General features: G+C 38.3%; 3 protein-coding genes across 4 annotated transcripts in view; 1 reads left to right on the top strand and 2 right to left on the bottom strand.

Moving 5' to 3' along the window:
* Nucleotides 1-71215: 71215 nt before the first annotated feature.
* On the bottom strand, nucleotides 71216-112541 carry LOC139725084 (nicotinate phosphoribosyltransferase-like). Its single transcript, XM_071636173.1, has 14 exons — nucleotides 112356-112541; nucleotides 109110-109461; nucleotides 100008-100218; nucleotides 97449-97579; nucleotides 96464-96579; nucleotides 94088-94284; nucleotides 91368-91508; nucleotides 89594-89678; nucleotides 78438-78518; nucleotides 76865-76967; nucleotides 74916-75001; nucleotides 74043-74114; nucleotides 73440-73547; nucleotides 71216-72561 (listed from the first exon to the last, which is right to left on the bottom strand). The coding sequence occupies exons 2-14, from the start codon at nucleotides 109417-109419 to the stop codon at nucleotides 72484-72486; spliced, it is 1719 nt and encodes a 572-aa protein (XP_071492274.1). The 5' UTR covers nucleotides 109420-109461; nucleotides 112356-112541; the 3' UTR covers nucleotides 71216-72483.
* Nucleotides 112542-112872: 331 nt separating this feature from the next.
* Nucleotides 112873-129224, top strand: LOC139725083 (60S ribosomal export protein NMD3-like). Its single transcript, XM_071636172.1, has 11 exons — nucleotides 112873-113002; nucleotides 114807-114941; nucleotides 119166-119259; nucleotides 119747-119956; nucleotides 120964-121142; nucleotides 123068-123164; nucleotides 123976-124093; nucleotides 124489-124640; nucleotides 125103-125264; nucleotides 128271-128481; nucleotides 129088-129224. The coding sequence occupies exons 1-11, from the start codon at nucleotides 112962-112964 to the stop codon at nucleotides 129222-129224; spliced, it is 1536 nt and encodes a 511-aa protein (XP_071492273.1). The 5' UTR covers nucleotides 112873-112961.
* A 5912-nt stretch (nucleotides 129225-135136) lies between these two features.
* Nucleotides 135137-144179, bottom strand: part of LOC139725094 (uncharacterized) — a 22260-nt gene continuing 13217 nt past the window's right edge. For both annotated transcript variants that reach the window (XM_071636182.1, XM_071636183.1), the window contains 2 exons: nucleotides 142605-142815; nucleotides 135137-137150 (listed from right to left, as the gene is read on the bottom strand). In XM_071636182.1, coding sequence (XP_071492283.1) covers nucleotides 136999-137150; nucleotides 142605-142749 — 297 coding nt within the window. In that variant the 5' untranslated portion in view covers nucleotides 142750-142815 and the 3' untranslated portion in view covers nucleotides 135137-136998. The remainder of the gene's footprint in view (nucleotides 137151-142604; nucleotides 142816-144179) is intronic.

The following is a 144179-nucleotide window of genomic DNA, read 5'->3' as shown; positions in this document are numbered from 1 at the left end:
AACAACTTCACGAAATCTCTTTCAAAGTTCTCAGCATCATCATCATTATCATTAGTCTAAATAAGCATTGCAACTGGCAATATATTCATACTCGATCCCTCCCTTCAATGCGCACATAGCACTCGTAATTGAAATGATGAAGAGAAACGATTGAATATTAAAACACTGATTTGTTGGATTGTTTGTTTGTTTGTTTGTAAGAACACTAGCCGCATTCACACGTACAAAATAGCTGGTTACCGAGCGCACTCCAAAACTCGAGAGTTCTTGTTATACTCGCAACTTTTTATAAACTTCATGATCGATATATTATAGAAACAAACACCAGGCTTTAACTGGTATCAGATTCCCAGGTGGGTTCATGACTTTAAATGTGTATAAACCATTTGTTGTCGACTGACACCCAAAAAGGGAAGCCATGCGTGATTTGCTGTCTCGAAGTCGTGCAGTATCGTACACATAGAGCTGTGATAGAAGTTTGTATATGAAGTTTATCAATATCAGCATATAGCCATATGTTAACTATGTGTGAGAGAGAGAGAGAGAAAAAAATCAAACCCACAGCTCCGATTCTCAAGTAAAACACATTGGTATAGAAGAGATTTGAAACGATCGTTTTATAATGTGTTATTTGGCACAAAATAATTTCACTTATTTTTAATAATATTAGTCGATAACCAAATTAAAATCAATTTGCCCGATATTCAGCCAAATTTAAGATCTTTTCATTAAGTTGGAGCAACGAGCATTAGTTCAGAGTCACAGAGGCTACTTTCGAGTTTTTATGAAAAACATTCATAGGAAACTGATAACTATAAGTTTGAACGATGATAGCACCCAAAATATCATGGTTACAGTTCGTTATTGAGAAGGTTCGCTATTCAGAAGGTTTTTTATTCCGAAGTTTCGTTATTCCAAAGATTCGTTATTCCGAAGGTTCGTTATTCCGAAGTTTCGTTTTCCGAAGGTTCGTTAATCCGAAACTGAAACAAAGCTCGTTATTTCGAAGGTTCGTAACAGACCCTATTTCATTGTCGGATCAATGAACCTTCGGAATAACGAACCCTATTTTATTTTCGGATTAGCGAACCTTCGGAATAACGAACCCTATTTCATTTTCGAATAAACGAGCCATCTGAAAGTGAACCATATTTTTTTCGGATAAACGAACCTTCAGAATAACTAACCTGCGGAATATCGCCACAAATGTTCGGAATAACATACCCTTTTTGATTTTCGGATTAACGAACCTTCGGAATAACGAATATCCGAAACACACAAATTCCCTATATACTTAGAGGTTTGTTAACCCTAAATTCAAGAAAGGTTCGTTAATCCGAACATTTGTGACGTTATTGCGAAGGTTCGTTAGTCCAAAAATAAAATAGGGTTCGCTATTCCAAAAGGTCGTTTATTCAAAAATGAAAAAGGGTTCGTTATTCCGAGATTCGTTAATCCCAAAAGTCAAACAGGGTTCTGGAATGGGTCATAAGACTTTTTTTGTTCAAAAGTTATCTGGTTATAAGTTACCTTCGGAATAATTCGGATTAACGAACCTTCGGAAAACGAAACTTTGGAATAACGAACCGTCGGAATAACGAACCCTATTTCATTTTCGAATAAACGAGCCTTTGGAATAGAACCCCTATTTTATTTTCGGACTAACGAACCTTCGGAATGACGTCACAAATGTTCGGATTAACGAACCTTTCTTGAATTTAGGGTTAACAAACCTCTAAGTATAGGGAATTTGTGTTTCGGATATTCGTTATTCCGAAGGTTCGTTAATCCGAAAATCAAAAAGGGTATGTTAATCCGAACATTTGTGGCGTTATTCCGCAGGTTAGTTATTCCGAAGGTTCGTTTATCCGAAAAAAAAATAGGGTTCGCTTTCTGAAGGCTCGTTTATTCGAAAATGAAAGAGGGCTCGTTATTCCGAAGGTTCGCTAATCCGAAAATAAAATAGGGTTCGTTATTCCGAATACGAACCTTCGAAGTAACGAGCTTTGTTTCAGTTTCGGAATAACGAACCTTCGGAAAACGAAACTTCGGAATAACGAACCTTCTGAATAAAGAGCCTTCGGAATAACGAATCTTTGGAATAACGAACCTTCGGAATAAAGAACCTTCTGAATAACGAACCTTCGGAATAACGAATATCCGAAACACACAAATTTCCTATATACTTAGAGGTTTGTTAACCCTAAATTCAAGAAAGGTTCGTTAATCCGAACATTTGTGACGTTATTCCGAAGGTTCGTTAGTCCGAAAATAAAATAGGGTTCGCTATAAAAGGTCGTTTATTCGAAAATGAAATAGGATTCGTTATTCCGAGATTCGTTAATCCCAAAATCGAACAAAGTTCTGGAACGGGTCAGAAGACTTTTTTTGAACGTTCTTAAAACGTTTTTAAACGTTCTAGAGGGTTTTCAAAAGTTATCTGGATGTCTATAACGTCCAAACGTTTTTCTGTCGGTCCTTAAAACTTTAGAAAGTTTTTTTAGTGTTATCTTACCGTTTAAAACAACGTTTTTATAACGTCCAATTGAAACGTTTAAATACGTCGAAAACCTTCCACAAGAAGACGTTCTGAAAAAGTTTTGACAAAATGTTCAAATAACGAACTTGGAATGTTTCAAGAACGTTTAGAAAACGTCTTTGTGTTAGCTGGGTAAAGACGTAAAATTCAAGTCAGTTTTGAGACGCATTATTCACTTCATATTTACGACGTATTAGTGAAATAAAATTTACTTTGCTTTGCAACCTATTTACCACGTCATATTAATGACGTGACGTTAAATTTACGTCAGTTTTGCGACGTCTTTGTGACATCATATGATAAGGTCTAGGAATTATATTTTTATAGAGTTATATCAGTTTGCGACATATAAACTGTCGTCAGAACGACGACAATTTCACGTCAGTCAACTGTCACAAATAAGATTTTTTTTTTTGCTCAAATGGAAGACATAGAGAGACGTCATTATCTAGACTTTAGAAAGGCGTAATAACTGTCGTTTGTTTGCGGTAAATAAGCAAAGAAAACAGACGTTATTATAAGACGTCTCAAACTGACGTCAATAAGTCGTATTGTTGTTTGAACCCATATCTAAAAGACGTCATTTTGTGACGTCTTTCTGACGCCTGGTTGGTTATACGAAGACGTTGTAAAGATGTGTAGATTACTAATTTAAAGTCTTATAGACGAAAATAAACACAGATACTTGACATCATACAAACGTTTCAAACTGACGTGAACATGTCGTATTTTTCAAACTGACGTCAATATATGTCGTATTTTTGCTCAAATGGAAGTTGTCCCAAAGATGTCATTGGTGGTCATTAGATTCGTCTAAATGACGTGTAAATCACAATTCTAAAGACAAGATTTACATCAGAATAACGTCACGAGCACGTCATCTACACGTTAATTCATGCCTTTTTGATGTATATTGGAAAAGAAAAAAAAGGAAGACGTCTGAAAGACGCCTTTTTCACGAAAACTATGTAAACAAGGAAAATGGACGTGATTTTGACGTCATTTTTAGATCGTGGGCGGTTAAGGTCTAATAAAGCGCATGTGAGTACCTCAAAGTACAACCATGATACAAATCTGGGTCCTAGCTGACATTTGGACGTTTCTAAACGTTCTTGAAACGTTCCAAGTTCGTTATTTAGACGTTTTGTCAAAACGTTTTCAGAACATCATTTTTCTGGAAGATTTTCGACGTATTCAAAACGTTTCAATTGGACGTTATATAAACGTTTTTTAAACGTTAAAATAACAAGAAACCTTTCTAATTCTTTAAGGACCGACAGAAAAACGTTTGTACGTTATAGACATCCAGATAACTTTTGAACAAAAAAAAGTCTTATGACCCATTCCAGAACCCTGTTTGACTTTTGGATTAACGAACCTTCGGAATAACGAACCCTATTTCATTTTCGAATAAACGAGCCTTTGGAATAGAACCCCTATTTTATTTTCGGACTAACGAACCTTCGGAATGACGTCACAAATGTTCGGATTAACGAACCTTTCTTGAATTTAGGGTTAACAAACCTCTAAGTATAGGGAATTTGTGTGTTTCGGATATTCGTTATTCCGAAGGTTTGTTAATCCGAAAATCAAAAAGGGTATGTTAATCCGAACATTTGTGGCGTTATTCCGCAGGTTAGTTATTCCGAAGGTTCGTTTATCCGCAAAAATAGGGTTCGCTTTCTGAAGGCTCGTTTATTCGAAAATGAAATAGGGTTCGTTATTCCGAAGGTTCGCCAATCCGAAAATAAAATAGGGTTCGTTATTCCGAAGGTTCATTGATCCGACAATGAAATACGGTCCATAACGAACCTTCGGAATAACGAACCTTTGGAAAACGAAACTTCGGAATAACGAACCTTCGGAATAACGAACCTTCGGAATAAAGAACTTCGGAATAACGAATCTTTGGAATAACGAACCTTCGGAATAAAGAACCTTCTGAATAACGAACCTTCTCAATAACGAACTGTAACCATGATATTTTGGGTGCTTTCATCGTTCAAACTTATAGCTTTCAGTTTCCTATGACTGTATTTCATATAAACTCGAAAGTAGCCTCTGTGACTCTGAACTAATGCTCGTTGCTCCAACTTAAAGGACAAGTCCACCTTCATATACATAAGGATTGAGAGAATGCAGCAATTATAGTAGAACACATCAGTGAAAGTTTGAGGAAAATTGGACAATCCGTTCAAAAGTTACGAATATTTTAAGTATCTGCGCAGTCACTGCTGGGAGAGAAGACTACTACAGTGTATGATGTCACATGCGTACAACTATATAAGGAAAATAAAAAGAGAATTTCACAAAACTTTACTTTTTGAATAAAGTGCACATTTCTTCGACTTGCTATACTGACGTATGCTAAGGGTAATATTATTCCCCCTGCCTTCTGAAAGAGAGAAGTCGAGTGTTCTTTTGTTACGCGAGAAAAATGGAAACATGTTGAATTTTCTTTATTCTTTCGTTATATCGTTGTACTCATGTGACATCACAAGCTATAGTAGTCTTTTCGTCCAACCATGACTGAGCAGAAACTTCAAAAATTCATAACTTTTTAACGGATTGTCCGATTTTGCTCAAACTCTCACTCATGTGTTCTACTAATATTGCTGCATTCACTCAACCCACATGTCTATGAAGGTGAACTTGTCCTTTAATGAAAAGATGTTAAATTTGGCTGAATATCGGGCAAATTGATTTTAATTTGGTTATCGATCAATATTATTAAAAATAAGTGAAATTTTTTTGTGCAAAATAACACATTATAAAACGATCGTTTCGAATCTCTTCTACAAATGTGTTTTACTTGAGAATCGGAGCTGTGGGTTTGATTTTTTTTTCTCTCTCTCTCACATAGTAAACATATAGCTATGCTGATATTGATAAACTCCATATACTGGTAAACTTCTATCACAGCTCTATGTGTACGATACTGCACGACTTCGAGACAACAAATCACGCATGGCTTCCCTTTTTGGGTGTCAGTCGACAACAAATGGTTTATACACATTTAAAGTCATGAACCCACCTGGGAATCTGATACCAGTTAAAGCCTGGTGTTTGTTTCTATAATATATCGATCATGAAGTTTATAAAAAGTTGCGAGTATAACAAGAACTCTCGAGTTTTGGAGTGCGCTCGGTAACCAGCTATTTTGTACGTGTGAATGCGGCTAGTGTTCTTACAAACAAACAAACAAACAATCCAACAAATCAGTGTTTTAATATTCAATCGTTTGTCTTCATCATTTCAATTACGGGTGTTATAGGCCATGTGCGCATTGAAGGGAGGGATCGAGTATGAATATATTGCCAGTCGCAATGCTTATTTAGACTGATGATAATGATGATGCTGAAAGCTTTGAAAGAGATTTCGTGAAGTTGTTGTTGATGGATTGATGACATGGAAAAAAGTATTGATAGTGGTGATATGTATACGATGGTAATACGAGTGATAATCGTGGTGATAAGATGATATCCAGTTGTGAAAATAAATGATAGTAATGATGTTTATGGTCGTGCATGGTAATCTTATAAAAGCAATGATGGTAGTGATGTTTGGTTGATATTAAAGGAAACCAAAACCCATGAGACCAATATGGATTGAGTGAACGCAGCAACATTAGCATTATACATCAGTGAAAGTTTGAGGAAAAATCGGACAATCGATGCAAAGTTGTTCGTTTTTATATTTTTTGTGTTGTAATCACTGAATAAAGAGACTACTAGAGACCATGATGGGCGACAATGTAAAGAAAATATGAAGAGAATTCCACCAAAAAAATCAATAAAATTATACATTCCATCAACTTAATTGATACTGACTTATGTTAAGGGTATCATTCCCCCTACTTTCTGAAAGTGGTTAATCAAAATATTGCTCTTCCATTACTCAAGAAAAGTGAAAACATGTTTGTTTTCTTTATATTTTCTTTATGTTGTTGCCCACACATGATGTCATGCATCCAGTGGTTCCAACATCCAAACTTTAAAAATTCATAACTTTTGCATCGATTGCCCGATTTTCCTTAAACTTTCACTGCATGTGTTCTAATAATGTTGCTGCTTTCACTCAATCCACATTTCTTTTTGGGTTTTGGTTTCCTTCAATGATGGTCGTGATGGTAGAGGTGACGATGATGACGATGCAAACCGTGATACTAGAGCAATTTTGCACATGTATGGACTGGGAAAATGAATTGATTTTGATGGAAATAGCACATCTTTTGATTTTTAAATGCCGATCCAAAATGCCTTTTTAAAGCTTATTAAATTAAAATATTTATAGAGAGATTTCATCGATCAAAATCGATGATTACTAGCTCCCCCCCCCCTCCCGCAGTTTCTCTTCCCTCCCCCATCTTCATCATGGATGTTATTGCATGAGAATGTAATCATATACGTTGATACATAATGAACCTGAACTAAAAAGGAGCCTATACTACGCCTTTCTGAATCATTGTGAAGTTGGAGGATAAACCCAAATTAACCTAGGAGTTCATCCATGTTACCCAAGACCAAATGCCCTCTTCGAATCTGATTTTGTGGGGCTTAATAAACATGATCAATGTTAAAGGGACTGTACAGTACTGGTTTAGGTAGGGATTCATGTTTTGAGTAATTTGAACATTCCTAAGTGAGATAATGAAAAGCCTCTTATGAAATATGAAAGAGCATGTAATCTCTAAGAAGGATTCAACGTTTATTTGATGAAAATTGGTTTTCAAATGGCTAAGATATCCACACAAAAAAGTGCTAATAATAAAAGGCGACATGCAACAACTTTATCAGGATCTCTTTGTTTCACCTTGTTTTTGGATATCTCAGCCATTTCAAAACCGATTTTCATCGAATAACTTTTGATACCCCTTATCCATAGCACTGCATGCTCTTTGACATCTCATGGAGTGGTTTCTGAATATCTCGCAAAATGTTAAAAGCTAAATCTACACCTCGACCAGAACTGTACACACCCTTTAACAATAGCAATCGCTGCAGATCTAAATATTTGTGAATTTTGTGAATTTTATTGACTCTTTCGACCTCCTCTCGGGGTATGAGAGTAGCAAACAAAGAGTATAAATAACAATATAACAAACCAGTGAATACAATACTCAAAGATTACACATGACACAAAAGATATACAAGACTATAGTGTATATGGGAATACAAACATGAGTAAAATGAACAGATATGCAGACGTTAATCTACATGTAAATAGCAGATTACAAATTTGACAAAGAAGGTTGCTTCACTAACCTATAATATAGGTTAGTGAAGCAACCTTCTTTGTCAAATTATACCGCTACGTGTCGCTACGTATATATAATACTTTGATTATGATTTATTCCAAGCTTCAATTAGATTTCCAACTTACTTTTTGCAAGATATTGATGACGACGTCGAGTTTGCATGCATCCTAGTAACGCAAGTCTCGCGAGACACAGGAAAAGTGTCAGCAGACGGCTAACAAAACTACAAAAATACCACCTAAGGCAAAGCCGAACGCGATGGCGATGACATGTGAAGTGGAAACACACACACACACACACACACACACACACACAAACACGCACACCACACACGCACAAACACTCACACACGCGCATACACATACCCATACACAAACCCGTTGTTATGTTTCTGCTTGAAGGACGGTGTCCCATTCTCACATTGTAATCTGATTCTGTGGGTAGCAGACGACCATGCCAATGGTACTCTGTATACTGTGTGAACAGTATGAACTCAATGGTTAGCAGACGACCATGCCAATGGTACTCTGTATACTGTGTAACAGTACGAACTCAACGCCTAACTGCGAAGTCCACGCACATGCGTGCAAAAACCAACTTGTACACTGATAGTCTTTGCTCAAGTGACACAATGGGCAATTTCGACGCGTTAGGGTTACGGGAAAAAAAATCGCGCCCCGGAGACCCGCCGCTCTGCGGCGGAGTCCTGGCGGCTACCTCGCAGTTTCGTTAAAGTGAGAATCACGAACAACTCCCTATTGCCACATATACGGCAACTTCACAAATAAACCAAGGCTAAATTTCTATCATAAACACAGTGACAATTAAAAATGAAATATACACTACCCCATTGCCTTGTTTCTTCTCACCAATTTATCTGGAAACTGCAAAATTTTCCACATTTTTTAGGAGTAAGCGGCCTGCCCTAGTGGAGAGCTTTGCTGCTATTTTGAACGTGTATATCCATTTGTACGCATCTACGCCTGCGTGAACAGTGACGTCACCGTTACGGATGCTCAAGGATATGAATAATGCATCATCGCACGGTGCATATAAGGTGAAATGAATATGCACCATGTAGCGAGCGATACAGCTGTCAATGGACCGACTGAATGCATGCTGTGCGCATGTGCAAGTGATTGTGAGTTTTAGTGAGCATCGGTGAGCTGAAGATATTTGCCTTATAAGACACCATTTTCTGCATAATAAGCAATGAAATGCATCAAACAGTCGCCGATGTGAATCATTTAGGTTTAATCGACCCATGTAAGTATTCCTAGTAGTTTTTTGTTGAAAAATTAAGGAAATACAGCGCCGGAACGGCACCCGTTTGGTACAACATTAAAATCTCGATGCCAAAACGGCGCAGCCCCAACACTGTACGTTGTACGTTGGGGCTGCTGGTCGCAGTTACCTACCAGGCATCCCATTCACAAGCTTGTTTGTTGGCCTCAAACTGAAACAAGATTTGCTAGGCACTAGATATATTTCTGGAATAATACAGAATTAATAAGGAATGAGTAGGCTTTTTCCTGATTGCCCTTGAGTGGGTCATCTTCAGCTATTAAGACTTCCAAAATGCTTACTGCCGTACAGCTATAATGATTCTAAAACAACAAAGGAGCAATAATAGCTCAGTTCTGTGGCGCTTTGCATGCATCAGAATTCCTCCACAATTTAGAAGACCATCACATGAGGGTGATCTCAAAAATTGTCACTGCCTTGAAGCTGTTGATTGTGGTGTTTGGCAATCAGCTATCGGAAACATTCAAGGGGGATATTTCTAGAAAGAGATGAAAAGGGAAGTTTTCATGTTCTGTACTAAGAATTTGTATCTAGGAGAATTAGAATATATTAATCTCTGGGATACTATGAAAAAGGGCAGACATTCAACTCGTGAGATTGAAATACACTATGTAAGATTGGATCCAAAGGCATTAAGCTCACCAACTTCTCAGCTGGATCACCAACTTCTCATAACATTTTTACTTGCTCTACAGTCTGATAGACCTGTCATTATCCAGTCATTGCTGAACGATACAATTATCGGAAGGTATAATTCCACAGTCACTCTTCATCTCATAATTTCATGGCCTTCCCCTCATTCTCACTAACAAAGGTTCATTTTTCATACCCATGCCTTAGAAACCCACAAAACTGAGCCATATAATCAGCCTGAAAGTTGAAATACTGAGCAGTAATTTCCATCTGACACAGAGACCACATCACGGAAAGAAAAGAAACAAAGGGTTCATCAAAGATGCCGTGGGAGCTGTCACCCGTCACTCACAACCAGGAAACAGATAGCCTCATTCCATTGTATGTAGATGCTACTTCAAGAGCAACGGGAAAATCAGAGATATTGATGATTATTACGTAGACACTGACATTTCAATTCTCCTCGTGGATCTTGTAAGTTTGCTTTACTTACTGCATTGCATGATATCTGCTCCATCACTGGAAAAGGAAATGATAAAAGTACAATTGACATTATTGAGAAATTATCTTCTGCAGTTCGTTGCGAAAAAAACAAAGGTCTGCTTTTTCATGCCTTTTATGGTGCTGGCTGAAGTTGAAAATTTGAGAATGTCTCAAAGAGCAGATGGACCAAGAAGTATCTAAACCTGGAATCATACAGAATGTGCAATGACACAGTCCATGCCTCCCAGAAGTTTGGCGTGGATGACTTCAACCAGGACAATCTCCCGCTGTACCCTCGTAGAGTCTTGATACAACAAATCCAGAGAGCAAAGCTCGTAAACTCTCACAACCTAATTTGTGCCTCTACTACAGGGAATTATGATATATTACATTGTAGTTATTTCCAGAGGGTATGCATAAAAATAATGTTCAATTAAATGCTTTGAGCTTCCTACACCAACGGTGGCCACAGAATTCATTATCATGCTCATAGCAAGAAATGCAAAAGTCACTGTTTCTGGAAGAATTTTATAGAACCAATTCTCCCTTGTGTACTGCCTTAAAGTGCTGTGACTTCAAAAAACACATGCAGGGAATGAGCCTAGAAGACATTATGTATTAAAGTGATTATCCCATGATTTTTTAGAATGTAGGGCTAATTTTGTAAACTCTACAATCAAATCGTCTGAATGGGGCATTTAGTCACTCAGACACGCAGCTATTAAGAGGTTCTTTTGAAATTCATTTGTTTTGACGTCAGAATCACATGATTTCCCATTCACAATTTTTACCCAAACGCAATGCTTTTAAAGGAATGTTTCCCATGGCAGCCATTTTCCATTTCAACATGGCAGTGTACCTACAGGACAGGAAGCAGTCCCGCCTACGCAATTCACTGAAGTGATTGACTTACACATGAGTGTTCCAGCATGCTTGGTTTTGCAGTTTAAAGATCTTACAGCACCAAAATAAATATGGTCGAAAACCATCTTGATTTTCAAGAGTGGCGGCCAATGCGAATAATCCATTATTACAGAATGTATAGGCCCTATGTGTGTTTTTAAAAGAATGTATACTGTACGCCACCATAAACATTCATATTTCTAAAAGTTGCTTGTAACCAGAGATATTAGCTGAAAAGCAGCCATTTTGAATGTTAACATGGCCGCCTCGAAAGTGATCTGCAATTTAATCGAGGGGAAAAGTGCATCTGAATGTTCAACATCATCAGCCCGGTTTATGCCCGAAATGTGAACTTTCTTTATTGCTAACAACATGAGATATGGGTCAAAATATACATTCTGGTATGACGGCCATTTTGAATTTCAAGATGGCCACCTTCAATATCAAAATGAACCATCTTTCCAGAAAAAGATGTTCAGAATATCTGATAGCATACGCATGCTCTTTGCCACAAGTTAGAACCTAATGCATACGATATGAGATACAGGCCCAATTACATTTGTTATTGTGGCCATTTTGAATTTCAAGATGGCCGCCAATGAAAATGATCCATCATTTTAAAAAAATGTATATATTAGCATGTCTGACATCACAAGCATGCTTTTTGCCCCAAATCTATACTTTCCATAATGTTTATACAACCTTAGATACGGGTAAAATATATTTAGCAATGGCGGCCATTTTGAATTTCAAGATGGCTGCCTAAAAACTGTATCAAAACTACCTACGGTATCAGAAAATGGTGCATCAGAATGTCTAACATCATAAACATGCCCTTTGCATCAAATTTGAACCTTCTATGATGCTCACATTATGAGAATTGGGTCAAAATACAGTTTGCTATGGCGGCCATTTTGAAATTCAAAATGGCGGCTAAAAACGTGGTCGGAGAAAATGGAACTAAAGTTTTTTGGATTCAGCACCCCCAAATTGACCAAGTTAGCTAATAAAAAAAAATCAATTTTGGCACGAAAATCTCACGGGACCCAATATTTCGACATAGCAGACTGTACTATTATGAACCATGCAGAAAATGTAGGTAATTCGTTCTCAAAAATTGGTACGAAGGCCAGTAAACCTGAGCTGATATGAAATACAGAAACGTCATTAAAAAAAAGAATAAATTGCAATAGAATGGATAAATTGGACATGACATATTATGTTCAGCTAGAAATACTAGAATACTGAAAGGAACAATTATCGACTCTTCTTGAATGCCCATTCTAGTTCCTATGATCTGGGATTGCTAAACTCGTGATATAAAATTCTTTTAGGCGAGTAGTTGATCCACAGTAATGCTCATATCATCTTACCTGTTCGTAATTTACCTTTTCTTGAAGACCTGCTTTGCGTGGGGAAAGAAGGTTGGCCAGATTTAATCGATGTTCATTCGCTGCTCACCAGGATACATTCGATAATCACGACTTATGCGGGCACGCTAGAATCAGTGAGAATAGAATTGCCGTCAGCGAATTTTTGAATAGAAGCGTAGACTCATCGGCAAGCGTTCTTCGGCAGCTCGCTGCGTGTGTGCTGCGTATAATCATGCAGGTGTCACAGTATCCCGGAATTGAGCAAAGATGGACACATGACAAAAGAAATGATTAGATTCGGCTCTAATTGTATAAATATCGCGTCATTCCTATGACCGCCGATGGCGCTTCTGAGGATCCACCGGCAACTTCACGAGCGGCGCCAAAATCTCTATGTATGTTGTGCATGTATAGACGTATATTTAACAAAGAAGTGTGCATTCGTACAATAAAGGATACAATATTGTACTATACATAAGTAAGTGCATGTTGTAATGTGACCGATGAACGTATTAGCCACGTGTTTTGTGTTGAATGATATTATTATATGGAAATAAAATCATTTGAATTGATTTGAATTATGTTTTATGGGGTCAGTGGTCACATGTTTATTAAATACGGAGCATGTAAGTATAGGCCTAAACAATAACCAATTTATGATGTTTCCAATCTGTGATTTGCTAGTGATATGGCCGATCTGCTTTGTACGTTTGCATCTTATTTGGATGAAAATTGATTAGATTTCATTTGATCCCATTTCTAGTTTGTGTTCACAAGAACAAACAAGCATAACTGAATTACAATTACACAATAATGTTTTGCCTTTTTTGACGTACAAAGAGTAATTCAAACACATTATTCTGATAAAATAAATTTGAACTCGAACTTGATTTAGTAACATGTAAGTTTGCAACAATTGATACATAAGTGGTACAGTGTGGTGTGGTATGGTATACTGTGTGAACAAACTAGTACTATTACACACACATACACACATACACACACACACACATATATATATATAAATATATATATATATATATATATATATATAGAGAGAGAGAGAGAGAGAGAGAGATAGAGAGAGAACAAGAAACAACCCTTTGAAAATTGAGTTAAATACGGATGAATGGCCCTTATACTCAGTGATGACATGTGTCATTGCAAAACTATTGATAGGAAAAACAGACAAGTCAATTTCACAGGTGCATGTAACTTCATTTTAAGTCGCAAGATATACATTAAAGCAATGTGTGACATACATGCATTACTGGAACATACATGAGAGGGTGAAAGTCATTGAATATATTAATGGCATCTTAATGCAATCTGGACAGAAGAATATTTCTAGTTCTAGAGAAATAAATAGTTATAATATGTTTTATTTCGATAAAACGCGATAAGTTTTATACTATTGGATTAAGCTGAAATGTAAAAGAACTATGATATAATTATTCTGAATAAAATGGCAAGGATATTTAGCATATGTTTAGATTCAGATTCTGCGATGAACATTGATGAAGAAGATCGAGAACAAAAAGCTCATTCCATTCATCAACTCGTAAGTGGATAAGAAATGGCTAACATCAGAGAAGAAACGGACAAGAAATCTGATATGGGGGGGCATTTCATGAAGCATTTTGGTCGGATTTTTTTTTGACAGACTGTTTCAAGCTACGACAATACTTGCATCTGATTGGCTGAGAGCAAATTTGTTTTACAACTTTGTCGGACAAATCATGAAACTGCTTCATGTTAGTGCCTGTTTGTGTTTAGCTGTCTGTCTTTTCGTCCCAATTCTTAAACCATCAGATTTACAGAATGTTTCATATCTGCTGTAAAAACACGTTTCTTCAATCTTGCTTTTATTTTCCCTATACTAAATGAAGATTTAGTGATAGAAGATGATGAAGATTTAATCATAGAATTCTCTCAAGTATCTTATCTTTTTAATCTTAACGAAACAAATATTCACGAGATTGGCATTTTATCATGGAATTCTCTTCATATCTTATCTTGTTAATCTTAATCATATAAAGTTTCAATTACTGAGGTCTCTCTAAAACTGTAAAATTCTAATAGAGGCAAAAATATCAGAGGAGGAACGGGCGAAAAATCCTACAGATTTTGAGTGTGTGTGTGTGTGTGTGTGTGTTGTCTGTCTGTCTTTCTATCCCCATTACAAAACCAAGCCATTAGATTCACAGAATATTTGATATCGGGTGCAAAACATCTTCATCTAATCTTGCTTATACTTTTCACAGGCTTAAAAAAAAAAATCTCAAAACTAAAAATAATACTAACAACATGAATAAAAACAGCTACAACCACACTACAAACAGGGATCAGAATGTTAGAAGTTCATTTTCAGTATCCTGTTGTGTAAGCAGAGTTACATAAAAAATAAAGATGAATAGTATTACTTAACAATTCACAAGATTGTTATTTCGTTGTATAGTGTTCTCTCCATATCTTATTCTTGTTAATCTTCCAAATATTTATTACTTATAAGATCTCTCAAAAATTCTGATGATAGAGGGGGAAATTGAATGGTCTTGAGGTAAAGTGATACGATATTATGATAATCTTTATGTTATAAATTGTGAGAAGACCAAAATATCATTTGAAGATTTATATCAGCTGCATTATGAACATCATATCCTATTATTATTTTCTCCAGTTTGGATATCTAAGTTGATTTGACAGCTAGTGAAATCGCTTTAATTTGCTAGAATGTATTTAAATGAGTGTTTGACTGTTGTTACTGTCCTCTCTAAAAATCGGGTGAAAATGTTTACTCTTGAGAGAGTGAATAACAGAAAAGAGTGAATTTTGAAGGAAATTGAATTTTGAGTGAATATGTTCATTTTCACTAATGTTGGTGACCTCAGGGATCACTCAAAGATTTTGGAGTAATCCCTGAGGTCACTCTAAAATGAGTGAAAAAAGAGTTTCACTGAAAACTTGCTCCAATTTCACTCAAAATTCACCCTTATCTGCTATTTGCTCCTCTTTAGAGTGAACGTTTTCACTCAATTTTTTAGAGAGTAGTTGCATGTTATCTGATGTGGTATCCCATTCAACGAAATTTTCATTGAAACTTCATTTCATGCAAGACCAGCTGGAAAAACAAATCATATTTCTTTGTTTTGTCGTAAGATGATAAAATCTAAATGAAATGTTTCAAACATTTACAAAGAAATGTGCGAAATTTGACATGCATTTTATCGAAAGATATCAAAACACAGAGAATTCATTCACACTATAATGTCATTGATCCTGTAGAAGATCATTGACTTCAATTTTCTATTTTAATAAAGGGTCTGTAACTACTACATCACTTTCTGTCTTGCGGGTTTTATTTTACACAGTAATGTAATTAAATGTAATATATTGAGATTATTCCAAATTATTTCATTTTCAATTTTAGACACTTAGAATTCAACAAGATATTGTAAATCTTCCCGTTAAAGCAATTCCAAACAAAATGTATACATTATATATGTAAGTAGTATTTTGCGTGGGACGAGCTTAGCACCTTGCATACAATGATCGCGATGATACTGCAAAGTCAATGGTATATCTTCTCATCTATCATTAAAAAAGACTGAACAAAAAAAATACACCAGCATGGGTTGTTTATCACTGCTCTTAATGTATGGTAACCGAAACCCCCATATCAAGGCGGAATAGGGACATTAATTTTCTTGACATTTTCTGTTTTGACTGAAAGAAAGTTAATGAAACATTGTTAGAATTTAATATACCTTTTTTGCATGCTCTATAGTATTTATCCAGATATAGTTCCTGTAATAACCTGATAACGTTTGAATTCATATTTCCCGGAACATGTCAAAAATTTCTCATCTCTCGTAGTGCTGTGACGTTATGTTTTGATATTCATGAATGATTTATTACAATCATGGGTGATATTTGTTATTCCGAAGATTTCTCAATCCGAAAAGGAAATAAGGTTTGTTATTCCGGTATTCAAGTGAAGGGTTTGTTCGCAAAAACCGAGAAGTCCATTTTTGAAAATTTTGAAGTACAGTCTTTGTCATAAAGTACAAAACAATACCTTTTAAATGATATATTGGTCACTTCATATAAAGGTAAATTTTTGAAGTTATGGTCAAAAGAAGCAAAAATTGTCTCATTATTCTCTTTATATTTCTTGACCTTTAATAGCAAATATCTCCATTTGGCAAATATGGACTTATTGGTTTTTTTGCGAACAAACTCTTCAAGTATAGTTCATGATAATCATGGGTAATGTCCGTTATTCCGAATACTTCCGAAAATGAAATAACAATGGTAACTTATTCCGAAGGTTTGTTAAGAATGAAATAAGGTCAGTTTATCCGAAAGTGAAAAATAAACCAGTTTGTTATTTCGAATGTTCTTTAATCCAAAAAAATGAAAAGGAGGTGCTCACTAACGTACCTTCGAAATCACAAATCTTATTTCGTTTCTGCATTATAGAACCTTCGGAATAACGAACCTTCAGAATAACGAAACCTATTTTATTTTCAAATCAAACAAAGTTTGTAAAGATAAAACTTATTTCATGTTGAGATTAATGAACCTGTGGAACAGTGAACCATACTTCATTTTCATATTAACGAACATTCGTATTAGTAAACCTTATTTCATTTTCAGAACAACAAAGATTCTGATTAACGAACTGCAACTGTCTGTTCACTGGCACCATTATAGGCTTGTCTTGAATACGACGGATTCTTAGACGTATTTCAATATTTGGCTGCAAGTCAATAGATGACGCGATTCTTATTCTCTACAAGTCGGCGAGGTAGCCAGCTAACGTATGGGTAGGGTGCGGGAGTGCGGGTGCAGACCTATTTAGCGGTCCGTCTTGGCGTTGAATTAGCTTACTCTCAACTCCGTTTTGAAAGAAATTGTAATGATGTTATGATATAAAATGAAATTAAATCGAATACAACAGAAGAAGATTTGTCTTTATTAGATGCATATATAGGAAAAATCTCAAGCATGATCCCGCCGTATGATCTGTGGCATAGTGTAGCCAAAATACGCCATGTCGATGGACAGCCTCTCTGTGACTTTTTCAAACTGCTCATCAGAAAGCGTGTCATAATATTTTTTCATGATGGCATCATCGCTGCTATTCGAAGCGTGGAGTTTCTTATATGGGTGAAATCTAGAATCCACACCCATGAGCTTCAACGCCTCTATAACATCTTCATTATACGTCTCAGTTTTTCCAATGAAATCGTAACCGAGACAAGGATTACAAATCCTGTACACGTCCTGCCAGTGAATATCGTTATTCCCGTCCAAGAAATAGTCGATAAACTCTTTAAATGTCACATTGTACATTTCACTTTTTACCGACTTATTGGGCATTTCGTCCTTAGAGTGATTTCCGTATTTCACGTAGATTTTCTTATTGTGAGCATGGCGCTGATTAAGATTTATATTTGGGAAAGTCTCCAGTCGTTCTCTGAAGGCAGACAAAAGACGGCTGTAAGGATTGCGCACGAAGATAACCTTCTTAAAACGAGAAGCGTAGAATTTCTTGCGCTTTTTCATTTCAAACATATACTTAAAGTGCTTTTTTAGTAAGGTGACAGATTCCATCGCGCTCACTTTAGCGTCTTCGGGTACAAAGCCGTTGACGCTGAGGAGAAGTCTACCCCAAACTGTGCCGCCACACTTGGGGATGAGGAGTAACAGCGTTTGTTGGTTCGGGAGGACCCGAAAGCGCTTACAGGTCTCTGCCAGGCGCGTAGAGGCCCTGATGTTTCTTCGGAGGCACTCACGCCGCAAGGTCTCTTGACGAGCCGCCTGCGTGTCTCCACCACTCACCGTGGGTGAGGTTTCCTGGAAGATATTATTTTGCAGAAATGGAGCATAATTTTTTCATTATTTTGAAAAACGTAGAAAGAGAACAATGCCCTTGATCTGAGCCAATATAAAAACAGAAGTAGGCCTACTATAACTTCTCATGAAGCGAAAGTGTTCATTACATATTCCAGGAATGGAGTAACGTAATCTCAATGTAAGGATGAGGGTCGTAGGTTGTAGGTAAGAGGCTACATGACGTATACCCCTTCACATTGGCACATTTGAAGTTAAAACTGCCATGTTTCTTACATGAAAACGCAAGAAATCCTACGGAGTACAGCTCTCATAACTGTGTAGGCCTACATCAGTATGGCTTTAGTGGCAACTAAACACCCTTCATGCCCTTATCATTCTCAACAAACGATTGTGTTATTTTACTGTATAATGAACTTGTATAGAGTGATCAGAAATACACTTGAAGGCATTGGTCAATATCATACAAACTAATATGGGGCGAACGGGAAGGTTCTATAAAACAGGAAAAAGGAAATGATCAAAGCGACATGGAAATGTATTTCATTTGAACACAAAAAGGCAGAAAAATGCAAAATGTGACATGTAGTCTGCGCATCAGTGTCAAAAGAAGCCCTTGTAGGGATTCCTTTTAATTGAACGTAAACCTAGCAGGTAGGTAAGCAGGTAACAGTAAGTCTATACAATTCTTAAGAGCTTAAATGGGGTCGAAGTTGCTGTCATGGTATATGGCAACATCTTATATTGAAGTAAGTATGCCTGCCTCAGAATCAGGAGAGGTGAATCTATCTCAACGACAGCCGAGAAAATAACTCTGTGGTCAATAAGTTATGCAGGCATCACACTGTCCCAAAATTGATTAAAGATGGGCACATGGTAAAAGGAAATTGTAAAATTCGGCCCTGATCTTATAAACATTATAGGGTTATTCATGAGGACATCACTTGAGCAGTTAGCCATCATTAGACCGCGGTGGACTTTCTTGGACTCCAGCAGCAACTTCGTGAGCGATGGCAAAAATCTTCGTGTGGCCATTGTGTTTCCTCCGTGTTTCCTTCGGGAAAACTTCGTGATAAACATTCACATCTTCGTGTAGCCTTCGTGTGTGGTTCGGATACCATCGCGCCATCTTCTATGCTTACTTTGGGCTTTGATTGACTTTTGATGATGTTCGGGGTAAACTTCGCACAAAATTCAATTTTCATATTCGTATTTCCATCTTGTGTCACTGTCGCCACGCTAAAATTGTTATAACTACCACGTTTTAGGGATAACCTTTTTCTGATGTGCCACGGACAAGCATAAAACAAAAGAAATAAGAAAAAAATTGACTTCACTCATAGTTTTCCTACTAATTGAAGAAAAAAATCCACAAAAGAAATAGAAAGACCAATCTCACACTTGGCTATAGAAGTTTAGCTTGCTTTCTTAGCGATGTCAACTGCTAAAGACGTCTTTATGAATAACCCTACTATGTTTATAAGATCAGGGCCGAATTTTACCATTTCCTTTTACCATGTGCCCATCTTTCATCAATTTTGGGACAGTGTGACGCCTGCATAGAATTGACTACAGTGTTATTTTCTCGGCTGTCGTAGAGATAGATTGACCTCACCAGATTCTGAGGTTGGCATACTTACTTCTCGAATAATGTTTGGTATGAAAGTTCAGTATATTGTCAATTTTTGTTTGCAAGTGATTACGAATGCCTAGGAGATCTATACAGTGCTTTTATGTGATTCATAAGAAAGGAAGTAAATAATACCCTGGTGGAAGTCTTGACGGCGTGTCTTGGTTCGGTCCGAGCACCACATACATGTTTCGGGCACGGGGCTTCATCTGAGGAGAGAAGAATAAACCTGATCAATTACCATGTTGCTTCCCACATAAGGCAAACATGTTGTAGACATTAAAGACGTCACAACATACACTCGGGAAAGTATTTCCACCACAAATAAGCTTCCTTATTCGAGATTTGCAGTTAATTTGATGTATATGTGTGGGTCTAGATTTTTTTCCACTAAATATCTTGCCATATAAACTTCTTGCAAAAAAAAGAGCTTAGATATGAGTAGATATCAGTATTTCTTTTCAATAAATCAGAATTGTAGACGGTTTAGTCTGAAAACATTTTTTTTATTATAACTACTGTCAACATTTTATGTATTAACATCTTAGCATTGATCATATGGATTCTAATTTTTACAGTGGTTATTTCTATCCCTAACTCACTAATCAAATGCTCGAAGCTTTCATTATGCTAGAAAAATGAAAGTATGTTGACATTTCAAAATGATTTCTTTATTTGTAAATAGTAGCCTTCTCATCCAGCGATGGCTGCGGCAGCACCATGACGTTTCAGAATTCATAACTTTTAGCCGATCGTCCGATTTTCCTCAAACTTTTACTGATATGTTCTACTAAATCACTGCTGTATTTCTTCCTGTCAGATACATATTTGGTTTTCATTCCCCCTTTTTATTCAATACAGGGTTATTTCCATCATCAAATAAGACATAAGAGTATGCATTTGTTGGTTAATATGATTGAGTACTTTGAAAGAAAAAGAAATACAGATAACGGGACGCAATACAACATATCTATAAGGAAAACAATGCACACTTTGCAATAGAAACCAAGAAAGAAATTGAAGGAATGGAAAAGAACGAAGAATGAAAAGCGAAGCTCGTACATCGTAGATCCCTCGAGAGAAAAATATAATAAAGTTGTTTAGATCTCATTACAGCTTTAGTGTTCCGAAAAAGGGAAAATTAGAATGTTGGTTCAATATAGCGACTGGTATGATTCCCCTGATCCATTTTAACGCATTATTGTTCTATAGTAGATTTATTACAAAATATCTTACGATAGGATTTCTATATGATCGGCAAGTAATCACTATCCGGTAATTCCTCAATATTTTTCATAAGAAAACTCTCGGCCATCTCGAAATGTTATGGACTAAAGTCGTGAAATTCTAGCATTTTTCCCCTAGAGAATAAAGGACAGTAATGTATGTACAAACAAGTGAGCACTGAGCATCACTTTTACTTATCTAAAAGTATGCAGGCATTACGAAATTGAGTGCTCTGATGTGAAAATCGCTTGCTTAACCCGTTCCATATTGCATTCTGAAATCCCCATAGACTTAATACACAGACCACCAGGTTCCGGTAGGAAACGGGTTAAAAACGAAATTAAAAGTGCTTTATAAAAGGTGCTGATCGAGCCCACCTCACTAATTTGAATTCTCAAACTTGGAAATTCATGCCCACACAAAAAACTGAATGCTCACATCCAAATTTGAACTTGTGACCACTGGTTTGGGTTCCTAATAACGAATATGAAAGCATTGGACATGAAATCGTTTGACAAAATCACTGCGCCTCTTCAAACATGCGAATTTGAATGCACATAGAATGAAAGTAAGTGACATTTATAGTAACCTTAATCACATTTTTCTATTAACGTTGATTGGTCACAATGATTAGATTTGTACAAGTAGAGAGATAAAGAAGAAGAAGAAGAAGAAGAAGAAGAAGAAGACCTGAGACTCATACTGAAACAGATCCGGCGTCATTGGTTGTATATTCAGCAACAGCGCGTGAAGAATTGAAATACTCACCAGTATAATAGTGAAAACTAAGTACGAAGACTGTCCAAAGTGCACATAGGCCGACCCCAATAGTTATGGGCTGTAATCCGTGACGAGGAGTCATCCTCGTGAATAATATCAGTTCCTCCCGACGTGGTATACATAAGCACAACGTGAAAGATATGCCGTATGTTGTGCTGCCCTGTGGTAGAAATCATTTGATATAGACAGATGCATCTAGCAAATGTGACGCAACATTACATTTATTTTCGAAAATGAAAAAATAGAAGATGTGTACCACTGAATCTTATATCGTTTTCGGATTAACGAAACTTCAGAATAACAAACCTTATTCAATTTTTCGAGTTAAACAGATTGTACATATACCAGTGGCGGATCCAGAGGGGGCGCAACCCGCGCACGCCCCCCCCCCCCCTTCCCCCTTTATTGTTCGTTAAAAACAAAAGAAATAAAAAGGAAAACATTAAATGAAACCCTGAAGTGGCACCAGAAATATTAGTTCCCCCCCCCCTCATTTACAGAATTCCTGGATCCACCCCTGCATACACAGAGATATAAAACACGAATAATATTTCACGAAATTGCAAATTCAGTTTAAGCCAGCATCAGTTATTACAATACCCAACATCAACCCCAACCATTCGATTTCGAAAACCTCTACCGAAGCTCACTTATTCTAGCATAAATGCAGCATACAATTTGTGGCAAGTTGTAATTTTCTTTCAATTTCCTACCCAATTTAAAAGACTTCATGGTGGAAACTGTATTTACGAAAACACTTCTTTTAAACAGCATGCCACTATACAAAACTCAGGAACTACTAACTGTTTATTCTGAATATAATTACAAGAAGGTCTATGTAATTTTCAACAATATACGTGATCTTTTGTATCTGCAACAGTCTGCTGAATTATACATAGCACTTCGTAGCACCCTTCTTTTATATGCATATAAGTGTAAATAAGAACTAAAATGTCATGTTGATTCGACGCTGATTCTGGTAAAGGGAAGCTTGGTGCTACCGTAGGCCTCGATTTGATTTCCACTCCCTAAAGCTCAGTTCAGTTCAGTTCAGTTTAGTTTTTATTTCTGCATTTCAAAATCAATACAAATCAACAAATCAACAAAATACTTACATAGTCATTTACACAGCTAATATTCGTAACGTTTGGATCTTACATACATTTTCTTTTTTTCAAGAACGAATATCATATATGAAAGGAAGCAATAGGAAATTATAAAAATGAAATGCAGGGGACCATCATCATAAGCTAAGCTTTACGAGGAAGATGGCCCCAGGTAAAGAGATACATAAAGAAAATCTTGCCACTCACTGAGTGGGGGGTAATTGTGCGAAGGGCACAATAAAGAGATACATAAAGAAAATCTTGCCACTCACTAAAGCTAACAAGGTTGGGCTGTGCGCGTGACTAAACCGAGGATCGAGATGACCGAGACCATTCTTCACAATACAATATGTTTTTGTAATGCATGTGTTTGATTAACTTGACTGGGAATGTATAACTATGGCGCTACAACACCTACCATTGTATCTTTGTGTGCATGTGAGTGTAGACTGTGTTGTCGTCTTCATAAGCCCTCTCGCCATGCTTTACAGCTGTATACCCCCAATCAGTCCTTTGTCAATGACAATTATATTAATTCTTTTAACGTCAGTGTCGGCTTAAGTGACCTTTCGTAGATGGCATACATATATATCAACATACATTCTTTTCCTGTAATGGAACGCTTGCACTTTTTTCTTTGTACTAGAAGTAAAGATTTTGTTTTAATGGAACACTTTGTAGACCTGAGTGACCTGCTCCACGAAAAGACGAAAGACGTGAAAGCACGGCCATTCTGTAGGTCTCTATTTCTCAAGAGGATCATCACAATACACGACTAACATGCCAAGTTACAACGCCCAAGGGATGCTGTAGATAACGTGCTAAAGCTCTGCCTGTCAAAACATGTTTTGATTTCCATTTAACGTTTCTTTCAGACATCCCCTGATTTGTCAGATTTATGTTGCTTCTTTGTTGTTGTATTTTTTGTCAGCTGCGGACAATCGCCAAGTCGTTGTTGTTCCTTAAAGGGAAAGTAGACCCAAAGAGCAATGTGGATTGAGTGAAATCAGTAATATCAGTAGAACACATCAGTGAAAATTTGAGGAAAATCGGGCAATCGATGCAAAAGTTATGCATTTTTAAAGTTTTGGTGTTGCAACTGCTGTTCAAGGAGACTACTAGAGGTTATGACATATGAGTGGACTACAATATAAAGAAAATAAAAAGGGAACTCAATGAAAATTCATTTTTCATGAAAATTACACATTCCATCAACTTGATACTGACATATGTTAGGGGTAGCACTTATTACCCCTGCTTTCTGAAAGCGGTTAGTCAAGAACTCTTTCTTTTTGCTGGGAAAGTGAATTTTTGTGGAATTCCTTTTATAATTTTCTTTAATTGTGGTCCTCTCATACGTCATAACCTCTAGTAGTCTCCTCATCCAGCGGTTCCAACACCAAAACTTTCAAAATTCATAACTTTTGCATCGATTGTCCGATTTTCCTCAAACTTTCACTGATGTGTTCTACTAATGTTACTGCTTTTACTCAATCCACATTGCTCTTTGGGTTTGTGTTCCCTTTAAAGGGACTGTACAGTACTGGTTGAGGTGGGGATTCATGTTTTGAACATTCCTAAGTGAGATAATGAAAAGCCTCTTACGAAATATGACAGAGCATGTAATTTTAAGAAGGATTCAACGTTTATTTGATGAAAATTGGTTTTCAAATGGCTGAGATATCCAAAAAAAATAGTGCTAATAATAAAAAGGCGACATGCCACAACTTTATTAGGATCTCTTCATTTCACCTTGTTTTTGGATATCTCAGCCATTTCAAAACCGATTTTCATCGAATAAACTTTTGATACCCCTTAGAACTGCATGCTCTTTGACATCTCATAGAGTGGTTTCTGAATATCTCGCAAAACGTTAAAAGCTAAATCCTCACCTCGACCAGAACTGTACACAACCTTTAAAGTCATCACATATTACGGATAGCTCCTGCCTTCATTTAAGGACATGAGGATATGAGTTATTTTTGTATGTTGTTTCGATGACAATCTTGAAATGTCAGTTCCGAAGACGTTTCATCAATCGTCGCACGTATGCAATCTCTTTCAGATACAAGAGTGAGCTCTTTATGCAAATGTTAATTAAATCATTAAATGTATACCTAAGGTAATGCATATATGACATTCATAATTTAGAGATTATTAGTAGATATGAAATCATCTGAAACGTTGGAATAGCTGATGTCTTATTTTTTCCCCAAGGTTAACAGATCTAAACAGGGAGTTTTTGTTTTGTTTTGTTTTGTTTTGTTTTGTTTTGTTTTGTTTTGTTTTGGTTTTGGTTTTTTTTTTTGTTTTTTTTTTGTTTTTTTTTTGTTTTTTGTTTTTTTGTTTGTTTGTTTTTTTTTTTTTTTTTTTGGGGGGGGGGGGGGAATTGCAGGGCCGGCGGAGCGTTTTCAAAAGTGGGGAGGGGGGCACTTCCGGGTTTCATGTCTTCAGTGGAAAACATAACCTACCGCGCTCACACTTCAAGATCTCTACATGTATCTATTTCTATTTAGTGCCACTTACGTACTTCTGGGTTTTAAAAAAAAAAAGAGTGTGGGGCCCAAAGTGATGACACCTTACGTATTCCTTTGTAATATGGTGAGCAAAAAGTGTGGGGGCCCGAGCCCCCACGGTTCCGCCGGCCATGAATTGCATCTGTCACAAACTGCCCTCTACTCCTAGATTGGAGAACCTGAACAGCATTAATGACGTTACAATAATATGAATGTACATGTAAGGCCTATCGCAGTCTCCGTGTTACACGAAATAAGACTTGCAAGTTCGTGAACATGACTTTTTCACATTCAGATATCACTCACATAACTATAGATCTAGATACTGATGAAATTCTAAGATAATATAACTGCAATCAGAGTTGATATCATATTGTAAAGTACGATATAGACCTACCTTCTCTTTATTTTGGTATACTCCGGGTAAATTGCGCAAGGGACGGCCAGATTGTTCCGGACACCACCTAACCTCTTCATATAGGGCGTGTATTGGGGGTAGCTATACGACCCAGTGCACAAAACATACAAGGTAATACTAATACCACACAGGCCGCTATTTTTTCATAACATGTAGGTCAGGAAACATTATCATGTGTCGTCACGAAAGGAACATGCCGTGATGAGTGGGCGTCTTCATGCTTAAATACAGTTGGCCATCTAGTGTCATCTTATGTGCATACAAATTTGTCATGCCTCATTATTCTGTTGGTGATACATTACGTCAGTCTTTTTATGATTGTTCGATAATGATAGTGCTTATGAACCATGCAGAAAATGTCGGTAACTCGTTGTCAAGGATTGGTACGAAGGTCAGTAAGCCTGAGCTGAAATAGGATACGCAAACGTCATCGGCAATAAGAATGAATTGCAATACAATAGATGAACTAGACTTGGAATTTGTCAACACTGACAAATTAGGTGATCGAATTTTTTTAATCAATGATTCGAGTCCTGATCGCAATACAGGCATGACCATATAGGTTTCATCTGTGTTTAGAGACATTGGCCGTGTCCCGCTCTTTCAGAAAATATGAAAAAGTCAAGTTCGGCTAGGTTGACCCATTTCACTTATTTTCAGTCCTCACGCGAAATCAGTGTGTGCGACTTTATGTTCGTTTTGAGGTGCACGGTCACATTTGACCATTGATTCCACTTTGCACAGCCAAGATGGCATCTGAGAAAAAAGTGGTTATTTTGTGAAATGATCCTGGTAACGTAGTCTTTGTGTGTGCAAAATATTGGAAAGATAGGACATGTATTCACCAAGCTACAGGATGATACATTTACCTACCCAAGATGGTGTTCGAACAAGTAGTTGTTACCTTATAAAATAATGTACGTGACATGAACTAAACATGTGCAAAATATGGGGGTACTAGGGAATGTCTTTCATGTGTTATTGCAAAGAAATTTGCAAAAAGAAAGAAATATGAAAATACATCGAAGCTAAGCTTTAATTTAAGAGAAGTTTTTCGACGTGATTTCGACGTTGTATGAAAAAAACGGAGATACATTTCCGATAGCGCAAAGTCTCAGCTACAACATATCAAAATCTTGGAGAAATTCAACGTAGGATAAGTGAGATACTGCTCGATAAAGACAGTCATGTTAATTTTCATTTCAAAAAAACTGCACTCCTATAGAGATAACTCGCAAGTGGGTCAGATTTGACAAGGTTACCTTCAATCTATTTTTACCAAGTGAAGACTTCATCCAGCGAAATATCTGATTGTACAAACTGATAGAGCATTAAATAAGCTACAACATACTGAAATCTGGGTGAAAATTGGCCAAGGATAAGTGAGATACGCTCGAGTAGACTTGAAATTTGATGACGTCATTTTGAAAATTTACTTTTTAAATTTTATTAAGAAATTTGATATCTTTTCATCATTTTTCCAGCATCGCCAACCCATGGAATGACATGTACAACTCATCAGCTTTCAAAATATGTAAAGAAAATAAATGGGGGGTCACCGTCCATCTTGGCGAGTGAATTCGGATTTAAAATTGGCGGGTTTTTTTTTTTTTGGCATAGTTGCACTGATCGCCATTGACGCGCGCGCGGAAATTCAACTTTGACGGGCCCGTATGACGTCATATGGAGTCGGATTGACTTGAAACTTGGTAGAAACATTCCTTGACATTTCAGACATCCGATCAAAGTAAAAAAAAACGGGAAATTTCTATTGCATATGAGCTGCGCGTGCATATATGTGCGCGCGCGTACGCGTCCGTCCGATTTTTTCAAATTTTCAAAAAATGCTCCAAATGGTCTGAAACGTGTGCAAAAAATTTTGAGCTCGATTGGAGCTTACAAATATTTCAACGCTCGCGTACGCGCACGTTTTAAGGGTATAGATGAATTTTGAAAACATGAGTAGAATCAGCTTGATTTGAACTATATGTGACGTAAATTTCATTGAAAAATTCTTTTCCATTATTGAGATATGAATGAGAATGTGTTTTCATATAATTTTAATTTTTTTTATATTTTCCGCTCTCCCACGAAGAATTTATACAGTGTTTTTCCTAAATATTGTACATGTTATATGTTGTTCTATAATTTGTCTCGTATATATAACATGAATCTTTTGCAAACGTTTGAACCTTATTTCAACACATGTATACTTTGTACTATGTTTTTTTTTTTTTTGATTTTCGATGATTGGAAATAAATTATGATTGAATTGAATTGAATTGAATTGAATTGAATTGAATTCATATAATGACGTCATAGTGACGTCACGGTCGACTGATCACTATGATTTTATTAGATCTGTCGTCTTTGGGACATGATACATATACGGTATAATTTTGAAATTGATAGGAAGAGGACTTTCTGAGCTAACCTCTGCACAACTTTGGGGAGAAATAAAGAAAAAGAAGAAGAAGAAAGAATCCGTACAGAAACAGAAGGTGATCCGAGAGGATACTCGGATCACCTAATAATTGGACATGAGATATTATGTTCAGCTAGAAATAGTAGAATAGTGAAAGGAACAATTATCGACTCTTCTTGGATGCCCATTCTAGTTCCTATGATTCAATGGGATTGCTGTACTCGTGACATAAAATTCTCTTAGGCGATTAATATTGTTGACCCACAGTAATGCTATCATCACAGGCCCGTAGCCAGGATTTTTCAAAGGGGGGTGCGGTCACTAAAAAAACGGACCTTCGGTACCAATACCAATGATGACACACACACACACACACACACACACACACACACAATTATATATATATTCTTTGGACGACCGAACTACAAAAGTTGTATAAGAATTTGCGCTCGAAGCGTGCCGCAAATTGTGAATTTTGACTGTTTTAATGACGTTTTAAAGTAAAGGAAATTTGTATTTTTGTCTGTTGCATGCAATCGCGTTACGGTATTTCATCTAGGAAATAGCAAAAACTCATTTTGCCAGGAAGTTGCAAAGTTTAATTGTGTTCGAGACTCTGCGCGCGTAGCGCGCCGCAAAATTGAGAATAGTGATTTTCCTGGTGTTGTTTTAACTTTTATTTTTTCTATTGTATACCCGCGTTAGCAGGCCTGAAGCCAGGATTTTTAAAGGAAGGGGGGATTGCGTTAATTAACAAAACGGTCCTTTGATACTGTCCCGGGAGGGGTAGCGACAATGAAAAGGTGGACACCATGCTCATACATGGACTTTCAAAATGGCCCCTAAACGAGTAATGATCATATGATTTTTTCGGGCCTTAAAAACAAGTATTCCTTAAATGTTTCATGCACCCTAAAGAAGTACTTCATCATGATTGAACAATATACCATTTTCCCAAATTTCGGCCTTTTTGATACCCTTTGATTATATACGCTCGTACATCACACTTTCCATCTAATCCGTGAGAAAAAACGACCCCTATTACGCGTTTTCTTTAGCAAGTATGGTCACGGTGTCCACCTTTCAGTTGGAGTTTTCCATCCCATTGGATGCTGTTTGGAAGATGAAACATTCACTTTACTATACAGTATATCAGCCGTTGGTATGCGAGTTTGTCAAAAACGAAAATAAATAAGAAAATTTTTAAAACAAAATGAATTGTAAATGTGAACCATTTATATTTTGCCTCCTTGTGGTAGGATATTTCCAGCACTTCCGAACTTTCAAATAATCATTTTAGATTTAATAATATTAAAGGTAGTAGATCCGATTCGCAAACATCTCCAATATCAGTCAAATGTCATATTAACCATCATGCTAAGAAGGTTTTCTTTGTGAAATTTGGAGGTCAGTGAAATTCAAAAATTAAACATCCGTTAGCCATTGGAAGAAGTTGAGTGCAAATTCAGACCTCAGGCTTAGTGCTCAGATGTTTTCCTATTTGATTTGATCTATCTTACTGTGCACACTAAGATACATACTGGAATGGTTATTTCGTATTTATTAAATTATAGTAGCATATTTGGTTACTAGCTGTCTCTAGGCATTTTCGAATTTGGGCTGCAAAGAGATCCACTACCTTTAAGTTAGAAGAGAGATAAGTAAATAATGATAAAATAAACAAACAAAAAAGAATGAGTTTCTTTTGTAATACTATCTGACAAACTTTTTACTTTACCATTTTACTTCATAGCTCAGCACTTTCCATTCTCTCTCATACCCTCTTACCCATTACATTTAAATGAAATACAACTAAAATGAGTTTGCGTGCCTGCATAATACTCTTTGGAAATTATAAGTGAAAATGTTCTTAGGTTTTGGCTCACTTCAAAATGAGAACCAATAGAACTGTCACAACATGAGAAAATGTATAAGTAATAATCAACAGTACATTTCCGAATTTGGCCTGCAAAGAAATCCGCTACCTGTAAGTTAGAAAAGAGATTAGTAAATAATGATAAAATAAACAACAAAAAAGAATGAGTTTCTACCGCCGTATCCAGAACAGAGCCTGAAACGGTGCAGGCTCAAGAAATCGTTTGTACTAATGCGTCTTGAAGTACTGTGTGATACTGTTGACTCAGACTTCTACAAAGCTGGAAGTGAGAATTGTAATCCAATCCGACTCATTACCTGAGATATTTATGAAAATATATCAATAAAGAATGTAAATTAAATAACGATGCGTCACAATACAGTCTAACGCTCTCACAATGCTATCATACATAGGGTTTTTCACTGACTGTTTTTACTCCGGAGCTCTTGCAATATTCAGGCTTTTGTAATACTATCTGACAAACTTTTTACTTTACCATTTTACTTCATAGCTCAGCACTTTCCATTCTCTCTCATACCCTCTTATCCATTACATTTAAATGAAATACAATTAAATTGAGTTTGCGTGCCTGCATAATACTCTTTGGAAATTATAAGCGAGAATGTTCTTAGGTTTTGGCTCACTTCAAAATGAGAACCAATCGAACTGTCACAACATGAGAAAATGTATAACTAATAATCAACAATATATTGAGACAGGCAAGTAATCATCAAAAATAGAAAATGATGATTACATAGCAGGAGTTAGAGGGGAGCATTTGCCGGTCCTTTGAATGTGCACTTGTGCAGTGTGATCTTCGCTTAGTCTTTTTCTAGTCTTTAAGCATTGTTTGAAGTTCCAGTCTTCTGGGATGCTTTCTGGCGAACAATTTCACCACCCTCTCGTTATCAACGTCAAAGTTGTAATGGATATGCATGAGTGCCAAAGCAGACAGCCTGTCTTGTGTCATGCTGGCCCTCAGATAGGTGTGCAGTCTGCGTAAGGCACTGGCGCTTCTCTCGCATTCGCAGCTGGTTGTGGGGATGGTGCAGCATATTTTTAGCAATGTAAAAACATTTGGAAACATGTCTGCATCACACTGTTTTATTGTTTCCGCTGCAGTAGACAGACGTTCATTGGGGGGTTTTGTTTGGTACTTGTGCTTCCATCGGAACAACTCCTGCGGAAACACTTCCGTTGACATGATGGCATAATGTGTGTGTAGGCGACAGAAATCGGGTTAAATCTACAGTTGAAATAATATAGTCTATGACCTTATCATTCCTTTACAACATTATTTCAGTTGATTACCTGTGTACAACACGTGTATATAAGCGCCCGATTGCAGACAGCAGGTGGCAAGGTGACCGTTGCAACTACTTACATTATTACCACCTCCGAAGGAAATGCACCAGTCCGACTATACAGCCATCATCGAAAAATGAGATGGAATGTGGAATGTATTTGGTCGTTTTTGCTCCCAAACTTAACAGTTATGTTGTCAATAAGGCTGCTACGTATCTAGATAATGTCTCACATACAACTGTATCTGGATATTGCGTTGAAAATGATATTTGGCGAGAAACAAAAGCTTGATATCACAGGAATTCACACTGCTGACAACGGCAGACAGTGAAGGTCAACGGCTCAAATTTTCGTTGGTAGTCTCGTCACGTGATAGTTCTGTATGGATTGTACACGTTCCCTATGACAGCAATTGTGAATGGGTAGTCTAGCTTTACTGCAAATTTGCGTCAGGACTGCTCAATCAATGGACAAGATTCTTATGTCACAAAAATGGGCAGAACCTCTACTTTCTGAAACCGTGCGCCCCAAGTTTGTGCGATCTTCCGTTCTCAAGATATCCCGTCTGGAAGAATTGCAAGACGGCAAAATATGCTCAAATTCGTCAAATTTGGACTGTTCGCCATAGACAATTCTACTCATAAGGTACTTTTCTGATCTAATTTGCGTCACTGCTACAAATGTTACAATAAAGATGTATACACATAAATAATCCCTAAAGTGTCCACTTTTAGAATCCGGGCGGCCCAAGTTTGCTTCTTAAACAGTTTAAAAGTTATGGCAGATTTTGTGGAAAATGCGTCGATTTTTGACCCGTTTTACGTGTTGCAGCGTTCGCGCGGAAGCGCGGCTTCGCAGATGACCGAAAGTTTTCAATATGTAATAGCTCGCACAAATTGATACATAACATTTGTGTTTGTGTGCATGGGGACGATCCGATGGTTCATACGACAAAAGGGTTTCGTACAATTATTTTAAACATTGTTAAACGTACTCTTCCACATTTACGTAGCATATAATGTGTCTTTATATTTATTTGGATTGTTATCTTGAGAATTGCTAAAAACCGTTATTATGAAAAAGTGGACCTTTCAGAATTTGGGGGGGGGGGGGGGGGTGCGTACGCACCCGACGCACCCCCCCCCCCCCCCCCCCCCCTGGCTACGGGCCTGCATCATACCTGTTCGTAATTTACCTTTTCTTGACGACCTGCTTTGCGTGGGGAGAGAAGGTTGGCCAGATTTAATCGATGTTCATTCGCTGCTCACCAGGATACATTCGAAAACCAAGACTTATGCAGGCACGCTAGAATCAGTGAGAATAGAATTGCCCTCAGCGAATTTTTGCATGGAATCGTAGACTCATCCTTCGGCAGAAGTTCTTCGGCTGCGTGTGTGCTACGTATAATCAGTGAGGTGCCGCACGTCCATGGCTATTAATGCAGGTGTCACACTCTTCCGGAATTGAGCAAAGATGGACACGTACAGGACAAAGGAAATATCTAAATTCGGCTCTGATTGTATAAACTTCGGGTCATTCGTGAGGGCATCTTAAGCCATTGTTTGACCGCTTCCAGCAGCAATTTCGTGAGCGAGCGGCGCCAAAATCTCCATGTATATTGTGCATTCGGCGTATAAATCAAACTTTTAACACAGAAGTGTGCGTTTTATACAAAAAAGGATGCAAGTGTTTCACAAAAATATGTTAATGTTGTATGTGACTGATGAATGTAACAGTCACGTGCTTTGTGTGTGTGTGAGGGTTTTTTTTTTTTTTTTTGAGGAAGGGGGGTCGGGAAAACATGTTCATTATTTGCGGGGCATGTAAATAAATGTTCACCAATGTCTGATGTTTCCCATTTATGATTTGCAAGTGATATGGCCCATTTGCTTCCTGCGTTTGTATCTTATTTGGATGAAATTTGATTTGATTTGATTTGATTTGTCTTGATTAGATTTAAATTTATTTCCAGTTTGTGTTAACTATAGAACAAACAAACCTAACTGAGCTACAATTACACAATAACATTTTGCCTTTTTTTTTGACGTACAAAGAGTAATTCAAACACATTATTCTAATGAAATAAATTTGAACTCAAACTTGATTTAGTAACATGTAAGTCTGCAACAATTGATACATAAGTGGTACAGTGTGGTGTGGTATGGTATACTGTGTGAACAAACTAGTACTATTACACACACACTCAAACACACACACACACACACACACACACACACACATATATATATATATATATATAGAGAGAGAGAGAGAGAGAGAGAGAGGGAACAAGAAACAACCCTTTGAAATTGAGTTAAATACGGATGAATGGCCCTTATACTCAATGATGACATGTGTCATCGCAAAAGTATTAATAGGAAAAACAGACATGTCAATTTCACAGGAGCATGTAACTTCCTTTGAAGTCGTAAGATATACATACATTAGTGGAACAAACAGGAGAGGGTAAAAGTCATTGAATATATTATTGGCATCTTGACGCAAACTGGATAGAAGAATATTTGTAGTTAGAGAAATAAATAGTTATGTTGTATTTCAGTAAAACGCGACAATTTTTGGACAAGATTAAGTTGAAATGTAAAAGAACAGTGATATAATTATTCTGAATAAAATGGCAAGGATATTTAGCATATTTTCAGATTTAAATTCTGCAATGAGCACTGATGAAGAAGATCGAGAACAGAAAGCTCATTCAATTCATCAACTCGTAAGTGGATAAGAACTGGCTAACATCAGAGAAGAAACGGACAAGAAATCTGATATGGGGGGGGGCATTTCATGAAGCATTTTGGTCGGATATATTTTTTTACAGACTGTTACTTGCTACGAAAATACTTGCATCTGATTGGCTGAGAGCAAATTTATCCTACAACTTTGTCGGAAAAACTGCTTCATGAAATCATTTTTAGTGTATCATTTCTAGTGTATGCGTGTGTGTTAGTGTCTGTTCGTGTTTAGCTCTCTGTCTTTTCGTCCCAATTCTTAAACCATCAAATTTACAGAATGTTTCATATCTGCTGCAAAACATGTTTGTTCAATCTCGCTTTTATTTTCCCTATACTAAATGAAGATTTAATGATAGAACCACACATACATCCACGGACGGAAACAGAAATTAGACTGTAAGAGGTTGATTTTCATTAGGTTGTTTTGCTAGCAGAGTTACATAAAAAAAGAAATGAATCGTATTACTTCAGATTGGTATTTCATTATAGAATTCTCTCAAGTATTTCATCTTCTTAATCTTAACGAAACAAATATTCACGAAACAAATATTCAACTACTGAGGTCTCTCTAAAATTGTAAAATTCCAATAGAGGCAAAAATATCAGAGGAGGAACGGGCGAAAAATCTATAGATTTTGAGTGTGCGTGTGTGTGTGTGTGTGTGTGTGTTGTCTGTCTGTCTTTCTATCCCCATTACAAATCCAAGCCATTAGATTCACAGAATATTTGATATCGGGTGCAAAACATCTTCATCTAATCTTGCTTTTACTTTTCGCAGGCTTAAAAAAAATCTCAAAACTAAAAATAATACTAATAAAAACAGCTACAACCACACTACAAACAGGAATCAGAATGTTAGAAGTTCATTTTCAGTATCCTGTTGTGCTAGCAGAGTTACATCAAAAAAAAGATGAATAGTATTACTTAACAATTCACAAGATTGTTATTTCGTTGTATAGTGTTCTCTCCATATCTTATTCTTGTTAATCTTCCAAATATTTATTACTTATCAGATCTCTCTAAAATTCTGACGATAGAGGGGGAAATTGAATGGTTTTGAGGTAAACTAATATGATATTATGATAATCTTTATGTTATAAATTGTGAGAAGACCAAATATCATTTGAAGATTCATATCAGCTGCACTGTAAACATCATATCCTATTGGCATTTTTCTCCATTTTGGATATCTAAGTTGATTTGACAGCTAATGAAATCGCTTTATTTTGCTAGAATGTATTTAAATGTCGACAATGCAGCAAAATACGAGAGTGTTTGAGCTTCGTTACTGTACTCTCTAAAAAATCGGGTGAAAATGTTCACTCTTAAAGGAATGAATAACAGATAAGAGTGAATTTTGAGTGAAATTGGAGTGAATTTTAAGTGAAAATGTTCATTTTCACTAATCTTAGACTGACCTCAGGGATCACTCAAAGATTTTGGAGTGATCCCTGAGGTCACTCTAAAATGAGTGAAAATGAACATTTTCACAAAAAATTCGCTCCAATTTCACTCAAAATTCGCTCCAATTTCACTCAAAATTCACTCTTATCTGTTATTCACTCCTTCAACAGATTGAACGTTTTCACTCGATTTTTTTTTTTGAGAGTAGTTACATGTTATCTCATGTGATCTCCCATTCAACTAAATTTTCATTGAAACTTCATTTCATGCAAGAGCAGCTGAAAAAAAAATGAAAAGCATTTCTTTGTTTTGTCGTAAAAGAATAAAATCTAAACGAAATGTTTCAAACATTTACGCTTCTGAAAGAGGCAGCATTTCCTAATTGTCAAAAGTGTAACTTAGGCTGGATGAGAAATAATTCTTAATTCATCAAATCGATTTTAGAACCTTTTTTTTATTCTGGAACGACAAAAAAAAGTCACAGATTTCCATTTAACAAAAAAAGAAAGAAAGAAGGAAGTCAATCTTTCTTCTTGCATAAGTTGATTGCCACAATTTTGACACCGATTGCTATCACACTTCAAACCTTAGAGTAGCTGTTTAAGTTTTCACATATTATATTCAATTTGATATAAACTTTATTTACTTGCTTTCAATTAAAAGTACAAAGAAATATGTGAAATTTGACAAGAATTTTCTCGAAGGATATCAAAACATAGCGCAAAGATAATTCATTTACATTATGTCATTGATCCTGCAGAAGATAATTTTAATTATTTATTCTAATAAATGGTTTGTATAGCTATTACATCACTTTTTTTCTTGCGGTTTTTGTTTACACAATAATGTATTTTAATGTAATATATTGAGATTATTCCAAATTATTTCATTTTCAAATTTACACTCGTGGAATTCAACAAGATATTGTAATTCATCCCGTTAAAGCAATTCCAAACAAAATGTATTATATTATGTAAATAGTATTTTGCGTGGTACGAGCCTAGCAACTTGTATACAATGAAACTGCAAAGTCAATGGTATATTATCTTTTCATTTATCATTAGCAAAAGAACAAAAAAATTACACTAGCATGGGTTGTTTATCACTGCTCTTAGTGTGTGGTAACCAAGACCCCCATATTAAGCGGAATAAAGGACATAGATTGTCCTGACATTTTCTGTGTTTTGACTGAAAGAAAATAGATGAAACCTTTTACAAAATTTTTTGTTCTAACTTTTTTTGTCATGCTCTAGTATCTATCCAGATATAGTACCTGTGATAGAAGTAACGTTTGAATAATATCTATTTCCCGGATTGTCAAACTTCTCATCTCTTATAGAGCTTTGATACGTTTTGATATTCCTGTGTTAACAGGCCAGTAAAGTTTGTTACAATCATAGGCGATGTTCGTTATTCCGGAGGTTCTTTACTGCGAAAACGAAATAAGGTTCGTTATTCCGGTAATTATAGCTTAGTACAATCATAGATGATGTTCGTTATTACGAATTTTTGTTATTCCGAAATGATATAATTATGATATTTTATTCCGAACATTCGTTAATCCAAAAATGAAATAAGGTCCGTATATCCGTAATTGAAAAAAAAATCTGCTATTCCAAATATTCTTTAATCCCTAAATGAAAAAAAGGGTGCTTACTAACGTACCTTCGGAATCACGAATATTTTCATTTCGTTTTCTCATTAAGGACATTCGGAATAACGAACCTTCGGAATAACGAGCCTTCGGAATAACGAACCTTCGTATTAGTAGACCTTATTTCATTTTCAAAACAACAAAGATTCTGGATAACGACCTGCAACCGTTTGATCACCGGCACCATAATAATATCAAAATAATAATAATAATACATAACATTTATAAAGCGCTTAATATCATATTTCTAAGCGCTGGGGAAAAACAAAGATAGAGAACGAGTGAAGAAGAAAACAATAAGCAATCCACATATAAGTACAGCAACAATCATATATATGACAACAATTACAAATACTAGTACACTACCGACACAGATAACACTTCCTAAAGAGATATGTTTTGAGATTTGACTTAAATGAATCTAGTGTATTGGCTTGTCGGATGCTGACGGGAAGATTGTTCCATAGTTTAGGAGCAAGAGAGGAAAAGGCACGATCACCATAACGTGCGTTGGTACGAGGTCCAGAGGATAACTGAAGATTGGCAGTGGTGGCGGAACGAAGACGTCTGGTTGTGGAGGATGTGGATGCAGAGCGGAGAGAAACAAGATCTTGAAGGTAGGGTGGTGCGAGGTTGTGGTTGATTTTGAAAATGAGAAGGAGAACTTTGAAGATGATTCTGTCTTGGATCTGTAGCCAGTGAAGGGACTGTAAGATTGGGCTGATATGATCTGATTTTTTAGTTCGAGTGACAAGTCTGGCTGCAGTGTTTTGTATTCGTTGAAGGGGTGCAATGTTGGAGTACGGGAGACCAGCAAGGAGACCATTTCAGTAATCCAAATGTGATGAGATGAAGGCATGGACTAATCGTTCCGTGGATGACTTATCGAGATATCGCCTTATCTTTCCGATTTTGCATACACCCCATGAGGCGGATCGACATATACTTTTAATTTGGTGATTAAGAGTCAGGTTCTTGTCAAGAATAACCCCGAGGTCTCGAATATGCTCTGACGAAGAAATGCTTCCAGATTCAAAGTTAAGAGATGGCAGGCGGTCTGTATTACGGAACTTGGATGACAGATGAAGCATTTCAGTTTTGAGCTCATTAAGCTTCAGCTTATGCTCAAATGACCATCTCTTCACATCATTGATGCAGGCGGAGAGTCTGAGCATCGCCCCCTCATGAAGATGATGAGCTCATGATGAGGTATATTTGAGTGTCATCAGCGTAGGTTGCATGTTGCATTCCATGATGAGAGTTGATAAGTCTTCCCAAAGGACCTGTGTACAGGATATACATCAGGGGTCCTACAACTGATCCTTGAGGGACCCCGTAAGGAAGGGAAAAGGGTCTGGAGCGAGTGCCATTAACAAGAATCTCCTGATTGCGTCCCTCCAGATAAGATTCTATCCAATGGAGAACAGTTCCTTTGATACCATAATCAGACTCTAGACGATGAAGGAGACTGTGATGATCTAGTGTATCAAACGCAGCGGAGTAGTCTAAAATAATGAGGACAGCTTCCTGACCCTTATCCAGAGCAAGCAGAAGATCATTAAGGACTCTTACCAGAGCAGTTTCAGTAGAATGAAAATGACGATAAGCCGATTGATGAGGTGGAAACAAGCTGTTTTCATCCAGATAAGTCCTGAGTTGAGCTGCAACAAGTTTCTCAAGGACCTTGCTAAGAAATGGTAAGTTAGCGATAGGCCTGTAGTTCTTTAAATCATTCCGTTCAAGATCAGGTTTCTCTAATAAAGGTACCACATGTGCTGTCTTGAACTGCTCAGGAACCACTCCTGAGGAAAGAGAGAGGTTGATGATTTGTGTCATAAGAGGCAGAAGTTCATCGAGACATGCCTTTACCAGCCATGTGGGGATTGGATCCAAGCTGGAAGACTTTGAGGATAGCGATTTAATGAGGGATTTCACTCGGCTTTCGGGAGCAGGATCAAACTCTGACAGATTGCAGTCAGGTGAAATCCCAGGTTGTGCAGGCACACAGGAGAATTCATGAGAAGAATCATCAAAAGAAGAAACAATCGAGCTGATCTTGTTCTCAAAGAACTCCCCAAAGTTATTGGCTAGGTCTTCATCAGAAGAGTGATCAGGAAGCGCTGCGGAACGATTAGGGGTCGACAACCTTTTCACTACCTCAAACAACTGCTTGGTATTTGATTCCTTGATCTCGCACTTGAGGTACTTTGATTTGGCTTCGAACAGTATATTGTAGTAAGCTTCACATTCCTTCTTGTACAATTGTTTATGGATGCAAAGTCCAGATTTAACCATTCGACGCTCTGCCCGCCGCCTGCACCTCTTAGCCTCCCTAACCTCTTCATTATACCATGGTGCATACGGCTTAATGGTAATGACCTTGCTTTCAGCGGGAGCATGCTTGTCAAGTAGTTGAATCAAGGTCTCATTATACACGTCGACAGCCGTGGAAAGGTGAGATGAAAGTGAAGACCCAATTGAAGAAGTGTTGATGTCCTGCCGAAAGGAGCTGATGTCAATGCTTCTCAGCTTCCTAAAGGTAATGCGCTTCCTAGGATTTTTTGAACCCGTAGTGTTTATGGTTGTGATGATCATAGAATGATCAGATGGTAAACCAGAAATAAGGTTGAGACAGGAAACTGTATCATCAACTTTCCTAGAAATTATCAAATCCAAGGTGTGACCCGCTCGATGAGTAGCTTCCTTCACATGTTGTTGAAACCCGAGCGATTCCAACGAGCTTAAGAAAGATTTTGCATGACTGTCACAGCTATTATCAACATGGATGTTGAAGTCACCGATTATGACTGGGCAGGCTTCAGTAATGGCCGCTGACTCCAGAAGAGTGAAGAATTCAGAAGCAAACATGCTATAGGTCAGCTTATTTTGAGAAGATGGTGGTGGCCTGTAGATGGCATAGACCCTCAGAACAGATGCGGGTGAGAATCTGATGTTAAAGTCCATGAGCTCAAACAATGAGAAGGTCTTTGCATCATTCAAAGAGATGCAAGCAGAAGAACGGTGGATGACACAGATTCCTCCTCCTTTGGAAGCCTTGCGAGGACAATGTGAGATGCTACAATTTGGAAGTGAAAGCTTAAGATCGGCTAAAACATGGTCATCCCTGTGATCACCAGTAAGCCAAGACTCTGTGATAACTAGAGCGTCAAGATTGCATTCCTGTATCAAATCACTGATACACGTTGACTTGTTGCTGATAGAACGGGCGTTCCACAGACCGATTTGAGCTTGGGTGTTATTTGACACTTGTTGATGGTTAATTTGTTTTTTATCTCTCCATCATAGGCTATAGTCTAGAGGGCGCGATTCCAAGTTTCTTCAAGTCAGTGTGGTAGCCAGCAGTAACGTATCATAATGGGCAGGGTGCGGGAGTGAGGATGCAGAACCTATGATTTAGCTGTGCATGTTGGCGTTGAATCGGCCTATGCTCAACACCGTATGGTAATGCTGTGAAATGAAATTAGATTAAATCGAATAAAACTAAAGGAGATTTGCCTTATTTTGATAAGTTAGATCTAAACCATGATCCCGTCGTATGCTCTCCGGCATATCGTAGCCAAAATACGCCATGTCGATGGACAGCCTCTCTCTCACTTTTTCAAACTGCTCATCAGAGAGCGTGTCATAATATCTTTTCATGATGGCGTCATCGCTGCTATTCGAAGCGTGGAGTTTCTTGTATGGATGGAATCTAGAATCCACACCCATGAGTTTCAGGGCCTCTATAACATCTTCAATATATGTCTCAATTTTTCCAATGAAATCGTAACCTAGACAAGGATTGCAAATCTTGTACACGTCCTGCCAGTGAATATCGTAATTCCCGTCCAAGAAATAGTCGATAAACTCTATAAATGTCACATTGTACATTTCACTTTTTACCAACTTATTTGGCATTTCGTCTTTAGAGTGATTTCCGTATTTCACGTAGATTTTCTTGTTGTGTTTACGGCGCTGATTAAGATTTATATTGGGAAAAGTCTCCAGTCGCTCCCTAAACGCAGCCAAAAGACGAGTGAAAGGATTACGCACGAATATAACCTTCTTAAAGTTTGAAGCGTAGAATTTCTTTTTGCTAGCTTTTTCTATCTGTGACAAAAACTGAAAATGCTTCTTTAGTAAGGTGACACATTCCATCGCGCTCATGTTGGCGTCGATGGGTTTATAGCCGTTAACGCTGAGGAGAAGTCTAGCCCAGACCACGCCGCCACACTTGGGGACGAAGAGAAGTAGCGTCCGCTGTTTTGGGAGGACCTTGAAGAGGTCGCAGGTCTGTGCGAGGTGCGGGGAGGTGCTGATGTTTCTCCGCAGACATTCTCTCTGCAAGATCTCTTGACGAGCTGCCTGTGTGTCTTCCACTTTCACTCCTGGTGAGGTTTCCTTCAAGATATAATTTTGCAGAACAGAAGTGGAAATTCATTAAATTTTTGTGAAGAATAGGAAGTGGATAATATATGACAATATTTTCGGCCTGAACTGATATAACACCACCAGTAATCCCTTCTCATGAAACTACAGATCAAGTATACAACAGGAATGAAATGACGTAATCTCAATGTGATAGTATACAAATGATGCATAGGATAGAGTGCGTTAGTGGAGATGTAGCGCACTCGAGGGTATTTACAATTGTGAAACATGCACGAGGCGAAGCCGAGTGCATGTTGGACTACATTGTAAATACCCGAGAGTGAAACGCCAGGAAATAATCCTGTGCATCATTTGTTTTATAAAATGGGTCGAAAACTAACAGCATTTTTCACGTACCTTTGTGGGTCAATACCAGTCAGCTACATGTAGCACTCGCTCAAGAGTCAAGATGTCCGAAGATGTTCGTCCCAAACATTTACGCACGTCGCACTCAGAAATCCCGCACATGTACGTATAAGAGTATACGTACACCACACATGTTATGCACACATAGGCCGGCCGGCAGCCCGAACTAGAAGTTGTTTACGGGATTGACAGCGCGTATAGTAGCGCGCGACGCACTAATTGAGTGCGCACTGCTAGTGTAAACATTGTGACGTCAGGCCGTGCATGTTAGTGAGAAATTAATACACGCACACGTGACTCATTTCAGCGCTTCCAATTGGCTACATTCTTGAACCCATTTTATAATGACCATTGCTGACTTTACAGCTAATAGGCAACACAATGTCCCCTGACAGTGGCACATAAGAACTTGAAAATGTTAGATATCTTTCATGAAAACGCCAGAAGTCCTAACATGCCTAAGGGGTACTGCTGTCATAAGTTCGAACGTCAGAATTGTATCACTATACTTTTATAATGAATTTAGATAGAGGGATCAGAAAAACACTTGAAGACGTAGGTCATTATCCTATAAATGGGGCGAACGGGAAGGTTCTAAGAAACAGAAAGAGATAGAACAATGCGACATGAAAATAAATTTCATTTAAACAACCAAAATACAAGATGAAGAGAAAATGTACCAAAACTGTGGCATGTACGTATTTTGCACTTGAGTGCCAACAGCTTCCCTTTAAGGCAAATATTTCCATATTGAGTGTAAACGCATAGCAGGAAACTAGGCTTACTGTAGTTCTAGAGTAACAAAATGTCGATATAGGAGCTTGAATAGGGTCTCGAGGTTACTGTCATGGAATAGGGCAACACCTAATATTGTAGCAAGTACTGTATATGCCAACCTCATCAGAACTAGGTGAGTTGAACCTATCTCTACGGCAGCTGAGAAAATAACACTGTAGTCAATTTGATTCAGTCGGCACATTATTCCAAAGATGGACAGACGATAAAGGAGAACCATAAAGAATTGCAACAGCTTTCCAGAGGAAGCAGTGGCTGGTCCAACCCTGTACACATTTATGTCAAGGGTCAGCAAGTGACAAAACCATCATTGGGCACTTTCTTTTTAAAAGAAAAAGAAAAGAAGAGTTTGTAAAGTGTTGATATAATAGCAGTTTATAGAAGGTCAAGACAGGCTTGGTCTGCATCCGATAGTACCAGGAGAATCATCCTATTGATTGTAGGAATCTTCGGCAATTACAAGACAACCCAAGACGAGGAAATGTTCAGATTCGCCTCAGATGATTCAAGTACATCGGGCCATTCATGAGGGCATCTTTAGCAGCGAGCCATCGTATAACTGCCGGTGGACTTTCTCGCTCCAGCAGCAACTTCATGAGCCTTGGGCAAAGTCTTCGTGTGTCCACTGTGTTTCCTTCGTGTATCCTTCGGGAAAACTTCTAGCTAAAGATTCACATCTTCGTGTGACTTTCGTGTGTAGTTCTGGTGCCATCGTGTGATTTTCTGTGCTTGCTCGGGTGCTGATATGCTTTTGGCCTTGTTCGGGACAAATTTGGTCCAAAATGTGAAATTTCGTATTCGTTTCACCATTCTTTGTCGATTTCACCACAGTGTTACGCCACCCGTATATGTATAGCATGCAGACGGCTTTACCAAGAGAGTATCGTGTGGCACAAGTTAGACTTCTATCATAGTCCAGGTGTGAGACAGGGTTTTTTATTTTGCTTCGGGTTTTTTTTTTTCTTATTCAATGTCAAGGACCATCACGAAGGAATAGATTTTTTTCTGTTTTCTGGTAGTCGGTGGCACATTTGAAAGGGAAAACAAAGTAAAGGGAAGGGGGGTTAAAAGGATGCTATAGTTATGACAGCATTTAACAAATAACTTATAGTATGAGAGTCCATGATATCGTCAATATTGTTCAAGAAATATTAAGGGTTTTATTTCTGTTGACAAGAGATTGCAAATGCCTAGATCTACTGTTCTTTTATTTCAATTCATAATGAAATGAATAATAATTACCCTTGCCATGCTTTCGGGAGTCTGGATGATAGGTTTCGGTCCGGTCTGAGCACCACATATATGTCTAGGGCATGACGCCCCATCTGAGGAAAGAAGAATAAGCCTGATTAATAATCAAGTTGTTTGCCAAAAGGCGAACACGTTGTAGACAATGAAGATGCAATCTATTTTCCCAAAGTTCATGTTGATATTATATAATGATACAGCCAGGAAAGTATTTCCACCACAGATAGGTCTCCTTGTTCCTACTTGTTTAATACTTCCAGCAACTGTTTCTAATTCAGTCGAAATCAGTTTATATTCACATTTCTCTTATTAAAAATGCATGAAATATTACAAAATGGAATGATATCTGATATCCAGCTTGGGTGTATGATAGAATATTACTAATACAGAACATCGCGAGCTTATAAAGTTTAGAAAAGGTTCCAAAAATATGATTGGACCTACTCAAAAACGAGCTTTAAGTATAAAGGGAATGAAACCAAACTATGTGCATGTGGATTGAGTATTCCGTAAAATGCAGCAGGAAAATTGGAGCATCTGTTGAAAAGTTATGAATATCTAAAGTTTCTCAGCAGCCATCGCTGGATGCGAAGACTACTATAGTTCGTGACGTCACGCATAGAAAACGATAACATAATGAAAATCTGTGCGGTAAAGAGAATTCCACAAAATGTCTTTTCTTACGAAGAGTAAACATTTCTTTAAAGGGGATGGCTAGTAACTGATCAGTGGGAATCAGTGGGAATGCTGGGAGATGATTGTTCCAATCCTTGTGGGATTCATTTAAGAGTACATTTATGTATTGTTGTGTTAAAATTATTTGCTTCAGAATGGTCTCATATTCAAGTAATGTGCAAATTAATGCTTCCAGGTTAGCATGCCTGTACAGTGACGGGGCATTAAACTGCACACCACTTGAATATGAGACCGTTCTGAAGCAAATAATTTTCACACAACAATAAATATATTATGCACTCTTAAATGAATCTCACAAGAATTGGGACAATTATCCCCCAGCATTCCTGCTGATAAGTTACTAGCCATCCCCTTTAACTTGTTATTGACTTATTTAAGGGTAATATCACCCCCACCCTGCTTTATGAAAGAGGCAAGTTAATGCTCTTTCGTCATGCTAGAAAAATGAAAATATGTTCAATTTTCTTTCTGATTTCTGTATTGCCTTACACATTAAAAAGTATCGTAATCTTCTCATCCAGCGATTGCAGCACCAAAAGTTTGAAAATTTTCAGATATACATTGAATTTCATTCTTCTTTGAGCTTAGAGATCCCATTAGAGATTGAATGTTGAGAAAAAGTTTCGGAGCAATTGGGACTAAACTAAAGGAAAAGCTAGAAACGTTCCTATGGCGACTGGTATGTCTCTGTTATGATAGCGAATTATTCTTCCAATAGATTTACAGAACATCTTGCCAATGTGAGACAATGACTCACCAAATAATCACTGTCTGGTAATTCACCAATTTTTGATGACGAAACTTTGAGCCAATTCCAAAATATGGACAAAGTAGGAGAACTTCTGCACTTTCTCTTGATCTGTGAACCCATGACACAAATCTTTCCCTACAGTATCATAAGGCAGTAATGTATGCACCAAGTTTAATTGAGCGTATACATTGAGTTATTTCTGAGGTACGTACATCAAGGTGTGTAGAGAAAATATCACTAGTAAGTATTGTAATTATAGCATTTCAAGCTGACCTTTGATCCTTTACCTGTGACCTCATAACTTAAAACTTCCCAAAAGAAGCATTGCCAGGTAATGCATGTACAGAGGCATAAGAATGAAATTGATTCTTAGGGGAAAGCAAATACTTCTAAAATACAATGAGAGAAATAAACCAGTGCTAACATGGCTGACAGATTTACGGTTCGTATGATATCAATATCGAAAGTAGCTAAGCATTGTGATCGAGATGATTATGATGACGATGATGATGATGATGATGATAAAGAAAAAAATATCGGAGGTTATTGCGATGTCCGTTAATCCGGAAATGAAATGGTTTCGTTATTCCAAAGGTTCGTTAACTAAAAAAGCGAAATGAGGTTCATATTCCGAGAGTTCGTTATATCGAAAACGAAATGAGATTCGTTATTCCGCAGGTACGTTTTTTCCAAAGGTTTGTTAATCTGAAAATGAAAAGAGAGCATGTACTTACGAACCCACAAAATTGTATAGGCCTACACCTGAGAAGTTTTAAGTACTATATAACTAATTTCATTCATATTTTGATGTGAACGTTGGTTTGTCAAAAGGATTTAATTTGTACAAGTAGAGAAACATGAAAGACACAAAACCCCTAAGACTGAAACTGAAATAGATTCAAGGAAAGAATACAAAGTAAAGAATGGAAATACTCACCAGTATAATAAAGGAAACCAAGCACAAAGATTGTCCAAAGTGCACATAGGCCTATCCCAATAGTTACGGGCTGTAATCCATGACGAGGAGTCATCCTCGTGAATACTATCAGTTCTTGCCGACGTGGTAAGTACAACGTGAAAGATATGCCGTATGTTGTGCTGCCCTGTGGTAAAAATCATTTGACAGACAGATGCTTATGAATTATGTAACAAATGTGACGTAACATTCCATTTATTTTCGAAAAAAAAAAGAAAGATATGTACTGCTGAACCTCATTTCGTTTTCGGATTAACAAACCTTTGGAATAACAAACCTTTTTCCATTTTTTTGAATTAACAAACCTTAATTCGAAATAACGATCCTTATTTCATTTTCGGGTCAACGAATCTTCGGAGTAAAGAACCTTATATCAATTCGGATTAACGAACCTTCGGAATAACGAAATGTAACCGTCTAAACAAAGAAAATTCAATGCATGTAGCCTTGAAGCTTTAGCGTTCAAAAATTCGTTATTCTGGATATTAAAAATCGCCCATTTAGGTGGACAATTGACAGTTTCCAAGAAAGTAACGAGCTGATTTTCGAAAAGAGGAGACGTAATTGTCTCCGTGCCAAACACAATATCCCAAGAACATTACTTTTTATAATGACTTTACATTTATAAAGATGAGGAAATGGCCTTGACTTATTCAAATTACTGTTTTTGTGGCATATTTATTAAAATGTGCCGAAATTTTCTTCATTTCATAAGAATGAAGTGCTTTATATTTAAGATAGTTTCTATGATGCTGCTAACTTTTTTTTCAGTGTAGCATAGCCCAATCTCACAGACAAAAGTTCCTTCCTGATGAAAATTGTATTTACCGAAACAAAAACGCTACTTTTAACCAAAACAATATACATGTACGACGAGAAAAAAAAATCAGGAACTATCCACAATTCTAAATGCACCCCTATTACAAGTTTTTCATTTTCAACGATGTGATACCCTTAGAATCTGCAACAGCTGCGTTATACATGGTATTCCGTATAGCGCCCCTCTTTGTGCCTCTTTGCTGCGTGTAAATACGTGTAAATAAGAATTAATAAAAGGCCATTTTGAATCGATGTTTATTGTCGTATTGCAAATTCGGTGCTACTCTCCAGATCTGGAAAGATGAGGCTAAACAAGCCAAGGGTCACGATGACAATAATTCTTTACGATACTAAGCGTTTTTATGTATGTGTATGTTTGATTTGCTGGTATGGGAATGTATGTTTATAGCCATGGCTCTACAACACATACCACTTGTGTGTGCATATGAGTGTAAATTGTGTCCCCCATAATCATACCCCCTGCTCCCATGCGTTATACTTTTTTTTCATTAGTCTTTTGTCAATGACAATTTACATAAATTCGTTTAACGTCATCGTCATAAGTGAACACTCGTTGATGGGATACAGTATATCAGCATGTGGTTATTGTGTCTTGGCTTTTTTTTTTAGTAATCAAATGTAACTCGACACTATTGACTTGAGTGATCCGTTTCGCGAAAGGACGTAAGATGTGAATGTGACTCGTGATTTTTCGATGCAAGCACGGCCATCCTTTACATTTCAATGAGGTGGTCACAATTACACAAACAAGATTGTATTTTAAAATGTCAAAGTAGTTAACCCTTTGTATACAGTAAACAGTAAGCGTCAAAAATACTGGGAAATCAATAATTGTGCACATATAACTTCTATGATATTATTTTGGAAAGTTAGCAGTAAATGTCAAATTATCCGAAACGTGGAAGTAACGGATGCCTTTCTTTTATTTCTCGCAAGGTTAACCGATCTGTAGGCCTACAGGAACAAACTGCCCTATCTTATCAGATTTAAATGGGAAAGAGGTCATTACTACTACGGGTTTTGTAATCTGAATTTAGAGCTAGTAGCAATGACCATTTTCCCATTTAAATCTGATAAAATAATTTGACATGCAGTGATGCAAACCATTCATTAAAATCTTTGGATTAAACTAACATTACTGTAGGAAAGACATGTTTCTGGCGCAGTTCGTTGAATTTTATTTCATCAGCTTGGGGAATGTTCTGTATGGACATGAGACTAATTCAACACATTGCCGCCACATAGCATACAAGAAAAATGTCAAACATGTCAAAAATACAATGTCAGTGGGGTCTATACCCCATAGTCTCTTTAGTGGGTTTCCGCACTTCTTTTTGTTTTTTGTTTTTTTCTGTTATGTTCTTCTTCAGAGGGGCCACTTCATACAAGCCTTGTCTTTTTCAGTGCGTCCATTCCGGTGTTTTGTTTTTTTCCCGCACATTACATATTGGTCTCGTTAGTGATTTATTGGAATGTTTTGGTTAATATAATTACGTATCATAATTTTTCGTCTTTTTTTACGTGATGAGAAAATATCCCAAAATTGAGTAAGTGCAGTCTATGGAAAGGGGAACAAGTATACCATCCTGCATCTTATAACATCTAAAATGTCGTCCGTTTGATTCCCTCAGTGTACAAAAGCAATGATTGATGATTGAAAACGTCTTTATTAAAAAATTGACCGGCGACCAAAGGTCGAATTGCACAAATGTACATCTCATTATATACAAAAATATACATTGACATAGAAGTAATGATTCCATAACCATAAGTATAAAATTCATCACATTCAAACATGCATGCAAATGATATTAACATAACTCTAAAAATTACTTGAATATGGGGTACATCAAACCAGCCAAAGGTAATAAGTCCAGTAACATCAACGCTACATTGTATTGCCGTCTTCAGACATAACTCGAATTAACACATTGTCATGTTCGTGACCATGACTTCTTCAAACTAAGATATCAATCACAATCCTTAACTCTAGACTTGAATACTAATAAAATTCTAAAATAACATGGCTGTATATAGAGTTAATATCATTTTGCAAAGTATGATATAGACCTACCTTCTCTCAATAATGTTATACTCCAGGTAAATTGCGCAAAGGACATGAAAGACGGGCAGATTGTGCCGGACACCACCCCGGGACACCACCTAACCTCTTTAGATCGTATAGCGGGATTATACACCAGGGGGGCGTTTCATCAACGAGTTCGTCGGAGGTTTTCACCGACGAATTTGCTATCAGCCAATCAGACGCAAGGATTTACACTGACAACTGTTAAAAGCTAATGAAATCCTTGGTCTGATTGGCTGATAGCAAATTTCTCGGTGAAAACTCCGACGAACTCGTTGATGAAACGCCCCCCAGGGAGGTTATCACCTCCCTGATTACACGTAGCGATAACGGCTCAGTGCACAAGGAAGCATAATACACAACAATATAAAGGCAGTGAATTTTGGTGGGTTTTTTCACAATACATATTTCAGAAAACATTATTTTTTGATGTAGCTAAGTGAATATGGTGTGATATGTGGGCGTTTCTTTGTTTGTTGTTTTCTACAGTCGTGACAGTTGCCCATCTAGTAGGCCCTACTATCATGCTGTGTATATCTGCGCTCTTTATATCTAGTTTATTGGCGAGAAATGCATTACATCTGTCTTCTTCAGATTGTATGATGATATAGGGCATCATAATTTTGGTAATTCGTTGTCAAGGATTTATATGAGAGCTTGTAACCTGAGCTGGAATTAGTCCAAGCAAATACCCTGTGAAGGATAACGCCGAAATACCCTATAGGCTATGAAGAGGATAAAACGGGAGGACCGAGCGAGCTCGCCGAATCTGGCTCAGTGCCAAGCGAATCGCCTTCACGTGTAAAGTCTATGGCAACCGGCAAAACCGCTTCGACTTGCCTGCGTTAATACCCCCATCTCGTACTAGACGGCGATTCCGCTACGATCATCAAAAATCGACAAAGCGCGGCGGATCGTGGCTTGATCGCTTTTAATCTTCTCCATCGTATCTTGAGCGGTTCAGAAGCGCGGAGGATCGCCACCATCGCCATGGTCGGCGGCCTCGCTACGGAAGTTTTGAACATGTCCAAAACTTCCGTAGCGAGGTCGCGCCCGATCGCCGTGGTTTTAGAGCGTATCACCATCGCCTCACGAGCGCATTAAAAGCGCCACATTCGTAGCTTTGACGGGGTAGCATCGCGCAAAGCGTAACTCGAGCGCATCAAAAGCGGCTCCCATCGCCCATGAAAATTACCACTTGTACAGTATTACGTATACAGGGAAAAACCATGAACGATAGAAAGTGATGAACAGACCAGGAAGGTGGACATGGAGAAAAGCGTATAAAATTCATTTTTCCACGTACACTCGGTACGAATCTGCTGTTTATTTAATTGTTTGTTTGTCATATACCATTGCAAGACAATGAAAGTAACCAAGTTGTAATCTTTTCAAATATATCTTCATAAAATTGTCTCATTGTATAGGATACGATTTGTAGTTTGCTCGTAAGCCGGTTCTTTGATATTACACACGTTTTACCCTTTTAATTGAATGGGTGACTTAACTAATAGTGCAATTTCACATCAGGTTCTAACTGGTGTGTTCTAGAATGCTAAGATGTAAGGATAGAACCATATTCTGCATGTCCATGTTTATTTGACACTGACAGCTGCCTGAAGAAATTCAATCATGAAACACATTTTATACCCCGATCGCTTGAGATCGTAGCATGAGCCCGGCGTAAACGTATCACTGTCGCTCCGATCGTATCACTGTTGTAGCGCGGTCTTGATAAGCGTATGAATATCGCAACACAGTCGGTTCGATCGCAGAAGCAGCGCTAGGACGTCTCGTCGGCCTGGAAACGCGGCAACAACGTGGCAGAGTCGTATTATTATCGTGGCGCTATCGCCTACAGCGCAGGTTGAGCGTGGAGAAACCGTAGAATAATCGCCTCGGAGGCCAAAAATGGAGACGGACGGCGATCGCGCCACGATTTGTTAAATCGTTACAGATCGCCATGGTCGCCATGGTCGCCTTCCTAGTGAGATGGGGGCCTTAAACACACACGACATTTTTTGATCGGCGCGGAGTGTGCTCATTTTCTCTCTAGTGAAGATTATTAGTCTTTCCTTTTATAGACCCTTTTGCAGGATAATCCGCGGCAAGCTAAATTCACCAGCTCTCTGTCTTAGCACGACATGTTCGAAAATTTTGTCCACTTAGCCTTATTCAATCCGGTCTGCATTTGTCAAGCTATAGCTACTGGAACAGAGAAAAACGCGCGCACACCGCGTGCCTCCGTATACGCAAGGAGTTACAACTCCTTGGTATACGCAGTTAGCCCACGTGGAATGGTGATCGCATTGCTCTCTGGCTCGCCTTGGTTGCTCGGCCGTCGCTTTCGTGGGCTAACGTTCGCTGCTGTACGAAGGAACCTCACCATTGGTGAATGCAAGGGGGGTGGGTGGTGGGGTGGGGGTCGTACGACCCCCCCCCCCCCCAAAAAAAAAAAAAAAAAATCAAAAGGTCCACTTTTTGCGAAAGACATTTTTGTTTTTTGAGGGCTTTTTACCCTATATACAACAGGGGAAAAAGTGACCAGGTGGTTTAATCTGCCATAAATTTTTATCTTATTTCTAAGGCTTAAGCCGCACTGCCATGTTTACCGATTTTCCTGTCTCTCATCAGCAACTCATCGAAATGGTTGACTAGACTACACACTTACAGCTGGCCTACTATTACTCGCGCCTTACCCTATGACAGCCGGCGCGGCCGGCCAGCCGGGCAGAGCAGCAACGATCGGTTGCTTGCGCGCGCCTGCTCCTTACTTGCTTCTAGGTCACTGCCAAAGAGGTTCTATTTCTACTTTCTTACTACATTCGGAGGCAAAGTTAGGCAGGATTGACTAGCTCTGAAAGTATCGTCAACTCTGGAATACTTATATTAAATGGTCCGCAAAACTTTTTACTATGTACTCTAGAAAGGTGTAGCTAGTCAGCAACTTTTACAACATACCGATTCACGAACTTGTTAGTGACCAACACAGGTTTTATCACCAATTTTAACATATATATATTTTTAAAGTATGCCTAAAAAGTCACTTTTGTATGCACCAAATGGCCCCATTTTAAGATATAAAATTCAAAAACTCCCTACCGTGGGAGGGGGGACACCCCCCTCCCACACCCTCCCCCCGCTCGGTCATTCCGCTCCCTCGCAAAGGTAAAGGTCCAAAAATTGTGATTACGACCCCCCCCCCCCCCCCCCCCCCCCCCCCGGGAAAAAAAAATCCTTGATACACCCCTGCTCACTCATCTCACATTGATATACATGTAATCACAAATGTACATTTGGGGAAATACATTGTGTAGGATGACATCGATGCTTACCTCTTTATAGTATGATCTTCAGGGGACATCATAGATGGTGTCAACGCAGGTAATCAGAAAAAAAAAATGTGCATTTATCACGTCCCTGCGTCGATCTTGGGAAGGTGCTGTGACATTGAAAAGATTTATTACCCTGACCGTTCTGGCAGTCTCGCTCGGCAGAGTGTCTGCTGTGGAAAATCACTGCGAAACACATTCAAGTCGTACCATCCAATGTTCGTGGGAGGGGGTTGGGGAGTGATGTTGTTTTTGTGTTTTAATCTTAATTCCTTAGTCGGGTTTCCTCGATACCAGTGCATTACCAGTCAGCTGCCAGTGAGATCATGAACAGTTAGCACGGTGCAGTTTATCCCTGTGCACTAACCAGGCATAATTATAATTCTCTTTCCACCTCCCTGAATTATGGAATATACGCTGCCATGACTGCGTCGATAGCATTTTTGGAAGTCCAAGGAGGCATTTTGTGTTATATTTACTTGGGACTGTGGGAGATCCAATCATAAGTGAAAATAGTTCAATTTGAGAACCAAGGAGATGTGTGATACCATCGTCTTTACAGTTCGGCAAGTGTGCCACGGGCAGGTACGAGAACGAAATCTATTCAGTCGCCAGAACTGGATTTTGAAATCTATTGCGTTTGATCGTCTATGTTCTTATATCACAGATGCGTAGGCCAATATATTATAAAGTTCACACTGCAGACGGCTGTTTTCTCAGTCACAGAGTGATACGGTTTGATACTGAAGTGGATGTGACTTAATACAGATTTAATATTAGATCATGCACATGGTTTTAAAAATGGTTTGATCTCAAGATACAACTGTATCTTGATAATATTACTTGAATTCAACACTTTCTGAATGATGTCAGTTTTTGTTTTGTTTTTGCTTTTTTTTTTTGCTTTGGGTGTTTGTGCTTGTGTGCGTGCGTGTGTGTGTGTGGGGGGGGGGCTGTGTATTTTGTGTGTTTTTTGTGTGTTATCATCCTGCAACGACTATGTGCACTTAGTGTAGTTCAGATATGTTTCGATTTGGGCAAATTGTCAATAAAACCATCTTAGCGCGAGTTAAGTGGATGTGCGAAGACTGTGCGTGGTATCAAGGAGGTTGGTGGTATCTTCCCGGCTGGTATGTGATGCTGTGACTTGCCTGTCCGGCCTGCCTGTGGGTGTATACAAACGGCGCGGACTATGTGCATGGTGGGTACATAAGGCCACCCAGATCATGGCGAGCCTGCAAAATCCGCTGAATTTTGAGTCATAAATCGGAACGACCGGCAACAAGAATAGAGATAACGATCGCAAAATTTCGATGAGCCGCTGAATAGCCCTTAGAGGGTATTTCAGGTGTATCCCTCACAGGGTAGGCTACTTGCTTGGACTGGAAATAAAATATATCAACGCCATCAGCAAAAAGATTAAGTTATAATAGGCTACAATGGATGAATTGGACATGACATCTATGTTCACCTAGAATAGGGAAAGGAGCAGGTACTGACATCTTCTTGTATGCACAATGTTACATACAGTGATTCTGAGATGGCTATGCTCGTGACATATGCTTCTATTATACAAGTAATATTGCTGAGCCACAGTAATGCTGTCATCTTACCTGTTTGTAAATTACCTTTTCTTGAAGACCCGGTGGAGTGGGGAGAGAACGTTAGCTAGAATGAATTGATGTTCATTCGCTGCTCACCAGGATACATTCGAAAACCACGACTTGTGCAGGCATGCTAGAATAGAATTGCTCGTCAGCGAATTTTTGCTCAAAAGCGTACAATCATTGGTAATATTCATCGGCTGCGCGTGTGCTGCGTAACCGCACTCCCTGGTGTATGCAGGTATACCTATCCCGAAATTGAGCAAAGATGGAAAGAGGAAAAGGGAAATACTTAAATTCGGCTCTAATTGTATAAACAATTTTGGGAGGGCATCTTAAGCCATTGTTTGACCACCGATGGCGTTTCTCAGGCTCCAGCAGCAACTTCGTGAGCGAGCGGCGCCAAAATCTCTGTGAAGCCACTGTGTTTTCTTCGTGTGTCCTTTGGGTATCCCACTCCCACGCGAGGGAGATTTTGCATTTTCAGAGTTGAAATTCAACAATCTGGTGCACACTTTTGGTGAAATATTTTCACAATTTTCTATGAAAAAAGCAAGGAATTTTTTTCACATCTCGGGAATTATGGGTGTGGCAAATTATGTTCCCCCCCCCCAAAAAAAAAACAAAAACAAAACACCACACCATTATATATGTTATATTCATATACATTTTTTTTTTTCAGGGAGCAACTGCTCCCTCCCCATCCCTCCCCTCCCCCCCCCCCCCCCCCAACACACACACACCCGGATCGACGTCCCTGTTCGGGTATGGTTTGGGTGCCATCGTGTGATCTTCTGTAGACATGGTCGGCATCGTACGTCCTTTAGCTGTTGATTGGCTTTTAGCTGGCGTCCCAGTGTCCCGAAGTTGACACATTTCTGATGGCCATGCAAATATGACATTTTCATTTCGGGCTGACCCCGGATCGGGTTAATCAAAATCTGATTGATAGCCAAAGCAAGTGCGATCTTTAAGCAGCCGGAGGAAACTCCACCGGCGGTTATACGACGGCATTAATATGCCCTCACGAATATACCTGATATTCATACCTTTATTCAGAGCCGAATTGGAACATTTCCGCTATGGTGTGTCCATCCTTGCTTAACTTCCGTTTCGGGGCGAACTTCGTATGAAATTGAAAAATTTCATATTTGTACGGCCATCTTGTGTCAATTTTGGGACAGTGTGAAGCCGCCATATGAAAGCTATAGGATCTTTACAAAATTTGACACGGAAGTTTTCGAGTTTATCTGAGTCGGTCCAGCTTTCCCATTGAATGGTCTCCAAACAAAGATCCATCGCATTTTAAGTAAGTAATTAATTTATTAATTTGTGTCCACAATTAGGCAGAAAGTCTACCTAAGACCCAAGTCTACCCACGACAGCATCTCTTACGACCTGTTGGGGGGTCGATCAACTAAACCTATAGCTGTCTACTAAAGAGATTATGTGTCTGGCCTGCCTGACCATGTGACAGTTAAAGACAGGCACATTCATGTCAGGTAACTAAAAGTGTATACAATATAGAATACGATATCAAAAGACAGGTGTATAAACCGGGTTTGAGAGATTCTTTGAGCAGTTCACAGGAGCAGAAAAGTTCTGGGCTTAAGTAGATAAAGTAATATTCTTCCCAAAACATGTGCACATCGCGGTGATTACCTTCAGGTCCCTAACTAACTCCGGTTGCAGAACATAACAGTTAGGGAGCTATAGATTTGCGACGCGGACGTTTATGATGACGATTGCACTGGCCGTTCTCCTCTCTCCCTGCGTCGTGTTGCAAAGTAGTTTTAAGACCACTGCACATTATACGTAAGATTGACCGACTTTGGATCTGAAATAAACAAGCGTGTTTATTCTGGGGCTATTTCGGTTTATTTCAGATCCAAAGTCTGTCAGTCGTGCGACCGAAAGTCTTATAGTGTGCGGAGGACCTTAGATTACGCGAAACCTATAAAAGGAAAAATGGCGCCAACATATTATTATTGTTAGTATTATTATCATTATTATTATTACTATTATCATTATTATTACTATTATTATTATCATCATTATTGTGAATTGAGCGGACGTACAAATGGCCCAGAACGCGTAGTGAAAACTCAAGACGACGCGAGCTATCTAATATCGAGTGTGATAAGCAATTTTGCTCATGCGCAGAACACGTTTTTCCCCTCAGAATGTCCGCGTCGCGAAATTTCAAAGCTCCCAGACAGAATGTTACGAAAGACGCTCTCTTTGACCTTTATACTTACTTCACAGATTGTTACACAATGCACTGGTTTGTTTTGTCTGCCGACTAGCAGTTGTTTGGACACAAATTGTTAATGAATAATTTTTGGTCCATTTATCGCACAAATAATCTGTAATCTTAGTTAAACATGTAGCAGTAGAATAAGATGGTCTAAACCCTGATTGACAATTGGCAAGGATTTCATTAATATCTAAATATGCACAATTTAGCATGTTTTGCTCTCTCCAATATTTTGGACAACGTATGTAACACACAAATTGATCTAAATCATTACTACCAAAAGATCTCCTTCATGTATGGGGTAATTCCTGCTATCTTAAAGGGACAGTGCAGTTATGGTTTAGATGGGGCTGCAGGTTTCTAATTGTGTGTGTGTGTGTGTGTGTGTGTGTGTGTGTGTGTGTGTGTTTGTGAGATGAGAACTTCTTACAAAATATGAAAGAAATGTAATTAATGGAATTCACAGTTTATTTGATGAGAATTGGTCTTTAAATGGCTGAGATATAAAATTTTAAAAAGCCATCCTAACAAAATGCGACAGACCACGACTTTTATTAGCATCTGAGCATCATTCTTGATGGACTTCAGCGCATTATAAAAGGCCACTATTATGATCATCTCTTTTTTTACCTTGTTTTCGGATATCTCTGTCATTTCAAAATCGATTTTAATCAAATAAACTTTCTTTTCAATTTTCTAAATATCTCGCAAATCGTTAAAATGTGAATCCTCACCTAAACCAATACTAAACCATCCTTTTAAAGTCTTTTGGAATAATAGATGTTTGTCAAGTCGAATTTAATGACCATCGATGATGATATTCTATGCTAGTCGATTCTGCGGTATGGACAGCTAGTTTCTTTCTTTGTGCAAAAAGTAATGCTCAACTATACATTGTGTTTTAAGACAAGTTATAATTACATGAATGGTGGAGAGAAGGCTTTAAGTCGTCACGTTGAAAATTTTACTGTTTGCGACGGAGCAAGAGAACGTTAATAAAGTAATTATCTTGGAGATTATGAGGCTTATATTGACCACTGAAAATGCAATCTTCTTTAATTAGTGTATAAATCCTAAACTAATTACGTATACATCGACAAAAACAAGGCAAACGCTAAGCGATGTCTCGCCTGCATTATTGAGAGTGCACCCCAATATTGTAGGTATATATAATGCTTATCAGAGCAAGTCCATTGACCTCTAGACTTTGTCGGACTTCAACCATATTCAAACTTGTCAAGCATCCGTCAGGTGCTGCATGGGTGCGAGTTTCGTGGTCATAGCTCAAAGCGGTGGAAAGTTGATTATTGAGAGTACAACATAATACTGTGAGTGCAAAGTGTTTATCAAGAAAAGTTGATTAAACCTTAGACCTTTGACCTTGCCGGACTATACCCATATTCGAACTTGACCGCATGTTTAGGTCATTTTCCTGCTGTGTGAATTCGGTGTTCATAGCTCAAAGCTGCGAAATGTCGCAGAGAGTACACCAATTTGTTGACGTTGCCGCCGCTGACGACTAGGGAGAAGGGTTAGTGACGCCCTTGTCTTGCTCCCGCTACGCGGGCGAGACAATCAGGCATCGAAGTTGACTCTTGACCCTACCCCCACCCCACAGCCTTCAACCCTTAGAAACAAACAAACAAACAAACAAATAAACGTTCCACTCCCTCAGGGAATGGATAATTCATATGAATCGCATTCGCATAGGAAATATTTTACCTTTCCATAACCTATGACAGTCATGTGACTTTGTGGTAAGGCCGTGTCACACCACTACGCGGGCTTGTGGCGAGGAGGTAGTTTCCAGCACGTAGAAGATTTTCAGCGGGCGAACAAGAATATTTGCAATTTTCATTCATGCCTTGTCATACCTTATGGGGGAACTTCTGCGGCTTGACTTGCGGGGAAACAAATTTACTCCCCGGAGCTCTCCGCAGTTGGTCCGCACCTGACAGTATCTAGCGCGTAGTTGCCCGGAGGTGCTCACGCAAGTCCGATTTAACCGCAGCCAAGTTTTGAGCATGACCAAAACTTTTTCCGGGTGAGTCGCGGGAATGCCCGTAGAGGTCCACGCAGAACGCCAGTAGGAGACCCTTAGCGGCAGTACTTCCCAGGCAGTTCCCACGCAGGTACTTCGCAGTCCCGTATGCAGCCAAGATAATGAAATTCTTTGGGATTTCAGCCATTCCATTAGAGGAATTCCTTCACTGAGTTGTCAGCTCGCACGCGACTGGTACAAAGGTCACACAGTATACTCGCAAGTATAACGCGTCCAGCAAGTAAGACACATGCGCTGACTCGCTCAAATCGTTTTCCGCCCTCAGGAATGTCCGGTATGCTAGAAAATCCCTACACGTAACAAGCCCGAGTAGCTTGCCCGGAAAGGTGTGACAGGGCCTAAACGCGGTTGCGGGTAAAAAAAAATATGCGTGCGCACCTCCGGGCGACTACTTTTGAGATACATGCTAGGTACTGTCATGTGCGGATCATCTACGGGGACCTCCGGGTAGTCAAAATTGTTCTTTGCAAGTCGCACGCAAGGCTGGACCAGGTGTGACACGGCCTTTAACATATTGATGCTATAATAGTGAACTTATGAATGCATTATGAGTGCAAGTCATGTTTATCTGTTATTTACACATGTATAAACATACATACATACATATATATTGCACAGTTGGACTGGAGTTTGTAAGAAAATGCATTTGTGTGTCATAGCAAAAGGGGGGGGGGGGCATTCCATGTCGCGTATTCGGAACGCGGCGTTTTGCCACACCATGCCTGGAGCACCGTAAGGGGATATCTGGCTGAGTGGTGAATGATTGCGAACGCAGCGAATTTGAGCGAAGTTCATGTTTCGTCAGGGTTCGTAAACACATATAAACAGTTGCAATTAACATGACTACATTCGTACACAGTTACAATCAAGATTTACTCAGTGAAACAGTTGCAATCAAATTCTCAAACAGTTTTCGTTGTCGGAAACACTTTTTTCTTGAACATGCATGTTACAAATTTCTTTGCAACAAGTTGCGACAAGAAACTGACTGCAACTGTTTACGAACCCTGACGAAGCCTAACCACCGTGTCACACCTTTCCGGGCAAGCTACGCGGGCAGGGATTTTCCAGCACGCAGGAGAATTTTCCGCGGGCGGACAAGAATGTTTGCGAGTTTCGCACTTGTTTCTTACCTGCTAGAGGCGTGTTACTTACCTCCCACTTGCGTGTATTCCGTGTGACCTGCGTGAGAGCTTTGAAACCGATCCGTTTTCTGTTACGAGCGACTTATGGGTACTGAGAAGTGCCTGCATTGGAGTTGCCTTCGAGGTGCTGCCGGTAAGGGTCTCCTACTGGTGTTCTGCGTGTACCTCTGCGAGCGAACTTCCACGACTCACTCGGAACAAGTTTTGAGCATGCTCAAGGCCTTGTCATACCGTATCTGGGGAAGTTTTGCGGCTTGAACTGCGGGAAACAAATTTGCTACCCGGAGCTCTGCGCTGTTGGTCCGCACCTGACAGTAGGCTACCTAGCACGTATCTCGCCTGTAGTTGCCCGGAGGTGCGCACGCAAGTCCGATTTAACCGCAGCCAAGTTTTGAGCATGACCAAAACTTTTTCCGGATGAGTCGCGGGGATGCCCGGAGAGGTCCACGCAGAACGCCAGTAGGAGGCCCTTAGCGGCAGCACCTCGCTGGCAACTCCCACGCAGGTACTTCGCAGTCCCCGTATGCAGCCAAGATCTGGATCTGGATCTGGTGGGATACTGCACAAACTCCACATCAGGGATATAAACGTGCAGGCGTGGTCGAATGAGCGGAGTGTTTATATCTTATAATGTGCTTTTTGGATGATTTTCCCCAAGTCAAATAAATTTAGCTTCTGTTTAATGAGTCTAGGCTAGGAGCTTCTCTGATATCCGGTGAAAGAAGGTTCCACTCAGGACAGGTTCTTGGGAATAAAGAGTACTTACAACAATCTTTTAATGTTTTTAACTTTTTAAAGGAGATAGACTGTTGTTGCCTTGTCGTCCTGCTGTTTTCCATTGGGCTTGATTGCAAGTGAGGCGTATCCAGAGCATTAAGATTATTGACTGATTTATATGAGTAGTGTCAGTCTAAGGGCAGCCCTACGATGTTCAAGCGGTTTCCACTTAAGGCGTTCAAGCATGTCAGTGACACTGGAGGTTCTTTGGTGGATGTTGAGGACAAATCTAGCAGATCGTCGTTGAGTAGCTTCCAGTTGAGTTACATAATCCTTCTGGTATGGATCCCAAACTGATGCACAGTATTCTAGTCTGGGTCGTACGAGGGTTTTGTAGGCGATGAATTTGACCCTTGACGAGCAACTGAAGAGATTTCTTCGCATGGAGGCCAAGGATTTGGTTTCCTTTTGAAGAAACATCTCGAATGTGATTTGCCCAGCTCAGTTTGTTGCTTAATTGAATCCCAAAGTAGGCGTGATCTGCGACAGCCTCCAAAATGGTTTCTCCGATGATAAGTTGCCTTGATTAGATTCTTTTTATGTGAAATGTGCATGACAAAACATTTTGCTTTGTATCTGCCATTGTTGTTCCCACATTCTCAGACGATCAAGATCTATATGAAGGGCCTGACTATTTTGTGTGCTGTGAATCTCCTTGTACATAATACAGTCGTCTGCTAATAGGCGAATTGTTGAAGAAGAGTCATTAGAGATGTCGTTCATGTAGAGAAGAAAGAAGATCGAGGGTCCGAGGACAGTACCCTGTGGAACTCCAGACAGGACTGGTGCTGAGGTGGATGCGACGCCTTCAATTATTACTTTCTGGGTTCGTTTTGTGAGAAAATTTCTGATCCATGTCAAAAGGGCACCCTGAATTCCAATGTTGTGGAGCTTGAAGAGGAGCCGTTCGTGGGGAACTAAGTCGAATGCTTTGCTGAAGTCCATAATCATTAAGTCTACTTGCCCTTTGTTGTCTAAAATTTTGGTGAGATCATCAATGAGAAGAGCCAACTGTGTCTCGCAGGAACGCTTCTTACGGAAACCGTGCTGGTTATCGTTCAAGATGCCATGGCATTCGATGAAGGACATGATGTTCGTGTGTATGATGTGTTCAAGAACCTTGCACGTTATTGAGGTTAGCGAGATGGGACGATAGTTACAGACTTCTGAACGATTTCCCTTTTTGTACAAGGGCGTAACGTTGGCTTTGAACCAGTCTTCTGGGACATCTCCGGTAGAAAGGGATTTCTGGAAAATTGTTGTTAGGACAGGCGCTACACTAGTTGCACATTCTTTCAGGACTCCAGCTGAAATTCCGTCTGTGCCTGAAGATTTCTGGGGGTCCAGGTTTTTCAAAAGCTTTTCAACTCCTTCTGGGGTGACTGTGATGGGTGCCATGACTGGAGAATCTCCACTACATGAAAATATTTTGGGATAATTGGTGGTGTCTTCCTTTGTGAAAATAGACTGGAAGTGCTTGTTGAGCAACGAAGCTGCTTTTTCTAGGGTTGTTGTCGCTAATCCATTTTCTGTTTTTAAGGGTGCGATGCCTGAAAGATTTTATCGAGAGTTCTTGATGTAACGCCAAAAGGTTTTACATTTCCAAGTTCTAAACTTTGCCCGATGTCTGACAGGAACTGAGACCTGGATTTGCGAATACTCCTATCTAATTCACGACGAAATTTCTTAAATTCTTTGTTAGTAGCAGTCGTCCTAGGCATTTTAGCTTTGTTGTACAAGCGTTGTTTACGTCTAATCCTCTGATGTGGGAGCGATGAATCCATGGTGCCTGAGAGCATTTCCTACATAGGCCAGTGGTTTCTCTATCGAGGAGGAGATTGTATCTTTGAAACAACACCATTGGTCATTCACGCTGGATTGTTTGATGACATTTTCTGTACGAGGTTCACCAAATGACTTGATATCTTCATTAATTTTATCAAAGTTACCCTTTTTGTACAGATATACCTTCCGACGTGGACATTTCACTTTTTGTCTGGACAACGCAATATCAGTGAGGACAGCATCATGGTCACTCAAGCCAGGTATTATGGTAACATCTAGAATGAAGGAGAGAGTATTTGTGAATACTAAATCAAGAACATTTCCATCTCTAGTAGGCGATGTAAGAGCCTGAGTTAGATTATAATCAAGGGCCATGTCCAGGAGCTTTTTACTGACCGAGGGACATTTGCCTCCAGGTAAGAAGGTGTTGTTGGTCTAATTAATGTCTGGAAGATTTAGGTCACCACATAGCCAGATGTGACCGTTACGAGGAATTTTGCTCAGGATTGAATCAAGTTGATCAATACAGCCCATGTCTTTCGTTTTACAACCTGTATCAGGTCTGTAAAACACACCCAGGTACATACAATGTAGTTTGATGTCCCTTTGTGTGTATACTCGCCCAAACCGATTCACATTGTGCTGTAAGGTGTGGTTCTTCACATGCAATCAGTTCAGATATAATGGCTAGCAGGACTCCGCCACCTAGTGTGCCTCTGTCTTTTCTGTAGACTTGGTATTCAGTTGAAAAGATTTCGTGAGAGAAGACAGAGTCATCAAGCCATGTCTCTGTTCCAAATATTACGTCAGGATGTTCTTTTTCAATCAGAGCTTGCAGTGTTGCGACTTTATTTTTGATACTCTGGAAGTTGATGTTTAGAAACTTAATTGATTGTTTCCCTTTTTTGGTCGATGTTTCGGGGAGGAGGATGCAACTGGAGTACCTATGCTGGTATTGATGGTTGACGTGGAAGAACAGGTAGTAAATGACCACACGAGCAAAGAGAGTTAAGGGTTTGGGACGAACACCGATCTAGGGTTTTCAATAGCTCAGTCGGTAGAGTGCCGGTCTAGTAATCCGGAGGTCTCGGGTTCGAATCCCGATGATAACCCATTTTCTTTGCTCAAAGTTTTCACTATTAATTATTTGTTTCTGGTCAATTTTCCCTTTCTTTGTTTATATATATATATATATATATATATACTCCTAGATGGGTCATTTGGAAGACATTTCCATTTGTTTTATATGCAAATTTTAAAATACATGTTCAATGGCAATTTACGCAATGGAGACACGAAAATTGTCTCCTTAATGACCAGTTGTCTCCCTAATGAAGACACTTCCCCCCAATATGTCTCCCTAAGGTGCCAACTAGGGATATATATATATATATCTACATATATATATAATATATGTTCAATATACATATTATATATATATATATATATATATATATATATATGTCATATGTGACACTTTTATCCTTTTTTAAGTATCAAGAAAAAATAATTATTCATATCCCACTTTGGGGGTAACATTTACATGATTGAAAGGTCTAATGCTTAAAATGTACGTTGGTTAAATACAAATTAACCCAATTGGTCACGTTTAATACCAAATAACAATGTGCAAACGCATACCGGAATATATCGGTGAAGTTGACTATAGCCTTGCTGTGGGTTATTTGTTTGGAAAAAAAAATATTGCTCTTTTTTTCCAGTTTTACATAGCAAGGCTCATCTGAAGGAGAAAAAAAAATACTTTCATGACCCCATTTCAGAAAAGATGATACAATACCAACCCTTGCTTGAACTGCAACTACCCATAGAAAAAGTCCATCAAGAAGCCGGATTCTTGTCTTCACCATTGTTCACGACGACAATTACCATCCCAGCAAGAGTTGCTATCATATCAACTTTTTTTTTTCTAATGAAATTGGACCCTGGACAAATATTGTACTTGAAAATAACACTACCTTTGATAAAACAAGATACGACGACAAAAAAAAAAAGTGAGGAACTGGCACAATCTTATCCTACGTTGTTTATCTTATTTCCAACAACAAATTATGTGACCCTGAAAAACATTTGGAATCTGCAACAGTTAAAATTACATGACACTCCGTAGCGCTCCTCTCTGTACCTCCTTGCAACTCAGATGCTGTAGATATCAAAAGTGTAAATAAGAAATAAAAGGCCATATTGCTTCGACGCTAATTCTGGTCATTGGAAATTCGGTGCTACCTCACTCTCGATTTGAGTTCCACTCACTGAAATATCAACAAGAAAAGGTTGAAAGTGTGAAATAAACCGAGGGTTACGATGACCACAACCTTTCTTCATATTTTTGTGTATGCATTCATGTGTTTGTCGCGAGTATTTAAAGCTTGAAATGTGATCGAGTGTCTATACGTTCGTTTAGCTGTGTCTTACATGTGAATAAGTGAAGATAGTGTCGTCCCCCCCCCCCCACCCTAAATGCGGTTTTCCTTGCAACAGTGAAAATCTGACTTTATTATTATATGATATATCTTATTGTACATTCTATATTCCCTTTCATGACTGATATCATCACGAGTAGTGGCAGCACTACCGTATTTGTTTTATCCCACCCCCCCCCCCACACACACACACAACTCGGCCACCATGCAGGTAAATACTGAGCTATGGAATCAGTAAGTTGAGGCTGTACGCAGACAGCAGCGGTGTATACAGTGTATCATGACAGGTGTTGCCACTGTGCCTGTGAGTACAGGCGACTCCCCTTTTAACGAAGTTCTCGGGACCGACAGTCTTCTTTCGATATATCGAAATTTTGTTATAGCCGAACAATTGAGCCCAAAAAGATAATCCACTTATAATTTGGGGACTTGACTTATGAATTCGTTGTAACGAAAATGTCGTTAAAATCGTGTCCGTTTTAACGGAGTGCACTGTACTTGATAGTAACAAGGTGAAGGGTTGGGACACATTTGTCACTAATACCGGTTGTCGCAGCTTTCTAGCAAAAAATTCTGTATGAAATGGACAGTTTGTCGCCGCGACAAGAGCTTTACGAAACACCGATCAATTGAATAAGGTAAGGTATGGATATGTGTTTAGTTTTTTGGGGTTTTTTTTGTATAATCTTAATCATAACAAAGTAAATATCAGTCAATAGCGTGATTAGTCAATCTACGTATGTTGTAAGACGTGTTAAAAAAAGGAGGAAGATCTTTCTGAAAATGACATACATATTTTTTTTTCTGCATTACCGAGATGACACAGTGCAGACTTACAAACAACACTCACTTTCACTCTCCAACATACTTCAAACAATTGAGCTGCACCTGCTTTCATTTTGTCCAGCTGATCCAGTGATTCACACATTAATACACGTGTACATCATTAAAATAACATCTTGACTGATATTGCTATATTTATTTTTATACATACATGTATTGCAATCAGAGGTTGCCAAAAAAAAAAAAAAAAAAGTGTTCGTATGCTTCTAACCAAACCTGACGTATAACAACAGTATCAAATTGAACAATATATGCATATACTGTAGATGATGACTGGCGGGGAAGGGAACATACCCAGAGCTACCAAGTCTCACGCATTCTGCGTGAGACTCAAGCATTTAGGGGTAATCTCACGATCTCACGCATGACACCTATTTTTCTCACGCATCGGGCGAAGTCTGCAATTTGGGCCTATAATAATGAGCATAGCTCAAAGGATTAAAGTGGTAGTTGCAATTGAAGGCATATTTCCCTTTTGTCTTTCAAAAGCTAAAGATTGAAAAAGCTCCCTACCGTGGGAGGCCACAGGGGGAAACCCCCCCCCCCCACCCTCGCTCGCGCGCACATTCGCATGCCGAGATGCCGAGTCATGAAAATCTCACTCATAAGATTTTTTTGAACTTGGCATCCCTGCATACCGAATGTTCCACTCGAAGGGTTTGAAATGCTATTGAGGGAGGTTATAAGTCCCAAGACGAAGTCGAGGGACTATAGCCTCCCGAAATAGCATTTCAAACCCTGAGAGTGGAGCATTTGGTACATGTTCCCGACAACAAAAGTCGTCATGTGTTATATAATATGGGTTAGTCAAATACATTGTATGGAATAGGCAACTTTATCCTATCGATTGCGTGAAAAATATGATCGTTCAATCGTTTGGCATCGTTTGTCATTTGTTACGTGAACATGTTTTCCCATGAAAGAACATTACAAAAATGTTCTGCCCATGGGCGAACATAACCAATGTGCCTCCATCACATGACTGTGTTTAGCCAATCATTAACCGGTATTTGACTAACCCATTTAATATATAACATTACAACACCAGGTATGACATGACCCTAGGATGAAACAGCATAATGAAACTGGCATCAACACAGGGTGCTACGGTTCTATCGAGTGACGTTCGTTATTCCGAAGTTCGTTCATCTGAAAATGAAATACATTGTATGGTTCTTTATTCTGATGGTTTGTTAGTCTGAAAATAAAAGAAGTTTCGTTATTCTGAAAGTTCGTTAATCAGAAAATGGAAACAAGACGCGTACTCACGAACCTGCAGAATTAGGAACCTTATATAGTTTTTGGATTTATGAACCTTCGGAATGACGAACCTGTTTCATTTTTGGATGAACGAACCTTCGGAAAAATGAGCCTCCAGAAAAACGAATAATGAACTGGTGAGGCATACATGTCACAAGGATCTTACATGTATGTGGATATTCTGAACATTGCTGGTGGCAGTGGAGTATATGGTCATAGCTAGATAAATGTATTTGTATATTAGTGTAACACACTACTTCTGGCAGGTACATTTCACGCCAGTAGATCTACCAAGTCATATGAAAAACACCATTCAGGTAGGGGCACTGATACAGCTATTGTACATTCAACCACCTCTGTAAACGCAGATAATATATCACCTATCCAATATTAACTGAAGGACAAATTGTCCACCTGTAGCTATACTTCCCACAACCTCTGGCATGCTTTAACCTTCACTGGGGCGTTATCTCAATCTAATATCACAATGTTACATCAATACAGGCTCTATTCCACAGCTTGCAATTGGCACTGACACAGTTTAGTTCAGAGGAGAAATGTTTAGTTCTCAGAGATAAATCACCAAGGAAGAAGTACGAGAAAAAAACTAGAAATGTCGCTATGGTGACTGTTATGCCGTCGTCATAAAGCATGGTTCTCCCAATAGGTCTATAGTACGTCTTGACAATGTGTGGCTACAGTTTCTCATATAACTGGCAAAATTTAAAATTACATGGTGGTTTTTACATTTTTTTTTGTTTTTCTTTTTTGTGCATAACTGATCCAATTTTATGCTACAGAAGTGCAGTTAAAGTGACTTCAAAAACTTCTAAACCTATGCTTGCACGCTTAAATGTATATCTACAACAATTCTGAACAATTTTGCACTTCACGGCTCTAACATCTCTATCAACTGGCATTTGTATGCACATTGCATAAGTCACCATAAAGGCATGCTACTGGCATTCATACATTCAGTCAGTGAAACACTGTCAGCATTACACTTTACTTTGTTATCAAACTTGTGACTTGCTCAAATTCATAAAATTCTTCCGTCGAGGTGTTTTTGTTGCAACTGATTGACAAACTGCCCTACATCGACGTAAATAAGCACTGAATTGATCAGTGTTTTGGTAGTAGCCATGATAAAAATCATAGGCGTACGTACTAGAGCAGGATTCGAACCTACGACCTCCTGATCTCCGGACAGACGTATAGGGCAATTTGTTAGTCAGTTGCAACTTGTGAATGCATTTTTATTTATTTTTTTATTGCTTACATCATACAGCATCAAACATGACTCATTACTATTAACAACTCAGCTTCAAGTATTTTCAATACAATGAAATATTTGCATAAATAAAATCTGTTTTTTTTTTTTGTGTGATGTCTAGGCAGTACAATAAACAAAATAACATCACAATATTTTGACAAAGCTTTTGATAGTACATGAACATCAATTGAACAATTCTCTAATCTAACAAAATAGCTAAGGCATTAAGGTCCCCTTACACATAGTATATGACATATACACTCCAGTACTAATTTTACCAGTAGTTCATATATTGTCTTTTGAATTTAGTTAGTACAATCAGCAGAATTAAAAAAAAAAAGGAATTCAGTCAGTACTAGAAGCAAAATAAAAACAGATGAAAGAGAGAGAGAGATAGAAATCAGGGCAGTCTCAACAATAAAATAAACATTCCAATGACAATATGATGGACAATATGATGGACAATATAAAACTATCTGAATCAATGACATTTTGTTCTTTTGGGAATGAGTGCAATGTTGATATCCACAATCATTCAGGTGGCTTAATGATAATATTGGCCCTTTTTTCCAAAGAACCAATAAACATTAGCTAAAAGATAACCTGCTTCTTTCTACAATGAAACAAGGAATGTAACCTCCTGAATTAGATTGTCACAAGTGCACTGGAATTTTATATTTTTTCAGTCATTTGATATTCAATATTTACCAAAAAGAGGATTACACACAATGACAATGCAAATGCTGGAATCGAGATTCAGCATATTATGACGAAAATGCAATTTTTGACATATCATATCACAGATTTTTTTTTAAAAAGATGACATCTTGGCTAAGTTCCATCCAAGATTCAAATATTGCATTGCAACATAACACTAAAATATCATTATGCATGATAACATTAACAATTTCACAAACTGCATCATCACATGAGACTTATGTTGCATGACACCTTTGCTTTCTTTATAAAAAGTAATATCATACAGCATTTATGGGGAGGAGCATAGAACACATAACTGTATTGCTGAAACTGTCACAAGGTTATGTAATACTGCCTTGAAAAAACAGATAAGGTGTGAATTGTTTGGCAATGACTGACACATGTTACGGAGGCTGCTTTGATGACGGGACGGCTTCAAAATGCATGTTTTATAAAAATGGTTCCATTCAAGCTATTGAATCACCTACTCAAAGGATATAAGGATTACCTTGGGAAAGATTATGGTCATTAGATTTCAAGGATTGAAAAAAAAAAATCTCTGTGAACAGAAGCCACTTCCTAGGAGAGCTAATGAAAACTGCAGTAAATTTACAGACATGTTTCCTTACATTAAAGGGATGGTACAGTATTGGTGGAGGCGAGGATTGGGCTTTTAACTTTTTGCGAGATACCAAGAAACCACTTATGAAATAGTGCAGAGCACACCATTCTAAGACAAGTTCAAAGTTTATTTGATGAAAATCGGTTTTGGAATGGCTGAGACATCCAAAAAACAAAGTACTGTATAAGCTGTTATTTTCGTAAGGGTTTAATTTTCGCAAGGGTTTAATTTTCGCGAATTTCGCGAATCACGGTTGGACCGCGATTTTAACAACACGCGAAAATGTCACCATGCACTGAGGTAATATTGCGCTTATGAAGACCTCGGTGTCAATTTGCGAAAACAACATCTCGCGAAAATGTCAGTGACCGCTTCATTCGCAAAAATATCTGTACGCGAAAATAACGGCGTATACAGTAAAATAAAGAGATCGTAATAAAAGTTGGGTCCCACCTTCTATTAGGATTACTCTGTTTTGGGTATCTCAGCCATTTCAAAACCAATTTTAATCAAATAAATGCTGAATGCCCCTTGGAATTACATGATCTTTCATATTTCAGAGGAAGTTTTTCATTCTCTCACCCCAAACTGTTAGAAACCTGAAGTTAGGTCTCAACTAAAACTATACAATCCCTTTAACCCCTTGAAGACTAGTCTTGTGTATACTTGAGCAGGTGTCTACGGGAAATGTGTGTTTATAGCTTAATCACTTTGTCCTCCATGGGTTAACACCAAACCAGGACACGTTTGCTATGAGAGACTGGGACTCTTATATATGTGACCCTGCACCTCAAAACAAACAAAAAGTCGCCAGACATGAATTTTTAGTTAAGACCATATTCTGAAAGAACAGACTTTAAGCTTTAAAATGATGTATAACTCAAATCAAATTGACTCTCCTAACCTATCTAAATATTGGGAAGAAAGCACAAACTCAGGAAAAGTGTGAACTGAGAAAAGAGGCTCTAAAGTACAGTGTCTATTCAAGCGCTTAATCTTTACCAAACCGTGCTGGCTGTGCGATGAATGGGACAAAAAACAGGAAGTAAACCACCATAGTAACAACAATGAAGGGATTATTAGATTAAACTGAAATTAAGCAGGCCTCATTAACACATTCTGTCCATAATTAATGCCAACTTTCAAAGCAGTAGCACTATCCTTTCAAAAGTTATTAGAGTTGAAAGTGAAGAGTGTGGACAAGGTTTTTCAGAAATGAAAAAGGGATTCTAAAGAAACACCTAATCACACTATTCTACCAAAAATGGTCGAGATAAACTGCTAAAAAAACACACTTTCCTTCCCGTTTTATGATACCAAATTTTAGCATAATGTATTAGAAGACCCGCTCTTTCAGAAAGTATGAAAAAGTCAAGTTCGGCTACTTTGACCCATTTCACTTATTTTCAATCCTCACGCAAAATCAGTGTGTGCGACTTTATGTTCGTTTTGAGGTGCACGGTCACATATAGTGTTCTACCAAAATAACAAAACCCTCATTACAACAAAGTAAAAATTCAGATCCAAGACTATTATTATCTACATACACGTATATATGATTACATAGATATGTTGTAATAGAGAATAGGTTCCATTCCCACTGGTTCCTTTTTGCAACACATTTGTTAAAAATTCAGATCAGCAGTTGCGATCTTACAAATACATTTGTACAGAGGGTGACAATTGATAAAAAGATCTATCATAGCATACGTTTATACACTTTCTTTTGCAGCCATGAGGAAATTTGAACATAACGAAAGCAATCTGTTGGTCAAGAAAACTTTGTTAATATGGGAGCCACCTGTACACTTTACCACAAAAAACAACAACAAACAAAAAGAAAGACAAGTAACCTCTAACCCTGCTAATAGCTTGGGTTTGATTTTGCATATCTACTCAACTAAAATCAAGCTCTGATCATTCATAGGTAAGCAAACGAAGTTGCAATATACTCCTCTGAAAATAGTTATGGGAAAGAAACTGGAAACTGCTGAAATTTACAGCCAATTAAAACCTTACTATTAAATAAAGACTTAATACACAGCCATGGCAGAGTTAGATAGTCTTTCATGCCTCATCAACCCTAGTCCTATACCACATCCTTTGTGGCTCTGTCTAATCATGTGTGGCATCAAAGTAATATCTGATAATCCTCCCAGTCTACCAATAGGCCTTGACTTGTTAACCATAATGCAAAACACTTCTTTTTACATTGTACTTGTGCATTTTTCTTCATCACAAGTCAAAATATTTCATTTAACCTGTTCCACACTGAATTTTGAAATCCCCATAGACTTCATACACAGACCATCAAGTTCCCATACGGAATGGGTTAATTGATGCATTTACACATATCAAGACAGTCCACATGACGGCTTGGGGCACTTAGATACATAAAGACAGAGAAGCCATTCTGGAGCACATGGCATTGACTTTTCTTACATGTGAAAACCATGAACTCCTTTACTGGCATTCAATGTACATTTACATGAAAATGAAATGGTGCAGTGCATGGGTAAAACAAGAAATATGAAAGGGAAATTACATTTGGTCTGCAGAATGGAACCTTGCAACACGACAAGTCACAAGAAATTGAGCCTGAATAAACTGTTCAGCCTTGCAGATCTAATCCCTGGTAAATAATAAACATGTCAATCAACAGAACAACTACTTTAATATCCAACCAAATTTGAATGGATACATCCAATGACCTTTGACCTTTGACCCACACCATTTGACATCAGATTAAGCCAGCTAGGAGAGTTCTCCAATGGGTGCATTGGCCAACCACAGGTCATGGAGGAAGTGATACAAGGCGTTGCTGACTGACACCTACACAGGACAGAAAAAGACAGGAAAGGACAAAATTTGGTGTGTCACGATAGTGATAGAATACTTCATCTTTCCTTAAATCATAATATTCTGTACAATGCTTTTCTTTCCTCACAAGATTCATCCTGACCAAAACTCTAGTAACACTTAAAATATGCCTAAAACTTATTGTGAAAACTACTGGTTTGCTGGACAATCCCGTACCCATGTTAAGAACAGATACATACATCAGAGATATCAAGTCATGAATGATTATGGTAGCAGTGTTAAGTCTGGTATCAAAGTTCCATGCAGAAAATTTAATGATTCTAATTGTTAACTTGTATAAAACAAAGAGGGTATCATCCTATATGGATAAATTTTGTTCATAATACTGCCCTGAACTGAAATGAAATCAAGGAGGTGTCCTGATGTACATTGCATGGTGTTATGCCTTGGTTAAGAGCTAAAAGTATGTGTCTGGCTTTAATAATCCAGTGTGCTTTGCTTGCTAATCAGGACTTCTAATCTGAAAGAAGCTGTTAATGTATAAAGGATAAATTAATCTTCCTTAATCCCTGTGCAATCACGGTAGGCTTAAGGTATGTCTAGGACTGTTTGCTAAATTGCAGTGGGTCTGCCTTATTTTCATGATGGCCAGGTCTGGATATTATTACATTAGCCACATGCAAAACAAGAACCGGAAGTGTAGAAAATTGAGGCTGAGAGAAGACAGGATTTATTTACAACAAAAACTGAATTGAACATATAATCACCCTCAAGTTTCCACTTTTCACAAATGTCACAATTTTGTATCATTATTTTGCAGCTTACATGATTAACTTAAATTTCTTTCAAATTTCCTTCTAGGCATTTGAGGCCTTCATTCGTGAACTCACCTTGTATGGAGTTGGATTTAGCGCCCTCTTGTGGTCATGACGCAGAGATTCCAGTGATTCTTGCACTCTCTTCTTGGCCTCCTCCAAAGTAGGCAAAGTTTGGCAGATCTGAGTTGGTGGACAGGGTTTTTTCATGTCAAAAGAATGTATTTATTATACTAGGCTAGCACTGGACATACACAGTCCAGTTTTAATAATAATAATAATAGTGGCCTCTTATAAAGCGCTGAAAGTCCATCAATGATGATGCTCATGGCGCTCGATTAACAGAAATTATTTTTTCTGATACTTTGGAGTGAACAAACTTTCTATCTGCAAACTTCTCTTGGCTTGCCTGAGTACAAACTCAAAGTAGTCACCTCTCTTTACCTGTTCGAAATTGTCACAAATAAAGGAAATTAATTAGTATTCTCTTTCCTATGTATACAGGACAGTAAAAGTATAGAGTTGTTCCATGGAAGAAGACAAATGTTTCTTGTAATTTCAAATGACTTTTCACATACTAGATTTCATGTCACTTATTTTTCATTTCAACACAATTATACACAATCACAAACACATCATGATTATATGATTAGCAAAAGACAAGTAAAGACACTTTACCTCTCCATTCTTCATGAAAAGTTTGTGAAGTAGTTCCACTCGTCCTGCTTTCACATAGGCTCTTTTTGATTCCTGGGGCGATTGTTGATTTTAATTCAAAGAACGTAACAGAACAAAACAGAGAACACATTGGACTTTAATGGGCAACACAAAAACAACAAGAAAAAAGGGGAAAAAAGGACATAATCTCTTGGAACACAATGTGTTTCATACATGACTGGTAGGAAGAGATATCTTCAGAAAATTTCAGGCCTTGTAATTCAGTGATCACTTCAATCATTTAAATCACATCAGATGTAAAGTGAAGCTAGAAAAGAAGATTGCAGGTCCAGATAACTCAGTGTAGCAAAAGTTGGAGCGTGGCAAGCGGTTTGTGTACAGCATAGTACAAGTGTGACATACAAATTCAGCTGGGATTTGAACCCATGGCCTGCAAATTGCTATACAGACAACATATCCACTCGAGTACCCACTGGTATAAGGCATTGGAACCATCACTGGCAATCAGGCAGAAGTCTAATCATATCTTGTACAGTGCTGTGGTGAAAGTGCATTATGTATTGTAAAAGCTGTAACAGTTATTTTTGCAAGGGTTTAATTTTCATGAATTTCGCGAATCACTGTTGGATCACAAATTTAACAACATGCAAAATTATCTCAAATTGACAGGCATTAGTGCATTTATGATAGCCTCAGAGTCAAACTCAAGAAAACAACATTACACGAAAATGTCCATGACCTCTTCATTTCCAAAAATATCTGTACGCGAAAATAACAGCTTACACAGTAAATAACTGTTGCTCTTGTTAACCAACAAGAATTAAAAGAACTGAGACTGAGGGTCAGGCTGAGGTCAAAGGTCAAAGGTCTCACCTCAAAGGGGTGTCTGCAGAGAACTCTCTCCAAGGGCTTCGGGGGCTCCTCCTCTGACTGCTGCATGAGGTCAATGAGGGCGTGACCTGTGGGGGTCACAGAGCTCTCGTTACTGATTGGTCAAAAGCCATGGTCATGTGACCTGTGCTTTTAGAAACACATGATATGGACAATAGCACAAGGTCTGTATCATACATTTCATCATTTTTACTTTCAGTGATTCACAATGCCCAGAGAGTAACATTATACAAAAGGTCCACTAACCCCATGAGAAAGTAAAATTTCGGAATTCACCAATAGACAGAGTGACATAACATGATCTTTGAGATTAAAAAAGTAACATGAAAAAAAAAACAGTGTCAAATTTGTCACTAGCTTTACAACAGACAAGAAAATATTTTCATTTAACTTACATGTCAAATATTTGTGGCATAAACAAAAATACATTTTTTTTTTTTTGCTGACAACAGCTGATAAGATTGCACATACATGTATTTGCAACAGTGTCTAATACCCAAAAGGATATTTGTTTATAATGACAAGGACAAAGGGACTATTAGATTGTCATCAATTCATTACAATAGATTGTTGAATCCAAAAAACCATGAATTACATGTTTTTCTCCACCATGCCTAGTGATAATGGACACTAAACAATCATTCATACAATGTAAATTATCATTCTTGGAATCCAGTTTGCATGCATGAATTAGTTAAGTTTGGCCAACCTTACTTAAGCTTTTATCAGGAACAACATTCATTAAATGGAAATGGAAACAAGAGACCCGCGGGTCTAGCGTTCACCTGAGTATCGCAAGTCCACCTTTCACGCAGTCACTAATCTAAATTATTCACAGCTCTACTAAAATTTGCCCAGGCATTCTCAAGTAGAAGATGAAAATGTACAATAAGGGCCTAAATTTTTTAAGATTCCTTAATTTGGGGGGGATTGGGGCCCCCTGGGGCCCTCTGGGTGTGGCATGGTGCCCATTTTGATAAATTGAGATCCTGACCCCCTAGGGATGCTACCTGCCAAGTTTGACGAAAATCCATGAAGAGGTTTTCAGAGAGAAGATGAAAATGTACAATTCAGGCCCCCATTTGGACCCCCCCCCCCCCCCCCCCCCCCCCCCCCCGTCCCCAAGAGGGGCACTTCTGGATTTGCTATGAACAAACTCGAAACTACAGTCATTAATGTACTCACTCATAGTATTATCTTAGCTCTGTAACTTCTGATTCTAGAGAAGATTTTTAAAGATTAATTCATTTTGGGGGGTTTGGGCCCCCTGAGGGCCCCCTCGGTGGGGCATGGAGCCCATTTAACAAATTGAGATCCTAACCCCCTAGGGATGCTACCTGCCAAGTTTGGTGAAAATGGGTCAAGAGGTTCTCAAGAAGAAGATGAAAATGTACAATTTAGGCCCCATTAGGACCCCTTCCCAACCCACTCCCCTGGGTCCCAAGGGGGGCACCCCTGATTCTGCCATGAACAAACTTGAAACTACAGTCATCAATGTACTAACTCATATGGTTAACTTAGCTCTATCACTTCTGGTTCTAGAGAAGAAGATTTTTACAGATTCTTTAATTTTGGGGGGTTTGGGCCCCCTGGGGGCCCCCTGGGTGGGGCATGGTGCCCATTTTAAGAAATTGAGTTCCTAACCCCCTAGGGATGCTACCTGCCAAGTTTGATGAAAATCGGTCTTGGGGTTTTCAAGAAGGAGATGAAAATGTAAAAAGTTTACGCACGACGCACGACGGACGAAGGGCGATCGCAATAGCTCACTTGAGCCTTTGGCTCAGGTGAGCTAAAAAGCAGTTCCAAAATCTGCTTTATTTGAACTTTCCAGTGATGATGTACTACTTAGTATCAGTCACAGAAAGTCATAAGTCACATTTAAATGAAGCCAGGAAAGTGCATGCAGGGAAGACAGCTTTAGGTGCACTTACCATCACTGTTGAACAAGCGATAAACGACCTTGCGACCTGGAATGGTAACCTTTGACACGTCTTGGCTCAGCTTGATTCTGGAAACACCGTTAATCTGTACAAGCTGGGAGAATCAAAATCCAGCAGTTTAATCCTCTAGCAACTGAATATTCTGTACATACAACCCGTAATGGCCTATTGTTCCTTGGAAGGTACTTGAATGGTATTATTCTCATTTCGACAACATTCTAAATTATGTAAAATAGATCACTGCATGTTTATTATCGTCTATCATAAGTTCTGTGTATTTGAAAGCCTATTAAGAATTTACCGAGACTTGTGTGTCACAGAAATAATATACATACTTTTGTCAAGTTTCGACCTCCTTCAAATTACAAAATTATGTATTCTATATGAAAACTATAAAAATAGTATAGCATAAAACTAAAAAAAAAAAAACGAACGTGCAGTTTTCGGGCAGTTAAGGGAGTAATCTGACAGGCAGGGCAGTTCAGTTACTAATGGATAAACTTTTTTTTTTTTGGGGGGGGGGGTTGTGTGAATGTTTGTTTTTATTTGGTTTTGTTTGTTGTAGTAGTTGTAGTCACACAAAACTCTACTTGTAAACACTTTCACCCAACAATAGTGCATGCAATTCATAATTACCTATCTTCCTATCAAAATGATATCCAAGTGGAGAAAATAACAATGATCAGGGGGTTGGACTACTATATTTACATATTCAAAAGTTTGCTCAATTAATACAATGCAGAAATAGGAAATATGGATCATGTTAAGCAACTTCATGGAAATTCTAGATCCTGAATATAATTCCTCACAGTACTTGTACTTCATATATAACTGTGATCTAGATTTGCAATGCAATACTTCAAGAATGTTTTTCAAGGTGGAATGATCTTTTATACTTCCCTGCAATCACATGATCTTCCCAATGTTACAGGAGTGATAACTTGAAGGATGTGGTTTAGTATAAGCTAAAGCTTTAAAGGCATGGTACAGTATTGGTGGAGATAAGAATTGGGCTTTTAACTTTTTGCGAGATACCAAGAAAACACTTATGAAAAAGTACAGAGCATACCACTCTAAGAGGAATTCAAAGTTTATTTGAAGAAAATTGATTTTGGAATAGCTGAAACATCCAAAAACAAAGTAAAACAAAGCGATCGTAACAAAAGGTACTGTAGGTCCCACCTTTTACTAGAATCGCTCTGTTTTGGATATCTCAGCCATTTCAAAACCAATTTTAAACAATTGAATGTTGAATTCCTCATGGAATTACATGCTCCTCCATATTTCATAAGAGGTTTCTCATTATCTCACCAAATATTGTTAGAAACCTGAAGATAGGTCTAAACCGAAACTATACAATACCTTTAATGTATTCATTCCCCCTGAAACATTTATTGATTTTCCCCTTCCAATCTTAAAACAATTTACACATCATTGAATCTCTGTTGGCTTCCTCTCAAGAAACAAAGATAATGTAGCATTTGATATCTTTGAGAAATTGATGCACAGCTCTCGACCAATGAGACTGCAGAATTTTCTTGACTTGTTTTATACTATAAGCTACCTTACAGACACCTCCTAGGTTGGGTTGCCGCTGACAGGTAACAAGATGTGTTCCTATGCCGTACGCATCAATACCATGACCCTGTTGAGGATTGGATGAGAAATATTGACTGGTTAGGCAGAAAATACACTTTGTATGATTCATACATACAACAGTGCGATAAAGAGCTGTGACTGAATTGAAAATCATATACATGTACATACATTCTATGTGGAATCTACAAACTAATACAGTATGTACCAAAAATTACAACCTGATTATCACGTTGATAACTTCCAATATAATCAAATTGTTTAAATGCTATTCAGGATTTTAAAATATGACATATAGCTATATTGTACAGAAAACCTCATTCAAGTGGGTTAAGTGGTCACAGAGAAATGTGAATCGTTGTGAAGCATGTCATGGATGTGATTCTTCCAAGTTTAGCACTTGGGTGCTCTTGGAACTGTGTATTGATGTGTGAACACAATGGACAGAACTTGGAGAGAAGGGATTCCTGACATGCGCTACAAAAATCCTCATTTCTCTTTGACCACTGAAGCACATCGGATGGGGTGCTTTTGCATGACATGGGTAATAAGTCATAGTTTCATACCCTGAAATTGTATTTGGATTGACTCACTATTTCTAAAGTTATCATTGCGGAGGGTCCAGTTGTAATTTTTGGGGGACATATGGTACAGTATATTCTATGCAGAATCTACAATCTATTGCATATACTGGGAACAGGGCCTTAGCTCAAGACATACCAAAATACATACATGTTCACAAATGTAGCATGGATCTTGGACTCAGTGAACCAGCCAATCAATCACTATTGATTTCTTCTCTCTACAGATTTGTTTGTCATTTTGTAATCATTTCTGTTTTTTATCCCTCTGGTGGCTTCCATCAATAACTGTAAACAAAAGTCATCTAAAGTAGACTGTAACGCTCTGGTATTTAACAAGTCTAGCATGCTTTGTTGAGCAGAAAATTTGGTTGCTCTCACACACAGCCACATCCGAGTGAACATTACACATCACTAGTTAAAGATATATATGAAGGTCTTTGTGATTTACACTGTAACAACAGACAGATATTTGGTGTCAACATGTAATACAGTCATGGAACCTCATTATAAAGAAATCAGATATAACTAAACCCTCTTTTATATAACAAGGTGTTTTGCAGGTCCTAACTCTTTCTATTTCTTTGTTCTTGTACCCTGATATAGTGAGAAACCTGATATAACAAGGTAATCATCATGGTTTGTAGGTCCTCATTATAACAAGGTTCTCCTATAAACCGTTTTTACAGTTTCATAATACCAGAAATAGGCCAGTTTACTAAATGCAATCAAATTAATAGATGCCTTCCCCATAATTAATGGCATGGAACTATTTCATCCATCTGTACTTATTCAACAAATTCAAATACTTAAAATCTGGGTTGCATGCATTAGTTGTTGCACCGTTAGGCAAGCCTCAGTCGATGTCTCTAGTTGTCAGAGCAAAGTTTGTTATAAAGCTATCTCTCTGAATTGACCATGATTGCAAACCAGTCTATTGAACAGCTGACCAGAAAGGGATGAGGTATGATGAATATATGCGATGTAACGCAGAATTATGAGACAGCAATACATTATGATAACATACACAAATGTCAACCTTAGTCTTCTACCACCAGAACTACATATGTAATACTACAACTACTGCCTCAACAACTACTAATATTTCTATCAAGAATTATTACCACTTCTGCTAACACTACTGGTATTTCCCCACTACCACTACTACTTTTACTAAGTACTACTACTACTACTACTACTACTACTACTACTACTACTACAATCAAACTACTGTAAGTTTTATCACTTTCAATTCTTGTTAATATTCTTCCTCTTCTATCATGATAGAAATATCAACTTACATTTTCATTGTTATCGATAATTCATTACAAATCTTTTAAACCTCTACAAAGTGCTACTTGTACATCTACTAACTACGTACTTCTACTACCTCTACTACATTGTACTACACATCCTAATACTATAACTACTACTACTACTACTACTACTCCTACTACTACTACTACTACTTCTACCCATATTGCCCTTTTAATTTCTTGTTATCCTTCTCCCTCTCCTATGCTAAAATTATCAACTTACATTACGTATTTTCATTGTTCATGATTTTATCTCACACTCTCACAAGAACATTAGGAACAGCTGGGCCCCGTTTCATAAAGCTGTTCGTAAAGTTACGAACAACTTACGAGCGACTGGTGATCAGTTCTGATGTGCTATACTTATCAGAATTTCTATAATTCAGTACAAGAACTGATCACCAGTCGCTCGTAAGTCGTTCGTAACTTTACGAACAGCTTTATGAAACACCCCCAGGTATGATGACAGTGAACATTGCCAGATCACTTTACATTTTGTCACATACGCGGTGTCACGCTTTCCATGGAACCGTGTTTTTCCCCATACCACTGCTATTTTGTATGCGGACATGCTTAATTTTTAGTTTATAATATCCATTTTCACTCACTTTTGAAGGGATTTACTAAATATGATTTTTATTTTATAATTTTCCATGTATGTCCAACAAAAAGCTGTATCCTTATTTCATTGCCAAAATAAGCATGTCACAAATTTATTGGGTACCTTATTCAAGGAATTAAACTTATGTAATGCACTGATGTTGATAGCACTTAAAAATGAGAAATAAGAAATTAAAGAAGAAACACAATATCTTAAAAGAATTTACCCAACCATTACAACTTCTATAACAATATGATATGACAACAATGACACAAATTACAATGACACTATTCTAACAGACTGCAGGAGAAATATAAAGAATGCAGTAATAAAATGATTCAAATAAAAGAATATAATTATACAGTACATTGGAAGGACTAGGAAATAATAGGTGTACACTCAGACACAAGATCACACACAAATAAAGTATGCAAGTGTGATTGGCAATGAGATTGATATGAATATGCAAAGAGTTGGTATGAATATAATGCAATGAGACTGATATGAGTTTGCAATGAGATCGGTATGATATATCTAGAATAATCTACAAATTTATCACATGTTTGAATTCATGGCTGTTCAAAATACAACTCCCCTTCATATGACTTGAAAGGCATGGCATGCTATGGTTAGAAAAATGCTAGAAAATAATCTCACCAAATAACATGCAGTTTATTTGATAACAGCTCACAAAATGATTCCCTGATAGATGGCATTAAAAAACCCTGGCATGCTATAGTGGCTATAAGAGAGAGACATTCTTATTGTTGTGTGAAAAACTAGTTGGTTATGTTTTTGTTACCAATGGTGATATTTTAGTAATCAACACTCCCACTATTCTCTAACTTTAAAAGGTTACAACAATTAGTTATTGTGTGTTTTGGATGTGTTGGCTCAATATTGATGATGTGGATGAATTATTTCACCAAAATATGATATGACTGATGAATGTTGTGGGAAGGAACACAGACAATAATCATTTTTAACTTCTGAAAAGTGTAACTGGTTTGATGGACTTATTACCTTCCAAAAATAGCATTTACAAGTTTGAGGTTAGAATATTCTGAGAGTTCTCCAATAAGAGGCATTGTCTGTTTATGTGATATGCATTAGTTGAGGCATGTTGCTTGTTACGTCTGCCTTTAAAGGTAGGGGATACCTTTTACAGACCTCCCAAAATGCAGCAAAACATTAAATATGAACCTCAGGGGACTTGTTTAGGCCACTGCTGAGAAATATGGAAGTCAACAGTTATCTACAATTTGAATAATGCACAAAACTCAACTACTCAGTAGTTCTGTGTGTCAGCCACACTTAAGCCTTTTTGTTGCAGTCTTCTGTATTTTTTATCTATAAACACAAATCTAAAAGTATAAGAGCTGATGTAATAACATATAGAGTGTGTGGCAAGAATGTATATAGAAATGTTTGTAAGTTTTGATGAACTTTCTTCACAAAATATACATGATGGACACACATGCAGTGCATGGGTCTGCAAAGGTAGCCTAGTAATGTACTGGAATTTACGGTGAGCCCCGAAAAAAATTCAATTCAAAATCTAACGGTCAAAAAAGTGTACTAAATGTTACCTTCCACTTTCAATACTTTATGGGAGTTTCTAAAATGATACTCTCTTCAACATACCACTGTATTTATACAACTCTTCATTTAAGGCATGCAAATGGGATTCCCTACCTTTAACTTGAAAATTTTCACGAGGCCACTTTTTGCAGCATCACCAACAAGCCCAAAGTTACTAGCAATACTAACCTACAAATAGTGTCTGTGGTGATGATGATGAGGATGATCCACAACATTGGTAATTGCCATATGTTATAGAAACATTTAGAAGTGCAGACTCTTCCAAGAGAGTTTATATAGCAATTGAATGCCTTGTGAAACATGTGAGTTTTGAGTGTATACAGCTTAAGCATATGTGTGTGCACCACATGTGTTAAGTGTATTAAAACATTATATTACCATCATGCCCCTTTAGCCATTTATCATTTGCTAACATGAGGTACGTTCCCCCATGGAAGAACACTCCTAAGAATGCTTCATGCAGAGGTTAACACAACAAACGGTCTGCTATCATGTCATCATGTCTATCTAGTTACTGAGTGATGTTGAATAACCTTTATAATTATTTATGAAATGGATAAATGTAAAAATATTCAGCCAAGAATGAAATGGATTATACTGTAACTTCAAAGAGGAAATTCACCCAAAAAATAAACTTCAAAAGAAAGAGAAAAATATTCCCTACAGAACGATAGCACAATGACAAAAATCAAACGAGAAATAAGCAAGATACAATGTATGCCATTTTGAAATGTCATTTTTTATTTACATTTCTTGACAAGCCCTTATTAAGAATATCCAAATGAGCAAGTCAATGATGTCATACCCTCACAATTTTCCATATATGTTACACACAAAATACCAAGATATATCAGAGTTAACATCTGTCCTAAATTTTTTATTTGGGTTGAATTTAAAGCACATTTTATATCTTAAGTGCTGAACTATGGGATTTTTGTTATTTTTGTATACGACATGAATAAGAAATAGCGAGAGAAAAACATCGTCAACTCGCTGATTTAAATATCTATAAGTGCTGCTCAAGAAATGTTTTCAAAACAAAAATACATTTCAAAATGTCATATCCTCTTATTTCTTATCCAGATTTTTGTTTTTTGTTGTTGTTATCATTCTGTAGGGAATATTTTTCTCTTTGTTTTGAAGTTAACTTATTTTTTAGGTGGATTTTCTCTCAAAGTATTCAATATTAATTGATACTTAAACGTATTTCAAGGTAAGTTATAAACAATCATGATGAACTATGTAGAGCAATCATATATGAAATGCTGATTCATCTATTGAAGCAATCTGATATGTCTAGTGCTAGTATGTGCTTAATTCTATTAGTGGCTATTAGAATAGAATTAGTTCGTGAATATAAGATTCACTAATGTCAGAATGCACTTCTGTCAGGTGCTAGTAAATTTATTATATAGAAAATTAAACAGAATAAATTTAGCACCTACAGTCATAATTTGTTAGCTTTTTATTGCATTTTGCTTTTATTGACAATGATAATGTTATTGAGTAGTTTTAGAATAGCTAAAGAATAAAACAAGTCTGAAGAAAACATTCCATATCACAATTTTAGGATAATGAAAAGATGGGAAAAGAAGGATTTTGAACAAAAACATGTCACAGACAAACACAATTATCAAGTAATTTGAAGAGCTAATGCTCAGGTACAATGTCACTCATTTGTAATTTTGATCTTTTGGGGGCTATATATTTTCTACAATTTAGAGTCAAAATTTCATTTCCATATCAATCAAAACAACTACTTTACTTTATCCTTATAAAACAAAACAGATTCAAAACCAGTAACACATTAACCTTGACATGAATCCTAAAATGTGAAGTGGAATATGATGTCTTTCTCCTTCCTGGTACCAATATGCAAGCTGGTTTGAAAAACAAACCTCCTCCAAAGTTTTGATGAATTTTCGGTTACAAACTTTTGCGATTTCATCGGGACTGTTCTTGTATTGACTGTCACGAATTGTTTGTGTTTGTTTGTTTATCATTTGTTTGTTTTTTGAGGGGATTAATTTACTATCCATATGTTTGCTATGAAACTTCACAATTTATCTGATATTCTATTACAAACAAGAGACCCGCGGGTCTAGCGCTCACCTGAGTATCGCAAGTTCACCTTTCACGCAGTCACTAATCTAAATTATTCACAGCTCTACCAAAATTTGACCAGGCACTCTCAAGTAGAAGATGAAAATGTACAATAAGGTCCCATTTTTTTAAAGATTCCTTAATTTGGGGGGATTGGGGCCCCCTGGGGCCCTCTGGGTGGGGCATGGTGCTCATTTTGATAAATTGTGATCCTGATCCCCTAGGGATGCTACTTGCCAAGTTTGACGAAAATCCATCATGAGGTTTTCAGGAAGAAGATGAAAATGTACAATTTAGGCCCCCATTTGGACCTTCCCAACCACCCCCCCCCCCCTCCCCGAGGGGCACCCCTGGATCTCCTATGAACAAACTTGAAACTACAGTTATTAATGTACTCACTCATAGTATTATCTTAGCTCTATAACTTCTGATACTAGAGAAGATTTTAAAAGATTCCTTCATTTTGGGGGTGTGGGCCCCCGGGGGCCCCCTGGGTGGGGCATGGTGCCCATTTTAACAAATTGAGATCCTAACCCCTTAGGGATGCTACCTGCCAAGTTTGGTGAAAATGGGTCGTGGGGTTCTCAAGAAGATAAAAATGTACAATTTAGGCCCCATTAGGATCCCTCCTCACCCCCCTCCCCTGGGTCCCAAGGGGGGCACCCCTGATTCTGCCATGAACAAACTTGAAACTACAGTCATTAATGTACAAACTCATAGTATTAACTTAGCTCTATCACTTATGGTTCTAGAGAAGAAGATTTTTACAGATTCCTTAATTTTGGGGGGTTTGGGCCCCCCTGGGGGCCCCCTGGGTGGGGCATGGTGCCCATTTTAACAAATTGAGTTCCTAACCCCCTAGGGATGCTAGCTGCCAAGTTTGGTGAAAATGGGTCATGGGATTCTTAAGAAGAAGATGAAAATGTACAATTTAGGCCCCATTAGAACCCCTCCCCACCCCCCTCCCCTGGGTCCCAAGGGGGGCACCCCTGATTCTGCCATGAACAAACTTGAAACTACAGTCATCAATGTACTAACTCATAGTATTAACTTAGCTCTATCACTTCTGGTTCTAGAGAAGAAGATTTTTACAGATTCCTTAATTTTGGGGGGTTTGGGCCCCCCTGGGGCCCCCTGGGTGGGGCATGGTGCCCATTTTAACAAATTGAGTTCCTAACCCCCTAGGGATGCTAGCTGCCAAGTTTGGTGAAAATGGGTCATGGGATTCTTAAGAAGAAGATGAAAATGTACAATTTAGGCCCCATTAGAACCCCTCCCCACCCCCCTCCCCTGGGTCCCAAGGGGGGCACCCCTGATTCTGCCATGAACAAACTTGAAACTACAGTCATCAATGTACTAACTCATAGTATTAACTTAGCTCTATCACTTCTGGTTCTAGAGAAGAAGATTTTTACAGATTCCTTAATTTTGGGGGGTTTGGGCCCCCCTGGGGGCCCCCTGGGTGGGGCATGGTGCCCATTTTAACAAATTGAGTTCCTAACCCCCTAGGGATGCTACCTGCCAAGTTTGATGAAAATCGGTCTTGGGGTTTTCAAGAAGAAGATGAAAATGTAAAAAGTTTACGCACGACGCACGACGGACGACGGACGACGGACGACGGACGACGGACGACGCACGACGCACGACGCACGACGCACGACGGACGCCGGACGAAGGGCGATCGCAATAGCTCACTTGAGCCTTTGGCTCAGGTGAGCTAAAAAGAAAACTTTGCAATGCTCTGACTCAGATGGATTCAAAATCTAAAAATTAATTTTAAAAAAATGTTATGTATGATTTGCATCAATTGCTGGTGAACAAGATCTGACAGTATATCCTTTGCTGTCGCTCTAATAATTTGACTTCTTTTGATGATGTTGCTTATCATGTGACTCTGCCAATACAAGAACGCCCTCTTCATTGGAATGAACAGACAAAGAAAATACATTAGCCCCACATGAGAAAGCAGCTATAACAAGACAATAACTAAGTCAACCCTTTTAAAGATTTAAACTGAATGTTTAAAATGAAAATGATACTAATCTCACATTTTAGGTCTGAAAGCAAAAATGAATAAATAAATAAGTGAATATATAAGAGATGGATGTAAAGTGCAATTCATAGAAATTTTAAGCTGGAGAATGTCAGAGTGCGCTCAAGAGAAACAAAAGTTTTTAGTTTGGTTGAGAGCTCCTTGCAACAGTCGTTACCAATGGAGTGTAGGAGTGGAGTGTCTGACAAGTGGAATATAGAGAGAAAACGTCTTGAGGTAAGACTAACTCACCTTAGGGCCATGGTCAAAGAGTGTTTGTGTGATCATCTGGGGAGGATTGTAGGTGACATTTGTGTGCTTACTATCATGTGAGTGGGTTAGTATCAATTCACATACTACACAGCCTATGACAGTCACACATGAGAACACCCAACATCATAATGAAGCTATGGGACTACAATTAAACCTTGCCAATGCGGCTAAATCAAAATCAGTTCTATTCTGCAGTGGATGTTGTCAATGAATAAAATGGCAAAGTGAAACTTGAAGAGGACTTGTTGTGGTGGATCATTTCATCATACACTAAACACGACTGCACAACGCATGTTCTTGCATTAATAACAAATTTCTACAAAGTGGAAAAATGAGGGCAGAAGACAATTCCATGTCTCAACAAGTGCAAGAAAAAAATAAACATGTGCAAACACACAAAAAACTTGCCATGTGATATCAAATGAAGCATTCTTTGTCTTACATTCAAACAAACATCAAACACATAATTCAATGCAGACATTGCTTCATAGTGAATATGAATTAACATGCGGATTTTGATTTGACACATGCCATTTCTTTTCTGTTTTCTTTTTTTGTTTGTTTCTTGGCTTGAAGATGTTTATTTGAAATTGTTGATGCTAAAAAAAAAAGAATATGAGAGAATCATTTAGTTTGATTTTACCATACCTGTGTAATACAAAATTTTATCAATAGGTGTACAATGTATGTTAAACAAGCATGATTGTAGCATTTTATAACTTTCATAGTTTAATCTGCAAGCAGCTCTTAGGCAAGATTTTACCCAAAACAAAAGTTGTGTCACATTTTGGTGGTGAAACAAGTGCAAAGTATAAAAAATAAAATTGAGTAAAATAAACAAAATGAGTGTACAAAAACAAGAAAGGTCTTAAGCCAGTGCATCATATCATGTATTAATATTCTACCAACCTGCAAATCTACTGTCTTTGTTTTGTGATGTTGTTGTTACTTGATTACATTCCCTTGTATGTCTATGGAATTCTATCAATTTCCCATCATTCACTGGGGGGAAAAATCCTCACTATAATCATGGCTCGACACTAACTTTTTTGTTTGGTGGCCCGATGGGGCCACCAAAATGCTAAATTTCAAATTTTTGGTGGCCCGAGAGAAAAATTTGGTGTCCCAAAAAACAACAACAATAAAAAACATTAAAAGTCCTTTTTTTTAATGAGTCAAATATTTAAGATTTATGATAGTAAGAATTAGAAGTTGGACATATCTACTCATAATAAACTTCAACAAACTTGCAACACTCACTCTCAGGCATTCATTCAGTCCTTTTCATCTATCCTTTGAACAAATTTATTGACATACTTTTCAAAAAAATTTGGTGGCCCGAGGCGGGCCACCAAATTTGCCCTTTTTTTAAATTTGGTGGCCCGACTTTCATTTTTGGTGGCCCTTTGGTGGCCCCGGGCCACCGGGCCACCGTTAGTGTCGAGCCCTGCTATAATTCAAGGCAGTATGATCTTGCAAATACTGCATGGAGGAGATATTCATTTTTTACATCCTAAAACTTCCATACAAGTCTAAATGGTCAACATGCCTAGTCATGCGATATCAAAGTAATGTGACAAGTCATGTGGCAGGTCATGTGACCAACATATTCATTATTCAAAGATGCCCATACCATTTTGCATTACTGATTTACTGACAGTCAACCAACCAGTCACAGTAGCTTCTCTTCTACTTTTAGGACACTATATCCTGAAATCTTAACTGGTCAGCTATTCTTATGCCAATCCCTCTGCTTAAAACAATTTTCATGCTCTGGAATTTTCTCTCTTAATTTTGAGAAATTTGAAAGGAAATACATGGTTAGAGGGCATCCTAAGGGTAACATATTTGTCTTAAACATTGGGCGGCTTACAATATCACTGTTTCTTTCATCTACTTCACTTTAAATTTGTTGCCAATTTGAAGAGGTTTTTAAGTGGATGAGAGCATGTGGCATGGTACTGAATACTTGCTGCACTTTGCTTAATATAAGAATGAAAGAAACCAGGTTCAGTGTTTGAGACCTGTATAGGGTTTTAAAGGATCTTATGGGATTGATGTGCCAATTTGATGGAAAATCAAATGATTCATGGCAGAATTTAGTAGTCTGTGAAAAACGATCAGCATACACTATCTCAAATGCATGAATTCTCAGACAATAGTTTTCTTCATCAAAACAAACTTATTGTGATCAACGAACTCTGGTGTAAAAACAAACAGCATCTGATGTTGAGTTCAAAGGCCAGCTCATCCTAAACATGCTGGGGTAGCTGAAATATGCTCAGCATTTTTGTGTAACTTCGACAAAATGATGAAGTGACCCACTGGCAAACTGGGGAGAAAAAAAAAAGTATGTTCAGAAACCAGGCATCAAGGTGTAGTATCAGCTCCCATTAAAAGGAATTAAACTGCAAAGAAATCAGATCTGCTTGCACTAAGAAAGGGGAGATCTTATTACTTTAAATGTGATAAGAAGATACTTGATGCCCTGAAAGCAGAATAAAGAAATTTAAGGTAACAGTTTTTAATTTCTCGGCCAAATTCACAGGAAGGAAGAATAAGAGCAACAAAAAAAAAACAAATCAGATTCCAGTGAGAGAACAATCCATGACTTACCTGCTGGTTGAGAGAGAGAAGAGTTTCTTCATTGATATCATTACTGGCAACTATCATTAGCTTCTCAAACCAAGGTATGCTAAACCTGTGGGTAAAACAACAAGGAATAGATCAGTGCAGCATGGTACCATAAGCAGGACATCGCACAGTACAGTATAGTATACTACAATATGTATAGCATTAAGGACAAGTTCACCTTCATAAACATAAGGATTGAGAAAATGCAGCTATATTAGTAGAACACATCAGTGAAAGTTTGAGGAAAATTGGACAATCGATGCAAAAGTTATGAATTTTTAAAATTTTTGTGTTGGAATCGCTGGATGAGGAGACTACTACAGCTTGTGAGTAATTATGCGTACAACAGTATAAAGAAAATGTAAAGAAAATTCAACATATTTTCACTTTTTTCGCATAATAAAAGAGCACTTGACTTGCCTCTTTCTAAAGGCAGGGGGAATAATATTACCCATAACATATGTCGGTAACGAGTCAATGGAATGTGTACTTTTTTCAAAAGATGAAATTTTGTGAAATTCTCTTTATATTTTCCTTATATTGTTGTACGCATGTGACATCTAAGTTATTCATACACTGCAGTAGTCTTCTCATCCAGCGGTTACTGCACAAAAACTTCAAAAATTCATAACTTTTGAACGGAATGTCCGATTTTCCTCAAACTTTCAATGATGTGTTATACTAATATTGCTACATTCTCTCAATCCTTATGTTTATGAAGGTGAACTTGTCCTTTAGTATAGTTCGGTACAGTACAGTATAGTACAGCATTGTATAGTATAGTGGAGCATAGCAATGTCATGTACTGTACGAGCTGAATTTTTCACGGTGGTTTTATTTTCACAAATTTCGCGAATCGCCTTTGAACCGCGAAAATAACAACACGCGAATAACTAAGTTCAGTTAGACCCTCGCAACCGCGAAATTAACAACACGCGAAAATGTCCTCCAAGTAGCAATTCGCGAAAATATCTTTACGCGAAAATTTCAGCTCGTACAGTAGTTCAGCACAGAAGGATCATCTCATTCATCTATGGTAGCTTTTTCAGTTTTGGCACTATCCTCTCAATTGACCCTGCCTTAACCCTCTGTTACCAGGTATTCAACCACATGGGACTAAGGATTACCAGGGCAGTATTATGTTTGGTTGGATTTGAACTCAGAGTCTCTTGTTTACCAAAAGTGCAGAACTTTCTTAAACCACATCCCTCCCTGCAACAAACACAGCTACAACTGTATAAATAAAAGGCTATTAAATGGAATATTCACTCAATCAATCAAACACTGGTTTGTCATGGAAGATGGTCGCACATCTATCTCAACATGTGAAATCTGTAAAGCCAGTTACGACCAGTTGCTTTTGTACTAGTTACACTGCTTCACTGTTCTTGGATAAGATTCAGGTACCTTGTCTCATAGCTAGAGCATTCATCCTCAGCTTTAAAATGTTATCATCTGTCACTTTAATGGTTTTCGATGTCAACAAGGAAATCACATGACACCTTGAAGTTCAGCTCTTAATTGTATACTGTAAACATTTCCTGCTGAACTAGGAACTGGCTTACACAATGTACACAATACTCCAACAAAGTAATTATGGTACAGAATACTTTACGTCCTCTAAATGCTTTGTAATATTATCACATGTCTGCAAAATCACTCCAAGGACATAAATATAAAAACAAAAACTATCAAATTGAAGTAATGTGCAGCCTTGAAGAAGACTAATCTATGGATCTATGCCAGACAAACTCACTCATCTGCGACCTTCTTGAAGATTTGCCGTACATAGAGGGAGAGATAGGCCAAGTCTCCACTGTCGATACGGACTCCCTTAGCTCTGAAGCCTAACTCATTGAGTGCCAGCGAGACTGCACAGAAATTGGCAACTCCACTCCTAGATTAGAAGATAAAAAGATGAAATTGCACTTTCATGACAACCTTTTTCATCTACAGCAAAAAATAAATAAATTAATTGATTAATGAATAAGTAAATAAATGAATGAATAAATAATTAAATATATGAATTAATTAATTAATCAATTAATAAAAATATTAATAAATATATAAGACAAATAAGCAAAGAAACATACAACAAACCAAAAAGGCACATGGGAAAGAAACTAAACCTTCTATCAAAAATGAAGTAATGTGCAGCCTTGAAGAAGACCAATCTATGGATCTATGCCAGACAAACTCACTCATCTCCGACCTTCTTGAAGATTTGCCGTACATAGAGCATCATATTATTTAAGATTTTCATATAAAATCCTGAAATAGCACTAATTCTAATACAGGTTGTTTCATTTTTAAACTGAATGGTGTTTTGATTGATGCAACAGCAAGAATTGATGCAACCATTGACATATTGGATGATGAACTAGTGCGTGCCTTTGGCCTTGTACATAATTTGTATGTGTAATTTCAGTGAGACCTCCATCTAACACGGCACTTGCTTTCATGCGTTTCATCTCTTGTCAATAACATTGTATCCTTTTACACTTTGGGGGATTTTAGCAAATAAAGATAGAATATGAGATCCTATCAAATAATTCATACTCACTTGTAATAGCATGCTATGAAATGCAGGGTAAGAACAAGCTTATTATATGTGACCCGCTGCAACAAAAGGATCCAAAAGTCGGGGGAGGACAATTTTCTGAAAATGACATGACATTATTCCCTTACTCTTCCACTTTAATGTCATATACTGTATAACATGACTGATAAAAGTACTCAGTGGCAGATATATCGATAATTTTATTAGCATGTGTCAAGTGGTTGAGGAAATCAGCGTTTCAAGAAAACCGCTTTCAAAGTTTTCCTTCCGGCGCTATCATGCTCAAGGGGAAGCAAGGCAGTTTTCACCGTTTGACAATAGAAGGTACGCTCCTAGCAACCTCCGTGATGTTCATGCAAGCTTATAGCACCAGCGGTCTACGCACGACCAATAAGTAACAAGGATGCCACACACTGACCAATGACATCACTCCCTTGTTGCTAGGGGCGGAGTCTAGTTGCGGCGCTAAATCCAAATCTTTGGACACGTTTCTGTTCCGTTGAAAGTTGGAAAATCATGGCCCAGAAAAATGCTATTTTCTTGCCTTTCCTTTGATCATTTAGCTTCAAAATTTCGGCAGATGATAGAAGATACATTAGACCACAAAATTATGTTAAAAACAGAAATTTGAATGTTTTGACCAATTTTATTGATCTAACTTCAAACTCAATTTTCTTGGCTCACCCGTCAGCGACTTTAGGATCCTTTTGTTGTAGCAGGTCACATGTACAATTATATGTCACGGACATAAAGAGAGATGTGAAGTGTTCAATATGACAGAACTGTGTGACTTCTATGACTGAAGTCTCACTTCAATACACTGTATGCATCCATCTGTGTCTAGAAATGTGATCTTTTGCTCAGAGCTTGGCACAAGCATTGCAACAGTCACAACTTAGAATCATAATAGGAGATTGAGAGTTTCAATCTAAATTTAGATACAGAGTCATCTGACCAAAAGACACAGGCACTACAAGCAGCATCAAATGATGACACAAAGTATAGTTTGCTTGAAGTGCAGGGAAGCTAGCCTTGTAAACAGCATTGTGGTATTGTGGTAATTTTGGTGGGTTTTTTTTGTGAAAAAGCAATATCTTTACTTCCCCTGCAATACATGTAGATATGTGTACTATCAAATTTGGCAAAAACAGTATTTTCCATGAGACTTGCCATAATTTATGCCAAAAAATGGTACTAAATATTGAAAAAAAAAGGAAAGAAGTAACATTTGGAACAGTTGGCATCTGTGGATGTGGCTTGGTGCTGACTCCTGAGATTTTGTAGAGGGATCACAATCTCTCTGCTATCAAACTTCAGAGTCCACCATATTGATACCCATAGTCATGAATTTTCTTCAGAATTCTATGATACTCCTTAGAGTTGAGAGACATTCCAAAAAAAAAAAAAAAAATGGGACACAATGAACATAAACAAAATGAATCTTATTAAATTTTCACCCCCCCAAAAAACCAAACGACCTGTGTCTGCAAAGGCAAGTTTGAAGTCCTGACAAACAGCCATCATCCCTTCAGTCACAACTGGTCCTACATCACAGAGAAAGTCCCATGTAGCCGGACTTCATCCTCCAAAACCATAGTGTGGGCACTCACTGGGACTTCTCTTGGTGTCCCCGCGAAGCCATTAATGTCTGGGGACAAAATTTGGAGGGGATAGTGACCCAGGACCCATGATTGATAGTGCCCAGCTGTGTTCATCTCATATGCACATGCATGAACCCTAGTGTCAAACGGCAGGGGCCACCCAAACCCCGATTGCCCCTGCAGCTTGGGGACAGTCCAGATAGTAGTATGGACGATCAGTCATAAAAAAAAGATAAGATCTCTGGTGACTGACCCCATGATGCTGGACTTAGTGTGAACATGGGGTGTTTTTCTTTTCCCAATCAAGGGACTCACTTTAGTACTTCATATGTGTCCAGCAGGGCCAGAAATCCTGTAGGGAATGAGGAGGCGTAAGCGATGAACGCTGCCAGCTCGCCTTCATTCGTCTGCTCCTGCAAGACGTTGATGACACGGCAGATCTTCTCTCGGCAGCGGAGACAGATCTCAACGAAGTCCACCGGTGGCTTGCTGGAATCTGCTGGTTGGAGCATCTAATGGGACAATGGGATAGGATTGAACATTTGGCCAAGTTTTAACAGACTATCTTAAACATCCAATTGTGTTTTGTTGTTTGTTTGTTTTGTTTTTTATCCTCTTTCCTAGAACTAGCTATATAATATTGTAGGCCTTGTCTTGATTTGCTAGCTAAACTTGATAACGCTATTCTACTTGCCTGACAAGCTTCAACAGCAGTGGGACCGTCGGTGTTGATGTTATTGTAGTTTCACTGTTACAAACAACAAACCCATATTACCTGAAATCCCCACTATTTTTTTTTTATTCATTCTTTTTTTTTAGCAACAACTGTGATGTGATGGCAGTCGTGCAGCAAATACCAGTAACTAACACAGGCCAATCATTGAAATGCACCATGATTAGTACACATTATTTACTGCCCTGCCTCGTGCTGCGGAAAGAAATAAAGTGGATTCATGTGAACTCAAGTTTTACGTATTTAAATGATGCATTTAACTACTTTTTTATATACAATTTTTTTTTTTTTTTAAATATTTCACAATGTTGATCCTTTGCTTTTTGTTTGGCAATTATTCACATCAGTATAATGTGTCCTTGGAGGACAAAACAGTAGTAAAGATAGTAAGGCCCATCTTGAAAGTTCTTGCTGATATATCAGGTTTGTTTGACTGCAATAATTTTCAGTAAAATTTAAATGCCAATTTCCAGAAGTGTCTCGGGAAATACATATTCCTATCTTACTACCTAAAATATAACCCAAACTTGGACGCGGCAAATGCATTGCTAATTTTTGAGCGGCAAGACAAAAACAGCATAAAATTTCCACAAGTATGTTAGCAATGCAGCAGATATCTGGGTGAAAACACTAGTGACCTATAACAAAGAAATCCTACCAACCCAGAATCAGTAAATGTTTCAATCACATCCTGGTATTTTCATATTCTCTACAGTCTAAGGTTTCAAACCCACTTACTCCCATAGAAACAGCAGGAAAGCTGGCAAAGAAGATAAAAATAGTTTTGGGAAGTTGATTCACAAAACTGCAGAAAAAGTGAAGCATGCAGGAGGTACACCTTATTAATTATGAAAGGCATCTAAAGACATTACATGTAAATCAAATCAAAGCACCATTATGCTAATGAAAACCAAAAGCTTTGAATTTCAAAACATCCTAAGACTTTGAAACTTGGTCAGGAAGTACAAATCTAGTTAAAATATAGAGTTTTTTGTAGACAAAGGTCAGATTTCTCATGTTTCTGCCAAATCACCTCATATTTTCAGTTTCCTCTTAAGACTGTCAGCGATGGCACCATTACACATCATGTTGTATCATATTCATATGCACCATACATTTCCTTCCTGTTGGGTGGTTATATTCACAATTGAGCAGCACTGGGAAGGAATGAGAAATTAACTTTCACTATCCCTTTCCAACAAACATAGTTAGTGATTTCAGGCTTTGGAGACAATATACATAGTGTTTGTGTTGAGTAAGGCAAAATTTTTATATTGTAAATCTCAGTAGATATCAAGTTTAAGAACAAGATAAAGATGATATCTAAAGCCCATTTTAACAGAGCCTTGTTACTGTTACAACGTCCGGGTAGCATTCTGATAACTTTTTTCACAGTGCATGTTAAAACAGTCCCCCCAAAAACAGACGTTGTTACGGTAACTTTTGCCAAATTCTTACGGCGACATTACCCTGACACTACCTGGGTAACCTCTCAGTTAGAACACAACTGCGGTATTAAACATTCCTCTGATACACTCAACAGACATGTACAACATTGCAGGAAGAGAATGATAGACACACTGGGCACCGATCATGTGCATGGATTGTAACTACCATTCACCTCTAGTGCATGTATGTTGTTGATATCAGTGACAGTAACCACGTTTTGTTTACATACACGCGGCACTGGCCGGTCGGCGGGGTGGTCGCATCAGTGGACACACCCCCTTTGCAGAAACATACCTGGAGAGGGTTTCGGTATGTATTAAAATGGTACCACTCGCTTTCTCCTGCCGTTTTATTGCCCAAGATGAGGAATTGTATTCTCCTGACTTGGTCGCGAGAATGTCGCGGTAAGGTCTGTTAAAACGGGGCTTTAGGCAACTGGGTATGAGCCAATGAGATCTTCCAGGTAAAATCTTGCACATTCCACGAATAATTCTTTTTTTCCCACTCACCCTGACTTTGAGATCCTCTAGCCCACCAAAGGACATGACAAAGGAATGTGCATGTGTTCCAGTGATTGGTATACCAAAGAGCTTCCCAGCCAATACATTACTGGTTCCATTGAATCCTGGTATAAAAGAAATCAAAGAAACCAATGGCACAGATCTAACTTTGTCAATTTCACAGTTTAAATGCATGTCATATTTCATAATTCCAAATGAAAGTCAATTCAAATTAGACTACCATAACAAGTATCCATTCCTTTATCCTTCTTTTTCTGTCTTCATCTCCTCTCCCTTCTTTTCTTCCTCTGCCAAATCAACTCGCCTGGTAGGTCACATTAACCCACTGAGGATGAGTCCCGAGTATACTCGGGCAAGTGTCTACGGGAAATATGTGCTGTAGCAAAATCAGCCCGTCCTCAACGGGTTAAACAGTCATAATATTCTCTAATTAACCCTTTGTATCCTTTTAGTGCTGATTGACACAGAAAACCACACAGCATTGCACATGCTGTCCAACGTCCCTGGCACGAAAAGGGTTACGGGACATGAACAATGTGAAAACTCGACTCACCATACTTCAACATTGAAGAGATTTTTTACATCTATCGTATCAAGTTTACATACATCTTTACACATGCAATCGCCACTAGATACAACTTACACATGGAAACAGCTATTACAAATGGAACTCTTTTTGCCGAGGTAGTTGTCATAGTTCTGTGTATAGTTCTTTATTAAACATGACTACAATGTATAACCCTCTAGTAATAATTAATTTACTCCAGCTCTGTATATGTTTTGAAAAATAAAGGTGTGGAGACTGCATTGCATTCATGACACACACTGTATAAAATGCCTCCTGGTAAAGAATAAAGCTCATATATTGTTTATTTCATTTTGTCTTGTTTCAGGTTAGTTTGTCTGTTTGCTTTTAGTATGAGGTTTATTTTGTATCTAAACAAGCTGTTCCTTAAGGACCTGAGATGCTTACCTCCCATGTAGCAGTACCTAGAGGCAGAGAGTCCCCCATCAGGGCCCTGTGCTCGCCTCAAACCAAACTCAAGAAGAACTTTGTCTCTACCGGCAGCCAGTCTGAAGCGAGCTGCATTGGTCGTCACCAAGCTGAGGGGAAAACACAACAGTATGTGACATTAAAATGTTTTTAAATATGATGATGATGATGATGATGATGATGATGATGATGATGATGATGATGATTCTCATGGTGATGTTGATGATGATGATGGTGATGATGATGGTGATGATGATGGTGACAATGACGATGATGGTATTGATGATGATCAAGGTGATGTTAATGATGATGATGATGATGATGATGGTGACAATGATGCCGATGATGATGACGATGATGATGATGATGATAGTGGCAATGATGATGATGATGATGATGAAAATGATTATGGTTATGATGCTAATAATGATAATCACCACCGTCAAGACAAAATACAATGGCATCTCTTGTCAAGAGAAACCTGTTCAGTGTAACAATGCACTCCTGTGAGCCCTGCTATTATCATCTACCCAGCATTTCCAGGTACTAGTAGTGTGTAGACTCATCTACACGTATACCCTTACATACATGTATGTAGGCCAAAAGGGACATCATGGTATTGGTTAAAACATCTTGTCCAAGGATGAACGCACCAGGCAGGATCCAAACCCAAGATGTTCTGGTGACAAATCTGGAGCCTTGCCCACTTTTCCACAGCACTACAAGAGTTAATGATTCAACAACTTTTTTTTTTCTTTCAACAGTTCTCTTGATCTCGTTTTACAACCCCAAACTCATTGGATGATTGGTTTGCAGTGACTTGTAGGGTTTTGTGTCATTCACAGAAGGCTAGAAGGACATGGCACTAAACAAACAGGATATGAATCCCCATCAATTAGATTTGGTGTTTTGTGCTAAGTTTTGAGAGCAGAGTAATGACCTGGACATCATTTTCATTAATCGGTACACTAGCATCCCTCCTCGACATGAATTAGCAATATAATGTGTGATGATTCAATCTTTTTTGGATATGATGAGAGAAAATTCAAGGATTCTCAAGGACTTGTGTACATTTAAAGTTTTCAGAGTTCCAACTAAATTGAGTCATTCCTATAAATAAATGAATTTCTACTGATGCAACATTCAATGCACAGAGATGTAGAGTTAACCAGCAGTCTACACCTAGAGCAATGGATGATGTCTCATTATACCTGATACTAAAATAACTTCGACCTCAAGGCAAAAGTCTAGAGAATTTCTTTACCCAATCCTCTTATTCCCTTTTGTGCATGACAACTCCACTCAACTTGATTGATCATGATTGTCATACTCAAATTATACTAAAGATAAGAAGCACAAGGGAATATCTACAGTGATACGATCTCAGAAACTAAAGCCTTTCTGGCTCTCAAATGACAATGTGGGAGAGAAGGCAGAACTCTTTCACAAGGTGTCTGAAGATAACTTTCACTCATAACAATGGTGGTTACCATGATGACTGCCATGGCCTGGCCACACCCTAGCAACAGCCAAACAGTGGTGAGTGTTATGTTGTTGCTATGACAGCTTCAATGACTAGACTTTAAGTATCATCGTTAGAGATGAATAATTTGAAATGTGTAATTACTCTGTATTTTATCACATTTGCATTGTATTGTTATTATTATTTTTCTTTTTTTTTGTGAGCAAATGTTGCAATTCAGCCATTTGGCCATTTTATCTAATAAACCATACCATACCATAACAATATTTCCAAAATAAAGATAATGATATCTGGCACTCATAAGGTGTTCATTTAAAATGATGACTCTGTAAGAGTGTCATTTTCTGAGTTACAAACTGATCTGGAATTTACATTGAAAGGCAAAGAGTTGAAAAAAAAAGAAACCTATTAATGTCTTAGTGAAAGGCTGATAGCATAACTGATGGGAATTTGATACCCTCTGCTAGATGAGTTAAGAATTGTGAGGTCTCGGGGAGGAATGTTACTGGAAATTTAAAAAGCAATTTCTTCATGTTTCATATTCTCTTGATGTGCAACTAATAGCTATGTGAAGGCAATATGATTACTCCAGAAGGCAGTAAATATAATTACTGCCTTCATTACAATTTTGTACATGCTGCTCCGTTGATGTCCTGGGAATATGCAGAGTACCCATCAACAAAGGGCAACACTGAATAAAATAAACTTTAATTTCAGAAATTCATGACTTTTAGACAGATATCCTGCTCTTCCTAAAACTTTCACTGAGTGTTTCATTAATTTTGCAGCATACACTGAATCACATTCTTTGTTTGGGTTTTTTACTGTCCCATATTCCACATATTACAAGAATCACAAACATATCAATAAATCAAATGTGTGAAATTGTCAAATACAACAGATAAGAAATTTAATACATGTGAAATGAGACTCTACATTAAAACTATTGTATGTGTAGAAGCACTGCTTGTACTACAAAAGCATTGCTTGCTTGTGTACAACATATTTGGGGTAACTGCTCTCCACTGTGGCTGATAGTGTTACTGAACGTGTACCTTGCATAGTTGATGAGAGTCAGTATGGGCGTCTCCACAAGTTGAAGCATCGGCAGTGGACCCTCCAGTCGAATCAGGGGTATTCTGGGAAACACAACGCTGCCCTCTGGGATGGCGTAAACCTCCATCTGTGAGCAGTCCAGCGACCTCAGGTATTCAAAAAATCCTTCCTCTGTGGATGCAGGCAGTGTTGATTTCAGGTACTCAATGTCTATCATAGAGAAAAAGATGTACATTGTATATAGTGGATTAAGACAAACAGAATTACATTACAACATCATGAAAATAGTGCAAAAGCATTTTAGTGTTTTGGTGTTGTGCAAATTAAAAGCTGAAAGCGTTTATTTTGTGAAATTCTTTATCAAACTTCATCCCCCCCCCCAAGAAAAAAAAATGATGGTGCTCATCAAACATACTTCAAAAATAAATGAAGTGCAATTTAAGTGTATGGCAGTTGTGCTACAGTATAGACAATAGAAACATGATATACTTGTAAGAATTATGAAACAAAGAGAACTGTACAAATGTAATCATCATGTTTTTGTAAAATATACCATTTCCTGAGGTTTGTGAGAAACTCTTCAAAAGGTATCATTTCTTCTGTACGAATGACTTGGTTTATATTATGTACAATATCAATCCTGTGTCTGTGTCTGTACGGACATGAGTGTGCATTTGTCTACCGTACACTAGTATGTTTGTGTGTGATGGTGTATGTATGTCTGTATGTATGTGTGCTTTGAGTTTAGAGTTTGTCTTTCAGAGGGGATGTGAGTGGGCATCGTTTTAAGTAACAAGAGTCACTCTCAATTCAGAGTGACTCTTAGCTAATGTATACACACGTCAAAAGTCTGCCCCTTGCCTGAAATAGATATGTGGTACAATTGCTGTGTTGTCAAAGATTATTACTCCAGCAGCTCTAAAGGTTAACATGCCTGCAGAATTCAAGTGCAACGACACACAAGGTCAAACCAAGAGAGTAAAACAATCACCCTACAGTAGATATGAAAATGCCTGGTAGCGTGAGAGGCTGCAAACCAACACATGTCTGTAGGTTCAAGAGAATCAAGCTGACTGTTTTGATACTGATTGGACAGCAAGTCACACTCATAATGATGATGATAGTAGTAGAAGTAGTATTTCAAAGAAAATGATAATTATAACACCATCATCACCATCATACTATCAAATCATTTCCAATATTACTATAATTATCAACATTGTCATTATCATTATTAATACTACTTCTAGTACTAGTACTACTACCACTAAATTATTAATATTAGCACTATTACAGAGTACTTCATTTTTTTTCAAAAATTAATGCTTTAAAAAAATTAGATCACTGAATATTTTTTACATATCTACATGTATCACTGAACAGTGAAGCATTTCATATATGTAATCAAGGGTCTTAAAATATTCTGGTTCAAACAAACCTTATTTCTGACCAGTGTGATGTATTTATTACATGAAAAAGCAAAAATCATTCTAGTCTCACAAGCTCCCAATATTGTCTGGTTACTGTAAAGTGTCTCAAGAAGCATGTACACTGTACATTGTATCTGGCCTAGAGTCCCTGCGGTTTAATAGTTTGTACTGTCATTAATCTACAGTTTCTGAGGTACACTCTGTATAATCTGGAAGGTTCTGAAGCAGGGAATAATTGTCCAACTCAAATTTGATTTTAAAGCAAGTTTATAGCTGATGAATGATAGTTCAAATGGTATCCTACAGGTCCAATTCTATGGAAGAAAACTGCTACACAGAAGTGCATTGCAAATTGCAATGCGATATGATGAAAATTATTCCCTGCAAAAGTTATTGTGAGAGAGATCTAAGATTAGTAACATTCACTGGACTACACTGGCGATTTGCTCCTACACCACATACACTGTACAATGTACCTTTGAATGTTTCTACAACAGAGATATCATGGCACTGTACAAATGCTGTGGATCATCATCATCATCTACAGTACATGTGACGGACACAAGAAAACAAAATCACCCCTCCAGCTCTGTGCATTAACAATGACACTGGTCTACCCCAAGAGAGCATTCAATATTCATGATAATTAAAACTGTCACTCCCCACGGAGTCCTCCTTGCCTAGCAGCCTGTAACATCGCCATGGTTACCTAGCAAACATCACCAGCAGACAAGAAGCCTGGCTGCTTTCTACTACACCATCTCATTAACCTGATTGCTGAAAGCTGAGAGAGTAAGAGATATCATTCATTAAACCCTCTACTATGATCTCACTTTATGATGCCACTGAAATCTAATGAGGTGTGGTTGTCAGCAGTAATGAAAGACTTTATCTTCAATGACTGAGCATTTAGCCATGCACTGGAAGCAGGAGGTACACTCAGCAATATGAGGACAACTGCAATCATGAGAACAATGCAGGCTGGACATGGAGCCAGTCAATAGCCCAGCTCATAAAATGTATTGACTCAGATATTACGGGGACAAAAAAAAAAAAAAAAAAAAGAGAAGAAAACAATAAATACATGTAGTCTTCCCCATCTAGACTTCATGCACTTCATGAAATAATGCATCACCTCAACCTTCATCATAATGATACGAATTAGCCATTCATGGCTACAATTCACTATTTTTTTTTTTCTGGAGGCGCACACAGTCAGTTTAATATTAACTATTGTATCACTGTATACTATCAACTGTATAATTGTTTTTTCATCTTCTTCTTTCGTGACTATAATTTTGGTTTTGCATTGTACTGTTATTGTTTTTTCTCATCTTTTTGTATGAATAGCACCAGTGCGCTTAGAAACACCAGTGTAAAGTGCCATACATGCAATTATTAACATCACTATTATAATTATTATTATATTTGTTTACTATTAACAATAGATACGGTGTCAGAGCATGATATTCTATGATCATGATTAATCTTCTTCTCTTTATAGCAACTTCCCATACAATTGTATTACTCTTCAGTCTCTACCTTTGGATCAGCAGTATCTGCTATCTAAAGCATCATTGGCAGTGATGCATACTGTATGGTACCCAAAGCAGGGCAAATTAAATCTAGACCTGGGGTGTTTCAAAAAGCTGTTCTTACTGTAAAGTTACAAACGACTTTAAGAACAACTGGTGATCAGTTCTGATGTGCTATACTTATCAGAATTTAAATAATTCAGCACAAGAACTGATCACCAGTCGTTCTTACGATGTAAGTCATTCATAACTACGTATAAGAACAGCTTTATGAAACACCCCCTTGCAGTGAACATATGCCATCAACATGCTTGGTAAACATCATGCATTAAACAAAGGCAAAGGCCTGGAGATAAGAATACTTAAATTGACTTAAACTTGACATATTAGACCCAGTCAGGCACCAGAGCTCCAGTGGTGCCCTTAAACAAATATAGTTTGTATATTTTAGCACCCCCTATAATGACAAAGTTCTACAAAGGCTCTTTTTTATGTCTTTAGTAATATCCTAAGATTTTATCAGCAGTATTTGGAATTTACGAGAGGTAAAGAGAGTAGGGGCAAATCTTTGTACAAATTTCTAAAAAGGATACGACATGGCATTGCTAAAAATCATTTTAAAGTGCACATTAGACAATCAAGAAGCGTGTGATTTCAAAATCAGATGCTCAGATGCTTGACCCTTGACCAACGATATCAAATTCACGGCAAGCTAAAAGTGCACAGTCATGGTCTTACAAATTTGTAGTTCAAGGCTGGTATTATTTACTGCACCATGAGCTACCGTGTACTGCACTGAATCATTGTATTGTTCAGAGAAGAAGGAGTTTGTTTTAAATGTAGGAAAGTTGTGTGAATAATGAACATCTCAGTCTTATTTGCATAACCAGATCAAAATGTCAGTTAAGAACAAGACAGTGTTAACTCTGTGACACTCTGTATGGCATTAAAGCCCTTCTGTCTCTCAAACATGCCTATTGCAGTGTATATATCTTTCTCAGAGTAATAATTTGGTAAAAAGAGTAGGGTGGGCTGTATCTACACATTTTCACCTTTATCTTCCCTTTGCTTCCATGTCTTTATGTCATGAAGTCTGTGTACACTACATTATAAGTAAATAAGGCTGTATGTGGGTAAAATTATGCATCAATCAGAGTGTAATGAGTTGTAATTGCTGAATGTAAGCATGGACTGCTGTAAACTATTTTTGTTAGTCGATCAGATATGTATCTCTTTCTTTTTCAACAAGTACCATTTTCCCACGGTATGCCACATCTATGATTAAGAGATCAATATAAAGAGGAAGACAAACATAAAACATACACCATAAAATTCATGATAAGCCAGAAGATTACATGCAAACAGACTTTACAATCCCTACCCAGACATGAAGGCTGTGTACATTGTTCATCTGTTTCTGAAACAAGATTCTGAGATATTAATCTGTGTCTGAAACCAACTTCTGAAATATCGACCAATTTCTGAAACAAGATTCTGAGTTACTGATGATCTGTTTCTATTTCACCAGATTCTGGGATATTGACCCGTTTCCAAGACCCCAATATGAGATATAGAGCTCTGTAACCTTGCAAATGATTGATGAATTGCCCTACATGGACAGAAGAATTTCATGAATTTGAATAGCTGTAACCTGTTTCTAAAACAAGATTATAGGGCCATTCTCATTGCAAAAAATCGTGATATGAAAACTCGCAATGTTTTACCTTTGTGTCCACATTGGCAGGTAAACATCGCGAAGTTAGCTCCGGTGCCAACAATCGCGATCTTTCATGACGTACTGAGCATGCCCAGTTTACTCCAATCGCGCGCTCAGCCTTTGTTTGGGGTCAAGCGGATACTGAAGTCCCGTGAGTAATATCGCGATATTTCTGCTGCGTGCGTTCTCATTGCAAAATTCCTTGCGAAGTTTCGCTCGAAGTTAGAAAAATCACACTCCGTCTTGTGATTTTTCGGGCGATGGTTTAGTGAGAGTTGCAGGCAACTTTCACCATAACTTCGTGATTTTTCTAATATCGCGAGCTTTCACCGGCAATGAGAATGGCCCTTATGAGATATAAACTTGTTCCTGAACCTAGATTCTGAGATTGCCACAAACTTGTGCAAGTCCCACTAGGTTCCTGTTGCCACTGGGTTAGTTTCAACCAAGGTTAGGATAACAACAACATGTAAATAAAAAGTCAAGTGGATTTTTCAATTATATCATGGTGTTCAGAGTTCTTTAAAAACAAATGCAACAGTAATCAAAAAGTACAGCTACAATACACTTTCAATTCAATTTAATTCAAATGATTTTATTTCCATGTAAAGTAATACAAAGCATACACTTTCAATTAACCCTTGACAGCATTTCAGCCAGGTGTTTTGTTTGTTTGTTTGTTTGTTTTTACAGTTATTAAAATTTTTGTAACTTTGTAATGGGTATGACTTTATACAAAGATTGACATAAACTTTTTTTCTTTTGGTGGCCTGATTGGACCACCAAATTTAATCGTTGGGCCATCAAAAGAAAAAGTTTATGTCAATCTTTGTATAAAGTCACATAACTTTCCTTAAAAAGTGGTGGTCTAGTATCTACAGGTACAGTACGTGCATTGCTGGTGAACCACCGGGCCACTGAGTTGTAGCTAATGTAAAGCCCTACTTTATATGCCTACTGTATTTGTATGAATAGTATGTATTGTAATCTCAAACAATAAAGACAAAAAATAAGTATGGAAAATGCTGAAAAATAATGGAATGATTATGGACACGGCTGCATGGCTCCACATGGCTGTCCTTTGAAGGCACTGCTGTTTGAGAATAATCCAATATAAATACCGGTATTGATATAAAGAAAGAGGAATGCTTATAAATCAAGAAACAATTTCATTACATCATAAATGAAGGAGAAGCATAAGGGATAAAAGCATCCGGCTTGAGAACATACACTGTAGGTGCCATGGCTCAATGTGGATACTGGACATTAAAATTAATAAAACAAGCAACAATGCATAGTATAGTACCACAATACCACAACACCTTCACTGACTGTGACAAAGTCCGTATCCTGGATGAGACACTGTAGGCCCTATATCCTGTAGAATCATTGCTATGTTTATAAATTATCAAATTTGACCCACTAACCTTTCATTATCAATGCTCTAGCTTCATTGTACTGGTCAATGCAATTATTATCTATAGATACACAGTATAGTGATGCAGCAAAAAGCTGTTTAGACCAGAAATTATAATTCCCAGGATTTTGATATGTTCCATGTCTATTTAATGCACAAGATGTCTTCCCAGCAAACAGTTTATGATACATGATTGCTTTTAAGACTAATTACTTAGTTTTGAGCATTATACAATAACGTTTTGGCTTTCAGTAGAAGGTTTGCTGTATTATGCGCTTAAAGAAATAACTGCCTGTTTTCAAATAAGGTATATAAGATTCATGCATGTTGTAGAAATAACTTTATGATTGTACACCTAACTACATATAGTGCCTACAAATTATAGAAAAAGAAGAGCAAAGATGCAATATTTTATCATCATTATCACTAGTAAGATCAATGGCCAAAATAGTCAGTATACAAGCCAACAGACAAATACTATTGACCGATTCGGGTTCGTTGAGGGCAGCAGACATTTTACGGCACAGGACGCAGCCATAGTGGGTGTATCAGCGACCCCCCCCCCTGCTCTCCCCCACCCCGGGGCAACATGTTTATCACGCACTTGTAACAAAGGTTCGCGCACTAAGCAAGCATTCGCGCACTCAGTACGAGACGCCCATTGGCTAAAGCAGTTTTTCATTCTGCGCGCGTGCTAATGTAGGGAGAGGGGTGGGGGAGTGCGGAGGGGGGGGGGTCGGATGATACACCCAGTATGGCTGCGCCTATGCTAAAAATACACATAGCGCGTCACAGAATCGGTCAATACATAATTGACAACATAAAGCAACAGTGACAAAAACAGAAGCAGTAATCATTTCCCCCCAAGCCATGGATGAAAGTGAGTCACGGGTATGACACAAACAGCCACGCTGTATGTACTTCACATACTTTGAATTGAAGTAATGGTATTGAAATGATACCAAGTGTATCAGAGAACGCACTCAGTAAAATGCCATCCTTGGATGGAGGAGGCAGAAGCTCTAGCTAAGTTTTTAATACTAGGGGTTGTTTTGTGTGCTTCATAGTTTTGGAGGTGTTTTGTTTTGTTTTTTATGAGTGATGTCTTTATTGCTCTTCTATATTCCAAACTAGTACACTAACTTATATATCTAGCACGGAGGGATTGACCAATACCACGTATTACCAGGCATTTTTTCCCCCTCTATTTCTCTTTTCTGGTTGCCGAGCTCCCAGGATGTCCTGGCTCAAAACTTCCTGTTCACAATGTCCAGGAAATCCGGTGTAGTTTCCTTGTGGTAATCATATTCAAGATCTATGATAAAGACTGTGAAAACACTCTTTTACTTTGAACACATCATATATACATATTGGTTACCTAAAGCACAGGGTCAGAAGAGACAGCTATCAGCGATTTGACATGAATAAGTGTCTCCAAATGCCTTGTATGTGAGTGTGTAGTGTCATATGTACTGGTCAGGGGCGGATCCAGGAATTCAGTAAAGGGGAGGCACCTTTACAAAATTAAAGGGGGGCACAGCCCCCCCCCCCTTCTTTTCTTTTTATTTCTTTTGTTTTAACAAAAAAATAAAGAGGGGGCGCGCCCGGTGCGCTCCCCTCTGGATCTGCCACTGCTGGTGATTTTTTTGTAGTTGTTGTGATTTTGCTGTTGTTGTTGTTGTTGTTGTTGTTGTTGTTGTTGCTGTTGTTGTTGTTGTTGTTGTTGTTGTTGTTGTTTTGTCATATTGACTCTTCGTCAAGTCACAAAATATTTCACACACATTCACACAATGAATCCCATGCAACTTCAAGTCATCCAGCATCAAGATTGTTACACTGCAACTGATTGACAAATTAACCTTCATCAATGTATAAATAAGCACTCATTCTTCAGTACTTTTGGGGGATGGGGGAGGGGGCATTGTCAGGTTGAAGCAATTCTGAGATAACAGAATAAAAAAATGGAACCAAATAGGCTTTCAAAAAGCAAACAAACAGGAAAATGTTTCACAGAACCTTATCACAGAGAACCTTGATATTGTCGCGGAGGGAAGACACAGATCACATTCAACTCAAGGAGAACTGTTGAATATAAGACCACCTCAACTCTTTCGTATTCTGAAACTTTGAAAAGACTCATGAATGGTAGTTTGATTTACAAGATAGTGCACAGATCTATGCATCTTTTCACATCTTTCAAACATATTTTTGTGCTCCCTCTTTATCCTAGTAGACATCATTTCAAAATCATGAGAGTCAATTGAAACTGAGCACTAGTCCATCTCAGTACAGTCAAACCCGCCTTTGTGCCAATCTGTCTATAGCGGCTCCCTGCCACATGCGGCCAATAAAAAAATCCCTCCCCCCCCCCCCCCAAGAGAATTTAGCGGCCACCAATTTTGTCTCCTGCAGTTGATTTTAACCTGTCTGTAGCACAAAATGTCAGATAACCTGTCTAAAAAGGCCACTCTTTTCATCTCCCCTGCTTGGCTGCTATTGACAGATTTGACTGCATTTGTCTGAAAGAGAACAGTGATATAGTTTGTGTACTCAGGATGCATTTAAAAAATAATGCTATTTGTACTTAACCTTTCAATGCATACAGGATGACACATTGTATCATTCAAACTGTGGTGAAAGAATTTTAAGAACAGATCTTCAAACAAAATTCTTATAAGATAAGGGAAGGGGCATTTATGGCATATCAGGTACCAAGTCTTCTGCAATATATACAGCTAAAAGCTTGTCAAAGCTGTAGGACAAGAAGAGTAGCTAAATGTATTGTTAAAAGCACCTCTTACATGAAGTATTTTCAACATTTTAAACATTATTTAGTAAATATCATTCATCATGCATCTAGGCTTCAAAACTGATTGTGTGTAATATTTCATTATAAATGTAGAATATATTGCTCCTTGTTAATTTGCATGTTTTGTACATTTGTATTCTTTGTTGTTGAAAATGAAAATGAAATGAAGTGAAACTATCTGAACATCTCTCACCTGAATCACTGAACTGAAAGTTCTGCAAAAACTTGAGGCATTCACTCAACCCAGCAAAGATGGTGAACTCGCCGTCAAACGGATTCTTGCGGAAGAAAAAGTCAAAGACAGCATTTGCCCTCCAGCGGTCACTCTTCCAGTACGCATATGCCATGGTCACCTGGTATTGGTCAGTCAGCAGGGGCTGGACAAGGCCGTAAGGGTAACCAGAGGCCTGGCGGGTACAGGGTTTGGCAGGAATGGGGCCATTCTTGACGGCGTTACTGCTGTTGTTGTTCAGCGATGGGTTTGGCTCTATTTCCCCCGACATGGTGAGCCAGTAGGAATCTCACAGTTTATGCCTCTTTAAACTCTGTATGGGAAATTTAGAAGAAAATAAGGAGTAAAACAGATCCAGCACCTCATTACAAAGGAGATCAAATATTACAACATAGACGGTATCTTCAGAGTTTCGCAAGAAAGCATATCCACGCACATTAGGAGATTAAATATTACAGCATAGACGGTATGATACTATCATCAGAGTATTGCAAGAAAGCATTATCCGAGGACATCTCCTATTCATGGAACTCTAATGAATCCCATGAAGGTCAACATACAGTAGTTTAAAAAAGTCTCCAGCTAATCAGGTATGCAATGCTTTGCTCAACACTACCAAATCAAGCGGAGGAGAGTACTAATACCGACACTTACAATTATTACGATACCTACACCTTGTATATCAACCACATGAAGTATCAATGCAGTGACCAAAAAAAAAAAAAAAAAAAAAAAAAAAAAGTGTTGAGGGTAGTACTGACTTGTGCGCAGATTTGCAGAGGCATAGTGAAAACTCCATACAACACAGGGGCCACCGAACCATAGGGTATGGGGGTGGGGATGGGGCTACCATTCACTCTTGCCCCCCCCCCAAAAAAAAAAAAAACACAAACAAACAAACAAACAAACACACACACACAAAAAAAAAAACATTCCTTGGCCCCTGTAACAGGGTGACATTTTTCCAAGCTTCTCACACCTAAAGTTGTTAGTCAGGAGTGCAGAGGTGAAGCTGAGTTTTTATTCTGCACAAGGCCTTTTGAGATATTATGCAAGCCTGAAGAAGGGCCAAACTTTACACACCACTCTTACCAAATAATTCAGCTCTGGACCTACTCCATAAATAGACTTCTAATTCACTACTTACCATGTACAGTAGATCTTACTTTCACCAATAAAATTGCTCTACAAACCCTAGATTTGCCCATCGGGGCAAAATCAACACTACAAAAGCAGAAACATTTGCAGCATAAAAAATAGTCTTTTTAGGCACAAAGTTTATGCGAATTGCCACTGGTATTCAACGCACTGTGCACAGAAAAAAAAATCCTGTGTATTTCACTTTTGCAAATTATCAAAAATTTCTGAAAGTTTCATGCATGTCAAAATCTTCTGGTTTCCCAGTCTTTCAATTGTGGCCCTTTCCTGGATGAAGCTACGTGAGAGGAGGTCTTACCTTTCTGAGCCAGGAGTGCCACTGTGTGACAGACATGGCGCATTATAAGACTCCATTATTATTATTATTATCATTATTATCACATGCATGAATTCCTACAAACAGACCTCACTCTGCAGACTGTTTGTAAGGAAAGGGTTCCTTATAATATAAATGCTAGACCCTACAAAAAAAAAATGGTGCCAAAAAAAAAAAAAATTGATACAGCTGTAATTCAAAGGCTTGATTCAGACTGGTCCTGAAAGGTTGTCTCACTGTGGCTTGCCTCTCAATGGTTAAGGTTTGACTCTATCTCATAACATTCTGCTTATTTCTCTCACCATTACGACTATTACATGTAAAGGTTAATGACAGGCAGGACTCAGTCCTACGGTACTAGTGTAGACTAGTGTAATGTTCTACGGTTTTACATTGATCAATGCCAATATCTTGACTTCTGCAATTACCAAACCGTAAAAAATTACACCCTAAATGTGAGAAACATATTCCAAAATGCACAAATTTTATCATACGTCATATAGATGAATTTGAACCCCATTGCACTGGATTTACGAAAACAATATTTTAAACACAATTTCAGCTCCGATATTCATGGCACACCGAGTAATAATTATTATAGGCCACTCTAATCTGGTACCGTAGTACCCAGGTAGTGGTAGTGACTTGACATTTGAGTGTTCTTATTCAGATGAACTGCTCCGGAAGCTACAATGGGAATTACCGGTATACAACACCTTACAAGAATTTAGCTATCCAATTGTTCGTTTGCAAGTCGCGTGACATTCAGTTAAAAGTACCATCGCACGCTATTTGCGGCTGTCAGCTGTGCAATTTTGTTCAAGCAAAAATAGATACAGTGTAGCGCATGGCAAACGTCATCAATTTCCATTGACTCGGTGTTTTTTGTTTGTTCCATTGCACAGCTCTGTCTGATGTCATAATAAACATTTGCCGTGTGCATTCAATTACTTGCTAGCTTCACGTGCGTACTTTCGTCACTTATTTTTGTAAACAAACGATCAGTTTTGCGTACCTACACACACAACTGACTGTGAGTACCCGACCCGAGTCAGTGTGACTGTGCGGCAATTCATTCACCTTTCACGGAAAATGGCTGCAATTTCTGTGCTAAATAACAAGAATCTGCGTGGACCACATCTCGTGTGAGTCATGATCTAGTAATAGCATTGGCTGTCCGAAGTGTTGCATAAAACATACAGCGACGGGGCCGTGTATATTTCTAGTTAGCTCTAGTAAAAAACAGATAAAACACTGAAATAGTGTATGGTCTTCACGTTCAGTCATGCAATGCCATGGAACAAGATTTTGCACTCAATGAATGATGAGCAATATTGATGAGGAGCACTAAACTTATTCAATTCAGCCTATTTCGGGTTTGCCTCGTTGAATAAAGCGCTTCCATCTTTCATCTCAAGCAAATGACAGCACGCCAATCCCTCTGAATGCACTACCTCTGACATGCATGCCTGTTTACTTTCACTTTTATGATATCTACACAGTCAACATTCCACCGAGGCATTCCACACACACAGGTATCTTAGCTCCAGGGTAACGGCTAATTCAGAGGTGAGCGAATGCACTCCTCTAACCATGCTACACGTACTGGTTCTTTGCTGACAACACGCCACTAATAACGAGAATCTAGTCTCTAATTTCTACAATCTCACAACTATTCTCACGATAATCTTAGAACAGCTAATCAGATTCCAGGATCAGGTATGTTATGTCACCTTAACGAATGGAATACCGACGAAATGACAGGACTTCAATGCAGCCTCACCTCAGGGAATGGGTGAGCACTAGCGGTTACCACGCACGACCTTCTCTCCACCTTGCGGATCCGGAGCCCGGAATCAATTCACGATCACCGAGTCGAGAGCTCGTGGTTTTACAGTCGACGGTCTTCAGCATGCTAACCCTGCAGCTGCCCCCGGCCCCGTTGTTTACTAGAGTACTAGTATGCTGCGTAGGCAGTCGGGCCTACCGTCACATAATGAGTATGCATACAACATCATACATGTACATACATGCATGCATCGTAGAACTCCGCTCGGTTGGCAGCCTGTGCGTGCAGTAAACGATAGAGGGAGCCAAACAAACATGTAGCGACCACACCATGCATGCACGACGCGATGCGACCACATGCGACGTACATTGGAGTGTGTGTGAAAGAGAGAAATTGCGCAACGTGGATAGACTCAGCGCAATACATTTACTTTGCCACACATATCTCCAGCCAGCGTGTTTTTTTTAGACGGCGCAGATTGGGGACCCGCTACACGGCCTCTAAAGACGAACAAAATCATCGCCCTTTTTTTCCGCAGCAATATTCAGTCATGGAGTACATTGAAACACAAGCATCTACAGAGTCTACCATGTAAGTATTTCTGTGATATGTAGTGAAATTGGCTTGTTAGCGTGGAGATTTGTCGGCCACATGTTTCGTAACCTGTGTGCTGTGAACACGAGCCCAGCCAGTCCCGTGTATCAACTTCTGTGTCAGTGAAGACAATATTTGTATGTCAGCAACATGTTTAGGCTAAGCCTATATAAAATAATGTAGAGTAAGACTGCAAATAGACCATTTATTGTCTGTGAAAATACCAGTCTTTTTCTCAGATTTATTATTGATAGCTATTATAATGTATGTCATGAGTTTAAGTTGTTCACAAGGGAAGATGTACAGTAGTCTTGAAGAGAGAATCGGCAAGTTCCTTGTTTGTCTTTCTTTTTGGCTTGTTGATATTCTTGCTTCACTTTTCATGAGGGGTCCCATCCCAGGTCGGGCGTCAGTGGAACGTTCCTCCCACCTGATTTTTCATTCTCTTTTGTTCTTGGGTTGCATCTGGACAATCCAGCGGACTGTAGATTAAGCAGATTTCTCAGCCTCGAGAGGCCTAGACGACCTAGAGTAACTGCGTCTGTAAGCGGCCGTGCAGCCGTTCGCGGCAGGTACAACATACACGGTAATATACAGCTAAACACAGCATTGCACTAACACACTAGCAATCAACAAAAACCAACCGATAAAATGGGCACGATCTCTGACGAAAGTGAAATTTTCTCACCTAAATGACAACATATCGCATCCAAAATGAAATTTTCGGTACTTCTTAACATAACAGTTAAGAAACAATGGTCCAAGAAACTGGATTTTTTGTCGTTTTCTCGATGTTCATAGATTTTGAAAACATATCCTCACATAAAATAGAACTTTCGCGAGCTGATGTGGGCCGCCATTTTTTTCGGAAAGTGGATGTTACCATCGAAAAAAAAATGAGAAAAACACGAGAAAGACATCAACAACACCGCCAGAATTGCGATCTTGTTTGCGGCCAATGCATGTGCGCACGCTATTTTCACGTGCTTTCGCAATGGGAATTGGCGCTTACGCAATGTTCGCGAGACATGTGAAGGCGTTCAGCTAAAGATCGCGGAGCACGCGCGTATTGCATAGGGATTGTACATCGTGCCGCAAGCTGAAATACTACGTCGCATATCGCCCTTATCGGCGAAAATTGTGCCGGGTTTTGCCCTGGTAAATCATGAAAACTGCATTGGTCAATGGTAAATTTCTTTCATGAAAACAATTGCGTTAATGAATAATCTTGTCTATGATATATGAAATGGTTGAAAATAATTTGCCTGATTTGTTTACAAGTTGGAAAAACCCTCAACAATGCTTAAACTGCCGCAAACGGGATATTTTACTCTAGTCCACTCCGATGCGCGAGACTGGAAACAGAAATATCATAATCCAGATTGCATAATTTGATCACCCGGCCACCCCTTCAGATACATCATCATCATGCATCACGTTGAACTCTCCATGCTCAGGATTGGATCTGTTGAATGGCCCCGGCCCTTTCTTGGCATCATCCAATTCAACCTTCCTCAGTCCTGAGGACTTAATTTCTTGGGATTTGTTATTTTATTTGCTTCAGTGCAGTGTAACTGAGACAAAACCTTTCATAATCCAGCGGATGTACTTTATACATGTTGTAGTTTAGATTCTGCAAAATATATGTTATGAAAGGTTTGGAGTAAAATACATGTACATTGTACTCCATCAAGAAAGAAAGTATGGTGAATAATGCTTTAAGTGTATTCCATTAGGATTTGGTATAAGAGTTGATAGTGTTTGATAAAGAGTCCAGCCTCTTTGTTTGATTTCTTTCCAGATTGTGTTGTCAATGTGGAACACCAATACAACCCAACCCAGCCAACACGTGTGTGGCGTGTCTGAGAACACAGGTTGACATCACTGAAGGGATCCCGAAGCAAGCCTCCATCTACTTCTGTAAAGGCTGTGAGAGGTAACGTTGACAAGAGGCTGAAAATGATCTCGAAATTGTTGACACACGCTTTCTTTGCTTACAATGTCATGAGGGAGCACTAAATAGTTTATGATCTTCATTGATGCTGAGGTTGGAAACAGAAAGACACAAAGTTTCCAGTGCATGGTACTTTCTTCTGATACTGACAATGGAGTTTCTGTGTATAGTTTGGTTGAATCTTTCCAGATAATACAATGGTACCAAATAGCAGTCCAACATGTAGCTGTGTCCTGTGAGAACTTTGCAGTACTGAGTCACAAATTAGAGAGCAAAGTTCATATTAATTGTTTCAACTATCTTTTCAATTTCATTACTGCATGCATCAGAGACTCCAACTCCAAACACCTTCTGATCTGGAGATTCTCCCACCTGAAACCCCTAGCAAACGGGAGACTCCAATTTGATGTGTGCACAGCGCACATCACAAGCGCAAAGCGCGAAGTTCCTTGCGGCCGGGGTCCAGGGCCCGCTTAAGGGCCCTGGAAGCTCTAGGGTTCTAGATGCTTTCTCATGCTATCTACACTATTTTCAACATACATGTATGATGGTAATAAGTAAAAAATCTTTTCAAGCGGGAGACACAGAGCCAGGGTGGGAGAAATTAAATCTTAAGCGGGAGAACGGGAGATTTTGCAAAAATGGGCTTTCAGCGGGAGAGTTGGAGTCTCTGATGCATGCACATGTCTGGTTGTAATTGACGTCTCAGTTCCTTTGTTTTTCTTGATATACCATCTATCTCTTATCAGCTTTTCTTTTTTTTTGGGGGGGGGGGTAGTATCATAAAATCTTTATCAGTTATCAGTGTAATCAGTAGCTGTAAAAGTGGGGCTTTAGCAGCGTGGACATACAGTTAAACTCGCCTAAGTCGACGTCGCATATATATGTCGAATAATCGCACAAGTCAATGATTTTAAAAAGTCCTGATTTTTCTCCATTGACTTACGTGTATTAATTCACTCACAAGTCAAATTTTTTAAGTCGAATACTCGCCTAAGTCGATGAAATTCCAAGAACACTTTCACGGAAAAACCATTGAATTCACTGCGCCTAAGTCGAATAAGATTTTATTGTGTAATAAATCACTGTCAAAATCACGAGACGCCAGTTTTTGTTTACATACAGTATATACACCAAAAGGAACTTGAATGCGTTAATAAACATTAACGTTTCATTAACGCAAGCGGTTTCACCTGAATCGTTAGTAACGCAAACTAACGATCGGGAAAATTAACGTTTGTAGTAACGATGAGTAACGATCCCAAGCGCAAATTAACAATGTTTCGTTGACTTTAACGATAGGTAACGCGATAAGAAGTTACGCGAGATTTTGGTTTCCGTTACCGAGACCTGGTGAAAGGACGACGTAGCCCCTGCCGAGTGTAGCGATCTATGCCTTATATTTAGCGGAGTCTTTTGGCGAATCGAATCACGATTTCGCGATAGGTTAATTTGCGAACGGGGTCACCAAAAACGCACGCCGGGCCACCAAAAAAGCCGGATGTTTGCCTTCAGTTTTGGAAATGAACAGCGGTAACAATCGGCTCCATAAGATGCTAGAATAAATGTCAGATGTTTGCTCTTGGAAATGAATAAAGGTAATATTCGACTCCGTATAATACTAAAATAAATGTCGGATGTTTGCTTATACTTTTGGAAATGAACAATGGTAAGATTCAGTTCCGTACGGTGCTGAAATTAATGTCACATATTTGATTTTGCGTTCGGAAATGAATTAGGATAAAATACGGCTCCGGAAGATGCTGAAATAAATGTCGAATGTTTGCTTTGACGTTCGGATATGCATAATAATGATATTCAACTTCATACGATGATAAAATAAATGCCGGATGTTTACTTTTACGTTCGAAAGTAAATTTAGATAACAATTACATTCATCTCCGGAAGATGCTAAAGTAAATGTCGAATTATCCCTTTGACGTTCGGAAATGAATAACAATAATAATCAACTTCGTACGATGATAAGATAAATGCCGGATGTTTACTTTTACGTTCGAAAGTAAATAACAATAACATTCAGCTCCGGAAGATGCTAAAATATATATCGAATGATCCCTTTGACGTTCTGAAATGAATAACAATAATATTCAACTCGGTACGATGATGAAATAAATGCCGAATGTTCGCTTTTTTACGTTCGAAAGTAAATAGCTGTAACATTCGGCTCCGGAAGATGCCAAAAATAAATGTCAGATGATTGCTTTTACGTTCAGAAGTGAATAGCAGTAACATTCTGCTCCATAATTAAGATACTAAAATAAATATCAGACATTTGCTATTCACCATTTCGAAATGAATAACAATAACATTCAGCTGCATTTGATGGTGAAAGTAAATGTCGGATGTCTGCCTTGACATTCGAATATGAAAAACAGTATAACATTCGGCTCCTTACGATGCTTAAATAATTTTCAGATGATTCATTTCACTTTCGGAAGTGGACAGCAGTAACATTCGGCTCCTTACGATCATAAAGTAAATGTCGGGTGTTTGCTTTTGAATTTGGAGATCGAATAACGGTAATATTCTGCTCCGTACGATGCTAAAATAAAGTAACAGATTGTTTCTTTTACATTTGGAAATGATTAAAGGTATCAATCGGCTCAGATGATAAAATAAAAAGCGGATGTTTGCTTTCACGTTCGGAAATGAATAAGGATGATATTTAGCTCCGTAAGATCCTAGAATGAATGTCGGTTGCTTGTTTTTACATTTGAAAATGATTAACGGTAACATTCGGCTCTTTACGATGCTAAAACAAATGTCGGATGTTTACAAATGTCTGCAAATGCTCCCACTTTCTCATTTCAAACGTAAATTTGACCACCTAATTAGGCATCAACTTTTATAATAATGTATAAGCCTATTTGCTAAATCTTAGAACTCAGAATAACGGTATAAGATGATTAGATTTTCTATTTATTTATTTTATACGTGGGTACCGTCCTGTATCACTTCAGTAATACTTAGTATTCATTTTTCTGTGTTTAGTAGGACCGATTTAGTTTTGTTTGGTTTTGTTTTTCGGGCCACCAAAAAATAAAAATCAATCATTTTGGTGGCCCGATCGGGCCACCAAAATAAAATTTAGTGTGGAGCCCTGGCCTGCATCTATCGGGCACGCCGCTCCAGCTCTCGGCTCCAGAGTAGACAACATACATGTACATTATACATATGTACGCGTGGTGTAACTGTAAGTCGATTTTTTTTCGACTTACGCACAAGTCGAAACTCGCCTAAGTCGATGTGTTTTGCTCAGTCCCGAGAAGATCGACTTATGCGAGTTTAACTGTATTTGCACATTTTACATGACATGAAAATTGGCACAAAAACAAAAGCTCACAATTGTTTTGCTTATATGTGTAATATTATTTGATATCTTTAGTCTCAAGGTAGGATTGAAAGGGACCTGCGGCTGTACAAGCTAATGCTTTTACGCAGGCCCCATCATATTTTTTTTTCGCATTATGACCACAGTGTAATTCGCATGCATACAGACCTCGTGTTTATACCAAATCAAACTTCTGTACATTCTGATGAAGTCTCATCTGAATTATGTTTTGTATAATTTTCGTATTTATATACTTTATTGTGATATATGTGAGAAATATGAAAATAAATTGAAATGAAAAAAAAAATGAAATGCTACATGTAGTTTTCTTCATTTTCACTAGTCCTATATTGCAAGTGAATTTGCTGTTGTAATGCTGACCAGTTACCCTTTAATATATAAAATGTACAAAGGCATTAACTGCTGTGGTAGCAGTGAGCTATTGAAAGTTCTTGCTCCATGAACTTAGAAACAAATGGAATTCTTCTGACTCGACCGGGCACAAAAAAAAAAAAAAAAAAAAATTACTTGCATGAAAATCCTTTTCTTGTACAGTACTCCAACTACTGTAAAAGCGGATATTTTCGTGGTGCTTAAATTTTCGCGCAACCAGAAACTAGTGCAAAAAATACTAGCACATGAATATTTTTTCTGCCTGTATGTTCCAGTAGTTGATGTCTTGATTCTGAGGATTTAAAAGCATGCAAAACTCTTCTTCCCTGGCTGAGCGCGTAAGAATATAGTTGCGCAAAAATATCCACTTTTACATTACTGTCTTATGGCTAATAATCTTACAAAGAGTAACATGTTGTAAAATGTTTACTGAAGAGCCTGACTTTCCATTGTTGGTGTAGATACCTGCAGCCTCCAGCCCAGTGGGTTCCATGTGCCTTGGAGTCCAGAGAACTCCTGGGTCTGTGCCTCAAGAAACTTAAAGGTCTCTCCAAGGTAGGATAGCTTTCTAGTCCATCCTTTGTGTTACTTCCCTTTCCTGAATATCACTTTGTTATCATCTTCCATCAGAAAAACACTATCATATTGGATAATATTGTGCATTAAAAAAAAATAAGAAGAAGAAGAAGAAGAAGAATCAAGTTATTACAGAATCTAATTGGATGTCAGTTGAAGGCTTTGTAATGAATTGGAATTATTTCGTGCTTAGATGTTTATTTTGAGATATGAAAATTATCTTAAATTCTTATGTGAGTATTTTATTCAGCTTATGAAAGGACAACTCCAAAAGGGGTAAGTTTTACACATTTTGCTAAGTTTTGTCCATGTTTGTTTGGGCGTTGGAGTGTGTTTTGTTTTGTTTTTGCCAGAATGCTTGTAGCCACTGTTTTGCTTCCATTATTACGATATTTAGCCATTTCCTTCCTTCGTCAAAATTATTAACGATTGTCTGTTTGATTTGTTGTGTACCTTCTTTGTGTAGGTTCGCTTAATTGATGCAGGCTTTGTATGGACCGAGCCCCACTCCAAGAGGTTAAAGGTCAAACTGACGATCCAGAAGGAAGTACAGAGCGGTGCTATCCTACAGCAGGTCTTTGTGGTGGAGTATGTGGTCCAGGGCCAGATGTGCTCAGACTGTCACCGTGTGGAGGCAAAGGATTTCTGGCGAGCTGTGGTCCAGGTCAGACAGAAGGTAAGACCCGCCCCTTCCCAGTCACTTTTTGTTCGATCAACAGCCGCAGTTTGTGTCCCTCAAGCAAGGTATTCATCTACAAATAACATCAACAAAGCGTTCTGAACAGCTTGAAGAGGAAATATTTCCTCACAGCACACTGGCAAACTAGAAGGGTTTTGTTGTTGTTATTGTTGTTTTTGCTTTTGTTTTTTTGGGGTAGGACTAAACAGATATACAATTGACACTTGTGTAAACAAGACAGAAGTTATAAAGTTATCTCTTTGAGAGGGATAAGATGGCTCAGCTGGGAATGTATCTGCTTTGCAGCAACCGAACGGTTAGGCTCGGTTGTGGGTTTGAATCCTGATGAGTCTTGATGAGTGATGTTGTGTGTTACCATGCTGTCCGCTGTAGTTGAGGAAAAACATTCTATCCTTTGGAAAGGACATAAAATGGAGTTCCCATGTGTGAGAGAGTCACAACCCATGTACTGTATAAGCTGGTATTTTCGAGTGCAGATATTTTCACGAATGAGGAGATTAGGGACATTTTCGCGAGATGTTGTTTTTGCGAATGGACATAATTCTGACCTACATGCTCTATTACCCGAGCGCATGGCAACATTTTCACGTGTTAAATTTGCGGTCCAACAGTGATTTGCGAAATTCGCGAAAATTAAACCCTCGCGATATTAACAGCTTTATACAGTATGTAAAGATCCTGCTTCATTCATTTATCACAAAACGCAGGGTGTATAACCCAGTGAAGTGGTCCCATCTTGCATCCATGTGGACCCCATGGAAGACCAGCTATTGCAGCTGAACGTGGGATATCTCGCTGCCTTGTCAGATGAAAAATAAACACAAACAAACATCAAACTCTTTTTTTCCAGTTTGATAGATTGAGATTTTGAATGCAGTGAATTTACATCATAGCAGAAATCACAGAGAAAATAGCGATGTCAATGACCCAGACAAACAAAGAATAGTAGACTTGATATTGATCTCGTCCTGTTCTCCCACCAGACAAGTCACAAGAGGACATTTTACTACCTGGAGCAGATGATCCTAAAGCACAACCTCCATGTAAACTGTTTGAATGTCAAACAGCATGATGAGGGTATCGACTTCTACTACGCCAGCAAGGACCAGTCCAACGGAGCTCGCAAGATGGTGGACTTTCTTCTTGCAGCTGTGCCATGCAAGTAAGAAAAGAGCAGCTGACATCATTGTGATCCTTGCACTTTTTAGTATTGAATGCAGCAGGGGTATAAGTAGCAGTTATTTATCAAATGTTAAATGTTGCTCTTTTTCAAAGTGAATTGATAATTCTATGCTGTAATTAGTTATTAATAGTTTTAAGAATTTATTTGTCTAAAGCTTGATCTCTTTTCTTATGAAACACAGAGTACTGTAAAACTTGATATATTCGCGGCATGAAAATTTCGTGAATTGGAGCCGATGGCCTTTCTGGCAGCATGAAATTTGTGCTACTTGCCACTGGCATCCAATATATATTGTGTAGGCAAGAACATTCGCATGCATTTTAATTTCGCAAATGTTGCCGCTCGCGAATTTCGTGAAATTACAATGCACCCGAAAATTCCTCATTTTACAGTATTTGGAGCTAAAAGTTATGATGATTGCTCCCTTTTTTTCTCATTTCAATATTAATGATGACATGCTGTGAAATCTTTCTCTTCAAGTCAAGATGTCTCTGTATTTATGAGAAGTGAAATTGAATCTACAAAAAGAGTTATGGTCTATGTTTTAAAACTTGAAGGAAGTTTTTGTTTTTATTTAATAGCATGTCTACTTTTGGCATGTTGTATGTCATCTCATGAGATTTTATACAGAAAGTCGGTGAGTGGATTGCAGAAAACTCCTGTCTCCAATGAGTGATTATAACAAGGATGGTTATCAAATGTTTATCTTCAAAAGTTGAAAAAAAAAAGTTGCAATTCATATCCACAAAAAAAAAAAAATGACAGTATGTTGAGGTGTTGTTAACAGATATTAGTGAAGCATCCTGTCTCATTCCTACAGAGATAAAGTTCCAGTGATGATAAAATATTGTTAACCAACTTTACATAGACCAGTGCACCCGTACACACAAACACATATAAAGGAGGACAACCACTTTTCTCGCATTTAAGCATATTTAAACTAACAACTCTCAAAACATCTACTCTTTAATGGGGAAAAAAAGTAATGAAACATACAGTTGTAGGCAAATTATCATGTATCATTTTAGATAGGTGGAAATCTTTTACTGTAAAACGAGGAATGTTCGCATGCATTTTAATTTCGTGAATTTCACGAGCGCCAAGATTTGCAAAATTAAAATGCACGCGAAAGTTCTTGTCTACACTATATGCATTGGATGCCAGGGGCAGTTCACGAAAATTTCATGCCGCAAAAAAGGCCGTCGGCTCCAATTCGCGAAAAATTAATGCCGCGAATATATCATGTTTTACAGTATATTTCCACTTGAAAATCACTGGCATTTAATTCATCGATTGATTATAGCACTGAGCAAAGTTCTATAGAATGACTGTATCTCTGCTTTTTCAACTAATCTAAATATGGAAATTTTCACAGTGTTCAAACTTTAGCACAACCAAAAACTAGCAGGAAAATAAAAGCTTGCAAATATTTTTGCTTGCCATTTATCCCAGTAGTTGATGTCTCATTGGGTTAATTCATCTCCCAAATGATCTGGGTCTTTTCTGTTAACCCGTTGAGGACGGGCTGATTGTGCTACAACACGCATTTCCCGTAGACAACTGTCCGCGTATTCTCGGGACTCATTAATAACTTGGCTCGGGTTAATGACTTGGCTAAAGGTATAAGAGAGATATGTTTGATGCAAACAATTCACACAAGTTCTCGGAGAAAAATTTGTTATGAATTGATATCTAAACAGTGATTTTCATCTTCAGGAGTGTTCATAATTCTCATGATGGAAAATTTTTCTGCCAAACAGTATTATTGGATTGTGAGGAGTTGAAAGACAATGCAGAAGGTAAAAACACAAAAACAGAAGAAATGTTTGCAAACATCTTGATATGTGTGTAGTACGCCCTGTGTATTAATAGAATCATAATCTCTTTCTTTCTCTCCTTGCTAGGTACAAACTGTCTCAACAACTGATATCCCATGACATCCACAACAACACATACAACTACAAGTATACCTTTTCTGTGGAGATTGTTCCAATTTGCAAGGTGAGTTGATGCGTCTATGAACAAATCTACCACAATGTCTATCTACAATGTATCTGTATATTTGTCTGAAACACTCTGGCTCAAATTTACAAAGGTAGTTGAAATCTAAACCATGGTTAGTGCAAATTTGTTCTGCGTAAATGCACTTGACAGATTCATTGCGTATGCCAACAGACATCTAGTAACATCGAAGGGACAGTTTGTATGCCTATTTCACGCTTACTTTACACCATGGTCTAAATTTGGACCATGGTGAAAGTTTTTGTGAATTTAGGTCTCTTTGTTTCAACAGTGCGATAAGATGTCATGAGTTTCAAAACTTGAAGTATGTTTCATATTCATAAGTATGTTTATCTATGCCATGCAATGGCCACTAGGAGTTCTTTTCCAAATGCCTCTGCCAAGAACTGTTTAAATGCTAAATATAATGTGATTGGACACATGCTATGTTTGGACAAGATTTTTTTTTAAGTCTTCCGTGATGCAAAGTTTAGATGACTTCTGTGTTATTGAATCAATCATACATTTGTCACTCTCTCACTTTCTACCTTTTTTTTCTCACTTTTTTATGTGTGTAAAAAAGATAAGTATATGTATGTAAGTTTGAATATGTGTATGTATGTATTAATATGTTTGGATGGTTGTCACCAATGTGTACGCATATATGTGTGTGTGCCCTTGTATTTGTATGTGAAAAGGAATATATATCTTGAATGTGAGTGTGTCAATGTTTGTATGTATGGATTATGAAAGTGGATTAAGTTGTCTTGAGATTAATCCCCCTCTCCTCCTTGTTTGATTTCTCTGCCAGGATAACGTGGTGTGTCTACCTAAGAAGCTAGCTGCGTCTCTGGGTAACATTGGTCAGCTATGTGTGTGCTACCGTGTGTGTAGCACTGTGCAGCTTATTGACCCAAACACTTTACAAGGTAAGAGTTTCTATCCCAGAAAATCCCAAGTAACTTCTTGATACTACCAGGGCCCCGTTTCATAATACTTGTTATCAGTGACAAGTTGTCATAGTTGTTATAAGCTGCCGAGATCCTCGAATCTGATTGGCTAAGAGCAAATTTGTCACAGAAATGCTCTTCAGGTTTCATGAGCTAACAAAAAGGGGGGGGGGGGGGGGGTCTTCAGCAGAAAGAAATATAACCTTCAAGATCTCTATCTATTTCTTTTTAGTGCCACTTACGTACTTCCCGGTTAAAAAAAGTGGGGGCCAAAGTGATGACACCTTATGTATTCCTTTGAATGGTTCCGCCGGACATGAAGAACACTACAAAAGTGTTAGTATTATATTTTATTGCATTGTTACCCAAAACAGTTGCTGAGATGAATGCGACGACGTACTGGAGGAATCCGTTCAGCTCACTATGCGACCCTCATCAGCTGACTGAATACACTGTGTTACAGGTGGAGAGAATCCCTGATGGAGAAATCAGGCATGTGAAAGGAGGCGGGGCCAAGTCAAAGAAGGTGAGGGTTAAAGGTTGCATATCCCTTTTGCACACGTCACAAAAATTTGCATGGTTGAAGGGTAATGTCTCCCAACATTATGTATGAAATTTCACGGTAATATACCTCAGAGTTTCTGAAAAAATAAATGAAAATCTAATTGTATAAAGAATAATGGGAGGATCAGGGTCCTAATGAATTCACTGACAATCTGTAGCAATGTTTCCCCCTCCAGCATAAAGAAGACTCAAGTTTTATTATTCTGAGGAAATGTCTGAAACACCAATGTGTCCTTCTACAATATACCAGCTTATCAAAGGAAACTAATCAGGGCTGCAAAAGGGATACATGAACTTTACTGTTTTCATATTACTCATTTCCTTTCACTGCAATATTTTTTTTTTCAATAAGTTTATGTTTGATGTGTGAGATGGTTCAGTAGTTTGAGACTCTCATTGCTTCCTATGATGTTTGACCTCTCAGCACCTGCTGGCAGACGTCTGGGTGATGAGGAGCCAAGACATGGGTGTGGTCGACACCCAGTACCACTGCCGTACCCATCTGGGTCACCTTCTGTCAGCAGGAGACTCTGTCATGGGGTTGGATCTTGCCAACTCAAACATCAACAACAAACATCTTGAGCAGGTAGGCTCGCTGTCTTACCTTGGAAACTCTCAAATTAGATCCATCTGTAAGAACTCTTGGATAATTGCAACTTTTATTCTATCTGTCAAAAATTGTGACTAAAACATAGCTTGGTTTCTACCTGTAAGAAATCTTCATGAATATATATCAAATAAATATTCATGAATATATTTCACTGGAAAGCAGTAATCGTGCAAGCCAACTTTTCGTGAGAACAGATCTGTGGGAGAACAAAGGCAAAATTTTACACGGATTGCCCGCAAACCATGCTATTGCAGATCGCTCAAATTCTATGACCACTAGCAATTTAGGGTACTGGCATACGATTTGCAGTGGATTTATTACATGAGAAAATTGTGAATGCTGAGTTTCCTCACAACAAGAATCAAGTGTTCAGCAGTCTGGCAGCCTTCACATTGCATGAGTCACTGTCTAGGTCTAGTCTATGAAAGTTATAAAGATGGAAATGACATCAACACATGGTGTGCTTATCACTGGTTTGAGTGATAGATCCAAAGTGACACGTGATATCCAATTAGAAGCACCTGTCTGCTTAGAGTAGCCAAGCAGAACTCTTCTAACACCCACTGTGTAAGATGTATTGATGGTGGAACACAAAACTCTACCCCAGGTGCTGAAATTTGTGTGTGGAGTTGATGAGGGGTGGGATATTTTGTGATTGGACCAGGGAGAAAAGAGATTCTTTAATATTAACTGAAGAACTGTAAAACGATATTTTCGCGGCATAAAATTTTCACGAGTTACCTCTAACATTCAATGCATATGGTGTAGACAAGAACTTTCGCATGCATTTCAGTTTCGCGAATCTTGGCTTGCAAAATTTGCGAAATCTAAATGCACGCGAACATTCCTCATTTTACAGTAACTTGTTGGCAGGAATATATTATTTTGACACCAGCTGTAGTGGCAGTTGAATTTTGTTTTGATTTCCTGTTCTACAGCTGCTAGAAATGTTTCGTGGTTATGAATAAGTAATGGAAAAAGTGTCTGGATTTGTCTCAAATGTAAGTGAACAAAAGCAAAAGTGTCATGTGTCACACAAGTGGCAAACAGTCGTGATGGATAGCTGTGTGTGAGGCTCTGCTTAACTTCACCTGATGGATATCATGTGTTTGTAATATTTGTGAGATAAACCCTACCAGCAGCTGTTTGCACTTTTGTTGCTGTGAATAAGAGTGACAGTTTCCTGCTCTCTACCAGAAAGCACACATTTAATTTGTGGTAATAAATCAATTTTGCAATGGACTGACAAATTTACTCTGAATGTTTAAATATTTGAAGTATAGCATATTCATGAATATATTAACCAGCAGGCTTGAAACAATCAGTAAATTCAGTTCATGCAAATAGTACACACTGTGAAGCACCTTTGTGTTTGATAGATATGTAGGATTGGCTTCTATTTTTTTCTTAATGATTGTCAATGATTTCATTATCATAGTCTTTATCTTTAGGCAATCTTTATTTATCTTTATCAATTATCTTTACTGCCCTGTATTTTACCATATTTTTCTTGGCATAGAAGTACATTGGCATTTCTCTCTCTTTCATCATGACACGAAAGCATTCTGTTCTCAAGGGATATATTGTACACGCTGAAATGTTCACAGTGGTTTTATTTTCACAAAATTTCTCAAGTCGCCTTTGAACTGCAAAGTATCATTTCTGAGATAAAAAAATTTAAAAATCAAGGTTAGCCGGCTCTGGATTGCGTGCAACAAGAAAGTGCTATACTTGTAGGTGTAGCATGCTGCATAGACCATGACATAACAATACCTGGGACATAGCAACATGCTAGTACTGTACTTTGAATGCAGATCTTACTTCTTATTGATGTTTTGGGAATGTAAAAACATTACATACTTGTATTGTCACTTGTGACTCTTTCTTACAAGTTTATTTCATGAACAGGGAAATAAAAATTACTAGACCCTTGCAACCACAAAAATTGACAACACATGAAAACGTCTGACAAGTTGTAATTCAGAAAAGAAAACATTTATTTACATAAATTTTAGCTCATGCAGAATCATTCTGTCCTCAATAGGAATAGTTCTCCTTTAAGGCCGTGTCACACCATTCCGGGCAAGCTACGCGGGCTTGTGGCGAGGAGGTAGTTTCCAGCACGTAGAAGATTTTCAGCGGGCGAACAAGAATGTTTGCAATTTTCATTCATGCCTTGTCATACCGTACGGGGGAACTTCTGCGGCTTGACTTGCGGGGAAACAAATTTACTCCCCGGAGCTCTCCGCAGTTGGTCCGCACCTGACAGTATCTAGCGCGTAGTTGCCAGGAGGTGCTCACGCAAGTCCGATTTAACCGCAGCCAAGTTTTGAGCATGACCAAAACTTTTTCCGGGTGAGTCGCGGGAATGCCCGTAGAGGTCCACGCAGGACGTCAGTAGGAGACCCTTAGCGGCAGTACTTCCCAGGCAATTCCCACGCAGGTACTTTGCAGTCCCGTATGCAGGAAAGATAATGAAATTCTGTGAGATTTCAGCCATTCCATTAGAGGAATTCCTTCACTGAGTTGTCAGCCCCCACGCGACTGGTACAAAGGTCACACAGTATACTCGCAAGTATAACGCGTCCAGCAAGTAAGACACATGCGCTGACTCGCACAAATCCTTTTCCGCCCTCAGGAATGTCCGGTATGCTAGAAAATCCCTACACGTAACAAGCCCGAGTAGCTTGCCCGGAAAGGTGTGACAGGGCCTAAACACGGTTGCGGGTAAAAAAATATGCGTGCGCACCTCCGGGCGACTACTTTTGAGATAATGCTAGGTACTGTCATGTGCGGATCATCTACGGGGACCTCTGGGTAGTCAAAATTGTTCTTTGCAAGTCACACGCAAGGCTGGTGTGACACGGCCTTCACCTTCCTCATTGCACCATGATTTAATCTTGCCTTTTCTGTGCATTGACTTTTGGATAGTGAGAATGTTATCATCAGTACTGGCAATTTAAATCTTCCTTTTAATTAAAGATGAAAGCCGATCGACTCCCAGACGTCGTGTTGGTCAGGAAACACTACGGTGACCGACATCGTCGACATCGAAGGCGCAACTGGCGACTGAAGACAATGACCAAGGAGAGAGCGATGTTGAACCAGGACGAAGCAGACAGAGACTTCATCGGATTCTTGGAAGACCTGGAGGAGGATGAAGATTACCGGAGGAATGTCAACATCTATCGTGGTATGCTGCCCTCGTGCTTCCAGCAGGAAAAAGCTTTTGATAGTTTAGTAGTAGGAAAAGTCATCTGGATCGTTATGGTTCAGTTATTCTTCACCAAGAAATGTCATAAGGTGATGCCATTGATACTGCTTTCTCCCACTCCACTCAAACCAGACTTTAGGAGGATAATGTTGGGGGCGGGGGATAGGTGGTTATAACCAACCCCAGATTTCAAAACATGAACAATTTTACATGAAAGAAAGATATTAGCTCATTCATTAATATAATTGAAGAAACTCACACATGAACAATTTTATTATGACATTTTGGCGGAACAACGTGAATAAATACCTCCTAGTAGGCAAAAATATGTTGAATTATCGTTTACCAGGTAGGCCTATGTTGCGCACTGGAAGTTTGGAATTGATGTGGGGAAAGGTTGTGAAATCATTAATGTTGTCCATTTTTATGTAGATAGTTGCATATACCTTCATTGCCTCAAATCATTTTAGTCAAGTTTTAGAGCTGGTTATTATTCATATATTGCCAATATGGTATAATTTCTCTGAAGGGACTGAAATGCTCTAACATGGATAATTCCCCTCTTTTCCTCCCTCAACCCCACAGACTCCAACAAGAATGTGGCGGTGGAGAGTAGTGACGACGAGGCCGCACCCCGCATCAGTCTACAGGAGATGCTGGAAGACTTCCACATTGCCGATGAGGCTGAAATGGAGGATGCAGAAGCCTCGGGTGTGGCTTAGGGACAGAGTGTGACTGAGGGAGAAGGTGTGGCTTATGGAGATGGGGTGGCTTAGGGAGAGGGCGTGACACATGAGAAGGAGTGGCTTGAGGAGTGGGCATGGCTTGGGGAGAGGGCATGGTTTAGGGATAACAAGGCGTGGTTTAGGAAGAAGGCGTGACCTAGGGAGAAGGCGTGGCTTAGGGAGAAGGAGTGGCTTAGGGAGTGGGCATGGCTTGGGGAGAGGGGAGTGCTTGTAAATCACATTAGTTTATTAGTTTTGCTTGAATTATAGTCATGAATTTTAATGACAAAAATATTACTTGTATTGCTTCATCATCTCCCCAGCCTAAGCAAACTCTAAATACACTGTATTATTATTATTATTATTATTATTATTATTATCATTATTATTATTATTATTATTATTCATTATTCAATTTTTTTTTTTTTTGCAACTGAGCACATGTCAGAGATCTAAATATTACTACTGTGCTATGCTGTGCAGTTACCATCTTTTTGACATGGACTCACATGTATTCTCCTTCACTACCTTTAGGAAATTGTTAGTCCATATTTTATGTGAATAAGTCACATTAATGTATAATTTCGAGAAATTTTGCATTTCAAAATTATGTAATGAGATGAGCATGTGTTCTACAGATCTTGTTTGACAACTTGAAAGGATTGTAACTTTTGCAATAGTAAAGCAGACTGAACTTTCTGTGCAGATTAAGTATTTATATATCTTATAGGTCTGCTTAGCATTGGCAAGCTTTATACTCATAGGGCAGATACATGGTAGGTGACTACATGAGAAGGACTTTCCATTGGTTTTGTCAGTAGTTTAATTCCCCCCCCCCCCCTTTTCTTGGTTCCACATTTGTGGATTCTGTTATCCTGCTTTGTTTCAGCAATTCAAAGACTTAATTCCAGAAAGAGGCACTCATTCTGTATCTCTTTTGTTGAACTAATGTCAGCCCTGCCAAGTCTGTGAGCATACAAGATTGTACTTGCTGAAAAGTGAAACTATGACATGTCCTTAAAGGACAAGTCCACCTTCATATACATAAGGATTGAGAGAATGCAGCAATATTAGTCGAACACATCAGTGAAAGTTTGAGGAAACTATCCGTTCAAAAGTTACGGATATTTTAAGTATCTGCGCAGTCACTGCTGGAAGAGAAGACTACTACAGTGTATGATGTCATATGCGTACAACTACATAACGAAAATAAAAAGAGAATTTCACAAAACTTTACTTTTTGAATAAAGTGCACATTTCTTCGACTTGCTACTGACGTATGTTAAGGGTAATATTATTCCCCCTGTCTTCTGAAAGAGAGAAGTCGAGTGTTCTTTTGTTATGCGAGAAAAATGGAAATATGTTGAATTTTCTTTATTCTTTCTTTATATCATTGTACTCATGTGACATCACAAGCTATAGTAGTCTTTTCATCCAGCCATGACTGAGCAGAAACTTTAAAAATTCATAACTTTTTAATGGATTGTCCGATTTGCTTAAACTCTCACTGATGTGTTCTACTAATATTGCTACATTTACTCAACCCACATGTCTATGAAGGTGAACTTGTCCTTTAACCCATTGAAGGCTAGACCAGAGTATACTTGGGAAGGTGTCCATGGGAAATGTGTGTTACAGCAAAATCAGCTTGTCCTCTATGGGTTCATATGATTTTGGAACTGCACTGGTGGATTGAGATGAAAGCAACAACACATAAAAATCTCCCCTTCATTTTTTTTTTATCTCTTTGATTTTATATTGCTATTGTTTGCAGCCCTTCAATATATAAAAGGAGTGTATACTCAGGCAGGAAGGACTATGAATCTCGGAGGGGGGAAAGAAAGGGAACGAGAGAGAACAAAAACAACAACAACAACTTACAAGCATTAGCTCAGTGCAGCCTGGCAGATTTCCTTGATACACTCAAATTTGTATGAATAAGGAAAATGTGGAAATAGACTTGTAATTAAGCATAGGCCCTCTTATAAAAGGCTTGTTCATAGTGATCTCCAAAACATATTTAAGACGCTGTCTTGGTAAGTAGACATGTGTGGCATTTTCATGCAGATAACCTATACATTGAATTGCATAAAAGTTGTGATTAATAAAATAAGAATATTACATCCTCTGTAGTCTCCACCTTGAAGATATTTTACTAAAGTTTGATTAATGTAAGTGTGAGCAGCTGATGGGTGTGCGTATGAAGGGAGAATGTTTTTCATTTTCTGAATTACGTGGATTGATGCAAATTGATGTCAAGTGTTGTAATCATATTCAAATTCAGGTCTGAGAGGACTTTCAAACAGAGTGTCGTCAACTATTTGAACAGGGATGGCTTGATTAAATTTTGGCAAGGATTAGAAGGAATGGAATTGCACATTTTCATGTATTCTCATGAGCCACATTTTCATGTCATTCTCATGAGCCACATTTGACACAATCACATGTACAAATTAGACTAAGGCATTGACCAGCAAATTTAGGCTGCCTTCTGCTGCAGTGTACTTCAACGTAAGATGACTGAAAAGGTGTACTAGGCGGTGTTAAGTGGTGGTCAATGTGGTGAGAGGTGTGTCTGGTGTAAAGTGTTAAGTGTTACCCAGGAACTGCCAGTAAGCAGCGAGGTGTGTACAAATGTTGGTGTGGAGAGGTGGACAGTCAAAGAGATATGTTTGGGGTTTACGTTATTGACCAAGAACTACAGTGTAATAGACTACTCTACAAGGAAAGTTATACTCTGTAGTGTGGTTAGGGGGCAGTCATGAAAGCTGTGTATGGTGTTTAGTGTTCGGTGTACAATATATATGGTGTTCAGTGTTTACTGTTGTCCAAGAACTCAAAGAGAAAAGGTGTCAGAACAAGACAGTGTACAAATCTGATGACTGCATGATGCCTAGAGCATATTGTAAAACAAGACATTTTTTTGCGGGTGTTAAACTTTTCCCCGAGTCTCACAAGCTGCCAAGATTCTTGACAGTAAAATGTAAACAAAAATTTTTGTCTACACGATACATTGAATGCCAAAGGCAATTCGCAAGTTTCAAGCTGTGATAAAGACTGTCGGTTCCAATTCGCAGAAGTGTCACAACTCATATGCGTCTGGTTTTATTGTAATTCATTTTGGCGATGGCTAGCATGTGTGTGTGTGTGTGTGTGTGTGTGTGCGCATGGGTGTGTGAGGTATGCTTGAGACATGTCTTGGTAGTAATGTAGATGTGTGAAGTAGATCATTTTATTTAATGAAATTTCACTAGGTGAAAGCTGTCTTCAAGAAAAAGAGCAAAGCAGTTAAAAAGTAGAGCATTCTTTCATTGAATGCTCTTTCCTATCTTCTGTGCATGGAAAATACTGCTGATGTATGTTATCATAAGTATTCAATCTTCTTCCATTCAAATCCATTCAAAAGTTTTGAATTTGTAAAGTTTTGGTACAGTTGTCGCTGTATGAGAAAACTACAACATTTTGTGATGTTATGTATGGATAATAAAAAGAAAATAAAGAAAATTCAATATATTATCCCTTTTCTAGCATAATAAAAGAGCACTTGAGTTGAAACTTTCAGAAAGCAGGGGGAATATTGCCCTTAGCATCATGTCACCATTAAGTTAAATGTGGAATTCTTTTTATTTTCTTTATAGCGTTGTACATACATTTCACAAATTGTACACATAGTATCTTCTCATCCAGCGTACCGGAACTTTAAAAATTGATAAATTTTCAATGGATTGTAAAATTTCCTCAAATTTCAGTGATGTGTTATACTAATATTGCTGCATTCACTCAATCCACATGTATATCAGGGTCTCATTCCCCTTGAAATATGAGAGCAACTTAAGAATCGACTACAGTATTAGGCACCAAATTATCTTGACAGCAAAATATTCCTACGTCAAATGTGGTGTTAAATGCATGAGTGCCTGGTAGAGCACACTGTATAATTCATGTGAAGTTCATGAGAATATTTCACTCAATTCTGAGTTACCTCAATGTCAACAGATCCTTTGCTTTTGTTCAAATTATCACACACTCAACATCATTCTGATACTGTAGACATCAGTGACTGAACAGATACCATTCAGAATCCACTTGCTTTAATTTGTTCTCCGGCATTTCAACTTTATTAGGTCTCACAAACTGAAGAAATAGAAACAGTGACATGCACAAGGATATATCTGAAAACAAAAACAAGTACAGTGTCATAAAATTTGTAAGTAACGTCTCTTTGTTATATAAAAATACAGAACTTTAATCTCCTGTCATACCACATGCAAAAATATAGAAAGAATATCAATTTGTTACTTCAAGACCATGATTGGCTCTTATTTCATAGTTAGAGATTGTAATAAGCTGATAACTCATCCTTTCAATAATCTTACATTTTTTAACGTGCCACCATTACCAGCATCTGCTACTATCTGGAGGTAAGAGCAAGTTTTTTGATTGAAATGTTCAAGTTTTTTGATTGAAGTGTTCAAATAAGATTTCAAGACCCATTATAACTAGTAGCATTATCATCGCTATGGGATTGTCTTTGTGGCGGAAAATGGGAATAACTGCAAAAGCCATGGAGACCTATTTCTACGTTCCCTCTCACTACTATGTGCACAAGGAATGGAGTATATCTGAATAGATGACTAACTTCCTCCACCACCTCTACCCCAAAGCTGACTGGAAGCTGTTAGTAAACCTCGAATTATTACATCCATATCACCTGGACGGACATTATACATGTAACTTAAGAATTGCAAAAATGCTTATTAAGGTTCTTGTATTATGGTCATTTGGTACAATTGTAGATGTATTCACCCTCTACACATTAACATTTTTTCTCATGATCACTACGATATATATATATATATATATTTTTCTATTTCAAGAACATGGGAGAATGGGATGGGAAATGGGCTTGTACGTTACCATGAGCAGCTTTTCTTGGACAACGTATTATCATCATTTTGTGTAATCACTCAACCTTGCCTTTGTATTTCAACCAATTAGAATCTTCTTTTGCTTCCTTTTATGCACCTGTTGATCACACAACATATCCTGACAATGCTTAAACAATAGCAAAGGTAAACTGTACTTGTGACAATGTTGCAGAAAGCTCCTGCTGAAACAAAACTGAAGAACACATTAGCTTTGCATTGACGATTTGCTGGAAGTCAGGCATGTCATATGAATATTGTGTCAAAATATATTGAAGACGTGAAAGATTTGAAGAGTTTGTTTGCAAAAACTGATAAGTCCATTTTTGAAGATTTTGAAGTATGGTCTCTGTCATAAAGTACAAAATAATACCTTTTAAATTATATATTGGTCACTACATATAAAGCTACATTTTTGAAGTTATGGTCAAAAGAAGCAAAAATGTTCTTATTATTCTCTCTATTTTTCTTGACCTTTAATGGCAAATATCTCCATTTGACAAATATGGACTTATCGGTTTTTGCAAACAAACTCTTCATTTCTAAACATAATGTTCCCACTTCGGCCATAATGAAATGAAAGATGATAATTAGTCATCTTCAGGTATAATAGAAATACCAGAAATGTCCCTTCATTTACTTCCCATATATGGTTCCCATCTTAAGAACGAGCTACAAAACAACTGTGCTTATTTATGTCGATGTAGGGCAATTTGTCAATCAGTTGCGATGAAAAAACACCTCAACGGAAGAATTTCATGAATTTGAATAAAGCTACAAAATGCACTACTTAAAAAGTAATTTCAATACCGGCAGTTTGTGAATGATGAAATCATTCTTTCCAAGACAGAAGAGTGGGGTGAGGTGTTCTCAACTTTTTTAAACATATAATGCTGCCAGTTTGATCAGGAACGAACAGTTTAAATTTCATCCTTCCTTGGTGGTATACCATACCGCACCTCATAAAATCATGAATTGGTTGAATGTAAATACTCTTTGAATGAAAAAGCAACAGGAAATGATCAAACACCAACAATACCAATCCATAAGAATCTCCAGATCATAGAGAGCAGAGTACAGCATGTATTAAATTATACAGCACCTCAAATTATCTCTCTCTTTGGGAAGTACACAAATTATTAGAAATCAATCACATAGAGGTAACTGAGGAGAAACGGCATACAATCTGTGTACACCATCCACTTTAAGCTTTAGAAAAGTTTGTTGGTGAAAAAAGTCAGGAATGATAGCTAACACACAGCCAACCTTTTCTACTCCTCATAGCGACAGGGAGCTAACCACACACACACACTCGGTAACTCAAGACGAGATTTGAGATCTAAAGAATTCTATTAACCTAAAGTTAATCAAACTGGAGGAATTTGTTATCATGGGAACATCAAGTATGTGAGTACATGTTGCTTTGATCAGCGCTAATGTTTCCTACAGGTGTTTTATAACAAGTTTATATCAGTCTTGCAAAGGTTTCATAAACAGTAATGGGAGAGATTGCAATGTAATATTTGGAAAATATCAAATCTCAGGATTTTCAGTTTCAAACACAATCCTCATTATTTTCTTCCACTTCCTTGATGTTTCCTTCAATTCTTATCAATCACTTTCCAACTTAATATCCATGCCCATCAATCTGATGATGAAATAAGAGTACCAAAGTGTGACATCATAGCCATATCACCATGGAAACTGGTTACACAACAACCTCCTGCAACCCACTAAGCATGCTCATGTCCAGTTCCAGCCCACTGCCTGAAACCCTGTGCTAGGGTATTTTGTGTGGAACCTGCACTGACCTATGAACAAAAGACTGTGACATCATCACTTTGGTACTCAGTAGGCACGGTCAGACTGGCAAAGATCGAGAAGTTTAAGATCGCGTTTGTCGTGGGGTCACACTGGCAGCCAAACTTGGATCAAGAAGTTCGGGTAATTGGTATGTGTGCTCAAGAAAGAAGAAAGAGCATGCCGTCCGATGGCCAGTGATTGTGATGTAACAATACACATCTGTACATGACAATGGCCTCGCGCTTCGGAGACACCGCACGCAAACAGATTGAGAAGTTTGTCGGGGGTGAGGTTAATATCCCTAGCTGGGGTGGGAAGTTTCACAAAAAGTTTTGCAAGAAGTCTTGCGGGAAGTTTGCGGTCACACAGGCAAAACTTCGAGATCTTAACGATCGCGAACTTAATCTTCTCAATCTTTTGCCAGTCTGACCGCGCCTTGTAGGATTGGGCTCTGGAAGAGTCAGACTAGTATGTTAGTAGCCTTGCTTTCTTCGGCCAGATGGAAACTCTAAAGAGGTGACTGGACCTTTCTTAGCAGCAGACCTACCGCCAGCTTGGAAGATGATGGTGGTCACAATCAAGACTGGCCTACGCTGACCAAGACATTTATTTCTTCATGTCCAGCACTTGGACAGTCTAAGGATTTTCCACTGTCTTGTCTCAATGAACTTTGAGGAAAATGACCTAAGCATTGCTGCTCCAGTAGTTCATTTGTTCTGAATCCCGTCACAAATAAAACTCTCTCTCTCTCACACAAACACGTAACACATCACACAGAAGAGAATATATAGACACATAGTAAAGATATCTTGATAATATATGTCAAACTGATAACAATTGGTTGCCAGGAGGCAATTGTACAATTAAATTGACAGCAGCACCTCCGCGAAAGCACAAAATATGGCATAATACTACAGATTTCTTATTGCAAAAACACCACGTCTCAGAGAGGATTCCCTGTGACAAAAAGCTGTGCAAGTTTTGTTGACATTCCAGTGTTGCTCTGCTCCGCGGAGGGCCGCGTCCGTCTATAGAGGGCGCTCTTAGGTCATGGAGGTGATGGAGGAGGTGTGGTGGGATGCCTCCAGACTTTGGGTGAGACCGCTGGCCGACGCCCCTACCTCCGCATCGCTGCTGATGGAGCGGGTCAGGAGCTTGTTGATCTTAGCCAAGGGGTTAAGGCCCAGGGGCCCATCTGAGTAGGAAGCAGGGTAGAGCAGAGATAGAAAGATGAAGAAATAAATATAGTGAAGAAAAGAGAGGGGAAGGAGAGAAAGAAGAAATAAAGAGAGGAAAAAGTAGAGAGAAAAGAAGAGAGAGAGGTATGAAGATGCAGGTAGATGGGAGCATAGGAGAAACAAAAGAGAAAAACAGACACATTCAATTTAGTATTCTGAGAAAATGGTTGTATTCAATTCATCAAGCATGCACTGAGGTTTTCTGTGACACTTACAAAAATGCATTAAAAAGCATAAAGATTTTACATACACTTTATCATACTGGGATGGGAGTAACCAACCCTGTTGGATCACAGAGAAGCTTGTAAGTTTATTACAAGTCTCTGTCTCATAACAGGCTGATAAAAGACACACACAGTACAACATTCAATTGGCTGTCATCACACAGCAAAAAATGCATCATAGGAATGTATACCTTTGTAGAAGAGCCTGCCCTTGGCATGACAGAGTCTCTAATTGTTGAAATTGTGCATGGTGCTGGGTACTTTCTCACTGCTACTTGTGGTGGTTTCATCTGGGCCCCATTTCATTAAAAAAAAGAAGATATGATAGCAACTCTTGCTGGAATGGCAGTTGTCTTGTAGTAACAGCAAGAATCCAGCTTCCTGATTGGCTGTTGCTATTGGAAGTTGCCATTCCAGCAAGAGTTGCCATTCTAACATATTTTATGAAATGGGGTCCTGGACTGACATTTTCAACTTCTCTGTTTGCAGTGCATTTGCTCATGAAATTTCTGAGAGGTGGTGCATTTCAGCTTTACAGTGCCTCAGCAGATCCTACCAGGGTTTAGGACAAGCCATGCACTTCATTGCACACATTTTTATCACCTGTATTGAAGTACATTGTACAATTGTATACCCCACTGCTTGAGGTTAACCAGGGGACTTGTTTATAACCCCATTTGCAAATTTTACAAAGGTTAGAAAGTGCGGAGGCATACATTGTATGGGTGTTAAAGGTCCTGATTACCTTTGGGAGCAGTAATTTCAAAAATGTCCAAGATATCACTTTTGATGTGTATGTGTAGGTCTGTTGTATCACAAAACATCCTACCATATAAGATTTTTGCAATAAAGCCTAAAATATAAGGAGATATCACTATTTTTCTCATAAAAAACCATAACTGTAGACGGTTAATAGTCTGGAAACATTTTAATTATAATTATTGTTCACATTTTGTACACTGTATTTGATAGCATCAATTATACTGGTTCAAATTTTTGCACTGGTTGTTTCTATCCCTAACTCACATTTTAGAACTGAAGCGCTACTCCTTGGTTTTCATTTCATCTGCAAATGGTAAATTATGCCTTTTAATACAGGTAGTTTAATTCCAACACACAACTTCAAGCTGAGAGGCTGCTATCATGACATAACAGCTGCTCTCCACTTATACAATTTAGCCAGGGTCTTTGAAACCTATGACCTCCACCTTATCTCAAAAACACCAGTGGAATATTTAAAACCTATTTACACTCTATACTAACTTTTAAACAAGTGCTTACAGGGAGATACCGATTCTTTGATTGGTTGGTTAGTTGCTCTATATCTCGTTCCATACCATCTCCAAATAGGCATTAAACTATATACCATGATCAAAGTAATCTACTTCCCTTCACTATACCTTGGGTAAAATATCCCACAGAGCCACTAGAAATTCTCATTCAAAGGATTATTTGAGAAAGAGCTTCTGACTACTACCACTGGGAAAGAAGTACAACAAAGCCCCTAAAGAAGACATTACACTTAAGCTCTTTTGTCACTAACACCCAGTCCCTTCTTCAATCAAGCAGGGACTGCTGTGTATCTACAGGCTAACAATGCATTGGCAAATCCTATATACCACAGGGATTACTGCACACACACAATGAACTTGATCCTAGACAAAAATTCTATAGGCCTTTAATGGCAAAGGAATAGTTCACTGGCTATTACTCCTATTCCAAGAAAATGAATGGCGTCCACATCTCCTCCCCCCCCCCCCCCAACAAAAAAAGAAAGCCTAGTATTTGGCGATACTTCAAATACTCTGTTTATACATAAGAATGTAAAACAACAAAATGGATGCTTCCCCACATTTGATGGACCATTGTGGTCACCTGGTTTATGCAAGTTTATTCTTCGTTTTGAACAGATTGCTGAATTGCATTTTAAATCATCACAGTCTGTCGGCCAAGCTTACGCATTATTACCAGTACGCCCTGAAAAAGCAAGGGAGGTGCCCAACCAACTGAGAAAAAAAGAATGGTTATTTGTACCAATGTGCGCATTATTTAACTCCTCACAGGCTTGTTTGGATCATAGCAGTTGACTTGCTCAGAACAACGCTAATTCATAATTGGCATTCTTGTCCCTCGTGCCTGTTCCCATGGGTAGATGTGTAAATTTGCTCTGTTCAGCTTTTTGCTTTTTATTTCATGGAAGGTTGAAGTTTGCATAATAACATCACTGCCTTAACACATTTCTGACCAAATACGACATGTACAGACAATAACAAAGTATGCACAAGCAAAGTACTACCAGTGATATTGTAATATCCGGTTGCGCAGATGTGTACAATAAATCACATCATGTTCAATATATGCCGACAAACAAACTGAAATGGGCATGGTGAATGCCATACCTCCATCACAAATACATTTTGCATGTAAATCACCCTGTGACGTCAAAAACTGGGAGATTTCAGGAGCGAGTTAAAAAGAGAGAAGTTGAAATGCAATTGAGTTGTCCAAATATAGCATGACTCATTAGTGAAATGCTGCACGTACACCACGTAGAGCACTATTCCATCTGCTCTCTTGCTGTACTGTGCACTGCCTTCCTCCCCCCCCCCCCCCCCCCCCCCCCCCCCCCCCCCCCCCACCCTGCCTTTTGTTCAGCTGTACACTACAGCAATCTCTCCGTTCATTTGTCCTCCTTTCCAGACAGAATCACATAAATTAATCATGGAGCTTGACATCTATGCCTCTTCCCACAAAACAATATCATACACATACGCTTGTTCAGCAAACACAACCAAACATGCTACAAAACAACTACACTGTATACCTCTCAAGGTGGCAAAAGGACCTTGTTTATTTTTTTATAGCATTAGTAATTTCAATTCAGTAAACTCTTCTTTGTTTGTTTTTTAAACTTCATACATGTACATGTACGTAATTTTGATGAACAATTCGGAGAACCTTGGTACAATGTATGCCAAACATTGACTCTTGTGATTTTTCACTATGCTAAAGATATAATGGACCTGTATGTGCGTTGTTTTTGTTTTGCTTTTGCAGGGTTGACATCCAGTTTGTCTCCACTGTTTGAACAAAGCTCTGAAATCCCCCTCAAAGGGCAAGCAAACAACCTCACACAGACATTTTCTGTGTCTTGTTTCTCAATGATAATTCAATTCTTCATTATACTTGCAACAGTCAAAGCTTCCTATAGACTTCTCTGCAAAGCTTACAACCTGTGTCAATCTGTTTTCCTCTGTGTCTTCATCTGACACACATTCTATTTTCATTCTAAAGGGATAGTACAGTATCGGTGGAGATGAGAATTGGGCTTTTAACTTTTTGCGAGATACCAAGAAAATATTTATCATATAGTACAGAGCATACCATTTTAAGAGGAATTCAAAGTTTATTTGATGTAGATCAGGTTTGGAATGACTGAAACATCCAAAAACAAAGTAAAACAAAGCGATCGTAATAAAGTGTGGGTCCCACACTTTACTAGAATCACTCTTCTTTGGATATTGTATCAGCCATTTCAAAAACAATTTTCATCAAATAAACATTGAATTCCTCATAGAATTACATGCTCTTTCATATTTCATAAGAGGTTTCTCATTTCATCTCATTAAAAAAAGTTAGAAACCTGAAATTGTAGGTCTCAACCAAAACTGTACGATCCCTTTAACATTTGTGTGATGAGCATATACACTGTAATGTCAAAGACTCAGAGAGTCAGGCTCACTTAAAACATTCGATCATAAATTTGCACGCACTGGTCCATCATGACACACGGTCGCCAACATTCACACAAGGTGAGGGTTTTTTTCCACTAATTTTGAGGGTTGGGTAACATTTGTGAATGAGAAAACATGCACAAATATCAACACTGATCCTGACATGAATATGACATGGGTGCATTCGTTTCTCTGTTCAGTGCTGTACTCCATGATCGCAAATCTAACCACTCCCGAAATTGTTGGGAAGTCCGGATACTATATTGCAAAAAATTAGACTCGCTATCATAAATAGCGTAAACAGCACTCGTACATATTAACACTGCATCCGTCATAATTCAAAAGATTGATGCACCTTCCCCAATGCAACATCCACACCTGCAATTAATTCTGAATTCAAATAGGAAAGGTTCTTGTGCCCAATGAAAAACAGAGAGCAGGGTAGATTGTATTAATGTTTAATACAGACAGGGGCCTGTGAAATTGCGTTGCACGGTACCCTGAGCTGTCATTCACCGAGATAACAAAATAGATGGGTTGCCATCATAATTACACAATGCTCTCCACATGTAATCAGCTACATCTGTATGCTTGGGCAGAGCGGTTTTTGCCTGGTTAGGAAGGGCATATTTTCAAAAGATTTTCAAAGCGGCACAGAAAATAACACAGCTTCCTCAGATACAACTAATGTACATTGTCATCTACTACGGCAGCCCTGTATGGCACTGGTAAAACCTACATGTGTACATGCAACGTACAATAAAATAGCCTTTTGAAGCAACAGCATTTCACTCTAGCAAAATTGTAGTTGACATTGTTACATCAAATGGCATGTACTGTATACCAGGTACTGAAATCAATGTGAGGCCATTTGTGGCCCCTGTCATGGGAGTCACTGAAACATAACTTTGTACCTAGATTTGCATCATACTGTACAGACTGTAATTCTGACTTTATGGCCAGGTTCAACATTTTACTGAATCGCTGTACATGTATGTACTAACAGTTTTCTGCAATATGACTGGACGTTCCCGAATTGAGTGATACATTGTAACCCTATAAAAAAGGCAAATACCAAGCGATGTCTCGCCTACATAAATTTGTGATTACACAATTGTATAGGGTTTTTTTAATGTAAGTTCATTGACCTTTTGACCTTGTCTGAATTACCCAATATTTGAACTTGACCAGCATCTGTGGTGTGAGTTTTGTGGTCATAGCTCAAGGCTGTGGAAGGGGGAGGGGTAGGGGAGGGAGTGGGGGTTTGAAGAGGGATACTTCCATGACAAACTTTTAGTATTGACCATGATTGTAGAGTAGAACATCCATCAGTCATACTCTATGTTATATCATATTGTATGCCATTTCTTGGGAGAATCCTACAGCCATATCGGCTGTAATACAAATCTACTTATCATAAATATCAAGCGCCATATAAAATGCTTAAATGTACCTTTGCGGGGACTGGCTGGAGGGGTGCTCTCTGGTGAGCATACCGGGGAGAGGGTGGAATCCTTGGTGAGAAGAACTCTCTGTTGAGACTGCAGCTGACGGCAATGGCGTACCGCCATGCACGTACCCGTAGGAAAGGTAGCCATCTTGGGATGCGGACGAATGAAGCACCCGTACGGCTTCACCACCTAGCGGAGGACGGTTGCCTCAGGCTGGAGGAATGAGGAGCAAGAGAGAAATGTAGATGAGTGCAGGCAAGAAGCTCCTTGGTGCAGGCACTACAGTAGAGACAGGATGTTATGTCAGTGATGTCTTGGGTAACAAGAGAACCTGTAGTCTCATGATGAAGACCCTATTGACAACTCAGCATCACCCTAGCAAACTACATGTAAGCACTCCATCAAAAGAGGGCTTTCAAGCTAATAATACAGATATTGCTGTCATTTGTCACTTGTTTCGTACGAGTTTACAAAAAAATGATGTATGGAAATGTACACTGTACACTTGCACAATATCATTGTACTGTACATACTATATACTGTACATCACGGGGGGAGGATTAACAAGAATTTATTCAGTCATACAATTTCTCTCTTAACCTACTCTGATCTGGTTCAGATCTTTATCCATGAAGTACAGATTTGCCTGTGTGATCCCATTCTTTGACCGATGCAACCATTACTGTGTACACATGCTGTGTGGGTATCTGTGTCTATATGTATGCATCTTTCTATTTCCTTCATAGAAAAATAGAAAGAGAGTTAAAGGGATCATATAGTTTTGGTTGAGACCTAATTTCAAGTTTCTAACATTTTTTGGTGAGATAATGAGAAGCCTCTTATGAAATATGAAAGAGCATGTAATTCCATGAGGAATCCAACGTTTATTTGATGAAAATTGGTTTTGAAATGGCTGAGATGTTCAAAAAGGAGCAATTCTAATAAAGTGTGGGATCCACACTTTATTACGATCGCTTTGTTTTACTTTGTTTTTGGATGTTTCAGTCATTCCAAACCCGATTTTCATCAAAGAAACTTTGATTTCCTCCTAAAATGGTACACTCTGTACTATATCATAAGTGTTTTCTTGGTATCTTGCAAAAAGTTAAAAGCCCAATTCTCATCTCCAACAATACTGTACCATCCCTTTACTAAATTGGACAGTCACAAACATATCCATTGAATAGGTCAAGTAGGCTGTTGGGGTCTGTAATCCAAGACAACCAGCATGTAATCTGAGCATACTAAAGGAATGCCCTCCCATGGAAACCCTGCTATGACGTACCTCATTTGTTATCTCCGCAGAATCAATGCACTGGGCAGTGATACACTTTACTACTGTAGATACATATATATAAGTACCAGTCAACAGCTGGCTGATAACATACAGTCCTACATGTGCACAGGCAGGATAACGGATTATCTAACATAGCTTTATCACAGTCCACACCTTAGGCTAGAAGTACAATGTAGTACGGTGGTACTTCAGGAAGGTTTAGTGTCCCCCCCCCCCTTCTATTTTTTTTTTTTTTTTCATTCCACTCTAGCTTGACACTTCCCTACAATTTACCAAGGAG

Source organism: Diadema antillarum, unplaced genomic scaffold (assembly GCF_040938485.1).
Source record: "Diadema antillarum isolate AM-2024a unplaced genomic scaffold, OU_Dant_1.0 seq00000015_RagTag, whole genome shotgun sequence".
Lineage (NCBI taxonomy): Eukaryota > Metazoa > Echinodermata > Echinoidea > Diadematoida > Diadematidae > Diadema > Diadema antillarum.
Note: the sequence above shows the minus strand (reverse complement) of the source record. Positions and strands in the feature narration are given on the sequence as shown.

What these genes read in the sequence shown, in the direction of transcription:
- LOC139725084 (XM_071636173.1), bottom strand. Translation starts at nt 109,419, where the DNA reads ATGTCGGGGGAAATAGAGCCAAACCCATCGCTGAACAACAACAGCAGT. An exon ending in CTTTCAGTTCAGTGATTCAG is followed by an intron (nt 100,219 to 109,109) that starts GTGAGAGATGTT and finishes TCTCTATGATAG; the next exon opens with ACATTGAGTACCTGAAATCA. An exon ending in TAGGTACTGCTACATGGGAG is followed by an intron (nt 96,580 to 97,448) that starts GTAAGCATCTCA and finishes CTTTTATACCAG; the next exon opens with GATTCAATGGAACCAGTAAT.
- LOC139725083 (XM_071636172.1), top strand. Translation starts at nt 112,962, where the DNA reads ATGGAGTACATTGAAACACAAGCATCTACAGAGTCTACCAT. An exon ending in TGACCCAAACACTTTACAAG is followed by an intron (nt 124,094 to 124,488) that starts GTAAGAGTTTCT and finishes TACCCAAAACAG; the next exon opens with TTGCTGAGATGAATGCGACG. An exon ending in ACAACAAACATCTTGAGCAG is followed by an intron (nt 125,265 to 128,270) that starts GTAGGCTCGCTG and finishes TTTTAATTAAAG; the next exon opens with ATGAAAGCCGATCGACTCCC.